The sequence below is a fragment of the Pelodiscus sinensis genome, chromosome 16 (genome assembly GCF_052426305.1).
Source record: "Pelodiscus sinensis isolate ZL-2025 chromosome 16, ASM5242630v1, whole genome shotgun sequence".
Classification (NCBI taxonomy): domain Eukaryota; kingdom Metazoa; phylum Chordata; order Testudines; family Trionychidae; genus Pelodiscus; species Pelodiscus sinensis.
The window spans coordinates 39,750,934-39,891,492 of record NC_143067.1 but is presented as its reverse complement, the minus strand read 5'-3'; the positions used below and the strand labels follow the sequence as shown (position 1 = coordinate 39,891,492).

The window sequence follows — 140,559 nt, the reverse complement described above, 5'->3', positions numbered from 1 at the left end:
TGAAGCCACGTCACCCGCTGCTGAATGCAGCCACTTCTGGGGCATCGCCTGGTCAATGGGCCACAACCACATGACACACCCAATTAGGACAGGGGCCAGATACACTGAGACTTTGGGGGGATTGTTGGGGAGCTGAATACAATCACCATGCGGTCTTCACTGACGATACGTTCTCGAGACCTCCGTTTTATTTCTCGCCCCAACACCAGGATCTTCAGCAGCACCACGCGGGGGCCACTGGTCTAGAGGCAAGAGTGCCTTGTGATGAATTACTAGCCCCACTTCCTGAGAGGCCTCCCCGACAAGCATTGCAGCAGCCCAACCGCGTGTAACTGCGAATACTACACAGCACAACAATGCAACGGGCAACAACGACAGAGAAAGGCAAATCTAGCACTGAAGGCGCTGGAGAGCCTTGGAAGGTTAGGAACAGTCAGAGCCATCAGCGAACCTGCTTCTCGAGCTGGAGAGATTAGAAGAGGGTCAGAGGATACTGTGGATCTTCTCTTGCACCTGGCTGCTTACCTGTGACTCCTGCAAGCAGAGAGCAGCGTGGCTGAATGGAAAACAGCTTGTAGAGAACAGACTCGTGTCCCATAACCCTGGACTCAAACAGCCTTGAATGTTTCTAGGGGAGTGTCTCGGAAGCTGTAGCCAGGACCAAACTGGCTCTGATCACTCTGATGGGCTGAACCGAAGTCCTGACTCCACAATGCTCCTGAACACGGGGGTGTTCAATCGTCGCCCCTCCCCTCCCCGTACTGCGGTACAAGCCCCAGCGGGCTGTGCCGAACACTTGTTGGAGGTGCGCTGACCAGATCAGAGTTAGGATGGGTGGAAACAAGAGCAAGAAGGTGAATCGCCGTCAGAGAGACAGTCTCTCAACCAGTTCTCAGGCTGGGTAGGAACAAATCATAGAATCATAGAATTATAGGACTGGAAGGGACCTCGAGAGGTCATCGAGTCCAGCCCCCCGCCCTCAAGGCAGGACCAAGCTCCACCTACACCATCCCTGACAGATGTCTATCTAACCTGTTCTTAAATATCTCCAGAGAGGGAGATTCCACCACCTCCCTTGGCAATTTATTCCAATATTTGACCACCCTGACAGTTAGGAATTTTTTCCTAATGTCCAATCTAAACCTCCCCTGCTGCACTTTAAGCCCATTACTCCTTGTCCTGTCCTCAGAAACCAAGAGGAACAAATTTTCGCCTTCCTCCTTGTGACACCCTTTTAGATATTTGAAAACCGCTATCATGTCCCCCCTTAATCTTCTTTTTTCCAAACTAAACAAGCCCAGTTCATGAAGCCTGGCTTCATAGGTCATGTTCTCTAGACCTTTCATCATTCTTGTCGCTCTTCTCTGTACCCTTTCCAATTTCTCCACATCTTTCTTGAAATGTGGCGCCCAGAACTGGACACAGTACTCCAGCTGAGGCCTAACTAGTGCAGAATAGAGCGGCAGAATGACTTCACGAGTTTTGCTTACAACACACCTGTTGATGCAACCTAGAACCATATTTGCTTTTTTTGCAACAGCATCACACTGAGAAATGAGCCAGAGGAACACAGAACTGGAACCAAAGCGCTGATGTTCCGAATGGTGGGTTGACGGTGGGATGAGCAAGGTTCTGCCCACCAACACTGCCTGCCAACAGGTGCCAGGAAGAACCAAGGATCTCCCATGATGTTCCCACAAGATTTTAGAGTCTGAGGTTATTCCTATGGGAAAGTTCCTACCTAGCCTTCTGTGAGATAACCCTAAATGAAACGAGTCTTTTGAAGTCTCTCATTGCTAAAGGCAGCTATGAAATTTTGCTTGACGGGGCAAATATTTATGATCAAAATAATCAACTATCCAACTGCAATAAATTCTATCATCCAGATTCCCCCCAAAGACCCCTAAACTACATGATTTGACGGAGAATCCAGGATGGAGCATAAATTCCATTCAGCTGGTTTCCAAACCATTAAATGTAATTTCCAAATATTTGTCAGGCTCTTCCACGAGATGAATTAAGCTGTGAGGTCCCTGGAGTTTCCGCAGGACGTTAATGGTGGAAAGAGCAGCGCGTGTCCCAGTCAATGTCGGTGCCAGGGGGTGTCTTAGGAACCGAGTGTAGGGAGACAGACCCACAAAGAGGCCAGGCACCTAACTGTCCTCAAACTCAGTCTGGAGAGGTTGGGCCCTGGAGCCTTTCAGGGAGGACTTCCTGGTGTGCCGCTAGCCTGCAGCAGAAGTGACCCACAGTTGTTAGCATCTGACGCCTGTCTGGGGGTCTGTGGGAAATAAGGGGAGGGAGACCCCGGTTCCCAAGGGATGGATGTCCCTAATCTTGGACCTATCTGCCTCGCTTGCCTGGAGGCTCAATAGAGCAGCCAGTGACTCAAGGGGACACGCAGCCTTCAGCCCTTCAAGATGACCCTTTAGGCACATTGGCAAGAACAGAAGAACATCAGAACGGCCAGAGGGGGTCAGACCAAAGGTCCATGTAGCCCAGTGCCATGTCTGCAGACAGTGACCAGTGCTAGGTGCCCCGGAGGGAGGGAATCCTCATGTGATCCCTCCCCTGTCACCCCCCTCCAGAGAAACACAGGCCAGGGACACCAGTCTACCCATCCTGGCTAATAGTCATTGATGGACCTAACCTCCATGAATCTATCCAGCTCTTTTTTGAACCCTATTGAAGTTCTAGCCTTCCCCGCATCCTCTGGCAAGGAGTTCCACAGGTTGACTGTGTGCTGAGTGAAGAAAAACTTCCTTTTGTTTGTTGTAAACCTGCTGCTATGAGGAGCTACGAGGCAGCGTGCACTGCTGTCCCCCGCACCAGCCGGTTCTGGACAGAGGATTTCAGGTTCCAGGGCAGCCCGTCAGCAGGACTCATGACCACCAAACTCATTGACAGCTGCCCATGCTCCTGCGGCTCCAGAAACAGCTAGGAAGGGCGCCCTGTGTAAGAACAAGAACGTGGCCACGCACAAGCCCAAAGGATCAAAGCAGGCTCGGCCCCAGGAACCACCTGTTGCAATGAGATTCGTCCTCCTCCTCCAGAAAGGTCACCTTTCACCTACCCATCTCAAAGATTTTTGTGTCTACACTGCAGCGTTTTTCTGGAAAAGCAGCCGTTTTTTTCTAGAAAAACAATACTTGTATCCACGCTGCCATTGCGTTCTTTTGACAGAAGGGAGGGGTTTTTTCAACAGTGGTACGAGGAAGAAGCCTTTTTGCGAAAAAGTGTTTTTGGAAAAGGTGTATGTGGACACAGAGGAGGGAGTTCTTTCGAAAGAAGAGGCCTCCAGGAAAAAGCACAGGTGTCTGGTGGCCCCTCCGTCCAAGCTAATCACAACTGAAATGCGCGAGAGCATCCAATCAATGTGGACACGCTCTTTCGAAAAAGCACATCGCTTTTTCATTGCGCTTTTGCTGTGTGGACGCTCTCTTTCTAAAGTAGCTTTTCCAGAAGATCTCTTCTGGAGAAGCTTCTTCCGAAAGAAGCCTGCAGTCTAGATGTAGCCCAAAGGTGGGGGAGCATGAGGCCCCTGGGGGAAACTGAGGCACGGAGCAGCACTGGGTTTTGCCCAAGGCCAGTCAGTAGGTCGGTGGGGGAGTGGGCAACAGAATCCAGGTATCTTGGTACCCCATGTGGTGCCTGGCAGACGAGGCCGTGCTGTCTCCAAAAGCCACAGAGGTAAAATAACTGCGCCTTGAAGGCTGGTTTTTGCTAATGTCGCTTCTCGGCAGATTACAGGCCTGGTACTGGGCTCCCTTGCGCAAGGCAGATGCCTGCAGAAATGTCACGCTTCTGCACAGGGTAGATTTTGGCTGGGAAGTGATTACGCGCCTCCTCCCTGATGCTCCCTCAGGAACTGCGATCCTCACGCACACAGCCCGGCAAGCTGTGATGGGGAGAGGGGAGATCTGGGAAGCCGAGGGTGGCAGTGATAAACCTCCTGGAACTCATGGCAATTAATCTTGTGACGCTGTGAGTCAGCCTAGCCCAGAAGCCCAGCCCGGCGCCGACGCCAACCCCAGGGAGTTCGTCTCGGCTTCGGGGACTTTCACAGGCCACCAGGCTCCGGAGACATGAACTGCGAGGACTCACGCCAAAGGAGGCGGGCTCCAGCCCTCGGCCGTGAGACGTGCACGCACGCCGGCAGCGGCTGGCTCGCCTTTGGAGCTCGCGGCTGGCTGGCGGGCAAGCCCCCGTGTGCCCAGCACGGCATTTGTGCAGCCGCTTCCTTCGGGAATGAGAAACTCAAGAGTGGCCCGAGTCGAAGAGGAAAGCCACACATCACGGGACCCCACGGGGCCGGTTTCCAGTGGGCCACTCCTGGGACAAAGCCCTCCAGTTAACCACCCAGTGGGAGAGCGCCCGGCTGCCCAGCGGGGAAGAGCTCTCCCCCCAAAAAAACCCATCTGCAGCGCTCCCCTCAGTTTGACACGCTGTCGGAGACCAGCCCTCTCCGGCCCTGCCGTGGGCAGGAATGCAGTTTGCAGTTTTGACAGCAGATGTCTCTCCTATTATGATTTATCAAAATGCTTAAAATAAATAATGCAAAGATATTTACGGGGAGAGATCCCAGCGCCAGCGCCCGCGTGTCACTTGGCTCCCCCCGTCCTACCGGAGGCCGACACCAGTCCCCCCCCCCCCCCGTGCAGGAGAGGGGCCCCGAGAGAGCTTTGTCGCTATTGTACGCGACTGTGGTGAGGAACCGACCCTGCCTTCCTGCCGCCTGCTGGCTGCGTGGCCCCGGGGCAATAGTAAAGGCCATTGAAGCTCTGCCTGCGTGGGAGACGGGGTGCGTTCCCTCGTGGCGCTCCTTGCACACAGCCTGCATTCTGCCCAGGGAGGAGACGCCTCGCCCGCCGGCCCAGCTGTGTCCAATTCCTCTCGGTGTGACAGGCCCGCCGCATGGCCCCAGCTGTAATGCCGAGGGGTGGCGCCAAGGCACGGCCGGGAGGGCTCGCGCTGCGGCCGCATGCAAATCCCATCAGCAGAAGGCCCCACGTCCCTCTGAGGCCAGCCTGTAAATCTGGCAAATGGCCGTGAAGAGCAGGGCTGCTATTTTCGACACACAAAAAGCTGGCGGCCTACCTGCCGGCGCGGCTGTGCTGTGAGGAGAAGTGGCCCAATTACCGCGGAGCACCTAGCCTGGCCGTTTCCATGGCTTCACAGCGCAGCACTTCCGTCTCTGGAGGCCGTCAGCGCAGGGACCAGCATCTTATCAAGGCTCATGCAGGTTATGAGACTCTCCTCAGCCCAACCTGCGGACACCTAACCGCCCCAGCCACGCAGGAGACTGTCTGGGCCCGCAGGAGCCGGGCGCCCGTTTCCCTCTCCGGTTTGGGCCGAGCCTCGTCTGCGTTTTTAGAAGCCGCGAAGGCAGCATGCCGCCCGGGGCGCCGTTCAGAGGCTCCCCTTTTTCGCAGTCTTGTGGAAACTTGCTGGCCCGTGCCCCGGGCCCTTGGCAAGGTAGCACCTCCGGCAGCCTGCCCTGCGCGACCCCGTGTCAAGAGTAGGGGAACAGGGCCGGGGGGAGGCTGGCGTCCAGCCCACCGCACACGCTGTGGGGTATCCAGCCACGCGTCGCATATGGCCTGAAAAATGGGCGTCTGGCCGGACTGAAAGGCTGAACTGTGCACCCGAGCAAGACAGCCAGGCCCTCCTCGCCTTAGCTTTACGTCCCCCAGGCAGGTGCAGAGTCACCGCCAGCGGCCTCACAGCTGCATTCTGCACAGGGCGTTCGGCTCCCAGCCCCGAATCCTGCAAGGCCCTGGGCATCGGCAGCCCACGCCAAAGGCTGCTGAAGATCAGCTGGCCTGCTAACGGCGCCCTTGCGTCTCCCAGCAGCGTGGGCGGGTGCTGGGAGCGTGCGTCAGAGAGCTGTGGGAGCCGGCCGGGCCCGGCCAGAGACTGTCTCGGCTCGCAGGCTGGCTGAACGCGAGCGGAGAAAGCGTGTTCTGTCTGAGGTCTGCCTGGTCCCCCACCCCCGGGCTCTACAGGGAGGGGCTTGTACCCACTCTACCGGGTCCCTGGCTGCACCTCGCGGATCTGTAAACCACTCTCCTCCTGCGAGGCCGCTCCCAGCCCCAGGCCCGGATCCGGCCGCAGAAGGTAGCGCCTTGAGCTCCCAGTCCAGCAAGGCGCCCGGCGCCTTTCGGGGCTCAGGACGCGGCAGAGGAGTCCTCTGCCCGGAGCAGGAGAGGCCGCGTTGCACCAAACCCTCCTTCCGGCTCTCTGGCACTTTCCAGTGCCGATGCGCTGCCAGTGCCATGCGGCATGCAGTCCTGGGGCACCGCAGAGCGCCGCCCACGCCCACCGGGGCGTTCGCAGTAACAACTCCCGAACCGACTGTTCCGAAGGACGCGTGCTCCTCTTCGCAAGCAGGAGCTGCTATTTCCAAACAACGGGCTGGGTCATGCGGGCATTTCAAATTACTCCCCCACCCCGTGCAGACATGCCCTCGTGACAGGGACGTGTTCGTGCCACTTGCCGAGGCACTGGGGAGCCCTGTTCCACAAAGCCGTGGGCACCCCTGGTCTCCCGCGCTTTGAGGAGGAGGAATTCAAAGGGGACCAGGTGCCGAGAAGAGCCGGGAGGGCGCCCGGGAATGGGAGCCCGCCGTATGAGAGGAGATGCCAGGAGCCCGGCTTGTGTAGCCAAACCAAGCGCAGGCTGGAGGGAGACAGGGTCGCAGCAGAGGGCCACATGCCGGGGAGGGACAGGAGGGATTTACGGGAAGGGCCAAGCGCTGGCACAAGAGCAAACTGGCCACCAACACGTTTAGGCTTCAAATCAGATGGAGGAACCAGCTGCGGAGCCAAAACCTGGAACCTCCTTCCACGGGAGCAGTGGGGAGCAAAACCCGGGACTGGCTTCAGGACCGAGCCAGAGACGGGCACAGAGGGGGCGGTGGGAGGAGATTGCTGCCAACGGCGTGTTGGTGATCTGCGAGTGCCAGCGGCCGCTGTCCCCAGTGGCTGGAGAAGAGACACTGCAGGGGGAGGGCTCTGAGTTACTACAGACAATTCACTCTCTGCTGCCTGCCTGGTGCATCTCACCCACATGCTCCAGGTCGAGCTGATCCACGTATTTGGGTCAGGAAGGAATTTTCTCCCTGGTCAGACCGGCAGTGATCCTGCAGGGGTCTCCGTGCACTGCAGCGTGGAGCATGTGTCACGTGCTGGTTCGGACCAGAATTAATGGCAGCGTCTCAGAAACCTGGCGTCTTTGCATCGTGACATGAGGACTTGAGTATCCCAGGCAGAGACAAGGGTCCGTTGCAGGAGGGGGAGGGTCTGCAGCCTGCAATGCGTAGGAGGCCAATGTAGATGATCACAAGGATCCCGTCTAGCCTAAAAATCTATATGCCCCCACCCCAAAACTTTCCCCCTTCCCTCTGTCAGAATTGACTATAACTTTGCTACACTTCCACTGGTCACCCAGGCCCGGGGTCTGGCCCAGGCGACTCTTTCATTGCTTTTGTGTGGCTTTTTTTTTTTTTTTAAGGTTTAAGCAAAACCGGTCCTGCCGGTTCTCCGAACAACCCCGGAAAATGTTTTCCCCGCATTAAGCAAATTCTTACGACCTTGCTGCTGGGAAGCCTTTGCGTCTCCGGACCTGACATTTGGCAGTGGAAGGGGGTTCACTTTGGGCTTAGGGATGAAAACTCCACCCCAAGGTGGCCAGGTTAGACGCCTCCCAGCATGGTGCATTGCATGGGCTCGAGAAGTAGGGGATTGTTGAAGTTGGGCAGTCAGCAGCGTAGCATGCTCCATCCAGGGTCTTCTCCTGCAATGCCTCTTCCACTGGCCCAGAGCCATGGAGGTGCCCGGCCCCAGACCTGACCGCACTGCGACTTTCCTTCCTCCGCTCTCACGCCTCCTGGCTGTCTCCGAGACAGAGCAGATGAGGAGGGGGCAGCCATGCTCAGAGGGGGGAGAGAGCAGGAATGGGGAGGTGATAGGCACATACCTGTGAAAATTGCTTGCAGTGTGCACAGACCCGCCCCCCCCCCCCCCAGCGTCTGTCCATATAAAGGATAACAGCCTTCTACTGCGGCCGGCTACTCTGCTCTGCCAGTGGCATTGGTCTGTGGGGTGGATTTAAAGGGTCCAGCGCTGTGGATGATCCATGTGGTGCTAGGGGAGCGGTCAGCCTCTCCTGACCCCTGGGAAGGAGAGGGGAGGGCCAGCACCACACTTCCAGAAGGGGCGGGGCCTTAGGCAGAAGGGGCGGGACCAGGAGCAGCCCGCAGCGTGCCTCCCTGCCCCCCGGCTGGGAGCGTGCCGCACCGTGCTCCGGCAGTCACTGAAAGGGTTTGGCTGTTTGGAAATGCCAGCCTTAACGTGCCCCCCTTCGGCCGGTTCTCTAGGTCAGCGTGTAGTCAGGTGGGTTTTCCCACAGTTTTGGCTGTTCTCTGCCTAGGACCCCGCCTCAGTGGTTGCAGAAGCTGGGCAGTTTTAATGGTCCTGTAGGGAACGGGAGTCTATCCCGCCTCTGCCACTGAGCTCCTACGCCATGCTGGGCAAGTCACTTACCCAACTCGCGCACAGGTGGCTGCTGGTTTGCGCCGTGGGGCCCGGGCGGCGGAAGTGCTGAGTGCTCCCCGCTGCAGACCATGTCGCGTGGCACGGTGCTTGAAATCACAGGGCAAACTGCACTGGGAGATCACGTCCCAGGCACCTGTCTGCCCCCCTAGTGCCCAGACACCTCTACCACGCAGCCCCCCAGCCTGCCTTCCCTTGTGCGAAGTGGCCGCATGGGGGTGCTGTGGGGATTAACCCGGTCAGTGTCGGGGGCGACTCGAACCCGGTGAGATGAGCAGCACGGAGAAGCCCACAAGGACACTAGCAATTCTGTGTTGGGAGCAGGGTTTGAACCCTGGGTGGGGAGGGAGGCCCGGGGCCACCCGCGGGCTCAGGCGAATAACAACAAAGTCTGGAGTAGCCGCCTGTCCCCGAGCACTGTCCGTCCCACGCGCTGCGTGCGGCCAGCGTCCCATGCAGAGTGGCATGGGATCATGTAACACACAGCAAGCCCAGGCGGGGGGGGGGGGTCACAGCTTTCCTCGCATCCATTTGCAACGGAGGCAGCTGGGGGCTGAGCTAAGGTCCCAGGGCCTGCCTCTCCCAGCACCGAGTGCTCGGCTTTGCCTGCTTGGCTGGTTTTAATGTAGCTTTTTGTGTGCAACATTTGCCCTCTCACCTCCTCGACACGCCCCCCCCCCCCCCCCCAGGCTGGCCGGGCCACGCTCCCCGCTAGAGCTACGCCCAGTGTCCCAACCCGCACTCGGGATCCATTGGTAATACTGGGCTTTGCACAGGGAGGTCCTTAGCGCGTGTCCCATGGCGCATGCACGGCAGGCGTTTGGGCGTGCCACACGCAGCCACGCAGGCCTTTTTGAACAGCCCGTCCCTGGAGTCTTTCTGACGTTGTTCTCTCGTCCGGCGCGCGCGGGAGAATTGCGTGTTCCATCTGGGTGTCTGCCTCGTCACTGGCCTGCCCTCGGTTCTAACTGCCCTGGTGACATGCACAAAGTGCTGTACGAATAGTAACCAAGACATTGTCACAACGCTCCCGGGCAGGAGCCAGGCCTCGCCCCCGGGTGCCGGAGGGGAAAACTGAAGCACAGAAGATGCTGAAGGCTGTGGAACGTGTTTGTTGAAGAGGCGGGACCGGCACTCCGGGACTTCTTGATACAAAGGGTTGCTCCACGTCACTACTGCCTTTCTTTGGGTCCTTGGGTGTGTTCCATGTGTTAGCTCAGTGAGGCTACATCTAGACTGCAGGCTTCTTTCAGAAGAAGCTTTTCCAAAAAAGCTCTTCCGAAAAAACTTCCGGAAGAGATTGTCCACACTGCCAAAGCGCATCGAAAAAGCAATCTGCTTTTTCAAAAGATAGCATCCACACTGAATGGACACTCGCTCGCATTTCAGCTGTGATTACTATGGACGGAGTGGTGCTTTTTCCTTTTTCCTCTTTCCTCTTCTTCCAAAAGCGGCGAGGATTCAGACTAACACGGCTACCCCTCTGATACTTTCTTCCAGAATAACTCTCTCTACCTCGTCCACACATGCCTTTTTGCAAAAGAGTTCTATTGGGGGAAAAAAGCTTCTTCCTTGTAGAAAGAGGTTTACCAAAGTTGGAAAAAACCTTCAGGTCTTTCGATTTTTTGTCGAAAGAATGCAATGGCAGTGTGAACGTAAGTGAAGTTTTTTCAGAAAAACTTTGTAGTGTAGACATAGCCTGAGGCGCGCCCAGGAGAGTCGCTTCTCGTTGTAATTAATATGTCAGTGGTGCCTAGTGACGTCAGCATAATTGAAAAGAATCTGCGTTTGCAGGACCGCCCTAAAAGATCTGTGGAAAGTCCCTAGGCTAAACAAATACACCTTAAAACACAGGGCCGTTACTGGAAATTTTGGGTTCTCAGAGTAAAGTCTCCCTCTTTAATTAACGTTTGCTTCATCATCCCAAACCTGCTTGTCTTACACCAGTCGGTGCCTCTCCCCAGGAAAGTGAGGTACCTGAGGATACAACCAGTCATTTTCCTTTACTTACCTGCCAAGACCGGCACTCAGGTCTCCGTCACTGTGGCTGGTGGACTCACTCACAGGCAGAGTAGGTTGGTGGAGGGGTGGTGATGAGAGTTGCAGGGTAAAAACAGTATCTGTACGTGGGTCTCAACCCTGCTAGAATCACTCTTGGTGGAGGGGACAGAACAGCCCATCCACCTGTGCTGGATCTCCCACTGCATAAAGCCCCTCCCCTCCCATCGCACCTTGTCACCCTCCCTCTGGCTCAAAGCAGGTTTGAGACAATCTGCAGACACCTGTAGAAATGTTCAAGCCAGAAGCGAGGGAACACGTTTAGGCCTGGCCTACACTGGAGTGGAAGGTCGACCTAAGAGACGCAGCTTCAGTACTTTAATTACATAGCTGGAGTCGATGTATCTTAAATGTGTGTCTAGACTACAGGGTTTTGTCGACAAAACTATACCAGCGTCTACACTACCGCTGAGTTCTGTCAACATAACGTCGACAGAACTCAGCAGTTTTGTAGATGGCTGTAAACCTCATTCTACGAGTAAAACGCCTTTCTCAGCAGAAGGCGTTTTTGCATCTACATTGTTCTTTGCATCTACACTCTCATGTCGACAAAGTGGCTTGCTTTGCTGACAGAACTGGATGTCTGTAAGCCTCTGTCGACAAAAGCCTGTAGTCTAGACGTACCCTGGGAGGTCAATGGGAGTGAATGCTCCTGTTGGCTTCCCTCACTCCTCGTGAGGAGCAGGAGTACCTCGCCAACAGAGGGCACCCTCTGAGATCGATTTAGCAGGTCTTCTCTAGACCCACTAAATCGAACCCTGGGAGATCGAGCATGGCTGGGTCCATCTTCACCGTAGTGTAGACGGGGCGGCTCAAGAAGAGGGAAAAGCTGCCCAACAACCGGACTAGGGTGTTCAGACCCCAGCAGTGGCTCTAACCTACCCTGAACTCTACCACCATGTAGTGTATAGTCAGCCTTAGCAAACTGCGTGGTTATCCCAGCTGCTGAAACCTCCGGCCAGCCCCCAACAATGCCAGAGACTGCTCTCCTCCCCGAGATGACTAATCTGCCAGCCAGACCCTGACAGCTGCCTGGACCTTTGCTTCTTGCAGCCGCCTACGCCACCCTCTCACTCCCAGCCTGCTCCAAAACCTTCCTGCTGGGCTCCAGAGGTTCCCAGCCTGGACCCAGCACTTCCCAGATGTTAAGCGCACTCATATTCCAGATCCATCCACTGGGGATCTAGGTAGCCAGCGAAGACTCAGAGGAGGGTGTGCGGGAGCGGTCGCTAGACTCCCTCGGTCGCAGTATCAGTGAAGAGGATCTAAATAGGAGCCAGCGCGGTAATGCAGCTACCCAAAGGCTAACGTCACTCTGAGCCGCCTTGCCAGAAGTGCCGTGCGTGTGACGCAGGAAATCGGTGTTCTGCTCTGCGCAGCTGAAGGCGCGAATCTCGCGCTGGGCCCAAACGCTGGGCGAGAGGAGGGCAAACTGGCTAGCGTCCAGGAGAGCAAAGGTGACAAAAAGTTTAGACAACCTGCCACGTGTGGAGCCGTTAAATGCTGGGTGTGGTCAGTCTGGAGCAACGACAGCCGGAGGGGGACCCGATAACAGGCTTCAGTGACGCTAGGGACTGCTCTAAAGCGGGCGGTGATCAACGGGTCTCATGTCCACTGAAGGCAGGACTAGAGATAACAGACTTAATCTGCAGCCAGGGGGATTGAGGTTAGAGACTAGGAAAACCCTTCTGGCTCTCAGGCAGTGAGGCTCCGGAGCGGGTTTCCAAGGGAGGCTGTGGCATCCCTGCCATTGGAGGATTGGTTGGACCAACACCTGTTGAGGGTGACTGGACAAACCCCTGAACTCAATGACCTCTGGAGGGGCCTTCCAGCCCTGCCTCTCTGTGATTCTGTGACAATATTGCGTTGAGGGGATGGAGACAGGCGTCTCTCTGTGCAATGGGCCTGCCCTTGGATTCGGGCTCTCCTCTCTCCTCTACTCCTAAAGGAAGGTTAGATCCACATTCTCCATGCTGGAGAGCAGAGCCAGGCCTCCGAGATGACTAAAACGACATTCGGGGTGTAAGACTCAGATCCTTTTGCTGCTGAGACACCACTCCTGAGCCGTGCTGGTAGTGGTGGGAAGTTCCTGCCCTGTGAAGGCTGGTGAGCAGAGCATGGGAAATTACCGGAATTGTGCAAAACTTCCCCCCTGCCGTTTCTCAGAGGGGTTCACCTCCGTGGCTTTGTACCTCGTGAGCTTTGCTCTGAGTTCTGGGTTCAAGTGAAGCCGGGCTCCTGAACCAAATGCCAGTGAAAGCTACGGACGTTCACATCAAAGCTGCTGGGAATGTCACTGTCATCTCCATGGAAATCGTAACCCAAGCTCGAGTCTCCTAGACCAAGCCCCAGAGCAACTGGAATAGCGCCCCCCCTACTCCCAATACTCACCGAGAATGGGTGCGGAGTCAGCTGGTACGGATTGAGAATGAGTCAGCTGACTGGCTTGCAAACATGGCAGAAGACCAGTGTTGCGGTGGGTGGTGCGCCCAGATGAGGCCGGCATGATCGCACATTTATTGTGGCTGCTTCTCACGGCCTAGCAATGAGAGAGGGGGTCTGATCCAGTTCCAAGGAGTCTGCCATCCGCTTCTCAAAAAGCGACACTCTCCCCGGCAGCGTGGGAATTAAATGGGCCGTGGAAACGGACTTCCTCTCCGCTGGAGAGAAGGGATCTGGGCAGAGCCATGCGTCGATTGGCCAGCCTGCGAGAAATGTCGCACTTCTTCTGCACCTGTTCTAGGGTTAAACAAAGGACTTTGCTCTCCAGGGCTGTCAATTCAGCGGCTTTCGCCAGCTGTGGGGGAAGAGAGGAAATTTGGTTTAAAAAAGGAAAGCTCTCAGGGTTTCGTCTCTGCTGGCGCCGGCGCTATAGAGGGCTTTGTGAAGAATTGGCTTCCCCGAGTTCAGGAGGCTGAGAAATGTGCAGAATAAATTACTTTTGACACTTACTCCTACATTTCCAGGCTCACCCAGGACTTAGCCACACGGCTCCCATTTAAGTCAACGCGAGTTATTAAGGTCAGTGGGATCTGCGACAGGATTTAGCCACACACGTCTTTGAAAACAGAGCGGAATGAATTCTCCCCCCTCTGCCACTGTCAGGATTCGTCTCATCCCCGCACACGCCCGCGACCTATTCGTCAGAGCCCCAGCGAGCTCATGGAAAGATGGTCAGGCGGGCCTGGCCGGGGCAGCTGGGCGGCTGCTAAAATTTCAGACACTCTCAGTCTCAAATCATACCTTTAAAAAAATCCTTGCCTGCATTATACAAAGGGCCTCCCTTGATTACTGCACTGGACAGACGTGTTCATCTAGGGCTAGACCGCAGCTGCTATCAATGAACACATTTCCCTACCGGTCAGTATCTCTTTTGTTTCTGGTCAATTTCACGTGCGCTCCTTTGGCCTTTGCACAGCCAAGGCGGCTGTTTATATTTAACAGCCCTTTTCTTTGGGCTTTTTCAAATTCCATCCAAACGTTCCTCTGCTTGCTCATTTGCCCCGCCCACATTTCGGGCTCTGTTTGACCAGACACGTCCCTTCCCATATGACAGGCTCCGAGGAAGAAGGGATCAGTCTCTGTGACAGGACCTAGTGTCCTGTTTGGGCAGGATTACACGCTGGCGTTGCTTAACAAGCACGAGCGTGCGGGCAGGAGGCAGCGGTGTGGAGCCATCTTTGCACAAGCCTGCCCGGCTGCATTCGTCACTTTCCCTGTGTCCAGCGAAAGGGCCCAGCTTGCTTTTGGGCAGACAGCTCCACATGAACGGAGGGAGGTTTTTAAAAATGGCCACCTGAGCATGACGTATAAGTGGTGGTTCTTTGTACTGAAGCCTGCCGAAGTTCAGGGCTCACTGTGCTCAGCCCCTGGACAGGCAGCTAGAGACAGTCCCTGGTCCCAAAGAGCTCACAGCCAAAACAAAGGTGATGTGCCTGGCACACGATCCCGCAGCAGGTCAGTGACGGGAACAGACTCTATGTGGCCCTCACCTGAGACCTTCTCTCTGACCACGGCTGATGTAAACATGCCTCGTGGCCCCGATGGGTCCGAGATTACAGCCTGGACAAGACGGTGCCCTGTGTGACCTCAGTGGCTTACACTTGCCTCTCCTTGGCTCATTGCTGGTGTCGTTTTCACCCTGGCTCGCCGAGTGGGGAACACGGTTCTGTTCAGACCCCTCTCCTCTACCCAGAGCTGATAAAGTTCCAATTACACAGCCCATTCCTCCCTAAAATCACTTCCCCGGGCCTGCCTCTTTCGTCACCGATTGTCGGGGGAGACAGAGCCACACGATGTTTCATGTAGTTGGCAAAATTTGGAACAGAAGGCCGATTTGTCGGGTGCCCTGCGAGGACTGTGGGTTTCATCTCGGCCTGCTCCCCTGGGACTTACAGTCTGAACTCGCTTATTCCTCCAGCGCCTGAGACGGGACAGGGGTCAGAAGAAGGCTGCCTACACCAGTGTTTCTCAAGCTTTTTTTTATAAAGTACCCCCTTTAAAAACAATTATAAGTCCCCCCACCCAGTACCTACAGTTTTCAGACACATTTTTTTTTCTACCATTGCAACACATTTGTTTCAACAACTTAATTGTAGCCGGGTGGGCGATGACATTTTGGGGTGTAAAAAGTACACAATTATTAAAGCGCTGTAAAACTTCAAACAAAAATTCAGTTTTCTCCAAATTTCAGTGCTGTTGGCGTACCCCCCAGACGTCTCTCGAGCACCCCTGAGGGTACTCGGACCTCTGGTTGAGAAACACTGGCCTACACCACCTTCGACACATGTATGAGCGTCAACGCTGGCTGCAAAGATGACAGCTAAGCCGATGGCACGTGGGAGCCCTGCGAGCCCACGTCCCTTTAATAAATAATGTTTCACAGACAACAAACCGTGAGTCTCCAAACGCTGGCTGCGTGTCGCCCCATCCCGCTGCTCTTTGGGGTCCAGTCTCTGCTGCTCGTTTCCCTGCTGCAGGGCTCAGCGGCGGCGCCTCGTTGGCCAACGCACAGCGAGCTCTGGAACGAGAACAGCCCAACAGCGCGGCGCTGGCGTCCGGAGGCGTAATTTGACGCATCCCTCAACACGCTAGTCGCTCTGTGGACAGGACTGCCTGGCCCTAGGATGTGCAGCCACGCCGGCACCAGCGAGCCCTCTGGGCACTACGGTGATAATCACGCGCTGCGGGTGAGAAGGTTGTCCAATAACGGCTGATGTCATTCGGAGCTGGATTGATAGGAGTCTCCTTGCACGGGATTGTCCCCCTCTGCCTGGCACGGGTGGGGCCTCCGCTGGCGTCTGAATCCCTGGCGGGGTCTCTAGTTGCGACTGTAGCTAGAGAAACAGAACAGAGCCTGGGGAACGCAGACAGCACGGTACAGAGAGTCCGATGCTCCTAAGAACAGAAGAGCGGCCAGACGGGGTCAGACCAAAGACCCATCCAGTCCCGTGTCCTGTCGGCCCACAGCGGCCAGTGCCAGGTGCCCCAGAGGGAGGGAACAGAACAGGAAATCCTCACGCGATCCCTCCCCTGGCGCCCATTTCCAGCTTCTGACAAACAGAGGCCAGGGACACCCTCCCTGCCCAGCCTAGCTAACAGCCATCGATGGACCTAACCTCCATGAATGTATCCAGCTCTTTTTTAACCCTATTAAAGTTCTAGTCTTCACAACATCCTCCAGCAAGGAGTTCCACAGGTTGACCGGGGGCTGTGTAAAGAAAAACTTCCTTTGGTTTGTTTTAAACCTGCTGCCTATTCATTTCATTTGGTGACCCCTAGTTCTTGTGTTATGGAACCAAGTCAATAACTTTTCCTCATTCACTTTCTCCACTCTTGTCATGACTTTAGGGAAGATGTGGACAAACTGGAGCGAGTCCAGAGAAGAGCAACATACATGATCAAAGGTTTAGCAAACCCCACCTAGGAGCAGCAACCTGTGGAACTCCTTGCCGGAGGATGTTGTGAAGACCAGAACTTCAACAGGGTTCCAAAAAGAACTGGATACATTTGTGGAGGACACTGGGATAGATGGACCTTTAGTCTGACCCCGTCTGGACATTGTAATGTTCTTAGGGTCACCCCGAGGGCTGCTCACATCTTCCCTTTGCTTGCTGTCCGGGTCAGCATCTGGGCACTGACCTTGCCTGTGAAGACTAAGGTTAAAAGAGCCATTGATTAATTCAGCTTCGTCCACCTCGTCTCTTACTAGGAGCCTCCCCCTTCGATAAGGATCTCACACGTTCCCTGACACCTCTCCCCCCACGCCACCCCCCCGCAGCTCACAGACCTGCAGGAACCTTCCCATTCCCCTTCACAGCTGCAACTTCCACTGCGCTCCTGGGCTCCTTTCCCCCTCCCCTGGCTCCTTTCCCCCTCCCCTGGCTCCTTTCCCCTCCCTCTGGGCTCCTTTCCCCTCCCTCTGGGCTCCTTTCCCCCTCCCCTGGTGCCTTTCCCCCTCCCCTGGCTCCTTTCCCCCTCCCCTGGCTCCTTTCCCCCTCCCCTGGCTCCTTTCCCCCTCCCTCTGGGCTCCTTTCCCCCTCCCCTGGCTCCTTTCCCCCTCCCCTGGCTCCTTTCCCCCTCCCTCTGGGCTCCTTTCCCCCTCCCCTGGCTCCTTTCCCCCTCCCCTGGCTCCTTTCCCCTCCCTCTGGGCTCCTTTCCCCCTCCCCTGGCTCCTTTCCCCCTCCCCTGGCTCCTTTCCCCTCCCTCTGGGCTCCTTTCCCCTCCCTCTGGGCTCCTTTCCCCCTCCCCTGGTGCCTTTCCCCCTCCCCTGGCTCCTTTCCCCTCCCTCTGGGCTCCTTTCCCCTCCCTCTGGGCTCCTTTCCCCCTCCCCTGGCTCCTTTCCCCCTCCCCTGGTGCCTTTCCCCCTCCCCTGGCTCCTTTCCCCCTCCCCTGGCTCCTTTCCCCCTCTCCTTGGTGCCTTTCCCCCTCCCCTGGTGCCTTTCCCCCTCCCCTGGCTCCTTTCCCCCTCCCCTGGCTCCTTTCCCCCTCTCCTTGGTGCCTTTCCCCCTCCTCTGGCTCCTTCCCCCCCCCCCCCCGGACTCCCCTGGCTAACTCGTTTTCACTTCCAGCACTTTTCGAAGGGAAGTTAAACAGGTGCAGCAACCTCTGGGGATGTTCCCACTTGGGTTCCAGGTGGTCACTGGAGGTTCACGTCCACCAGCTCCTGCCGGGCTTCCGTCAGGTCCCCAGGAGCCTGGCTGAGACTGACAGGCGAGCATGCGCGCAGCGGGGGGGGGGAGGGTGCACAGTTATCTCCAGGGGCTCCTTTGGGTGCCCAGGCCACTGTGTGCGCGGCGGGGGGGGGGGGTGCACAGTTATCTCCAGGGGCTCCTTTGGGTACCCAGGCCACTGTGCGCGCGGCGGGGGGGGGGGGGTGCACAGTTATCTCCAGGGGCTCCTTTGGGTACCCAGGCCACTGTGCGCACGGGCCTGGCCTGAGCTCCCCGCCTCCTCCTCCTTCTCCTGCCCTCCCTGCGCTGTCCCGGAAGGCCTGGTCCCTTCCCCTCCCTCGCACGCTGCCTTTTCCCACCCCAGGGTCTGCCCCTTCCTTTGCTTTCCCGGGTCGCCCGTGTTCATCCCGGCCTTCGTCCTGCCCCCAGGCCAGTGTCTCTCCTTCTCCCATCCCACAGGAACCACCGGTGGCTGCCCATGGCCTCACTCTCCTCCCGGCTTCCCCCTTCGCTACCGCCGCCTGCTCTTTCCTTCCTGAAAACTTCCCCCGCGAGCCCATTTCCCCTGCCCTCCCATCATCCCATTTCCTCCCTCTGCTCCGGCCGGGCTGGCCCCCCACGCAGTCTTATCCCGAGTCTGGCCCCTGCCTCAGGCTCTGGTGTTCACCCAGCGCCCACAGACAGGAGTGAATCCTCGCGGGCAGCCCCCGGGCCGGCTCGTCAAGCCCCCTCTCTGCCCCGAGAAGGGGGAGATACGGTCTGTATGGCCTGGCCCCATGCGCCCCTATAAGGACACGGCAGGATCCCCCCTAGCTCGGCTTGCCCCTCGTCTCTGCCCCAGAGGTGGAACAAATGGCTCAGCAGAAGGCTGGTGCAGCACAGACTCCGGCAGGGACGCTGGCGGGGGCCGTGGGCAGGGAGGGCCCCAAATGGCAGAGCCCTGCCAGGAGAGAGCTCTGGGACCAGACGGGGACCAGATTGCCCAGGCCAGCCACCCAAGCTCCGCCCACCGGTGAAGCTCCACCCACACCTGACCCACCTGGCCAGAAGAGAACCAGAATGTGACGCCCCTCGGGTGCCTCTGCGGCCTGCGTGCCCCTCCCACGGCCGCTTCTCTTCCCGGCTGGCCGCTGCGAGCCTTGCGGGGCGTCGGCCCCAGGCATCCCTCCGCTGCCTTCTCAAGCACCCCCTCCCCCCACGGCTGCACCCGGCCCCCCGGCCTGCTGGGACCGAGGGGCCGTTGTAGCACGACTGGAAGGGCAACAGCTTCCGGCTAGTTTGAACCAGGAGTATCATTTACTATGGGCCAAGACCTGAGTTTGTTCCCTGCAAACTTTTCCTAAGTCGGAACGCCCCATCCCCCCTCCTCCCGCCCCGATGTTGTAGCCTCCCTGTGGGCCATCTGCTGACACAGCTCCCCCCTCTCCGCCTGGCTGGCCCGTTTTCTGACATGGCCCCCGTTTTCAACCCAGGGCGCTGCCTCAGGCCACTAGACCGCACCCCCGGAGCCGTGGGGAGATGCTAAAAGGCCAGCTAGCTTAACACAGACAGGCAGGGCCCGGCGGGCTCCATTGGCCACGCTCCTGAGCCGCTCACTTGCAGGCCCCTCTCTGCCCTCGGCTGCGTGGTGACCAGGGTGGAGAGACAGGAGGTGTGGGTGTCTATGGGGCTAGCGCATGGTGCTGTGGCCCAGCAGACTGTGAGGTGCTCCTTTCATCTCTGCTACTGACTTACCGCCTCATCTTGGGCAGCTCTCTCTTCCGTCAGGTTTGTCTTTTGAGACGTCCAGCTCTTCACGGCAGGGCGTGGCCCCCGCTCGGTGTCTGCGCAGGCCCTCGCACAACGGGGCGCCGGTTTGCAAGAGCGCCTGTGGTACACTAATAATATTAAATCGGGTCGTGGCTACTCTGCGGCCGTGTTCCAGCTCCCTGGGAAGGGACCAGCTACAAGGCCCAGCCACGGGCGGGGTTTGCCCACAGGGAACCCACCAACCATCAGGCCACGTGAGAAGCTGTCATCGTCCGTCAGGAAATCAGCCCCCAGCCTCTGGTGGGAAGAGGAGCCGGCCACGCGCCCTCCATGCGTTCCCGCCCCCTTTCGTGTCAAGCAATTCCACCTGCTTTTCCCCGTGGCAGGTCCCTGGCGTGGCCTCAACAGGCCCGATACCCCAGTGCCAGGCCTAGGAGAGAGAGGCCGTGTCACAGCTCAGTAATACACCTCTGGCGGAGCCCTCTTGATGGCGGGCACCTCACTTGCCTTGTGTCGCTCTGGTGAACGGGCCCCGGTAACTCCCACATGTGGACCTGAATGTCCACGCCATGGGGGTGGGGGTGCAGCCGCCAGGGTATGTGCGCAGCCAGGCCTGAGGGGGCGAAAAAGCCACCGGCCCCCGTGGTCTCGTTCCGGAGAGCTGCCTGGCCTGTGACCAGCCGCCAGGCGCAGGGCGGGGTCGCAAGGGGAGACAGCGAACCTTGTAATTGTGTTTCCTTTGTAATAACTCGCCTGGAGCGTGCTCATCCCACCGCGCGGCTGCCAGCTGCTGGGGGAAGTCATTAGAATCACAATGGAGCTCCTCCACAGCAAGGCTGGCCCAGTGGGTCTGGCTCCGGGCTGGGAATCCGGAGCGTTCCCTTCAATCCCTCTCCGGGAGCGTCTGCACCGCAGGCTGGAGCCGGGACCCGGGCTCACGCTACCGCACGAAACACGGAGCGCTGGATTTGAACCCCGGGGGAGGATTCGAAGCCCCCGCTCTGGCCCAAGCGGCGGCATCTGCACAGAAAAAGCCATCTGCTCTTTTGACAGAGAGCATCCACACTGAATGGGCGCTATCTCGCATGTAAGCCGTGATTGCTATGGACGGAGTGGCCACCAGGGCACCTGTGCTTTTTCCTCTTCCCTCTTCTTTCGAAAGAACTCCCTCTGCCCCGTCCACACACGCCTTTTCCTGAAAGAGCTCTTGCGGAAAAAGGCTTCTTCTTTGTAGAAGGAGGTTTACCAATGTCAGGAAAAAACCCTCTGTTCTTTCGATTTTTTTTTCAAAAGAACGCGATTGCAGTGTGGATGTAAGTGAAGCTTTTTGGGGAAAATGGCCGTTTTCCAAAAAAATTCTGCAGTGTAGAGATACCCTGAGTTTCTGAGTGTGCCAAGGCATGGGTGGGGAAAGGGGATCTCTCCCATCTCCCGCTGGCCCGGGCCCTCTCTTCCAGGAGATGGTAAGGGAGTGGGGCAGAGTGGAGAATAAGTGTATTGGGAGGCGAGTCCGTCAGGAAATGGGCTTTTTCCTCATGAGAAATGTGGATGAAAACGACGAGTTACTGCCACCAAAGGTGGTGTGAAATGTTGCACAGTTTCCCTGCAGAACTGAAACCCAGTTTCCATGTGGCTGTTTCCATCATTCCCGGCCAAAAGCTGCAAAGCGATGGATGAAAATATGAAAAGAAAGAAAGGGTTTGAAAATGGCGCTTGCCTGTGGAAACGGGCACGTCGACAGAAAAGAGCCGTGGAAAATGTCACTGTTGGGCCTTTATGGATTCTGGGCACCCGCTTTTGTTTTTCGGGTCTCTGACATCAGGAGCCTCTGGCTCAGCTCTTTCTTCTTCTGGGAAGAGCCTGACACCGCAGGGCCAGCACGACCCATGGCTGGGATTCTTAGGTGCAAGCACAACGCTGCCAGGCCACAATAATAAAAATACCTCAACTCCAGCCAGGGAAAGCAGTTACCTCCTCGCAGAGGGAGAAACTAGCTCTTTTCACGCATTTCTAAAGCCGACACACAGTTGCTGGCTGCAGGCCCACAGCTGCAGAACTGGGAGAGCCGTGGCCATCACTGTCAAGGGCAAAAAAGACAAAATAGAAATGATCGGCGGCCATCTTTGATGTGGGCAACCCACCCCAGACTTCTTTGGGGACGTCTCTGTGGGGCTCCGTTCCCTGGCTGTAAAATGGTGAGCAGTAGCCCTGCCCTCGGCCGGGAGTGCTGTGGGGATAAAGGCATTAAAGGCTGGGAGGGGCTCAGCTCCGACAAGCCATCGATAGTTTAGAGCAGCCGGGAAGCTGCTCTCACTTGCTTTGGGAGAGGGGCGGCAGCAGAGACCCGGGGGGTGGAGGGGTAACCGTCCTCCAGCCAGCCCCACCATCTGCTGAGCCACACAGGTGCCAGCGGCAGCGGAAAGTCTGGCTGCGCCGTGCTGCTGTACAGGCGAAAGGGGCTGCGCACTGGCTGCCCCGGGTGATGCTGCCCTCGTTCACATAGCGCAACACCTTCCAGGCTGCCCTGAACGGAGCCCGCTGGCTAATGGTGTAACTGGCGTTCCCTGTAAGCTTAGCACTTGGACGGCCCCCCAGGAGAGGTTGACATGCCGTCCAGCTGATTAGCAGAGCGCCCACAGCTGGCAGCGTGTGGTTCTACTGGTGGTGCACATCTGCCCCTGCCTGGTGCTCAGTACAAAATTTATTCTACACTTGGATGGCACAATTGGAGGGAACGCATGGGGTAACACAAACCTGCTGTGGATTGCAGAGTGATTTGCACTCCATCCGCAGCTCTTTCCCCCAACGCCCTCCACTCCTCAATTTGCCCCAAGCAGAGAGTACGTGTAACCCACGGGAGCCCAGTTTGCTCGGATTCTGCTCCGTGCTCAGCGCCCTGAGCGCCTTTCGCTGGTGCAGCCAGGGAGGTGACGCACATTGGCTCTCTGTGGCTGCCTCGCGGGTGCCTCGGAGGAGATGGGCACGGGCGGTGGGTGAGTTTGCTCCAGCCGGGCTCTGTCTGGGCTTTGGGATGGCTCTGAATGCCCTCACAGCTGCCTCAGAGAAGGCTGGGTTGGAGAAGTGCACGAGGCGGGCCGGTCAGCAAGGGCCCAAAGTCATTCGGCAGGTTGGGAACAACCCTGAGAACGCCCTGTCTCGCGCAGGGGTCTCAGGCACCTGGCCCGCGGGCCATCCCCAGCTGCAGCAACTATGCAATTCGGGCCCAGGCCGGAGAGCTGGCCATTACCCGACTTCCCACCACCGCCCCCTTCTCTCCCCTCACATGGCGCCCTGTCCCCTGGGGGACAAAGCTGCAGGGATCGGGGGGCGAGGGCACTCACCAGGGATCCCCGAGGCTGCATACCTTGGGGGACGGGGTGCCATGGGGGGAGAGGGTGGGAGGGGGCTTGGAGAACAGTAACACAACCCCCCCCCCACCTCCCTGCCCTGCTGGGATTCCTGGGTCAGACTCTGCAATTGCTCCAGCTGGGGCTGGCCCTCAAGCCGGGAGTCTGAGACCCTGGTCTAGTGCCAGAGGCCACAGGCTCAGTTTGCTCGTTAAATGGCTGCCGGAGCGCCACACCACCTGCTCCAGGCAGCACTAAGGGCTGGGGGGGGCAGTGAAGGCCGGCTGCCCTCAGCTCCATGCCTTCCAGGAGCGGGAGCCGCCTCCCCCCCCCCTCCCGCCAGGGGCCACGGAGGCTGTCGGCTCTGGGGCTTTGGCTCGCTTAGACGCCCTTGGCCCACGCTGGGAGGCCGCAAGGCGAGGCCTGAGGATTCCTTCTGAAACGGGCCTGGCTCTTTGCGGGTTCTCTTCGGCCAGATTGGCGCCGCTGCGAGGGGCCCATCGGGCTCACGGCGCCTCCCTCCGGTGGGGGAAGCTGCAAAGGGTTGGGGCACTCGCCTTCCCTCTCTAGAGCCGTGTGCTCCCCTCCTGTCCCGCCGGCACACGCATGAGCCGGAGTCTCGCCCCCTCGCTCCCGGCTGGTCGCTAACCGGCCACCCGCCTGGGCTCAGTGGCCAGGCTCTGCTCAGGAGGCTAGCAGGGCTGGACTAGCAGGGGCGAGGCTGGGGGCCTCTGCAAAGCCGCCTGCAGAAACCTGAGCCTGGGATAGCAGAGATGGTGGCAGGTCAAGACTGAGGGCCGAGGCATGAAGCCGAGGAGAGCCGGAGCCGGCTAGATGGCGGCGCACTGAGAGGAGGCGGGCAGAGTTTGGGTGCCTGCTGCCTGCAGAAGGCCTGGAGCCAGCGCTGGTACCATAAACGCGACGTCCATCACGAGCGGGAAGGAGGAAACAAGGGTGTGATTCCAGATGGTACAGGGCAGGGATCAACCGCGGCGACAACAGGAGGCGGCCCGGTTCCAGTACCCGGCCCTGACTGGTCCGCGCTGGCGCTGCCGGCTCCCTCGTCTAGCGCGGGCCTGGCCCCCAACACAGCCTTAATGCTGGCGCTGCCGTTCCGCAGCGAGACGCTCCCGTGAACCCAGGATGGGGGCCGTGGCGCTGTCCCTCAGAGCATCCAGGATTTAGTCGCTTCCTTCTGCTGTGGCAGGCCGACCTATTTCCCACAAATCCTGACTGGTCTGGCCTGAAAGCCTCTTGCCGCAGTGCTGAAACCTGCCTTGGCGCAGCAGCCAGGCAGAAGCAATGAGGCCTGCGATTCCCGCTCTAACCGGGATTTGTGGAAACTTTCCGGAGAGCGAGCGCTGGGCAGAAACAGCGCCCCAGCCAATAGCTGGGAGGAGCGGAGGGGCTGGGGAGAGAAAAGGAGCCAGCCCGCGTTGGTTAATGAATAGCAGCAGAAGCAGCCACCTTCGCTGGTCGGGGCTGCGTGGGAGGAAGCCGGTCTGGGGCAAATGGCCTGTCAGGCTTTTTTTTACCTCAGCTTCACTCAGCTAGACAGCTCCCTTTGCTGTGCTGCTCCTGAGGAGCCCCTCGTGTGAGCAAGCAACAGCCTTGTCACACACACACACACACACACACACACACACACACACACACACACACACACACAGAGAGCTACACACACACACACACACAAACACACACACAGAGTGAGAGCTACACACACACACACAGAGTGAGACACACACACACACACACAGAGTGAGAGACACACACACAAACACACACACAGAGTGAGAGCTACACACACACACACACACAGAGTGAGACACACACACACACACACAGAGTGAGAGACACACACACAAACACACACACAGAGTGAGAGCTACACAGACACACACACAGTGAGAGCTACACACACACACACACACACACACACACACACACACACACACACACACACTGAGAGCTAGATCACATTGCCTCTTCCTCCTCTGCGAAAATAGCCCCTTCTCCGTTCTGTGCGTGACACTCAATACCCTTTGCCTTCCTGTCTAATCCACTGCATACGAGGAATGTGAGATTCCCTTCACACCCATCAGCAATTGCTGAGGTAACCTTCCCGCATCCTTTCACACCCCGGGCGCGCCGCTCCGGCGCAGAGCATGCCAAAGCCCAGCAAAGAGCTGAGCAGAAGGATGCTGACGGTGGGAAGAGAAAGGGGAACCGAGGGAGGGACGGGCTGGTATCCGAAGGCGAGAGGGTGGAAATAACCCGAAATACTTTCTTCCAAGCTGCCTGTGGTGTTTGTTACATGCCCAAGGGTTGTCTAGAGGGTGGCGTGGTAATTACAGGCCAGCGCTAGCCTACGTGGCTAAGGCAACTCATGGAGGCTGCTAAAACAAGAGAAGCCATGGGCTGTTGGCACACCCAGCTATGGGGACCACTCTGCTTGCCCATCTCCATGGCACCGTGTTTTGGGTGCCGCATCCCAGCGAAGAGTCGTGATGAACTGCAGTGCCCAGCTGGCCCTAGGAGCGGGGCTGTAAGGGGCATCAGTGCCGTACCACCAATATTTCCACAAAAATGCTCCCTTTCACTGGTGACATGCCGCCCGGTCCTGTGCTCCCTCGTAAACCCCGATGCTCTTTGGAACCAGGCGGCGGCAGGGCGCAGCATGGCAGTGCAAACAAGCCCCGACGAAGCCGCGTCTCGCTGGGGTCGGAGAGCTGGATTTGCAGCGTCTGCCGCCGCCAGACTCTGCTCCGCTTGGCTGGCCGGATGCGGGAGGGACGTGGACATGCCAGCAGGAGTCCGGAGCGAGCGTGTCCTGGGGAAAAGTGTGCAGAGAGCTGCCGCGTGGTGCATCTGACCTGCCCGAGGGGTCCGTCAGAACCGGCTGGAGGTGCCCAGGAATAAGTCAGCCTCGCCTGGGGGTAGCTCAGCGAGAGCCACAGCAGACGGGGAGCCGCCTGATAGAGCTGAGCGAGCGCCCTTGTTCCGTCCTGCTTGCTGTGGTCAGCGTGAAAGGGTTAGCGGAGCGGTGCTGAAAGGGGCCCGGTTGGGCTTGAGAGAACAAGGCCTTGCCATGGACGGGCACAGGGCGCACCTGCCTTAGCGCGGGCGGGTCAGTCTGGGGCCGCTCAGGCATCGGCTTCCTTTGGGTCCCGCCTCCAGGCTTTTCTCTGCTGTCCTTGGAAGGAAGCGCAGCTCCCCTCTGGCGCACAAACTCTAGGCCGAGCTCCTGCCTAACCCACGACCCTGGGGACAGAGCGTCACCGCGCATGTAGAAGAGGAGGCCTCGAACCAGACGCCCACAAACCGCCGGGGTAGAGCCTCAGCCTGGCCTTTCAGAGCCGTCCCACTTGGTAGATACATAATTCAACAGTGACTTGCCCAGAGGTGTGGCTCAGGGAGTCAGGCACCCCACGCCGCTGGGAGGAGGGAGACCCTGACTCAGGTCGCTGACGTCCCCCCGGTGCGCCCTAGCGGCCGGTCTCTTGGCTAGTCCAGAGGTGGGCCCTGCTGGCCTGCTCGCTCCGTTTTGTTTCACTATAAACGTCCCCACCACAAACCAGCTGTTTCATTTTCTGGCTGGTCGCAGCTGCACGCTGGTGGCTCCTTAACATCGGGGCGCGTCTGGAAGGCCTGGGCTGCTGTGGGCGCCGAGGGCCGGCCCTGCCCTGCTGTGTCCCTTTAAGGCTGCTGCCCCTCAGCCCGCCTGCTGCCAACCAGCGCGCCTGGCAGAAGGAGCCTGCCATACATCAGCTGTTGCAGTACAGGCGGCCAGCTCCCTTCACTTCCCTGTTGAATATTAACAGAGCAACAGCAGCAAAACACCTGACCCATTGTTCGCCCAGGAAGGCTGGGCCTGGCTGGCCTGTCTGCCCACCGCCTGCCTGGCCATGCTCCCTGGGAAGGACACGTCGACTAAAGCAAGGACAAAGCACAGCCAGGCTGGAGCCTGCGCACGACTGGATCCCCTCCTCCCCCGGGGCCCATCCTGCAGCACCAACGCCCGCAGGGGGGTAGCTTTGGAGCACAGTGGGAGCAGGAGCAGGCCTCGGCGCGCTCGGGGCGCGAGCGCCATCCGGCTTAGATGAAGCACATTTTGTTCCGAGCTTCCTGCATCCTGCCCGCGTTCCCCACGTCGCTTTGTTTTGCCCAGGGAGGGGGCGTCGAGGTTAAAATGAGGTCAGGCTGCTAATTGCGTCAAAGCACCAAGCTGGGAGTGGGGAGTCAGCAGCCAAGCGAATGCGCCAGCAATTCAGAGCCCGAACCAGCAGCAGGAGTGAGAGAGGAGGCCGGGCGGGGGGCGGGGGGCAAAGGCTGTGAGAGGAGAGAAGGGCAGTGAGCGCGGGGAGAGGAGCAATGGGCAGAGGAAGAGAGAAAGAAAGGAGGGAGAAAGAAAAACAGGAAGAGCCATTAGTCACTGCCGGGATGAGCACTGTGGAAAACCACAGCTAGACAGAGGAGGAATAGCTGGATGGGTACGTATGGGGGTGGAGAAAGAAAGAAAGAAGGTGGCTGGAGAGAAGAGAAGCAGAAGGCGAAGGAAGGGCCAGCAGCAACCAGAGCTGAGGGAAGGAGAGGAGGCAGAAAACGGCAGGTGCTGCAAGGCCAGGGCTGGGACGCTTGGCTCGGATGCTCCATGGGGTTGCCTGGCGCTCTCCAGCAGGGCTCAGAAGCTGCCCGGCCCTGGCGGGAAGTGTGTACGTAAGCACCCGCCACCTTGGGCCTCACGCCAACGCCGGTAGCAACCCACTAGGCAGCGAGTCCGCGTGATCCGCTGCAGTTGTCAGATTCCCTCTTCGGTCTGCGGCAGCCCGTCCGCCCGTGGCCCAGCTCGTCTCCGCGCCCATGTGAATGAATTCCCCAAGTGGGCAGGAGAGAACTAGTCTTCAGAGACCACGATCTCGTTCCTCAACGGCAGCCCCCTCCCCGCCGGCCTTTCCTTGTTCGTTTGTAAACACGTTTGTTAGTCTTCCTGTGTCCTTGCTGCTGGTGGCTCCTGGGGCCTTCGCCCTCCAGCTGCGCAGAGCTTGCTCGCCGCCATGGTTCCCAGTATTTTAAGGAGGGCAACGGCCAGATGTACTGGAAGTAACGGCCGGGAGCACGGGCCTTGGCCTTTTGTGAAGCTCTGGGCCACATTTTCTTTCCCCTTCTCCACAATTCTGCCAGGGAGGTCACTGAGTGGGGTGAATTCGCTTTGCGCTAGGGCGGGAATCCTGCCGGCTGCCACATGCAATCCCCAACGTCCCCTCGCTTCTCCCTAGTGCCAGCTAGACCCTTACTGCTCCTCAGTTACTCTCTCTCCAAGTTCTTCATTGGCTTGGCATCGTAGGAGACATCCCAACACCCCCCAAAGCGTCGTGTCCCCTCCCTGCTCCTGAGGGAGCCTCCGGGGGCTGAGCCGACCACGGCCAGCTGAGGGTGGCCGTGCTGTGACCACTCGCCAGAGCAGAGCCGGCAGCAGCTCTTGCGAACTGGGCCCCGACGGGCTAAGGCCGGTGCCCCCCGGACTGAACGGCAACCTGGCCTGTGTGTGTCAAGCTCTGTCGCCCTCTAGTGGTTGTGTCAGGGAGGGACTAGGCCCTACTATTACTGCAGCGCCCGGCGGATCTCCTACCCCTCTCCATGGCCGCGAGATCATCCAGCGAGCCTCGCGGCCAAGTGCTTTGCTCTCCTGCGTGGGACACTGGCCAGCCCTCGCGTGGCTGGCTGAGGTCGGGACTCTCTTAGCACTGACCACGGCTCCTGCGGATTTCCCTCCCCCTTCCAGTTCTGGGTCTTCAAATCTCCTTTCTAACGGCTGCAGCGCTACAGCTCCTCCGGCTGGGCCAGGGCCTCCGGCCTCGTCCCTCGCCGGCTCGCTCCTTCCTCCAGCAGCTCTGTTGCTGCCAGACGCCTGCGACCTTTTTTTGCCCTTTGGGCCTTCTCAAAGGCATTGCCCATTCTCCTTCCGCCCACCCACTCCTGGGGGCCGACTCGCTCTGCCTCCCCCAGCTTCTCAAGGAGACGGCAGCAGGATCCCTACACGTTGCACTGGTCATGCGCCCCCCCCTCGTGCTCCCTCTGCCCTCTCCCCCCATCCCAGCCCCATCTCCCTTCTCACACCCAGCCTGGCTAAACCTCCTCTCTTCAGCCTGCCCGGGCAGCCCCTCTGCCCCGATTTCCCTGTTCCCGAGGCTGGTTGTGCTCAGAGACAGCCGGCAGAGCCGGGCTTTGCAGCTGGGGCGGAATGTTCTCTTTGACTAGCGAGCACCTACCTAGGCATTGCCCTCATCTTACATAAGACTGGCCAGACTGGGTCCATCTACCCCAGCGTCCCATCTTCCCACAGTGGCCAGTGCCAGGTGCTCCAGAGGGAAGGAACAGACCAGGGAATTAGCACGTGAGCCCTCCCCTGTTGCCCATTCCCAACTTCTGACAAACAGAGGCCAGGGACACCCTCCCTGCCCAGCCTGGCCGATAGCCATTGATGGACTTGATCTTAGTTATTTCTTTTTTGAACCCTGTGAAAGACCTGGCCTTCACAGCATCCTCTGGCAAGGAGTTCCACAGGTTGTCTGTGGGTTGTGTGAAGAAATACTCCCTTTGGTTTGGTTTAACGCTGCTGCCTATTAATGTCATTGGGTGCGGCCTGGTTCCCCTGAATGTCTCAAACACAGCCAAGCCATATGGAGAAGGGCTAATGGGCGAATGACACTACAGCGCGTTTTGGCCAGGACCGTGCCTTTTTTAAGCCCTGGCCAGACCATCCCAACACTGTGCACGTGCTCTTGCCAATGGGACAAATGCACAATTGTCGCCAACAAAGTGGCATGCCATCCCTAGTGGGGTGTGGGGGAATGCACGAGGCGGATTGGCAACATCAGCATGGGGAGAGAGAGGCCTTGGGAGACCCCCTTGGGCTGGGCAGCAGGGGGGTCTTGAGCTGGCCCCCACCTCTAGGGTAGAGGGGGTCTTGGTGGGCCCTATATGTATAGGGAGCAGGGGGTCTTGAGCTGGCCCCATATGTATGGGGTGCAGGGGGCCTTGAATTGGTCCCATATGTATGGGGTGCAGAGGGCCTTGCACTGGCCCCATATGTATGAGGTGCAGGGGGTCTTGAGCTGGCCCCATATGTATGGGGTGCAGAGGGCCTTGCACTGGCCCCATATGTATGGGGAGCAGGGGGCCTTGGGCTGGCCCCATATGTATGGGGAGCAGGAAGCCTTGGTCTGGCCCCATATGTATGGGGTGCAGGGGGCCTGGCACTGGTCCCATATGTATGGGGAGCAGGGGGCCTTGAACTGGTCCCATATGTATGGGGAGCAGGAAGCCTTGGTCTGGCCCCATATGTATGGGGAGCAGGAAGCCTTGGTCTGGCCCCATATGTATGGGGAGCAGGAAGCCTTGGTCTGGCCCCATATATATGGGGAGCAGGGAGCCTTGGTCTGGCCCCATATGTATGGGGTGCAGGGGACCTTGGGCTGGCCCCATATGTATGGGGAGCAGGGAGCCTTGGTCTGGCCCCATATGTATGGGGAGCAGGGAGCCTTGGTCTGGCCCCATATATATGGGGAGCAGGGAGCCTTGGTCTGGCCCCATATATATGGGGAGCAGGGAGCCTTGGTCTGGCCCCATATATATGGGGAGCAGGGAGCCTTGGTCTGGCCCCATATATATGGGGAGCAGGGAGCCTTGGTCTGGCCCCATATATATGGGGAGCAGGGAGCCTTGGTCTGGCCCCATATATATGGGGAGCAGGGAGCCTTGGTCTGGCCCCATATATATGGGGAGCAGGGAGCCTTGGTCTGGCCCCATATATATGGGGAGCAGGGAGCCTTGGTCTGGCCCCATATATATGGGGAGCAGGAGGCCTTGGTCTGGCCCCATATGTATGGGGTGCAGGGGGCCTTGGTCTGGCCCCATATGTATGGGGAGCAGGAGGCCTTGGTCTGGCCCCATATGTATGGGGTGCAGGGGACCTTGGTCTGGCCCCATATGTATGGGGAGCAGGAGGCCTTGGTCTGGCCCCATATGTATGGGGTGCAGGGGGCCTTGGTCTGGCCCCATATGTATGAGGTGCAGGGGGCCTTGGGCTGGCCCCATATGTATGGGGCAGAGAGGGGGTTGGGCTGGCCCGATATGTATGGGGTGCAGAGGGCCTTGCGCTGGCCCGATATGTATGGGGTGCAGGGGGCCTTGGGCTGGCCCCATATGTATGGGGTGCTGGGGGCCTTGGGCTGGCCCCATATGTATGGGGTGCAGGGGGCCTTGGGCTGGCCCCATATGTATGGGGTGCAGGGGGCCTTGGGCTGACAGGCAGGAGCCGGGGAGGACTCCGGCTGCCCCACCAGGAGGGAGCGGAGGCTTGGGGCCAGCCCCCTGCTGGGTCCCATGGCCCCTTTGGGATAGGAGGTGCTTCCAGTCCGTGGTGCAGGCGGCCCGGCGGCTGCGTGTGACCCACGGGCTGGGGCAGAGCCAGGCCGGGTCACCCACCAGAGGCTGAGAGGCCGTGCAGGCCCCGCCCCGCCCCGGGGGTTCTGTCCCTGGCTCAGGGGCTGCCCTGCTGCGTCGGGCCCCTCGCCCCGGCTGCTCACAGGCCCTGGGACGCGCGCTCCCGCCGGGCAGAGGCGCTCGCCTCCGCGCTCCCTTCTGGAGAGGGCCAGCTGGAGCCAAGCCGCCGGGAGGCCGTGCCGAGAGCCCTGCTGACCGGCGCTCGTGCTGCAGCAGGGCCCGCGCGGCGGCGGAGCCAACACGGAGGAGAGAACATGCAGCTGGTGCTACCACCTGTGCGTGTCGGGCGGCAGCCAAGCAATGGCTTCCCCTGAGTCTCCCAGGCCGGGGGCGGAAGGGGGGGAAGAAGCTCGCGAAGCCGGGCCAGAAAGCGAGCGCCGTGTCCCTGGCGCCGGCCCGGAACGCATCAGGGAAGCGAATGAGCGTCCTAATTAATGCCAGTGGGCACGGCCCGCTCTCTCCGCCACGGCGGGGCTACCCCCTCCCCGTGCTGCTAGCGAGAGCTCCATCAAACACCTGCAAGGTAGCCAGGCCCATCCACTGCTGCCACACCATCTGCGGGCCGGGTCGGTGCCAGCTGCCGCGCAGGCGGTGGGGTAGGGAGAGCGGGAGAGGGCGCGAGGCCTGACACCCCTCGGCAGCACGGCCCGGCCCTGCGCTCCGGCAGCGTCTCCCTCGGAAGCGGCCCCTGAGGCGGCTTCCGAGGCTGAAGGCATTGGGAGCAGCCCCGGCCAGACGCAAACGTGGGGGGGTTCCTGTTCGCCGCGCGGGCTGCGTGTCAGCAACGTGCGCCCCTCTGCTGCTGGCTCGGCGCCCAGGCCTCGGCATCCCCATTCAGTCGCCGCCTCGGCAGCCTCTGCGTTGCGCTGGGCGCAGAACGTGGCCCCGGGACGGGACCGTCTCCATGGGCAGGTCGTGGCAGGACTGGCCAACGCGGGGCGGCTCGGTGTGTCTGCCCTGAGGTGGCTGATTCCCGGGGGGCTGAGGCGGGGCCCGGGGGCAGCATGGCTGGCTCTGCTTCCCTGCCCCTGACTCTACGCTTGCATCCAGACGCTCATTAGCTGCTCAGGGGAGCCGGGCTCTCACCAAGCGGCTCCTCCCAGCACTGGCCCGGGGGGGAGCAGGATGTTGAGGGCCGGTCAGTGGGGAACAATCCTGCTATTGAGCAAGCTGGGCCCGGGGGCTTTCCTCCATCCTGTTTGGGGCAATACGGCCCCTCTCCCCCCGCCCGCTCAGCTACTGAGGCTGTGGCTTTGCCCAGGGCGTGTTTCGGCAGCACGGCACAGTCTGCAGCCCCCAGCTGGGGGGCTGCCCTGAGGCTGGACAGTTGTCCTTCTCCCAGACAGGCATTTTGTCCCAGCTCCAAAAAGGAGTTGGGACCCACTGCAAGCAATGTGAGTTAGGCGCCTAAATACCGTGGAGCGTGTGGATTATGCAGCTCACAACTGCCCACCCCAACAGCCTCTACGGCCCAGCCCCTGTACCGGGGCCTTCAGCTTCCCTTTGCCACTGAGCCGGCGCTCCCCCGGCAGCCTTCTCCAGTGTACTGCCTGGACCAGCCGTTCTAGTTCACCTCCCCGTGCTGTGCCGGGGCAGTGTGGGCTAGTGGGCGAAGCCAGGGCTGGGCGCTCGCAGGCGTGGGGTGGGGCCCTGGCTCTAGGGCTGCCTTGCTGTGTGACCCGTACCTGCAAAAAGGGCCGAGACCCCTCGCTGCTCCCAGGGGTTGTCAGGCGCAGGCTAAAACCGAAGGCCAGGCCATCACTGCAGCGCGCGAGGGGGAAAAGCCCTTCCAGGAACACGCAGGCTGCTTGGCTCAGTCGTTCCGGAGGCTGTGCGGGGCCGCGCACCTTCCCAGCACGCGCTTCGGCCTTCCCTCCTGGTGTGCCTTGAAGGCAGCGGACACGCCAGTCTCAGCCCCAGGCGGCTCGCGTCCTGGGTGAGGACAGGCGGCCCTGCGTTGCCCTGCGTGTCAGCACGTCTTGGGCGGCCGCACACTCTGCAGGGCCCAGTCGCATCTGAGCCGCGAAGGCTGGATCCTGGTACCCAGCAGCGGCGGCAACCCCCCTCCATGGCTCAGTGCTATAAACCTGAGCACGGAGGAATTTGGGGGGAGCCCTCATGCCGCAATGGGCTGCGCCCATACAACCGTCAGCCAATCACCCCGCATTTTATTGTGAGACACAACCCTGCTAAGCAACGTTCCCGCCAATCTCTTCCAGCCACGGGTAGGTTTTTTTCCCATCCATGCGTGGAATAACATTTGTGTGCGCCCTGAGGCACGTGTGATGGGCACCACCCGGAGAAACAAAACACTCAGCTGGGGGCGCTCTGCTAATCAGCTGGGCGGCCTGCGAATCGCTCCTGAGCGGCCCCACAAGCGCCCCGCCTACTGCTGCTCAGCCTGCGTCCGAGGGCCGTTGAACCGGGCTGACTGCAGACGGGCAGTGCCAAGCGGGGCTGAGCGCCCACGGCCGCACGCTCCCATGTGCCAGAGCCCCACAGCGGCGTGTCTGCCCGGCGGGTTCCTTTGCCCGCCCCCATGTGCCATTGCGCCCTCGCAGGCCGTGGCCAGGTGAGCGCCAGCCGCCGAGCTGCGACCCCTGTGCCTGTGTCACGGCTCTCTGGCGTCTGGGCGTTTGCCAGGCTTTGTCTTCCCCAAGTCCCCACCAGCACGGCCACAGGGAAACTGGTGCCCTGGACGTGGTTGGCATCGTGCCGCGTTCCAAGGGGCCTGTTTACCCTTCCGCCAAGCCGCCCACTCCCCCTCCCATTAGGCCACGGTAACAGCTGCTGTGCACGGGGCCCTGTGCGCTCCACGGTGAGCGGGTGATGCCCAGGTGCTCTGGCTCGTTGGGACCTGCTGGCTGTATGAGGCGTCATTTCGTTCCCCTTGCTCGCCACGGGGCTGGAAGCCCCTTGGGGTAGGCCCGTGTCCAGCTGTGTTTGTACAGCGCCTGGCCCAGAGGAGTGGGGCTCCTGGCGTCCGATCCGGAACAGTCATAGCCCCCCCAGAGGCCACGCTGCTCGACCCAGCACAAGGGCCTGGCCTGCCCCGGCTAACACCTTGCCCTTCCGTAGCATCTCCCACCTGAGCACTGCGAGGCACTACGCTGGTCGTCATGACAACAGCCTCCCCGCCCTATGTGTGGTACGGTGGCACTAGGCCTGCTCTGTCCCCAGGCTGTGCGAGGCCTCGCCCCAGGGCTCCGTGGGAAAAGGCCCGACTAGCCCCCAAATCCTGAGCTCCCTCGGCCGCCGCAGCACTAACCTTCTCCCGAAAAGCACGCGGACACCCCAGCCCCTGGCTCCCTCACCCGCCCCCACAGCCAGCCAGTCGCAAGCACATCGCCCGTCCCTCTGTGCAGTATGGGTGGAGCCAGGTGGGCAAACAGGGGCTACCAGCCTCGGACAAACAGGGGCTACCATTCCTGCCCATCCTGGCTAATAAGTATTGATGAAATGATCCTCCATGAATGTATCCACTTCTTTTTTGAACCCTGTTACAGTCCTGGTAGTCACAAACATCCTGTGGCAAGGAGTTCCACAGGTTGATTGTGCATTGTATGAAGGAAAACCTCCTTTTGTTTGTCAAATCCACTAGGACTCTATAAACACTCGCAAGCTCAGGGCTCAGTTTTAGCTTGGACCACACCCTCATGCAAAGGAGCATTCGAGACCCTCATGCGGGCTTGCCAGATCTCGGTCTGGGGCATTGGGGCAAGCAGGCATTGCAGCCCACAAGAGATCAGGGCATTTTATGAATGCCATTCCCCCATGCACAGCGAAGATGTCACCTGCTGGCTTAGCCCCTGCTCCATGGAGGAGTCTGAAGAGGGCGTCAGGAAGACACAGAGCCTTGGTCCCACCCCTGACAACCATGCTGGCCAGCACAGCTGAGATGGCACACAGGAAGACGAGGGATATAATTTGCTGCGGCTATTAGTCAGTGACAAATTACAACAGGGAGCGCATCGGAGCTCAGAGCCGTAGCTTGGGCACGCTGACTCTGCGCTACTCATGGGGCGAGTCCGCGCCCCACTGTGTCCCTCCTCCCCACGATCTGGCAAGGGACCCCGGCTGCAAGCCGCACACGCTTCTTAACTGTCCCCCAAACAGACTCACCATGCACGAGCGCAAAGAACATTTGCTTTATTGAACATTCAGCTACCTAAACTTCCTCAATGCGTCCCTGTTCAAAGCCTCCAATTTGTACTTGCCTTGACACAAGCAGCTGGAATACGGTTCTCAGTGGCATGGTCACTGTATTGTTTTACAGATACCCACGGCTTGTCCTGCAGGGTGGAACTCCAGGCCGGTCTAGGTAATCAGGTTTTCCCGCGAAGGGAGACAGATTTGAACCAAATGACCCATAGGATTACATACAGGGAGACCGATCAAGTAGGGACACTCAGTCCTATAGTCCATGTTTCCTGCCATGGCACCTGGGGCTCGCCCCCTCCCCCCCCCCCCCCCGCATGTGTTGGGCACCACTGAAAAAAATGCGCACCTATGGGTGGCCTGGGTTGGGACCTGTCTCTGGAGAAAACAGCTGTGGAGGTCTGGAGCTTGCCACTGAAATGAGGAGCAGGAGAAATCTCCCTGCAGCTGTTTGTTAGGAAGGAAGAAGGAAAGAGATACTGCCCTGGCCAACCAGGGGCAGGTCCTGTTCCCAGTGGAATCCAAACCAGCCTTCTTGTTGAGCTCACGGGGCACTGGGTCAGGTCCCCAGCGCACTTGCCAAAGCTGGAGCGCTATGATCCGGGGCCTAAGAAACAGCGTCACAGTCCTGCTCCCTTGCGGGGGCGGTGGCTTTGGACCCAAGCAAGGTAAGCAGGGGGAAACAGCAACAATGAGAACGCTCGTGGGTTGGACACCATTTATTGAGTGCGACTCCTCTTTCCGAAACGCATCGGTCACTGATTACATCTGTCCATGAAGATGGGACTGTCAACCCCCTTTGTGTCGATCCATCTCTACTGCCATGGCGGGCAACGGTTGCCTAGGCAAACACGGATCGCTCCTGAAAATAACACCCATCATTTCCGATCGTGTTTGGCCTCAGTTGATACACGGGACTGCAGTGCTGATTCCATCGCCAGGCACACGTTGTCAATTCCCCAACAAACTTGCCACCAACCCTATGTCAGTTTCCAAGGATTCTGAGGTTTGGTTTTCCACATGCTGCCTGTAATGAAAATTCTAGCGCTCAAGCCTTGCACCGTTTGGTTTATAGACTCCTAAGGATTCTGTAACAAACCCAGATTTAACACAGTATGTATTTTGCAGAACATGTGCTAGTCAGCTAACCAGTTCAAAATGTAACATATGCAACCTTAGGGGGAAAATGTTTGATTGCTCCATTTGCACTGGCAAACATTTACAGTTCACTCATTTATTTATTTTGTAATCTGCTGATAAAAAAACAAAACTGAAACACAAACCAAAAAATACACCCCAAACCCTAACTGCCAAAAAAAAGGCAAACTTAGCAAAATGCCATGAAACCAGGAGTGACATCTTTAAAAGGGACATTTTTTTTTAAGGTTTTTTTTTTTCCACAACTGCGTGCAACAAAAATGGACAGAAAAAAAACCCGAGATGTAAATCCTGACACAAAACATGCATTCATTTTATTCACAAAACAGCCTGGATCGCTAAAACATTACAAACAGCATTTCAATGTACTGATGTAGAGAGAGCTGGAAAGACGGGGATTGGAACATAAGAGAAATATTAGTTTTCATAACTTGCTTCAGCACAGGTCCTGCAATATATTTTTTATTTTTCTTAGAACTTCAGTAAGTTTATAAAAAATGATTTGCAATTAGGATCTTGTTTTCCCTGTATGCAGTACTTCTTGTTCTATATTAATAAACTAACAAGGATTTTTTTTCCAAGACTGCCCATTTTGCAGCAATTTTTCTTTCACCTTTAATACCAAACTTTTTGCTGGTTAAACTTACATACGTGAATGGTTAGGAAAAGGGACACTACATCGTTTTAAACATATTCTCATTTATAAACATGAAGTTGAGGCATTCTAGAAACTATCCACTCTATTTTATGATGGGAAATAATCAAATAAAAAGTATAAATGAGGGTGTAATTAAACAACTGTGCTAAATTACAGTAGTGCTTATTAGTAACTAGATTTTAAAAGGTTACTGTAAATTTACATTCTCTACACAAGAACTGCATCTTCCACACATAAACAACATCAACACCAAAACACAGAAAGAAACTGATTGTCCATACTCTGTCTATTAAGTCTTGGTACTTTACAGATCCGGTTTTTTTATTATTATTAATTATTATTATTATTATTATTATTCGAAAAGCAGTTAAATGTTTTACTAGGACTTGGAGATGTTAAAACAAACGCAAAAAAAATATATATATAAAAACAGGAATGAAATCTGCGAGAAAATATTTTTGGTTCTAAAGAGACACGGGTGCATCCATTCATTTTCAGCCAAAAAATTCCTTGCCTGAGACAACACAAGCAAGCAGTGACATTGCACTTGGATGACAGAGCTTTGGAATTCTCATTCCTACTGAAACCATCTGAATGCAGCTCCTGTAGGAAGCATCACCTTCTGGAAAGAAAGAGAGAAGAAAACAGGGACAGGTTAAGAGTCAGGTACATGTGGGGCAAACGGCTGCTCTGCACACAGCCCTGCTGAACTCTTTCCTCGTGGGATCAGCCCCGTCACTCCTCCAGGATGAAAGCCCAGCCCATGGTGGAGGTACCAAATGAGGATGGGGTGGTAAAGTCTCGCCCTGTGGACAGGGTGTTGGGCGGGGAAGGATCCCCAAGAAGCACCATGTTTGTGCTAGGGACCTTGTCAAAGAGGTATTAGCTGGCAGTGACGCTAATACAATCAACTGGTAAGTTGATTAAAGGCAGCTAAGTAAAAGCAACAGATGACAACATGCAAGTTGTGTCTGGAGTGCACGGGGGCGTGGGCGGCACTCACATTTCAGTGTCTTTGGGGTTCTGTTACTATACAGCCCGACTTGTCCTTCTGGGGAGACTTACGCCTTTTAGCAGTTGCAGCCTTTGGTGGGGGGAAAAAAGAGAAACAAAAGTCCACACAAAAGAGGAAAATCTGCATGGGAGGGGGAGACAAAACATCTGCTTTGTCATGTGAGGAGGGAGGGGCTGGCTTAATGTAGGGGATCAACCCCGGCCCCACCCCTCTGGAACACAAGCCTGCGGAAACACAATGCACAATTCCTCCCGTTTCAGGCAAGCCACTTCTCCCTCAAAACTCCCATTGTCTGTCTGCTGATTAGGGCACAAAGGGAGCCAGCGCCTGCGTAGGGGCCCCCCGGTGCTGCTCTGTGCCAGGGTGCGGGGAGCGCGGCGTTCGCTAAGAAACTCACTCCCACCGCCTTGCAAAGCTGGCGGCGCAGAGGTGAAAGGACGCGGCGGCGCCCTGGGACGCAGCTCCGGCAGGAGCCGGCTGAGCTGCGGCAAAAGCCAGCCGGGGAGCTAGCTAAGGAGCTGGCAGGACCCCAGGTTGCAACAGGGCGAGACCTGTAAGAAATTCTCGGTTACTTTCACTGCTGCCTGCGACACACTGATGCCTGCTTTCACCGCTGCCTGCTCTGATGTAGCCTGCAGCCCCCGGGGCCATCTGGAATGGGGGCCCAGCGCCCCTGACAACCAGCGGGCCAAACCCCGAGCCAAACCTTTCACACCCAGCCGCCTAACGTCAAGTTCCTCAGTGCAAATGACGGGGGACAGCCCGATTCCCCGAGGTGCTGAGCAATCCTGTGCAAAGGGACGGGCGCTGCAGGTGCGCAGCAATCTGAAAAAGAAGCTGCTTCGACGCAGTCCTGCGTATGGCCGTAAGGAGGCGCATGCCTGGGTTGAAAAGGTGGCCCCAAGAGGCAGGATCCAGAACCGCCCGTTCACTGCAGGCAGAGGGTCTGCCGGAGTGTGCGCTGAGCAAGAAGCGAGGGCGTCCGGATTGGGTCCACCGGGAAAGGCTCCGCCCCTGAATTTGGGCTTGTTTGTACATTAGTGACCAGTGAACATGCTGGCCCAGAGGCCTTCTGTCTCGGGCAACGTTTGCCTCTACCCTGGGAAATGCAGCCAGCTCTGCCAGCCCTGCTCCGGACCAGTTCAGCCCCAGGGTCTGGAGCACATGCCCTGTCTGCGGTCAGCCTAAAGGCACTTTAAAAATGTATTTCGAGCATTTCAAAGGCCGGAAAAGAAACAGTTGGCCGAAGTCTGCTCCGTCACATGTGCACAGAGATTTTATAACAATCCACTGGGCTAGTCGCTGAAGCTAATACCCCGGCTCATGTTCTCCAAACCCTGCATCTCTGCTGCCTCTTTTAACCAGCGCCTTACAACACGAGATTCAGGTGACAGCTCCTAATTAGTGGTCTCGTTTCAAATGCACAGCATTTCGCCGGGCAGTCGCTCTCCACAGCTCTGCCCGGCTGCCCCCCCCCCATCTTCAGTGACAGAAAGGGAGGTTTGTTTTCAACCAGCGGCAGCATGGTTATTATTCGGCTTTCAGCGCGGGTGGCACCTCCGCCCTCCTTGCCCGCCGGGCGAAGCCCTAAGGTTCGGGCTGTGATATGGACACAAGAGCCGCCCGGCCCCAAGCTGAGACCCAACAAACTCGCAGTGCCTGAGAAATGCCTGGCCCGGTGCGGTGACATCGGTTTTTAATATGAAAGAAGGAAGCAGAGCCTGCCTGGGAAAGGGCTCTCGCCTCCCCCCACCCGGGCTCATCCTGGAAGGATTTCACCGCCCGGATCAGGGGGAGGGAAGGAGCTGGAGAGAATGCCTGCTCCTGAAAGGGCATCTGGAAAACCAGCTCTGCGATTGTTCCAGCCGTCCACTTACTGTTCCAGACACAATGGAACAAGCTGCCACTTCCCCTGCGTCTGATGTAGATTACAATGTCCGGCTTCCACTGAGTCAGCGGCAGAAAAGGCAGGCTGGCCTTCCCAGCGCAGCTGGCACGGCAAGGTAACTTCCCTTCACAAAGCCCCCTCGCCTCACGCTGGCTGCTGAGCTGGCCCCAAACCTCCCCTTCGTTTCAGGCCCTGCAAAGCCAGCCAAGGCTGGAGCACTTTGGGAAAGCAGCAAACTCGCAAGCCGGGGACAGAGCCGCAGGTGGCAGAGCCGAGCCAGGCAAAGGGGCCCTTCCCGGCCCCCCGCACGTCGAATCGTGGCTCGCACACCCCCATCTAAGTGAGACCTCCGGGCGTTTTGTGGCCAGGCGTAACAGGCTGGAGCAAAGCGCTCGGGGGCCTGTTACAGGCGGCGAGACGGCGGCACCGAGAAAGCTGGGACGTGCCCACGGTAAGCGACAGGCAAAGTGAGAACCATGTCTCCTGTCTGCCTTACCTGTGACCCACCTGGCCCTCATTAAACCTGAGCACTTACAAACCCTCAAGAGCTCGTTCACACCACAGCCCCTTGCATGGAGGGAGAGTCCAGGAAATGCAACTAGCCTCCAGTGTCCAGTGCCAGCGCTCAGGAATGAGGGCAGGAGTGGCTTTAACAGTCCAGCACGGCTGCACAGTCTCCTGAGAACCAGCCCCCCAGGACTTTCCAGGTGCTGGTGCCGACAGGGGCCTACGCCCACAGCACCTCAGCACCATGGGGAAAGCCAGTGCATCAGCTGGTGAGAGCTGGGGGCATTCAGGCCTGCAGGGTCAAAGTGAACTCCATACAGCAGCTGGTTTTGGGCAGCTAACAGACCGGTTAGCCCACACCTGTGTGCGTGAGCCTTCAGGGCTACGGCCGCACGGCAACGCTATGTCGGGAGACCGGAGTATCCGGAAATCGCTATCCCGCAGCTGCACAGCAAGCCTGTTATTTTGGGCTCGCTATTCTAACGGCCCTGGAAACCTCATTCCATGCATAAGGGACGTGGTGCTCGGAGTTTGCCTGCCCTCTTGCCACCTTGGGAAGGGGGCTCCCCGTTGGACGCTGGAGGAGGTCCTGCAGGCCGTCGTCCCCACCACGCCAGGCCCCTCTAACCAGAGCTGAAGGATTCGCCCTTCAGGGACTGGGGATATGGCCTAGGGCCTGGACAACTCACCAGGGGTTTTCAAGGCTGCCTGGACAGAGGAGACTGAGCAGCAGCTCGCCAGGGTTAGCCCTGCTGGGCCACTGCTGCTCTATCAACCTGCATCTCCGCAGGTCCGGGCGGTCGCAGCTCCCATTGGCCGGGAACGGCGAGCTGTGGCCAATGGGAGCTGTGTTCCCCGTACCTGAGAGGCGCAGGTAAATACAGAGGTGTGGGGGGCCTGCCAGAGGTTAACCCTGGCAGACCGGATCTGGCCCACCGCTGCCCTCGCCACAAGACACCCCACTTCGGGCCTGGGGGGCCTCTTCTCTCGCACCATCCCACGGAAACACGGAAATGGCTGCACGCGACAGGGCAGAACGGCCGCCTGCCAGAGCAGAGGGCTGCTGCAGAGGCCAGGCGAGGGCCTGATGCCAGCGGAAGCCTGGAAGCTCTGAGGGGCCCATCAAAGCCACAGCAGATCAGCGAGTTTGTCCCCTGCTGCGTGTCTGCTCACGCAGTGACTAGAGCATGTGAGGCTGGCCCTGCCCACAAGGACAGTCACACGACTGCCAGGCACGGCACGGGCTCCTCTGCTGGGCCCGGTAGCGAGTCTGACTTCCCTGTGGCCCCCACCGGCGCGAGCGTGGCGGGACAAACGGCCGGCTGTGCTCAGGCCTAGCCAGGTACCGTGCCTGACGCTGTTGGGTAGCCGGGTGGTAACTGGTTCAGCTGAGCCCCTCTGCAGGTGGGACCGGTCTGTGGCCAGACGGCACTCCCGCACGGGGGCTGCAGAGCACAGGACGAGGCTGCGCAGCACCGTGCCGGATCGGGCCCGCAGTGGGCTGCTCAGACGCCGATGAGCCAGGCCTCGCAGCGCCCGGCTGATTTTCTGCACCGCTCTATCACGGGGCTCGCACAATCAACGTCTCCCAACCGGGGCTGCAATTTGCAATCACCTCGCCGGAGGAGACAGAAGAGCAATTGGGCAATGGTGCTTTTGTGCTAGGGACGTCTCCGGTCGGCAAGGCTAGAGCAGGTGGGCTCCAGCCAGGGCTTCCTGAGGAAACGCCTTTTGTGTCAGGAGACGGGACGCTGGGCTAGAGAGCCCCTGGTCTGACCCAGTCTGGCCCTTCTCACCTGACCTTAGCGTGCTCAGGTGGCACAGTGTGCGCCAGGCCGGGGGGCATCTGCTTTCCCGCCCTTTCATCCGCCATTCAACGTGGCCTGGCCTCTGGCCGGCTGAGCCTGCCCCCCTCGGGCACGCTGAGGTGCGGGGGGAGACGGCGATGCTGAGAGGGGCTGCTTCATGCCCAGAGAGCCCGGATGTGGGGTTTTATGGCCCGGTTTGGCGATGGATGTGGACATACAGCTGTGCGCCTTCGCTGGGTGCTGGAGAGAGTCCTCCTAGAAAAGCTTCTCACGCCCCTCCCACCTCAAACCCTAGGTCTCCCTCCCACGCCACGGTGGCCAGGCAGAAGGGACCTGGCAGGCCTTTCCCTGGGTTTGACAGGACCAGCACAGTCCCCTCCTGCCCCCCGCCCCCTCTGAGTTAACGTCGTCTCACAAAACAGGGGACCAAGGTGGCTCTGAATCCCGGGCCATGAACTTCCCAGGGTCCCAAGGGCAGCTCGGGATGGGCCTGACCCCCGCGGGACTGACTGTCCCTGACACCCCACAGGGCAACGAGGAGCCGTCCCGGGGGCCACGGGTGGGGTGGAGGAAGGGAGATCAAGTGTCTCTCAGGGAGGATACACCTTTAAGCGGAGCTTCCCGCCAAGGCCGGGCGTTGCCCTGGTCCAGGGACTGCCTGCCTGGATCGGAGGTGGGCAATGCACAGCCGACGCTGACCCCCTGCCGGTGCACAGCCGGGCCTGTGCTCTATACCGCCAGCGAGGTGACCCCAGGGCCTTCCCCCTCCTCCAGCATTCAGCCTGCCCTGAGCAGCAGAGCGCTTGGAGCCAGTCAGTTGAAAATACTGAGCCAGGCACAAGGCTTGCCAATCCGCGAGCTGACTGGGCGCCAGTCGTGACGGCAGGCGTGATAGTCTGAAGGGCCGACCGGGCGCCAGGCGCACTGGACTGAAGGGCCGACCGGGCACCAGGCACGCTGGACTGAAGGGCGAACCGGGCGCCAGGCGCACTGGACTGAAGGGCCGACCGGGCGCCAGGCGCGCTGGACTGAAGGGCCGACCAGGCGCCAGGCGCGCTGGACTGAAGGGCCGACCGGGCGCCAGGCGCGCTAGACTAAAGGGCCGACCGGGCGCCAGGCGCACTAGACTGAAGGGCCGACCGGGCGCCAGGCGCGCTAGACTGAAGGGCCGACCGGGCGCCAGGCACACTAGACTGAAGGGCCGACCGGGTTCCAGGCGCACTAGACTGAAGGGCCGACCGGCCGCCAGGCGCACTAGACTGAAGGGCCGACCGGGCGCCAGGCGCGCTGGACTGAAGGGCCGACCGGGCGCCAGGCGCGCTAGACTGAAGGGCCGACCGGGCGCCAGGCGCGCTGGACTGAAGGGCCGACCGGGCGCCAGGCGCGCTAGACTGAAGGGCCGACCGGGCGCCAGGCGCACTAGACTGAAGGGCCGACCGGGCGCCAGGCGCGCTAGACTGAAGGGCCGACCGGGCGCCAGGCGCGCTGGACTGAAGGGCCGACCGGGCGCCAGGCGCGCTGGACTGAAGGGCCGACCGGGTGCCAGGTGCGCTGGACTGAAGGGCCGACCGGGCGCCAGGCACGCTGGACTGAAGGGCCGACCGGGCGCCAGGTGCGCTGGACTGAAGGGCCGACCGGGCGCCAGGCGCGCTAGACTGAAGGGCTGACCGGGCGCCAGGCGCGCTAGACTGAAGGGCCGACCGGGCACCAGGCGCACTAGACTGAAGGGCCGACCGGGCACCAGGCGCGCTGGACTGAAGGGCCGACCGGGTGCCAGGTGCGCTGGACTGAAGGGCCGACCGGGTGCCAGGTGCGCTGGACTGAAGGGCCGACCGGGCGCCAGGCGCACTGGACTGAAGGGCCGACCAGGCGCCAGGCACGCTGGACTGAAGGGCCGACCAGGCGCCAGGCGCGCTAGACTGAAGGGCCGATCGGGTGCCAGGCGCACTGGACTGAAGGGCCGACCAGGCGCTAGGCGCGCTAGACTGAAGGGCCGACCGGGCGCCAGGCGCGCTAGACTGAAGGGCCGACCAGGCGCTAGGCGCGCTAGACTGAAGGGCCGACCGGGCGCCAGTCGCGCTAGACTGAAGGGCCGACCAGGCGCCAGGCGCGCTGGACTGAAGGGCCGACCGGGCACCAGGCACGCTGGACTGAAGGGCCGACCGGGCGCCAGGCGCACTAGACTGAAGGGCCGACCGGGCACCAGGCACGCTGGACTGAAGGGCCGACCGGGCGCCAGGCGCGCTAGACTGAAGGGCCGACGGGGCGCCAGGCGCACTAGACTGAAGGGCCGACCGGGCACCAGGCGCGCTGGACTGAAGGGCCGACCGGGCGCCAGGCGCGCTGGACTGAAGGGCCGACGGGGCGCCAGGCGCGCTGGACTAAAGGGCCGACTGGGCGCCAGGCGCGCTAGACTGAAGGGCCGACCGGGTGCCAGGCGCGCTGGACTGAAGGGCCGACCGGGCGCCAGGCGCGCTAGACTGAAGGGCCGACCGGGCGCCAGGCGCGCTGGACTGAAGGGCCGACCGGGTGCCAGGCGCGCTGGACTGAAGGGCCGACGGGGCGGAAGGCGCTAGACTGAAGGGCCGACCGGGCGCCAGGCGCGCTGGACTGAAGGGCCGACCGGGCGCCAGGCGCGCTGGACTGAAGGGCCGACCGGGCGCCAGGCGCGCTGGACTGAAGGGCCGACCGGGTGCCAGGCGCGCTGGACTAAAGGGCCGACCGGGCGCCAGGCGCGCTAGACTGAAGGGCCGACCAGGCGCCAGGCGCACTGGACTGAAGGGCCGACGGGGCGCCAGGCGCGCTAGACTGAAGGGCCGACCGGGTGCCAGGCGCGCTGGACTAAAGGGCCGACTGGGCGCCAGGCGCGCTAGACTGAAGGGCCGACCAGGCACCAGGCCCGCTGGACTGAAGGGCCGACGGGGCGCAAGGCGCTAGACTGAAGGGCCGACCAGGCGCCAGGCGCGCTGGACTGAAGGGCCGACCGGGTGCCAGGCGCGCTAGACTGAAGGGCCGACCAGGCGCCAGGCGCGCCGGACTGAAGGGCCGACCGGGTGCCAGGCCCGCTGGACTGAAGGGCCGACGGGGCGCAAGGCGCTAGACTGAAGGGCCGACGGGGCGCCAGGTGCGCTGGACTGAAGGGCCGACCGGGCGCCAGGCGCGCTGGACTGAAGGGCCGACCGGGCGCCAGGCGCGCTAGACTGAAGGGCCGACGGGGCGCCAGGCGCACTAGACTGAAGGGCCGACCGGGCGCCAGGCGCGCTGGACTAAAGGGCCGACTGGGCGCCAGGCGCGCTAGACTGAAGGACCGACCGGGCGCCAAGCGCGCTGGACTGAAGGGCCGACGGGGCGCCAGGCGCACTGGACTGAAGGGCCGACGGGGCGCCAGGCGCGCTGGACTGAAGGGCCGACGGGGCGCCAGGCGCACTGGACTGAAGGGCCGACCGGGCGCCAGGCGCACTAGACTGAAGGGCCGACCGGGCGCCAGGCGCGCTAGACTGAAGGGTCGACCGGGCGCCAGGCGCACTAGACTGAAGGGCCGACCGGGTGCCAGGCACACTAGACTGAAGGGCCGACTGGGCGCCAGGCGCGCTAGACTGAAGGGCCGACCGGGCGCCAGGTGCGCTGGACTGAAGGGCCGACCGGGTGCCAGGCACACTAGACTGAAGGGCCGACTGGGCGCCAGGCGCACTAGACTGAAGGGCCGACCGGGTGCCAGGCACACTAGACTGAAGGGCCGACTGGGCGCCAGGCGCGCTAGACTGAAGGGCCGACCGGGTGCCAGGCGCGCTGGACTGAAGGGCCGACCGGGTGCCAGGTGCGCTGGACTGAAGGGCCAATTCAGGGCTCTGTTAAGGGGAACGCAGGTGCTCAAAAGATCGGGACAATTAAGTACCAGGTGTAAGATGAGTCTGGGAAGGTTATAGGCAGCAACGAGCCCACGCCCGGGAGGGGCTGAGCACCCCAGTGCCCGCGGTGGCTGTGCGGGGTGCTCAGCCCCTCTCAGCGGGGGGCTGGGTACAGAGGAGGGGGACGAGGCACGAGGGACGAAGGGCTTGGACTCCTGCTGCCTGGGCGGGGCACATGAGTCAGAGCGATGCGCGGGCGCCGAGCGGGAGGCTGGCAAGTGGCTGCAGCCCAGAGCTGTTGGCGCGCGTCCCGCGAACCTATCCCAGGCTCTGGGCTGGCCGCTCTCTGCCCCTAGGACGACCGCACCTCAGCTACACCACGTGGGCTTGTTTCTGTTCCCCGACTGGACGGCAGACCCTTTTGTGCAACAGGAGAGGCAACTGACAGCCATTTCAAAATGGCCGCCAATTTGCGCTTGTATTCACAGGAACCCGGCGCCTCCCACACACATTCTTGTGCAAGCGGCTGTGGGAGGGGGAGGGGTGTAATGGCCACCAAAAATGAATACAGCCGGCCAGGGATGCTGCCGAACTGGACGCGCTGAAAAGCACGTCTGGGAACACTGTCTCCGTGTGCCCAGCCAGCTCAGGAAGAGGGAGATTTTTAACAGAGCACAGCTCTTGAGGGACTGTTGAAGCCCCCCACGAATGGCATTGGGACAACGCAGCCCTGCCTCGCCATCCCCAGCAACGGAGGAGCATCCATGCGGGCCCACAGGCCATCAGCAATGCCTCCACCGCCCACCCAGGAGTCACAACCGCCTCCCAGCGTTGGAGCCAAGAGAATGAGCAGGAGCCAGCGATGGGGTGGGAGTTTGTTGCCGTACTTTGGCCAATGGGGACGGGTGATGCAGGTGGGGGACGGGTAGCTCAGTGGTTTGAGCATTGGCCTGCTAAACCCAGGGTTGTGAGCACAATCCTTGAGGAGGCCGATTGGGGGCAAAAATCTGTCAGGGATGGTACTTGGTCCTGCTGTGAAGGCAGGGGACTGGACTCGATGACCTTTCGAGGTCCCTTCCAGTTCTAGGAAATAGGCATCTCCATTCATATCTCAGGGTACGTCCCACGAGGTATAACGGGGCTGCAGACAAAGGGCTTTGATGTCAGCAGGGGAGCGTCCAGACTAGCGCGCTGAGCGGAAAAACAGCTGATCAGCGCGGCAGCCATGTAAATTTAAATGAAGCCGCGATCATTTAAATCGCGGCTTCATTTGCCTTTGCCTATGTGTCTAATCTACATGCCTCTGACGACAGAGGCATGTAGTCTAGACACAGCCTTATAGCGGAATGTGTCAAAACACGGGCGATTCCCAACCGTGTCCGACGTTATGGAGCTGGCAAAGCCTGTGAGGGGGGTTTGCATCGGGAAAGAGAGAAATGACGGGAGACAGAGGAGGCTGTGTTCTAGAGTAGCCGCCGCCCGCAGCTCCACCAGGTTCCAGGGAGCGGAAGGCGATGCCGGCTTGCCTTAGGAGCGCAAGACCTGCGTCTCCATCATACTCTGCCAGCTGCCTTCACCTGACGCTGCAAACCATAAATTCAAAGCCCGATTCCAGTGACTCCAATTTCCCAGTCAGCCATAGAACAGGAAACAAATCAAACAGGTGAACGTTCCAAGGGCCCCCCGTGCTATTTAACTTCCATATAACTCACCCGGCAGGAAAAAGCACTCCTCAGCCTATTGTGAGCTGTGGAATCAATTGACCTGCTTTAGGACTCTTCAGAAGAGATGAACTTTTTCCCCCCCTCTCCCTTTTTCCAGATCACTGACTCAGCAAATTAGAACAAGAATATAATTTAGCAATACAGCGGATTTTGAAAGACACTGGTCCCGCCGACCCCCACCGCCCAAATAGATTTTTTGCCCCCTTCACTATTCATTCAGAGCTGATGCTAATTGAAAACTTGGAAGGTGGCTAAGAAAACAGCAAGTTCTCTCTTTTGGAAGACGTGAGAGGTTGTTGCATAGCAGCCTTGCAACCCGGCACAACGTCTTGCTGCCTCAATGGAGGCGAAGATGTTTTTAACCTTTCTCAGCTTCACAGGAGCAATCTCCAGCAGCTGGAAGAGGAGGAAAGCACATAGCCTGAGCAGTAGTCCAGCTACCAAAAAGGGACTGTGGATTACATGGAATAAACAGAGGACTTTGTTCACCGACCTCGGTCTGCAGCACAAAACACTCACTCATATTTTAGCCATTTTCTGCTCAAGACGCAGCGGGAAGAATCAGATCCCTCATATCCACACAGCTCTTCCAAGTCAAGGTTGAACCCTTAATATGCAAGGGCTTGCTTTTGTGGCTACCTACCTCGCTTTTCTGCTAAGACGTTAGAAAGCTCTACCCAGATCCCTGCACCAAACCACCACATGGAAATCAGAAAACATCTCTGGTCAACAGAAGGCTTCCATGTGACAGATCTTCTAGGACTTCAAATTCAAGCGCGAAACTGGTCTGTGGCCCTTCTACAGAGGAACATCCAAAGCCCTGCTTGCCTGTGGGTAGATTTTATTCTAAAAAGCCAAAATGCCGAGACAGAGCCGTGGGAAGAGCATCTGATGACACAAAATGCCAACATCAAGGATTCCCCCAACCCCGGTCCCCGACTGTATTGGCCTTTCCTCATTTAAGGGAGGAATAGAGTAGTGGATAGCTGCATATATGCTGGCGTTAATAATAAAGCACAGTAATTCATTGCCATCTCTTGTCTGAAACGGGCCCAGAGGCACTGCAGGCTCCTAGCTCAGGCCTAACTTTTCACATAAATTCAGCTGAAGTTTACTGGGAACAACTCAGTTCTCACCTTGCTCTGCAAGGCTCTGGGTGAATTTCAGGCACGTCTGATACCTCGCTCCGCTTTGCCTTGCAGATGGGCTCCGGATTAAGAACCCATCTGCCCGGTAGTGGCGTTCCGTCAGGAATCAGCTGCACAACCCAGCGGGAGCTGAGGGACAGCTTTTTTCCAGTGCTCCAGTCTACTGTCCTCGCTTAGACAAAGCTCTCGCTCCTCTCAAAGGCTACATCTAGACTGGCACGATTTTACGGAAATGCTTTTAATGGAAAAGTTTTCCGTTAAAAGCATTTTCAGAACAGAGCGTCTAGATTGGCACGGACGCTTTTCCGCAAAAGCACTTTTTGCGGAAAAGCGTCCATGGCCAATCTAGATGCGCTTTTCCGCAAAAAAGCCCCGATCGCCATTTTCACGATCGGGGCTTTTTTGCGCAAAACAAATCTCAGCTGTCTACACTGGCCCTTTTGCGCAAAAGTTTTGTGCAAAAGGGACTTTTGCCCGAACGGGAGCAGCATAGTATTTCCTCAAAAAGCACTGATTTCTTACAGTAGGAAGTCTGTGCTTTTACGGAAGTTCAAGCGGCCAGTGTAGACAGCTGGCAAGAGTTTCCGGAAAAGCGGCTGATTTTCCAGAAAAACTGGCCAGTCCAGACACAGCCAATGAGTGTTTGCCCACGCAACGAGGAAGGACCCCATCCTGAAAGACGCAAAGCACCCTCCACGCTCACTGGATTCTGCCTGCTCACCGCAGCTCCCGGACACACCCAGCACTCTCCGAAACTGGACAGTGAGGAAGATTATAGGACCTGGCCCATAATGCAGATCTGATAAGGGGAAAGTCCCCTTTCCAGTTACACCAGTGTAAATCTGGAGTAACTCCTCTTTCCTCAGCGGATTCATGCTGGTGTAACCACGCTCAGCAGCTCGCCCCCAGGGAGCACAGGTCGTCTCCACTGGGCGTGTTTCCCAAAGGAAGTGATCGCACCAACTTTCAAGAGCTTGCTCCTTAACAATTTGTTCACTGCATGATCAGGTTCTTGGGAATTAACCAGCAGCCTGTTTCTTCCCTTCCAGAATCAGGGACAAACTAAGGCCGGCCGGCAGAACGCTAGTTTACAAAAACAGGGGTTTAATAGACTGATAATGGCAAGTTACTACCTGGAGATCTTCCCTGGGCCCGAGCCAAAATTTAGGGCCCGAGCCAAAACGCACTGCTGTCCATGGAAAGACTACCCCTGACTTCAGTAGGTTTTGGATCATCTGCTTCCTGGCTCAGGAATTGTACTAAGCAATGGCTAGCTAGCTGGCAGGAGGAGTTGGGAGACATGCCCCAGGCTATACCAGAGAGGGGTATTAAAACTCAAAAGCTCCTCCGGGCGGCCGCAGAAAAGATACAAATCTACAGAGGGTTGTAATCATCATGGCAAGACCTAGTTCGGGTGACATTACAGCTAATTACTAATCAGAATACAGTCGATCAACATGGGGGGAGGGGGAATCACTGACAATCTGTGTGTGACGCTAAAGGCAAGACTTGCTAAGAGAGAGGGAAAAGCCCCTGGATTTTATCATCGCTACCAACATCCGAAGGCGAGTCGCCCAAGAGAAAGGTTAGGCCGTCGGACTACAGCCAGTTACCTCCAGCGCTGCAGACGGCTTCTTTTTGAGTTCCTCACATTTTCGAAATTTGCAAATCTGATGACCAGTTTTGCGATTCCTACAACTGCTGCACTGCTCGCAGTTTATCCGTCTTCGGCACGGCGGGCACATGCCACATCTTTTCCGTTTCTTCTTCCCAGAATTGATGGCAGATGCCAATTCATTCTGCATCGGGTACTCTGCCAAGCCAGCCATATGGAGCGCGCTCTCTGCCAGAAACACGCCAGCAGGGGTCATAATGAAGAGGCCTGGGTTTATGGGAAAAGCCCCCAGGTAGGGAAAATCAGATGGGTTGTTCATTGTCTCTGCAGCTGCGACCGCTTCCATATCAGAGATACCAGTCCCGTGGTCATGCGGTAAGGGAATGTGCTCCTGGACCGCTCTTTTGAGCATCTCTGTCGACTGAGCAAACTGTTGTAGGCTGATCTGTCCTTCTGAGGAGATTTCTGACGCCCTGTCTGATTTGCTCAGCATATTCGAGATGCTTTTGTGCTTTGAGGTAGAGTGACTTTTATCCACAGTTGCTGCTTCGTTGCCATTAGGTAAGGAGGCGCCTTTCTCCGAGTGTTCGCTTAGCGAGCTGCTGCTGCTGAAGGTGGAGTAGTGGGAGAGCGGACGCGACTTCTTAAGACTTTTGTTCAAAGGTTCACTTATGATCCCGCTTTTGTTCCTCCTCTCGGAGCTGGCGGGGGGCTGCGAGTCCTCTTGGTTATTTCTGTCCAACGCGTTGGGCTTCTTACCAGCCTCTTGAGGGGCACCAGGATTAGACATGGTGTTCAAAAACCCAGAGCCGAGCCAAGAAACCACACCCCACTCACCGCGGCAACCAACCAACCAACCAACCGCCAAAAAATGCAATAATTGTAATCAACGGGGAGCTCCTTCCAGCGGGGCGGCTGCAGGGGTCTTCAGGGGGGCGTCAGCGTAGGGACATACCATGCGGCGCCAGTACAAACCATGCAGCTCTGGAAGTAGAAAACAACAGGCAATTAGTCGTGCCCCAGGCCACGGCGCTTTCCAAAGCCGCTCGCTGGCTCCCTGCAATGGAACCCTCAGCACCATCCACACCGAACGACGGGGCGAGGACCCAGGCTGGATCCGTCACTCGGCTCTGCCATGCCTACAGGTCACCCTCACGGACTGCAGAGGAACGGTCTGGCCCGGCCTGGCCGAGTAGCCCTGCGCTGCTAAAGCTCCAGCCGTTTGATCCCCGTCTCCCGCGGGTGGAAATGAGCAGGAAGCCCCCAAAGCCAGTGGCTGAGCTGTGTTCGGCACAGCCCCACGACGCAAGGGAAGATGGCTGTAAGTCACCATTGTGCTGCCCTGATTCCGGACCTGCTGGCCCGGTCCCTGGAGCACCCTTGCCTCTATTTCCCTCCAGCAGCCATCCCCGGTGCCAAGGATCTAGTCAGACACTGGGGCGTCTTGTCCAGGCCCCTTGCCAGGGCCGCCCCGAGGATTCAAGGGGTCTGGGGCAAAGCAATTTCGGGGGCCCCTCCCTGTCTCAGACCTCAGACTTCAGATGTTCTCATGGGGGCCCCTATGGGACCCGGGGCAAATTGCCCCCCCTCTGGGCAGCCCTGCCCCTTGCTCCTAGCCACACACTCAGGCAGACCGATTTCTCCTCAGGCCGGGCTCGCAGTTGCCGGGTGCTGTGAGGAGAGAACCGGGCCCCGGCGCTCTAATTTGTTTTCCCCGTCTCGGGAATTCTTTTTCCTTCGTCTCACCCAGCTCAGGCAGCGTCTAAACGGGTCAGTGGGTTTCCAGCCTGCTCGCCGGCCTGCCCTCAGTGCCAGCCTGGGTCACCGCATTGCCGCGGGGGGCCCAAGTCTGAGCACGCGCCCGCTGACGGAGAGAGGGAGGAGGAGCCGCTCGGAGCCACGACCCATTCTACGGGGGTGCGCGCGTGTGGCGGGGCGGAGCAGGCTGGTGTAACCTGCCCCCACAGGCAGGAAGTCAGGGCCCGGCGTGGCTGCAGGGAGACTCCTGCGTGCGGCGCCCACCCCTGCCCCCAGCGCACACACAGACAAAGCCAGATGTCCTGACGCCCACCCGGCCAGCAGGCTGCGGGGCCACGCTGCTTCCTGACCTGGGAGGTCGGCACGGACCCTCTCAGGGCCTTGGTCGCTGGCAGGCCCAGCGGGTCTCCCCGCCAGCGCTTTACCCCCACGGGCCTATAGGGCAGGGCTGGACCCCGCCTCTGCGGTGCCCATGGGGGGTGATGACTTGTCCAGCTGCTCTGCCGATGCCTCAGAGCCTCGCAGCCCAGCCCATCTGGCATCACGCGGTGGCGTCTCCTCGGCCTTAAACCAGCACGCCCAGTCCCAGCGCCAAGAGCCGCAGCTGCGTTATCTGCCTGGCACGCTCCGCGCTGCTCGCCTCTCCGGCATCCCGCCCTTTCTTCTAGGTGCGAGCGCCTGCCTGGCCTGACCCAGCTACAGGGGCCCACGCGGCTCCCCGGGCCTGCTGCGATGGAAGGGGAGAGGCTTGCAGACAGGCTCGCCCCACAGCGTGTTAGCTGCCGCCAACAGACAGCCACTCGGACAGGGCTGGCGCAGCTCCCCGGCCAGCGCTGTGTCTCCGGCCAGGGTCAGTGTGCTGGGAGGCCACGCTGCAGGGAAGGGGCCAGCTCCCGTCTCGCCCCCCTGAGGGAAATGGCTCCACTGACAAGAGAAACGGTCCTGCCCCGTTACTGGTCTCCCTTCCTTCAGCGCCTGCATGTTGGAATGTAGCATGCAGCCCCCCCACCCGGAGGTCACCCCAGGGGTCGGTGCTGGACTGTCCCCTTGCCCCTTCCCCCATGCTAGCAAATCAAGGGGGATCCCCTAGCAGGAGAGGGGGCCCTGAGACACGGCTGAGACGCAGGATATTAGCATGGCTGCGAGTCCTAGTCCCCTGCCCTCGCGACAGGTCCAAGCACTGTCTAGACCTGTGCATCACGCCCCCTTTTAGATTTCTGAGAAACCCTCATGCCCCCCTCCCAAAAATATCAGCAAAAAAAAAAAAAAAGGAAGTGAACAGGGCAGCAAAACTTGGTGGTAGGGGGCTGGAATGCCTCGTACCCCCCCCCCCCCGGAATTTCTTCATGCCCCCCAGTTTGGGAACCCATAGTCTAGCCCATCCCTACAGGTGTCTGTCTAACCTGCCCTTATATATCTCCAGAGACAGCGATTCCACAACCCCCCCAGGCAATTGATTCCAGTGTCTAACCCCCCTGCCAGGCAGCCTAAAGCTCCCTTGGTGCAGCTTAACAATGACAGGGCCAACCCAGGTGAGCTGGTGTAGCCCCACTGGAAATGTACGGGCCAAAGAGAGCTGCGACAGAAAAGCCAGGGAGAGCTGGTGAAAGGCTGCCCACGGGGCTGGAGTCGGGGATCTGACACCGAGTCCCCGTCTCCCATGCGGCACTCCGGGGTGTCCCACCTTTCGTGCACAAACGCCTGCAACTGGCAGCCCTGGGGCCCTGCGGGGCGCGAAGCAGGAAAAGCATCTAACAAGAGGATGTGAGATAAAGTCGCCGGGCTGCCTTATCTGACACCCTCCTGTGACTGCTTTTCCTGCTGACCCTCCCTCCGCCAGCTCCGGGGTGTGGAAGTCACACTTGTTTGGCACACCTAGTGCGGAGTGGCCAGCCCCCGCCTGGAACGACGCCCACCCCAACTCACTAGCCTGGCCCCGACCAGCTGAGCCCGGAAAGGGCCGGGGCAGGCCAGGAATGCAAGGGGGGGATTCTGCTGCACAGGCATCCAGACGTCTTTGCAGCCTGGAGCGTCACAAACAGGTCACAACCCCCACACAAAGAAACACCCAAGGGGCAGCCGGGCCGTGGCTCTGGAAACCCAAGGCAAGGTGGAGGGGGTGCAGCCAAACGGGCAGAAAATCCAACACAGGCCCAAGGGGGCGCCTCCCTTTTGGCCCTGCTCCCCGCTTATGGCCTGGGTGAATCCGTGCCCAGGGCCCCGTCGCCCCAGCCTGCAAAGGCCAGTCCCCACGGCGCTAGCCCCATAGAAGAGTTCTCCAGGGCTCGTCCCCGACAGAGCCCAATGAACGGGGTCCGAGCTCAGCTCTTCTTCCCCCAGTACAAACCTTGGGGGGGGGGCGCTAACCCTAACCCTGCCAAACTCAGGGGACGGACAGCATCCGCATTGCTGCACGTCGGCACTAGCCCCGGATCCTGCCCTGCGGGTCTTGGAGGAGTTTGCCGCCTGTCTCGCTGACCCCTTCCCTGCCCACGCAGACAAGCCCTGACTCGGCGCGGCGGATTTGGGCGGCAGAAGCTGTTTGCAGCACTCGGGGGTGTCTGCCCGCAGGACGTGCCTGACCCGGGCAGTGGGGACGCTACGGCGGCGGGGGCTGATTCCCTCCCAGCGAGCAGGGCTGGCTGCTCCCGCCGCTGTTATCTGGGAGGCAGCTGCTGCTGCCGAATGCGAAATGGATTGTTCCCTCAGCACGCCTCATCCCTGCTGGGCTTCGGCGCCCCCCAGGAGCAGGCCTGGAGCGTTGGCGCTTCGCAGCGCTGACACTCCGCTGGCTGCGACCCCTGCGGAGCCTGGACGCGGGACGTCTTGGGATAATTAGGACGGCTCCGTAATTGGGATAACAGGCCGTCCAGCAGGCTGCTCCAATTAAGCCGCTTCTCGATGGGCAGCCACCTCTGGGGTGGAAAACGGCAGGTGTTGCGACGCCGCGCCACAGTTCAGCCGCCGTCGGCGCTTGGAGCTGCAGGGCCAGCGTGGGAGGGGGGAGGTACTTACCCCGCTTGCAGTGGGGCTAAGGTCGGGAGGGCAAGGTGAATAAGCCGCCCATGCAGCCCCTTTGCTTTTTGTTTTGAAACTCAGTCTGGGGGGTCCCTCCCTCTAGGGCAGCTGGCACTGGCCACGGTCGGCAGACAGGACCCTGCGCTAGATGGACCGTTGGTCTGATCCCGTCTGCCCGTTCCTATGTTCTTATCTCAGCAGGTGTAAAGGAAAAGGAAAAGCCAAGAAGTTCTCTTCCTTGTGGCCACATTCGCGAAGCCACGGGCATGCCGCTCCGCTCACATGGCCAGCTCGTGGGCAACTCCAGAAGTCGAGGTCGTAATCGACTTGGCTAGGGCACCGGGAGGCCTTGCGGGGAAGGGTTAATGACAGGCTCAGGACCTTGCGTCTCTAGGTCACTGCGACAGCCCACGGTTGATCAAGATGGACTAAAACTCATTACCACGTCATGTCAACCTCGTCAAGCCGCTGTCCCACCTGCATCCTACCGGCTGCCGTTCGTATCAGTCTCGTATGTCTCCAGCCACCGGTCAGTGTGTGTCTCCACCAGCTGTTTACAAAGGCAGAGCCTTTCTCGTGGCCAGGGGCATGGCCCAAATGCTACCGCAGTGGGTTTTTTCATTGGCACGCCCCGAAAACATGGGTCCCTGGAGCACAGGCTGGGAATCTCAGTGCTACAGCTAACAGCAGTGGTGCGTTTTTCTGACCTGAATAATCCTGGTGCGAATGAGGAGTCACGCCATGCAAGTGGATGGAGTTACACTAGCACAGCCCTAATGTCAGTGAGCCAGACAGTCCCAGGACAACCCCACAGGGCCTCCGCTAAGGGATGGTCATACAAAGCATGAAGGGAGGGGCACGGCTTTAGGTGCTCATCATAGAGAGTTCCACAACGGCTAGCAAAGTGGAGGGGGTGGGCTGGCATCTGAGCTGCTGGGAGATCACGCAGGGGAGTGAGCATCTGGCCTCGCTGATGGATGGGACCTGATCTCCAGTCAGACAATGGCCACATCTCATGTGCAAGCGTGAGCATGCATGTGTCAGTGTGTGCACATGGGCATGTGCGTGTCAGTGTGCGCATGTGGGTGTGCACGTGTCAGTGTGTGCATGTGGGCATGCGCGTGTCAGTGTGCGCATGTGGGTGTGCACGTGTCAGAGTGTGCATGTGGGCATGCGCGTGTCAGTGTGTGCATGTGGGTGTGCATGTGTCAGTGTGTGCATGTGGGCATGTGCGTGTCAGTGTGTGCATGTGGGTGTGCACGTCTCAGTGTGTGCATGTGGGCATGCGCGTGTCAGTGTGTGCATATGGGTGTGCATGTGTCAGTGTGTGCATGTGGGCATGTGCGTGTCAGTGTGTGCATGTGAGTGTGCACGTGTCAGTGTGTGCATGTGGGCATGCGCGTGTCAGTGTGTGCATGTGGGTGTACATGTGTCAGTGTGGGCATGTGGGCATGCGCATGTCAGTGTGTGCATGTGTCAGTGTGTGCATGTGGGCATGTGCGTGTCAGTGTGTGCATGTGGGTGTGCACATGTCAGTGTGCACATGTGGGCATGTGAGTGTCAGTGTATGCATGTGGGCATGTGCGTGTCAGTGTGTGCATGTGGGTGTGCACGTGTCAGTGTGTGCATGTGGGTGTGCACATGTCAGTGTGCGCATGTGGGCATATGCGTGTCAGTGTATGCATGTGGGCATGTGTGTGTCAGTGTGTGCATGTGGGTGTGCACGTGTCAGTGTGTGCATGTGGGCATGCGCGTGTCAGTGTGTGCATGTGGGCATGTGCGTGTCAGTGTGTGCATGTGGGTGTGCACGTGTCAGTGTGCGCATGTGGGCATGTGCATGTCAGTGTGTGCATGTAGGTGTGCACGTGTCAGTGTGTGCATGTGGGCATGCGCGTGTCAGTGTGTGCATGTGGGCATGCGCATGTCAGTGTGTGCATGTGTCAGTGTATGCATGTGGGCATGTGCGTGTCAGTGTGTGCATGTGGGTGTGCACGTGTCAGTGTGTGCATGTGGGTGTGCACATGTCAGTGTGCGCATGTGGGCATGTGCGTGTCAGTGTATGCATGTGGGCATGTGTGTGTCAGTGTGTGCATGTGGGTGTGCACGTGTCAGTGTGTGCATGTGGGCATGCGCGTGTCAGTGTGTGCATGTGGGCATGTGCGTGTCAGTGTGTGCATGTGGGTGGGCACGTGTCAGTGTGCTCATGTGGGCATGTGCGTCTCAGTGTGTGCATGTGGGTGTGCACGTGTCAGTGTGTGCATGTGGGCATGTGCGTCTCGGTGTGCGCAAGTGGGTATGTGCATGTCAGTGTGTGCACGTGGGTGTACATGTGCCAGAGTGCGGGCATGGCATGGCAGTGTGTGCACGTGGCTTGTTGGTGTGTGCACATGGATGTGGGTGTGTCTGTGTGTGCACGTGGGTGTGGGCGTATCAGTGCGTGCACATGGGCGGGCTCATTCGTATCTCCCATGCCGGTTTCATCTGACCCTGTTACGCTCTCGGGGTACATGTGATCCATGCCTGGCTCAGTTAGGCGACCCCCTTCACTAGCTGGTTTCTCGAGGGGCACTTCTTGGCGCGCCCTTTGTGCTGGGAGAGAGAAGGCACCGTGGGGCCCAATACAGCCGGAACCTGTGAGAGGCGCTTACCTACGGCACCCACCTCCCCGGAGAAAGGACCCGTCCTGCTCGCCCACTGAAACCACGGGAAGGGAGAGGAGACCAGGGCAGTGGGGGGAGACACTTGGGGTGGGTCATTCAGCTCCTCCCAGTGGGTTGCGGCGGGTCGAGATTCATTGTCCCAGGGAGCGAGGGCCCAGGCTGGCCCTGGCCTCTCCGCGGCGCCGCAGCCTGCCTGAGGTGACCAGGACAGGACGCCTCAATCTAGGGCTCTCGGCATTAGTTGACTTCTGAGGTTGTCAGTTCCCAGCCTTGTAGCTCCTTCCCAGCAGCCGCCCAGCTCCCCTGCGGCTGTCCATCTTCTCACACGGGGCTGGGTGCCCCATTCCTCAGCTCCCCAGCCCCACACCCAACCCGCCAGGCCTGTCTGCATCAGGAACAGCTACGCCCCTGGAAACCCACCCCAGCCTCCTTCCAGAGCAGCTACGTCCCTAGCACTAAACATTACCCCCAGCCAGTCCAGAACAGGAGGGGCAAGATATTGGAGGGGGAGAGAGAAAGGAGACGGGGGCAGAAAGGAACTAGCAGGAGAGGGAAGGAGGAGGGAACAGAAAGAGCAGCACAGTCAAGGTGGCTGGCTCTTGGCTCAGCCCGGGAGCCGGTCCGGATGCTGGAAGCAGCCGGAGCGACTGAGGTGGCCGGCGCGCCGACCCAGGGCCCGGCCTTTAGGCTGGCAGCCGAAGCGAGGAGCATGTCTGGGGGGTGAAGGGGCCTCAACACCGACTGCTGTGGGCGCCCCGTCCACTGGGAGAGCGGGGATGGGGGGCGGCTGGGGGCTCACTCAGCCACGGGGCAGGAGGGGCAGCTGGCTCAAGGAAGGGAGGGGCAGTTTTCAAGCCGGCAGCCCTGAGCAGAGACCCAAGCGTCCGGCACGCCACGGGGGGCCCTGCAGGCGGGGGGCTGGCCCGGCACAGGCCGCGGCGGCATCGGGGCCAGTGTGTCTCAACTTTGGGGGCCCCCCTTCCCCTTCCTGAGGGGCTGTCGAACCCCAAGGCCCTTTGCTGGCTGCTGTCTCCCCTCGGACTCCACCGGGCCTCCTTGCTGAGGGGGGTTAACACGGCGCCCCCCGTCAGCCACAGGCCTGTGTTACCAAACACCGCTGTGGGGCCCCCCCGCTGCCCATCCCCCCGCCAGGCACGGTGGGGTCAGCCGGGCTCCTGTCGGAAGGCGCTTAGTTTCCAGCCAGAGCATTAAGTGTCATGTGACGCCCCCGTTCGTTCCGGCCTTTCCACGGGGCTGCTTAGCGGGCTGGAAAGGGGCCAGGGTTCAAGGGGATGCTGGCACGGTCGGGGGGCCCCGCCAGATTTAGAGCCGTTTGCAAAGGCCAAGCTGTTCCTGGGGTCCCTGGTTTAGCCCAAACGCTGTTACTCCATTGCCCACTCCCCGGCCTTCCTGCCCCGGGCAACCCTCTAACAGCAAACCAGCGCCCGTAATCCTGGGTAACCCTACAATAACAAACCAGCGCCCGCAGTCCTGGGTAACCCTACAATAACAAACCAGCGCCCGCAGCCCTGGGTAACCCTACAATAACAAACCAGCGCCCGCAGTCCTGGGTAACCCTACAATAACAAACCAGCACACGCAGCCCCGGGTAACCCTACAATAACAAACCAGCGCCCGCAGTCCTGGGTAACCCTACAATAACAAACCAGCACACGCAGCCCCGGGTAACCCTACAATAACAAACCAGCGCCCGCAGTCCTGGGTAACCCTACAATAACAAACCAGCGCCCGCAGTCCTGGGTAACCCTACAATAACAATCCAGCGCCCGCAGTCCTGGGTAACCCTACAATAACAAACCAGCACACGCAGCCCTGGGTAACCCTACAATAACAAACCAGCGCCCGCAGTCCTGGGTAACCCTACAATAACAAACCAACGCCCACAGTCCTGGGTAACCCTACAATAACAAACCAGCACACGCAGTCCTGGGTAACCCTACAATAACAAACCAGCACACGCAGCCCTGGGTAACCCTACAATAACAAACCAGCGCCCACAGTCCTGGGTAACCCTACAATAACAAACCAGCACACGCAGCCCCGGGTAACCCTACAATAACAAACCAGCGCCCGCAGTCCTGGGTAACCCTACAATAACAAACCAGCGCACACAGCCCTGGGTAACCCTACAATAACAAACCAGCGCCCGCAGTCCTGGGTAACCCTACAATAACAAACCAGCGCACGCAGTCCTGGGTAACCCTACAATAACAAACCAGTGCCCGCAGCCCTGGGTAACCCAACAATAACGAACCAGTGCCCGCAGTCCTGGGTAACCCTACAATAACAAACCAGCGCACGCAGTCCTGGGTAACCCTACAATAACAAACCAGTGCCTGCAGCCCTGGGTAACCCAACAATAACGAACCAGTGCGTACAGCCCCGGGTAACCCTACAATAACAAACCAGCGCACACAGCCCCGGGTAACCCTACAATAACAAACCAGAACACACAGCCCTGGGTAACCCTACAATAACAAACCAGTGCCTGCAGCCCTGGGTAACCCAACAATAACGAACCAGTGCGTACAGCCCCGGGTAACCCTACAATAACAAACCAGCGCACACAGCCCCGGGTAACCCTACAATAACAAACCAGAACACACAGCCCTGGGTAACCCTACAATAACAAACCAGTGCACGCAGCCCCGGGTAACCCTACAATAACAAACCAGAACACACAGCCCTGGGTAACCCTACAATAACAAACCAGTGCACGCAGCCCTGGGTAACCCTACAATAACAAACCAGTGCACGCAGCCCTGGGTAACCCTACAATAACAAACCAGCACATACAGCCCTGCCAACCCTACAATAACAAAGAAACGCGCACAGCCCTGGGCACCCCTACAATGACAAACCAGCGCACATAGCCCCGAGAACCTCTACAATAACAAAGCAACTCATATGTAATGAAAACGAAGAGGGGCTGATGAGGAAACACGTCTCAACTTCAAGCCTCGAAAGATTTAGCCCCCAAAACTGCTCCAGTGCCCCAGCAACCCACATCTGTTCCCATATGGACCCCCCATAACTACTCCAAGACTCCCACTGGCCACCCCTGAAATCTCCTGCACTTTCCCAAGCCACTGCCAGGCCACCCACAGCCTTCAGGATGCCCCGGGCTTGCCCCCACGTGACTTTCTTCACTGGCCCTCAGCACATTCCTTCTGCACACCCCCCCCCCCCCCCCCCCGCGCCTTCCCGGTCTCCGGTGGCCGTGCCCTGTGGGAGTGGCCATGGGGCACGAAGGCGTGAGCGAGTCCTACGCACGTCAATGGGCCGGGGGGGGGGGGGGATGGATTCAAAGAACTCGAGCCGGCCCCTGCCCCTCCTCCCGGCGTGACTCCCACTAGCGCTTTCTTCTCAGGCGTCCCATCACACCCCTCCTCCCCAGGGGCTGCAGGATGGGGGCTCCCCCATGCAGGCAAGCTGCCGCCAAGCCCCGCCGCTGCTGCTGGTGATTGCTGGGAGTCGGGGACCCCCCCCCCGCTCTGCGGTGAGGCAGAGACACGGCAGGAAGAGCTGCCAGGGAGGAACAGAGGGCGACCACAGTCCCCTGCTGCTTGGTGGGGGCGACCCGACGCTTCCCGCCACGGCGAGGGTGGCTGCAAAGCCCACGGGAGCACGCTGCTCAACCCCCAGCGGCTCTGAGCTCCTGTCCACGGCTCCCCGGACGTGGCCAACCCCTTCTGAGCCAGGGCCAGGCAGCCTCGCTGGGTGGTGGGGTTGGCGACCCCCCCAGACCTTCTCCCAGGCCTCTGCAGTTCTCGGAGTCCGGGGGTTTGCTCGCAGGATGAACTTGGCCCTGGCGCGGCAGTGCTGGCGAAGCAGCGATGCCGGATCAGCGCCGGTCGGGGCTCCAGATAAGAGTTTCCTTGGAGGAAGCGGGAAGGCGTTCTGGAGTGAGGGGGAGGAGCAGAGGGCAGGACACAGCTGCTCCGAGCCAGCTCACCTCGACCCGGCTTCGGGAGAGGAAATCCCGGAGCAGAGCGGCCACGCGGGCCATGGGAAACTTGCAGCGGCTCACCACCCCCAAGGGGACCTCTTGCTTATTCAAGGCTTAGCCTTGACTGGGTCCAAACCAAAACCCTGGCTCCAACACCCCAGTGTCAAAGAGGGGCCCCTACCCCAGACTAGAATGGGCCAGAACAAATTACTGATCCCAGCACCCTGAGCGTTGGGGTGCGGAAAACCCGCAGCGGGGCTGTCTCAACCGTGCGGCGTGGGGACGCGGCGCGGCGCGGCTCACCTGGGCACGGCGCGACACAGTGGACAAGGCATTCAGCTGACCTGAGGTCTAGTCCCGGCTGCCCTATGTGGCCAGGGTGCCGTGCTGCCGGTATCTTACAAGGGGGCTAACGCTGCCGGCCGCGCCTAGCGACCGATGAATGGAAAGAGCTCGCTGGTATTATTTCGACGCTGCCACGTCACCTTCCAGGGCCATCTGTCCACAGAGCCACCCACGGCACGAGAGTCACACCGGCCTCTCACGACCAAGGCAGGGGCTGGAATGACCCAGACCACAGTGCTCTCCACACACCCAGCAGCACTCTCCTTAGCCAGTGTCCTGACCGGGGCTTGGGGACTCAGGCCTAGTGGTTGGGGTCCCAGTACCACTGCTGGGGCAGGACCAGAGCCAGGCATCAAGGGGCAAAGTCAGCTTTCGTAGCCAGAGTCAGAGTTCAAGCACCGCAGCCTGGGGTCAGGGGTCAGCTGGAGATGCAGGATGGAGGCCGAGGGTCAGAGCCATAATCAGGAGCCCAGGAGCGAGCCAAGAGGCAGGCCCACTGCTACAGCCGGCCGGGGAGTCCGCCTCATTAAATGAACACTTCCTGGAATTCCTCCTGAGCTTACACAGGGCACCCAGCCCAACCAGGGGCCATGAGGAAAGCTGCCAGTCCAGCTCTGGAGGTGGCACTCCCTGTGCGTTTCTCCTCACGAGATTTGTCAATGCACACAGCCCTGCCCTGGGTCGCACGCCGGCTGCAGGGCCTCAGAGAAAGCAGCACTTGTGTTACGAGGCCTTCTTAGCAAACAGAATCCTCCCGGCGTGTATCCCGGACACCCGGCGTTAGCCCCCCGGCCCGACACCAAACCAGAGCCGAGGCATTCTCTGAGGACCACTCGCCATGGCAGCGACGGGCACCCTCGGCTAGCGAGCGGGCCGCGTGAGTGGGCTAAGAGAGTGCCATGCCCAAGCGGGGCTCCCCAGAGGGCATTTTGCTACATGCGCTTGCCTAGAACGTGCGGGGGGTGCCGACGGAACCGGAGCGGCGCTGGGACGGATGCAGAGGCCGCGCGCGGCGCTCGCAATGTGGCGTGCAATCAGCGCGCCCCTCACGCCACGTGGCCGTGCTTTGTGTGCGTGTCGCTATACTAACACCGGGGAGGGAAAACCAGCAGAATCTGGCAGCCCTGCGCATGGCCGGCGGTAACAAAATGTCTCAGGGGCAGCACATCGAACCCAGTGGGTTGTCCACCACCGCTCGCTGGAGCATCCGCGAGATACCGAACCGCATAAGAACCCTTCCTGCTGGGATTATGAGCTGTAGATCTCAAAGCACTTCACAAAGGGGAGCAAGTACCAGTCTGTCCCTGGTACCGATGAGGCACTGAGCCGGCAAATTACTTACTCCTGCACGGCCAGGCCTTGGAGGGCAGCCGAGGAGTCCTGATTCGTAGGCCAGTGCCCTCGCACTTAAATAGCATGGAGTCATCAAGGCACATGCGAAATCCAGAACACCCCCCTTCATCCCACCCCCATCCGGTCACGGCGATGCCCCCTTGGATTTCTTGGCTGGAACCCGTGTTAGCGTGCTGGGCCTCCCAGGTCCTCTCTACTGGCTGAGTCACAGAAAAGGGCGTTGAGTCGGTTACCGCCTCTTTAGCGCAAGCCATCGGGATTCATGCTTTTAGATCCAGGCTTCCCAAACCATTCGGCGCATCGCTGCTGGAAAATCCTAACAAGCCACGACGTGGCCCTAACCCGCCCTGCCCGCCTTATCTCCCCCTCCAAAGAGCCTCAGAGCGTCAAGATGCAGCAATTGTCAAATGACAGACGACGCTCTTGCTGATTGTACAACTCAGGTATTCATTAGAGGGAACCAGGAAGAAGGATGCTGAGCTCTTTGCAAAGCCCGTAAAGACGACAGATTGTAACATCTATCGCCCCTCTGTTATTTCCCTGTTCGGGGCCCAGCAAAACTGGGAAGCCATCAGCCTCTTCAGGTGTAAAAACTCTTGTCTTTAAAAATCATTTCCACTTGCCTTTCATTTTAAATAAATGAGGGTTTGTCTACACTTGCACCTTACTTCGAAGTAGGGAGGCAAATGAAGCATACTGAAGTTGCAAATCAAGCCCAGGATTTAAATACCCCACGCTTAATTTGCATGTTCCCGGCCGGTCACCATTTTAGAAATTTACTAGCCTGGAGTAATTGCCTGTGTCTACACGCGCCAGTGAAACAGGAGTCCGATTTAAAGCCCTAACTCGAATTAGCTGGCATTCCTCCTGGAATGAGGTTAACCAGCTAATTCCAATTAGGCTTTAAATCGGACTCCTGTTTCACTACTCTGTGCTAGTGAATTTCTAAAATAGTGACCGGCCGGGAACATGCAAATCAAGTGAGGGATATTTAAATCCCGGGCTTGATTTGCAACTTCTGTATGCTTCATTTGCCTCCCTACTCCGAAGTCGGGGGCAAGTGTAGACATATCCTGAGTCTCCTCTGGCCGCCTCTGTTCTCTCAGCCCTGAACCAGAGCTGCACTAAAAGCCTCCCCCAAAAGAAGCTGAAGCTAATGACGAAGAGGGAAAAAAAGAACATAAAAGTTCTGCTTCTTCGACACTGTCAGAGAAGCTGTTTCCCGGTGTGCATTGATTAGGGGCTGCTCTGTGCCTTCGCATTGTCTGAGACTTAATGGGAACGAGCCGAACGCCAAAAGAAAACAGACGCCGTTTCCATCTCCAAGACGAGGAACCAGAAGTCCATCATTGTGTCCGCGGCAGGATTTCGGTCTGTCCGTCATTTCTGAAAGTGCAGCAATCTGCCGCGCCGTTTGTCTGCCCGTCTATCTAGCGAGGCATCTATAATGCGCTTGCTCCTAAGGCACGAAATACAGCAATTCTAAGAATCGCTGCTCTCCTAGAACGGACAGGTTCTTCATTCTTGTCTTGGCTAGGCCGTGCATTCCCGTGAGACATGCAGGCGGGAATGGAAGGGAAAAACTGTGCAGGCCTTGCGTGTGATTTTAGCTTCTGCCACGGGGTGAGAACAAGCCTTTGCAAAGGGTGTAGGTAGTTCCACTGCCAAAGACAATCGCACTGTCCTCCAGCAGCTGTAATCCCCCACACAACGGGAGGGTCTTAGATGGCTGCGTAGATATGGTCACTGCCTTAATGAAGCCCATGGAGGGCTTTGCATTGGAGGACTGAGTTTTCAGGTGACACCAAAACTCTCCAGAGAGCCTGCGTTGACCCGCACAGGCTAGCAGGCGAGCCCGTTCCAGCCTGAATGGGCTTGAGAGAGGGGAATGCTGCTACTTGCTTGAAAGGATATATCCCAAAGGCCCAAGAACACAGGCCCGCCATCCCACAAACCTAAGGGAGATGACGGGCGGTTCGGTTTGTAGCCTACATTGGGCATGAACCTGTGATAAAGGCTGCAACTAAAATCTGCTCTCCTGTGTACCCCAATACCCAAGCAGGCGGCCTACATTGGCTTCAAAGGAAGCTGCACTTTCATGCCCAAGGGAAAGCTCTTGGTGATGAAGCTTCAAAGCAGCTGTTAACAGCCCGGCAGATCACGGCTCGGCTCCCAAAGGTCTGACGCAAAAGGCTGGAATCACAAAGCTTCTCTCCCGCTTTCTTTCCCAGGTGAGGAAGGCAAAATAAAACTTAGCTCTGACTTCAAATGACAACTACCCAGCGAAGGGCTTCTGCGGAATGCAGCATGACCCCAACCAGGGCTGCTCAATATTAGTTAATCGAATAGTCGATGAACCTCACGAATTCTTACTGGTTACTCAACTATTCTATAGTCCTCCCACAGCCAGTGTGCTCTGGCCCCACTCCTGTGCCAGCCCCACTCCCTAGGAGCCTCCTGCCACTCCACGCTGCTGCCTCTGTATCAGAGGCAGCAGTGTATGGTGCCAGGCAAGAACTGAGCTTTTGTTTATCCGTTAATCGGTTAATCTACTACACTATTACATCCCGAACCCCAACACTTCTGGGTCCATTACAACGTGGACCCGAAGACCAAGAGGGATCTGAAGTGTGTGGTACTCGTGAGACTGTCTCTTATTCTTTAACAGCAGCGGATTTCGCTGGATTACGGCTCAGCACAGACTCCCAGCAGGGAAAAGACACCGGTTGCTCCCTGTCAGGCTTTCATCTTGCCCTGGTTGGCTCCATTCTCCTCCCACCAACGCCATCTTGGAAGCAAGACAGATCCAGAGAAGGATGCAACTGACAGCTCTCAAGGGATCGTGGCTAAACGTCTCTTCGTAGCCACCGCTGGGTGACAACCTGAGTGGTGCAGGCATCTAGCCAGCATCCTCCAAATGAGCAATCACTGCTGCTGATTCTACAGGAGCCTTCCAAAGCTGCAACGGTAGCAACGATATGGTGCCTCCAACCATTCTGAGCCAGGGACTATCCATTCTGGTGCCCTCTCCCTATCGGCCTATGCTCTGCGAAGACCCCGGCTCTGTCTCAGCCCTCCTATAAATAGGTGGATAAACATTTGGAATTTCAAGACAGGCCGTGAGTCCTTTTAACACACAAAAGTAACATTAACAATTCCCACAAGCAGAGTCAAGGAGATAATTCGTCTTGATGGTTTTCAATCTCCAAGCTTGCCGGCAGAATACTTAACTAGCTTCTAAACCGTAAGCTGTCTCCTACATCGGAAAGCCTTCCGGGGCAGGCCTGTTGATACCTGAGCGGCGTACAGCCCGATGCACGTGGTTGATTCCTGGCAAATCGTCATGGCTGAGAGTTGGACTAGAATTTCGTCACGATTCAAGAGGGTCTCCGACGCTTGGGTCATTGCCTGGAGCGCTTGTTACTCGTTCCCAGATTCCCTGGGTTCGTCTTCTTCAAGAGCATTTATGGGACCCAAATCATCCTCCAGATGCAGAAACTGTGACGATTCCCCAAGTGAATTCATTACATCAGCAGCGGTTTATTATTTCTTCTTATTCGAGCACGTGATGGGTCTGTTGCCGTGAAACTTGTGCAGACCACAGGGTCAGATCAACACAAGTCAGCAATTCCATTTCCGACGGACACGGAGACCACGGAGCCTCGGTTTCACTGGGTGAGGCTGTGTCTGAAAAGATGAGCCGCGTGCCATGCCGCAGAAGGCTAGCCAGGGCACGGTCTGGCAGACCACCCGAGAAGGACGCTTCACAGACAGGTCCCCTCCAGAACGCTCCTCTGGGGGCACAGCCTCGAGGGCAGCTGAGCTCAGCTTCCGGCTGCAGGGGGGCACCGGGATACGTGCACTCTCCGTGGAAGCCAGTGCCTCAGTTCGGAAAGGGTTGGGCGATTCAGTGCGGCACGTTGAAATGCACCAGGGAACAGAAGCGGGGCCGTGATGGCGTCTGACCCTTCTCCCCCAAGCAGCTCACCCTTATTCTCCGCCTGACGTTGCCAAGCGCTCCCCAGGCCTCGCCGGGAGCCAGCAGCACGGCCAGGAAGTGACACGGATCTGGGTGGCAGTGGCACCGGTGGGCAAGGAAAGGCAACAGCCATTCAGCTCCAAGCCCTGGCCGGCTGAGCAGGAAGGAGCGAGGGAGCGAGCCAGCTCAAGGCCTAGATCTCCGGTCCCAGCCCTCCCAGGAGAAGTGTGTGTGTGGAGGGGAATTATCTATTGTCTGCGGCTCATGGATTTATTGCATCACCTCTGCTGCTGCCTCTGTGACTCCAAGAGTTGCTCAGAGGCCAATAAATACCCTGTTGAGCTTTCCAGCCCAGAGGTTTATCTACTAGTAACAAGCCCCCAGAAGAGACATTTCCTATACACAGATGCAGGCCCCACTCGCGTCAACGGCAAAACTCCCGCGAGCTTCCTGGGGGCCAGGGTTTCTCCGGAAAGGCACCGAAAGCTGCCACTAGCCATGCCACCATCTTGGGGAGGAATCAAGCCCTACCACCGACAGCCACAAACACGCTATGTGCCCAGAGACTGCCAGCCTCCTGGATAGAGGGGAAACATCCTCCAGGCCGAGCAATCACTTGGGTCTCATCTGGCTGGCTCCTCAGCCAGCACCAGGGCCTGGCCAGCCGGGAGCTGATGAGATGGAAACGCAGATCTCAGCACGATCCACGGGGCCCCCAGCGCCAGGCCTGACGCAGTTCCAGGGGAAGTGCCTCCGGATCGGCTGCCCGTTGCCACAGCAACCCGAGTGTCCCCCTGTGTCCCACCACCCGGCACGGAAAGTGGCTCCCTGTTTATTTTACGGGTGGTCGCTATGGAAATAAGGAGACGTGCAAATGTCAGACAACCCAGGCGCTTGCTGGAAATCCACTTATCTCCATGGCCGCCGGGAATGTCCAGACCCGGGGTGGGGATGAAGATAAGGCCACGCCAAACGTCCGTCTGAATATGCAAAGACTCCGCTTGCCTGGGGCAACACACAGCATCTCTCCTCTCCCTCCGCACGCCGCAGAGCCGGGCCCCAGGGGCCACGACGCGGAGGGAAGGGCCGGCCCGGCCCCTTCCGCCAAGTGAGGCAAGAGGCTGCCCGCCACCTGTGTGCTCCCCGCAATCCCACAGATGCCGGCGGCTTGGCAGGCTCCCTGCTCCTGATGCTGTCAATGTGCAACGCGTCCGCCCCCCTCTCTGCCCTCGGCTGCCAAAGCTGCTGCGCTCCCTGCCCAAATCCTGAAACGACTGTCACGAAAACCGACCAGCTTGAGATTCGGGAAGGCAAGAGCCTGGTTTTTTCATCCTTCTCCCTCAAAATGGAATCGAACAGCTCTGTGTGTCCGGGCCGGTCTCACCGGCAACGGGCAGCAGCATCTGCCATTCAAGTCCCACAGTACGGGTCTCTGGGGGCAGCATTTCATCGCTCTCCACTGTTGCTGGCTGGCACTGCCTTCCGAATGCTTCCCTTCGCCTTTCTCCTGCAAAAGGCACCCCTGGAGTCCAGCGCTGGACACATACACCCAGCCCAGGAATCACATGGGGGAAGCCTTTTCCCCTTATTCAAATGTTTTGCATGGGATTGGGGTAGCGGGAAGGGCTAGTGCTGAAGGATCACCCCACGCACGGACAGCAATCTAGGCATCTTCTCCCCGCAAGGTGCCTCCTCCTCGTGTCTCGCCCCGCCCTTAAGGGTCCCCTCCTCATGCAGCTGAATTTCTACGGCGCCTCGGATGCTCTGCAAAGAGAGATGCCAAATAACATTTGTGACCGTGAGCCACGGACCAGACCAGGTGACCGAATGGCCGTAACGGCTATGGACCGGGGGTGCTTCATGCAAGATGGACACCAGGCCGTGGGAAAGTGGACGGAAACCGAGCACAGTGAGCCGCAGGGGTGAGCAGATACCAGCTCCCGCCATGCATGTGACCGGCTATCGCCTTTTGTAACCCTCCTCCATCCACACGACTGGGACCAAGTTAATACTGAGCAACGCCTTCCAAGCGCTCCCTTTTCCTCCGGCACCCGGCACCAGAGAACCGTGGGCATTGCTAGCAAAAACCGAGCGAAGGAAGCCACCTGACTCCCTCAGGCGGGAAGGGAAACTGGCAGAGAGCGGAAGGAGCTGCTAGAAGGACTTTCAAATTTTCCTAGACGTCAGAGGCACTGCAGAGGGAAGGAGGGGCCAGGCCTGTTAACTGGGGCAGGCCCAGACGCTCCGGGCAAAACATTCCATCCCAAGCAGAGCACCAAACTGGTGCACAAAACCGTTCAGCGCCTTTCAGGTACACTGCGATCCATGGGAGAGTGCGCCGGAGCAGGCACGTTTTTGTGACAAGAAAGTAGTCGCTGGGTGAGACCAGTCGTCGTGACGTTACACACGTGGGCGTTCGAGCACAGACACGGGTATCAAATGACAGACTTATAACAGCCGGAATTTGGAGGGAAGGGGCATAACTGATAACCAGATCGACTGGCAAGAGAGGAGCCTTTGGAAAGTAAAGGAAAACGTTGCCGTAGCTGCGTCGCTCTGGAAATATTTTGAGATACACGACGGATAAGGTCGCAGTCGAACCGGGCTCACAGAAACGGGGGCTGTCTTTCTGTAACAGGAAAGATTACTTCTTATTACTGGACTGTGCTCCATTTTCTCTGCAACGTAATACCCCATTGTAAATCGGTTTGCTCTCCACAGGCTTCCAGATGAGTTAGTACCAGAGAGCGGCCAACAATTCACAAAAGACTCATTTCTGCAATTCTCCGACATATTAGTTCAAGCCCCCGATGCCAAGCCCGCGCGATGGATCGTCAAACAGGCTGGCCAAGCAGCCCGCGCAAAGAGCACGCTAGAACGAAAAGGGCCTAGGTGCTCTTGACTCCATCTTGACCAAACTACGGCGGGCAGCAGCGGACGCCGGACGGTTTCTGACAGGAGTAACATGTGCTAACCCCGTCTCTGACCAGGCCACCCCAAAAGGAGCCAACTGGGGCTCAAAGAACAGACCCTCCCCACTGCTGAACTGGCCCCCGAAGCAGGAGTCGTGCTGACAAGAAGTAGCCGCGCGACCAGACACCTGCAGGGGTTCCAAGATGGCGGCTGCTGACAGATGTCTAATGAGAGGCAGGCTAATCCTGCCTTCTCTCAGGAGGTGGTTGGCTGTCCCCCGCCTGCCTGGGGCTGGCTCAGCGTGTGGCTGCGAGCTCTGCACAATACCGTGTTTATTTGGGCTAGATTTTTAAGGCGAGAAAGGGGGAGATTTACCGGTAGCCCCTGGAATCAGTGGGGGCCGCTCCCTGCCAGGGGAGCTTTGTAACCCTGACCCAGCCCGGGTGAGGGGGGCTGGGAAATGTGGGTCCCCCACCGGCGTGCCTGCGTGTCACACCTTCGAGCCGAGGCCCTAACCTCGCCGCGCGGCCAGCCCGTGGGGCAGAGATTCTTCAGGGGAAACGAAGCAAGGTGGCAGGCGAGCTGGCGTGGCAGAGGTCACCTTTGCAATGGAGGGCGTGTTTCGCCCACCTGAGACAGCAGGCAGCCTGGGTGCGGGCGCAGCACGGCCGGCGTGCCCCACCCTGCTCCTCTCCAAGGGAGTCCGGGGCGCCCTGAGTTGGGTGCTTTGTTTCCCGATGGGCTGGTAGCCGGCAGCCGGGCTGGGGCGCCCTCCCTGGTCCCTTCTCGGGCCAGCTCTGGAGTAACTCGACAGGGCTCTGGGAAGAACTTTACCCTGCCCTGGCAGCCAGGGCACCCTGGGATCAATCCGAGCATTTTGCTCTCTAAGGAAGCCCCCCTCCCGTCAAAGGGCAGTCTGCTCTTTTCCACAGCACTAGCCAGTGAGCCCAGGCAAAACACTCCGGCCCTGAACCCCCGCCCCCCACGCTCAGCGAGCTGTGAGCCCGCCTGCCCCGCTTCCCGAGAGCGGGCACGCTGCACAAAGCCCTTCTCCGGCGCGCTCCCTGCCCTCCGCGCCGCTTGTCATCTGAGCAACCCTAGTGGCCTTCAGTTGCCAAGGCTCCGGAGCTGTTCCGGAATCGGCGTTAGCTCAGCGTCTGCCCTGGAGCAAGGAATCTGAAACGCTGCCACTGGAAACGAAAGAGAGCATCCATCATGTCGCAGGCCAGGAACACAGCCAGCCCCAAACAACATGCTGCCTGCGAAGCAGCGCGCCACAAAAGCCCTCGCTTTCATCAGCACTGCAGAGCCAGCGCCCATCGGTCATTTCCACGAAGGACGCGACTGTCTGCGTCGGAGACGGAACTCATCCTCGCCGGTGGAACCTAAACAAAAGGGGCCGCCATGCCGGGCCGGGCCGAGCTGCGGGGAACCAGGCTCTTGCCGGGACGGGGGGTGGAAGCGTGCTCAGATCCGAGTCGGGGTCGCTTGCAGGGACGGTGGCGGACCCACACGCCATACCCATGATGCATCGAAAGATGCTGACGGTGATGGAGCGAGGGTTTATGGGAACAACGGTTCATCCTCACCCCACCCCGTGCACAGAGAAAACCCGGTTGTTCCTATCCCCAACTCCCACCTGGGGACCGGTCTCCAGAAAACGATGAACCTCCCGCTGCCAGCCAGCGGAGCATCATATAATAAACCTCCCCACGGAAACAGACCTTTAGAGCCTGTCTAAACACCATCCATCGGCCAAAGGGAAATGCGGAGGATCCTCCAGACCCTACACAGGCAAGCATCCAAAATGCCCACAGAAGGCCCCCCCATCCATGGGACACGTGGCCGTACACATGCCTGCTTGAACCGTCCCAGGGAATACCACGCTGCCATGTCGGCCTGCCAATCAGCTAGCACCCACACGGCCACAAGAAACAGACAACTCCGGGATTTGCATCACAAATAAACATAAGCCGAATCCTAAAGCTCCATTTCGCCCTCCAGGAGGCAAAATCCTGCAAGTGTGACTCAATCGCCTCTCAGTCTCTTATCGATCTGACCGGGTGTTTATACGGTTCCATCACCATGGTACCAGGCAAGAGCCTTCCGAAGTCAACGTCAGCTCTGGGCAGTAAAATCTAAGACCCCAATTCGGGATCGCACTTAAGCACATACTTAATTTTAAGCACAATTAGTCCCATTGCAATCAATGTGATTACTGTGTTGCTACTTAGGCACATACCTGAGTACTTGCCTTAGAAACAAGCAGCGGGAAACCTGAGTTGCCCTGGATCTCCAGCCCCTACAGCAACTAAAAATCACGGGAGAGACAAAAAGTGCGAGGAAAAACCACATACGAAAAAAACCCCAAAACCAGAAGACTCTTTGCTCAGAGGCCCGACATCTCCCCCCTCTCCTGGCCTCGGGGCACCCGTAGGAGCAAAGGCTCTGCCGCTTACCCCACACCCTGGCTCGCATGCCCCATTCGTTCATTTCCAAATGTGCCCCGTGAGCCCATTTCTGGGTTTCAGAGCACAGCTGTGTCGAGACGACAATGAAACAACCCAACAAACCGACTGCACTCAGAGAAAGAGCCTCTTCCTTCCAACGTGCCTCCCCAAACGTCCTTGTCCTCCCGTCTACTGTCCATGTACTTGTCCTGACCCATCGCCCTGCCTCTTGTCTGGCGTTTCTTCCTCTTGTCCTACCACTTGGATCTTTGAGATGGGTCGTATCCAGGACTGCGAGGGGTCCCGTCAACGTACAGCTCTCTCTAAATGATAATATGCTACGACTGACACGGCTGACTCTGGAAACGCCCACGTGTGGCCAAGCAAAGTGGACATTAGCCTTGCATTCAGCTGACCTGGATTCTATTCCCACTCTACAACTGACCACCCGTGTGATCGAGCGTGAGGAACGTCACCTCTGAGCTCCCCCTATTTTGACTACGGGGTTTTGGGAGGGCAGAGATTGTCTCTCAGCAGCTGTTTCCAACCCATGGCGCCCCAGTCTCAGCTGGAATTTCTCAGTGCTACCGCCATGCACACGGTAATCACTGATGTAAGTCCTCATACGGCCATCATCACCATCTGAGGGAGATAACTGGCCAGCCGGCTGCTCGTGCTCAGGAAGAAGGCTGAGGAAGAAATGAGTCTTTCCGTCCTGGTGAACCAATTCTGGCTGCGAGAGAATGGGGGGGACAGGAGAACCCCCTAGTGAGAACACCCCATTTCCAGACGTTCCAATCGAGGGACCACCAACCGATATGTCCCAGCAGGTCCAAACAGTGGGGACGATGCAAAGGGAGAAAAGAGACATTGCAACTGTGACATAGGTTTTAACCTATTGTGATGGCATGGACAGGAAATTCTCCTTTGAGCTAGGGTATGAGCAGAGAAGCTGGCCTGCTCCTCCCTTCCATGGCTAACTACAGATGCTGTGGAGAGAAAGAGACCATCCCTTCATCAGTGATCTAGATATTGGCATACAAAGTACAAGTATTCAGTTTGCAGATGATCCCAAGAGCTTGGAGGACAGGGTCTTGATTCAAAAGGATCTGGACAAACTGGAGAAATGGTCTCACATAAATAGGATGAAGTTTAATAAGGACAAATGCAAAGTGCTCCGCTTAGGAAGGAACAATCAATCTCACACACACAGAATGGGAAGCGGCTGTCTAGGAAGGAGCACAGCAGAAAGGGATCTACAGACCACATAGTGCACAACAAGCTAAATATGAGCCAACAGTGTGACACTGTTGCAAGAAAAGCAAACATGATTCTAGGATGCAATAACAGGAGTGTTGTGAGCAAGACATAAGAAGTGAGTCTTCCGCTCTGCGCTGGTTAGGCCTCAGTTGGAGTATTGTGTCCAGTCCTGGGCACCGCATTTCAAGAGAGATGTGAAGAAATTGGAGACGATCCAGAGAAGAGCAACAAGAATGATTCAAGGTCTAGAGAACATGAGCTACGAGGCAAGGCTGAAGGAATTGGACTTGTTTAGTTTGAAAAAGAGAAGACCGAGAGGGGACATGATAGTGGTTTTCAGGTATCTAGAAGGGTCTCACAGGGAGGAGGGGGCGAAATTATTCTCCTTGGCCTCTGAGGATAGGACAAGAAGCAAGGGGCTTAGATTGTAGCAAGGGAGGTTTAGGTTGGACATTAGGAAAAACTTCCTGTCGGGTGGTTAAACACGGGAATAAATTGCCCAGGGAGGTTGTGGAATCTCCATCCCTGGAGATATTTAAGAGCATGTTAGACAGACATCTACCAGGGATGGTCTAGACGGTGCTAGGTCCTGCCGTGAGGGCAGGACTCGATGACCTCTCGAGATGCCTTCCAGTTCTAGTGTGCTAGTATTACCTCCGCACAACCTGATGGGGGGGGGAGGAGGCACTTTCAGGCAGTGGCTCCATGATCGCCGTGAAGTTGTGTAAGACCTGGGAAGCATGAAGTGAAGCTCTGGGGGTCAGCTAGGAACGTCCAACTCTCTCTGGAGTGACAAGTTGTATGCTTCCATCGGAGCATAGACCGAGACTCGGGGTGTTCCCAAGCCGACATGCCAGCCTCCTGTCATCTCTTCTAGATCTTGAAACGTGTCCATGTAAAGAGAATTTACTTCCCCGTTTTTGATCCCCTACTATACCTCTTGCTTACCACTAGGCCAGGGGGACCTCACTGCAAGGCAACATCGTGGAAAAGCCGCCTCAGGACGCAATTAATAGAGAACTGACAGGTATATAATTAACGCCAGGCAACATGGGTTATGGAAAATGGGTCTTGTCAAACAAACCTGATTTCATTCTTTGCGAGATTACAAATTTGTGTGACAAAGGTAACTGCATTGCTGGTTCTGTGAGGCGTTTGGTTTTGTGCCGTGTGGCATTCCGATTAAAAACTGAGCATTGTCTAACATCAATAAAGCATACGTTAGATGAGCTAATCCTGGACTGACAGGCAGAGCTCAAAAAGTAGCCATCAATGGGGAATCTTCACGGGATGGGGGGGTGTCGAGAAGAGTTGCACAGGGATCGGCTTTTGACCCAATGCTACGGAGCAAGGCCGGTAAATATAAACCCACGGCTGACGCAACAGGCATGTGGCACGAAGACTGGCGGAGTGCTAAGTAGGGTGGAGGACAGGGTCAACCCGTACAGTCATCTGGATCAGCTGGGAAGTGGGGCCCATTCAAACGGAGTGCATTTTACTACAGCCAAATGCAATTATGCATCTAGGTCTGGGGTCTGCAACCTACGGCTCTCAAGCCAAATCTTGCTCAGTATGGAAGCAAATCTGGCTCGTCTGGCATTCCCAAAATACACGCAATTTTTTCAATTCAAATGAAAAACGAATTCAACATTTTAAAAATGCATAATTACGCGTGTAGGTTGAATGCAGCATGAACCTGAATCTAACCAGTGATGATCTAAATTGCAAAGAAATGTGCAAAACAATGCAGCACAGCCATTCAATAAAGTCCGTGAGTACGTTTGCGTTGTGCTATTATTAATCAGCATGTCAATTATCAATACTATTAAGTTGTATATTTTCAGTCACGCAAAAGAGCGTTCTTATACCGGCTCTTAGTTGACCAGTTGTTCTGAATTTTGATGTTGTTTGGCTCTTTGGTTTGAAAAGGTTACCGGCCCCTGATCTAGGTCATAGCTACGGAATGATGGGGCGGGGGGGGGGGGGAGTATCCTAAAAAGCAACAACTCTAAAAAAGATTTTGGGGTCACTGTGGGCAAGCAAACTCCATCTGAGCTCTCCCGGCCAGGTGTGGCAAAAAGAGCTAATGCAATCCTCGGCAGTAGCAACACAGGGGTAACCAGTAGGAGTGATTTTTCTTCTGTTTAGGGTGCGGGTCCAACTGCTGCTAGAACACGGCATACAATTCTGGGGCCCGCATTTTTAAAAGGGTGTTCAAAGTTGGAGAGGGTGCAGGAAAGAGCCATACGAATGATTTGAGGGCTCGAGAAAATGTCTTATTTCCTGAAAGAGCCCAATCTGGTTAGTTTATCAAAAAGAAGGAGAGGTGACTAGATTAGTGTGTAAGTACCTTCACGGGGAGAAAATACCGGGCCCTAAAGGGACTTGGGTCTGTTTAGTCTACAGAAGCGAAGAGCGAGGGGGGATTTGATAGCAGCCTTCAACTTCCTGAAGGGAGGTTCCAAAGAGGATGGAGAGAGGCTGTTCTCAGTAGTGACAGATGGCAGAACAAGGAGCAATGGTCTCAAGTTGTGGTGGGAGAGGTCCAGGTTGGATATTAGGAAAAACTATTTCACTAGGAGGGTGAAGAAGCACTGGAATGGGTTCCCTAGGGAAGTAGTGGAGTCTCCATCCCTAGAGTGTTTAAGTCTCGGCTTGACAAAGCCCTGGCCGGGTTGATTTAGTTGGGATTGGTCCTGCCTAGAGCAGGGGGCTGGACTTGATGACCTTCTGAGGTCTCTCCCAGCTCTATAGTTCTATGATTCAATGATTCTTTAACCTAGCAGAGGAAGGCAGTACAGGAACTAATAGCTAGAGGCTGAAGCCAAACAAATTTCAGCCTAAAAATAAAGCCCAAATTCTGGACGGTGACTCTGATTAGCCCTTGGAACAAACAACAAGGAAAGGTGTGAATTCCCCATCTTTTGAGATTTTCAAATCCAGACTGGCTGCCTTTCTTGAATGGGATGTTTTAGCCAAACACAAGGAATTCAGCTCAGGACAGGGGAAACAGGGTGAAATTTCCTGGCCTGTGGCACTCAGGAAGTCAGACTAGAAAACCTCCTGTTCCTTCAGGCCATAAACTCTATGAATCTATTAATCAAAGACCTGCTACTCCAGGCAAGTGCTGGTTCTTCTGCACTTGTGATTTCTTACTCGGTTGGGAACCAGAAGAAAGATGACCCCCCAAGAGTGAGTAAACCCTCCATTCCGACAAGCCTGGTCCCCATCCTGTGCTGAACTGCCAAGCAAACAGCTGGTGTAGAGCAGCGATTTTCAAAGTAGGGATCACAACCCACTGCTGGGTCCCGGAATGCCAGGGACTGCGTCACATGGCTGGAGGGCGACCAGGTGACTGGCAGGGCTACTAAGGAACTCACCGTGAACGGCAGCATGTAGGGCTCATGATGCCTGGTCTGGAGGAAACATTCTCTGCACCTCCTAAGAAGCGTTTTGCCTTCCTGGTTCCTGACCGTCCTGGGTGCCTCCCACGCCAGAGATGCTCTTTGACGTTTTCACGAGGCGCCAGGGAGCAACTGGAGAGCTCCCTGGACAACGGGGGGTGGAATAACCGGCCGGGGGCGATCCCACATGGTTCAAAGGGAACGGGCTACTGGAGCCTGCGGGGAGACCCGGCAGCCACAGAGCCAGAGGGGAGGGGAGGCGGCGTGGGGCTGGGCACACATCATCTCGCGCAGCGGAGTGGAGCCAGGGAATAACCCCGCTCGTTGCGACTCCGCCAGGAGTCGGCGTTCAATTCTGGGTGAGGCAGCCCCAGGAAGATGCAGAGAAGTTGGAGGGAACGGAGAGCAAAGCCAGCGGGAGGGGCCGATTTACGAGGGCAGATTAACGGAACGAAATGTGTCGAGCTAAGTGATGCCTAAGGGACAGCACGATAAGCTGCCTCCGCAACCCTTTAGAAGCCATCTTCCAGCCTCGGCAGCCGGCACCCTCCTCTGCGCTTGCCCTCGCCGCCGAGGGCAGGAAACCCGACTCCAGGCACCAGCTGACAGGGAGGGGAGATGACACGCAAGGACGTCGTCCGGGGAGCCCAGCCTGCCCCCAGTTACTGAGATCTGTGGGGAGAACGCAGGTACCGACCACCAAAACCGCTGGCCTGTTGCTTGGGGTCGGCCCAGCGGACCTGGCGGACAGACCCATCCCACAGAGGTGATGCAACGGCCCTCCCCAAGGCCAGAACCTCCCTGCCCAGCTCGAAGCTACCTGGGCACGAGGGGATAAACTGTCCCTCCAGATTAACGAGCTATTTCACTCCAAGAGCCGTGTGAGTGGTCAGCGGGGCCCTGAGGAGCCGTGGAGACGCCATGCCGCTCGGGGAGGTGGTGGCGCTCAAATGGCAGACAGGCACTTACATTGGCGGGAGCCTAACATAGGTGCGGACGCTCCCAAAACGAGGCCGACGCAACACGGCGGATCTCAGCCTCCCCACGGGGCGTACGCCGGGCGTCAGATTACGTCCGTGCCCCGTGCTTTCCAGACACACTCGCGCTGGCTGTCAGCTGGGCGAGCCTGCGAAACATGGGGACAGGAGCGGCCCGAGGCCGGCTGCAGCAGCTGGCGTCCCCGCCTGCACGGCCGTCAATGGCTGTGACGTCACTATCGGGCTCCCGGGCCGGCAGCGCCCTAGGCGACTGATTACTCTGCCTAGGCTCATGGACCGCCCCTGCATGGGGAGCGGGTTGAGAGGTGGCCCCAAATACAAACCTTCCTAGACCCCACGGGTGCGTGGTTGGGGTAGCCAGCCTGTGGCGACGCTACTGTATTAATTGCACTAGCCCGACGACAGCTAACGCAGCAGCACCCACGCGAGCCGGGAATCACGGCCCACATTCATGGGTACACGGAGCCAAAGGGCGAAGTCCCCCCATATCAGTGGAGCCAGGATTTGTAGGTCCATGCCCTGGTCTAATGAAACCAGTTTAATTAAACCAGTCCCGTTGTGTGTGTGGACAAGGCCTAGAGGTATAGATCTTCTCAAGGGCGTGGCACCACTTCACTTAACACCTGAATTTAAACCACGTTAGTTAAGCTGATCAAACCGCGCGTTGGATGCTTGTATGTCGCAATACACCCGGCTTGCTTCAGTTCAGCTTCAGTCAATTCGGACTGGGCTACCGATGAACCGAAATGTGCCGCTCTTCAGCCCCAATCAGAGTGTCCACACGGGGGTCTGCCCTGGTTGAACTAAACTGGCTTAAAAGAGGCACGAGTCAAAGGAGCTACCCGGCTGCATGTGCCGGGCGGAGGGCTCTGCAGCGCGAGCTGGGTGTGGTTGTGCGGGGAACGATGCTGCGGTGACGACGGCCGGATGCAGCCGCCGGTTCGTGGCGAGGGCCGTGCCGCAGAGCACATGGGCAGCGGCTGGCGTCTCTCGACGCGCGCTCCCCATTGCCTGCGTGCGCAAGTGAAAAGCTGGCCCGCCACGCTCTGTAGGACTGTGCTCCCCCCATTTTGGTGCGCTCAGAGCTGGTACTGAGCAGGTGCCAGCCGGGCATTCAGAGCATGGCGCCTGGGGGAGACCCGTCCTGTTCTGCCAGCCCCCTCTAAGGCCTTCCCCCGTCCCGTCGCACACACTGGGCCTCCGCAGCCCTCCGTACAAATGACCCCCCCCACCCAAGTATCCCTGCCAGCTGCGACCCTCCTCCCGGCCCTGTCCATAATGCAAAGACCCCAGACCTGCACTCCCCCAACCCTGCCTGCCAGCGGGCCCCCGGCCTTCTCCACACACGGCCCCTGCCATCCCAGGCCTTGCTGGACGAAATGCAGATCCTCTTCCCTTCCCCCGCGTCTCTGCCTCCCGGACTCTGGGAGCAGGCGTCGCGCAGGCAAAGGGGGGGCGCAGGCCGGGCGGGGTGAGCTCATCGGGCCCAGCTGGAATTCAGAGCCCCGCAGACAGCCCTGCGCCGGACGCATTCATCTGCAGCGCGGGGCGAGAGATGAAAGCGCTTCCTGGGCTGACTGACCACGGCCCCCGCCCCCAGCCCTCCGCTTGCTGCTTCGGCGGAAGCCAGCGATGGAGACGCGGGCGGGCACACGCTGGGAGGACACACGGGGCGCCGCCGACCGCGGCTCTTTCATCTCCCAGGCCTGCTGCAGTCCTGGGGAGAGGCTTAGCCACGACAGCTGGGGCCACGCAGGGAAGAGACGGGCACGGGAACGAAGCCAGCCGTGCCCTGCGTCTCTGTGTCCCTGCCCGGGTCGCCGTGGTGCGGGGGGAGCTGCAGGGCCGAAGGCCCGACCATCTGGTCTTGTCACAGGATCAGCGCCAGCATCGTCCTGCCGATACCCCTCACTCCTGGCCTGGGGGTGACCCAGGCAGCTAGAGTCAGCAGGGGGTGGGTTTCAAATCACACCGCCCCTTCCCCACACACACCCCACTCGTGAAGGGAGGGAGGGAGCCGCCAGCGCCTTTCGTGCAGGCGCCGGATTCAAAGCCCTCAGCGCCAGCGGAACCATTCGCTAGCCCCGCTCCTGAGCCCCACCGCCCGCCGGGCCCCCACGGCCACTTCGACCTCGCCTGCAGCCAAGGGCGGGGACAAACAGGCCAGCGTGGGGCGGGCGCAGCCACCCGGCCCGCACAGGAAAGGGAGAGAGAAGCCGCAGGCGGGGAAAGGGAGCAGAGAGGGCCCGAGATACGGGGAGAGGAAAGAGTGGACGGGCCGAGATAGCGAGCAGAGAGGAGAACGGAGCACAACACGGCACCCGGCCCCACCGCCTCCAACAGCACCGAGCGGGCGGGGACGCAGCTTGCAGCACAGACGCCCTCCCACGCGCCCTGTGCTCGGGGCAAACGCCCCGCCAGAGGCAGGCCGCTGTGGAAGGGCGTCAGGACGCTGCTCAGACAACACCTGGTGCTGGCACCCGGGGTCTCAGCAGAGGCGCCGCAGGGGCCGGGTCGAGCATCTGGGAAATGGCTGAGCCCTGCCCCTGCCGCCCACACCCACCCCAGGGCCCTCTCCTCCCCACCCATGGGTCCCCCTCAAACCGCATCTCTGCCGAGCAACCTACACACCTCTTGCTGACTTGTATGCACCCCCCACCTGCTCCGTCCCATCTGTCTGTCTGTCCAGCCGCCCTCGGGCTGAACTTCGGGGGTTACCTCCTCGAGACAGGGCGCGTGCTGAATTTTTAAGAACCTGTTACAAAATGATCCGTCAAAAACTGGCTGTTGGTTTAAACAGAGACATTTTCAGGCCCTGATTCCTAAAGGAGGCTTTGGGTATTTTCAGGGGGGAGAAAACCGGGGAAGCAGCTAAGCTACTGAGATTTCCATATCAGCGGCTGAACACACACACCCGGTGTGGAAAAAATCCATAGGAAATTTCGGTGAAACTCAACTAAACTAAAGACCCACGCAACACAGAGCGAGCCGGCCACGCCATGCCAGGCGGGTCTGACAGCGCCGTTACGGTCTATCGGGCCAGTAATCCACAAACTAAAACGGATTTATTGTACATGGCAGATCATAACAGCTCCAAAGACACCATCGCTGTCGCCTGTGCTTAAAATGCACCTTCTTTTTGAAACGGAGGCCAAAATATGGGCTCACACAATACCAGGCACCAGCTGTTCAGATTGCTGGGGTACATAACCCCCAGGGTTCCCCCAACCCAAGTACCAGAGCTCCGCCAATGTCAGAGTCAAAACACTTGTCCACAAGGAGTCCGGTAGCGCCTTATAGACTAACAGATGTATTGGAGCATAAGCTTTTGTGGGCAAACACATGCACCTGACGAAGTGGGTCTTTGCCCACGAAAGCTCACGCTCCAATACATCTGTTAGTCTACAAGGTGCCACAGGACTCCTTGTCGCTTTTGCAGATCCAGACTAACACGGCTACCCCTCTGATGCAAAACACTTGTCGTTACCTGCGGATTACCAGGACGGTTTTCACCTCGGCTGGCGAGATGGATTAGCAACACCATTGTTTCCACCGGGATATTACCCCGGAACACCGGGGAAGATAAAGGGAGTGCGTTAAATCCGACCCAGGCCTTGCACAAATCCAGCCCAGGCTTAGCTATTTTCCAGCTGGAAAGAAAGTAGCGAGGGAGCAACCTCAAAAAAGAAAAACCTGCGCTGGGAGGTTTGTTTCGGACCAGCACCCGCAAATTGGGATTTTCACGGGTCTGCGCGGTGGCCAGGATTAGCGGCGGGTGAGACGATGCTCAAAAAAGAACAAAAATAAAAACGACCCCCCAGTTTTACTCGTCTCATTTTCTTTCAGGCAATTTCAATGCAGGCAACGTACCCAGGTAAGAGTCCAGACCGCTGAGCAGTTGAGCAAGGGTAAAACCATGACAGTTTCCAGCGCCTGTTCAAATCAGGCCAGCATTGGAAATCATTCGGGACCCAGGCAAAAGCTTATGCTGGAGATGATACTATCAGAGGGGGATAAAAGAGGATAAGCTAACAGGTTTAGTGGGCAGATTGTCTGAGTCAGTGTCGCTGAAGGAGGGGGACCTGGCTTATGGCAGGGAAGAGAATCAGGCCGATGCATCTCATGTTTACATTGGTGCAAATCAGGAGTGACTCTGCTAAGTCAATGAAACGTTTACACCAATGTCAGCGGGAAGAGAACCGGTCCCCGTGTTTTCAGTGGATCTGTAAGTTCTTCCGTCTCCCTTCGGAAGGGGCCGCACAAGCAAAGGGGGGAGCTCTTGTATTTTCCTAGTTCACCCCCAGAAGAGCCAGTCTCCAGGCCGGATTTTACCAGCTCGGTCTTTTGCATTCTCCAGAAAACAGGGGCGCCACGGTTCGTGAAGAATGCCACACCACTGCACAAAGGAGAAAGGGTTGTCTAGTGGTTAGTGCAGGGGGGGCTGGATGTCTGAATTGTTGGCAGTGGCGAGTCTGGCCCAGCAGGGTGATTAGAACGGGCACTGCTGGGTTTTCTTCCTGGCTCTGAGCAGGCAGTGTGACGTAGTGGTTAGAGCAAGGGACTGATGGGCAGAGAGGTTAGCCAAGCCAACAGAGAGGAGGGGCTGTGGATCGGCAACCCAGGCCTACCCTCCGCGGTTTTGACAGTAAGACAATACGTGACAGTTTTAGCACGGAGCCGCCAATGAAAGGGGATATTTATCCAGGCAAAGAATTAGACACTCATAACAACGGCACCAGCTTTTCAAAACACGCTGCTTCCCAACCCGCTGCCAGCCATCTGCATACAGGAGCTGCAAGACCTGACAAAGCATCGAGACGAGAGCTGTGTTTGCAGACTACACTCGGGAGTTCCAAGGTACCAGCAGGCGGGACCAGGCCAGGCGCAAGTCCCTGCAAATAACCCCAAGCAGGCGCAAGCCGGTCCCTGATCCTGCACTTGAGGCTCACACGCAAAGATGGTCAAGTCCAGAATCTACAGCTGACCTTGCCAAAGCCGCGCGCCTGATGCCCTAGAGAGAAGAGCCGAGCTGCTCCCTGCACGACTGCAGCACGCTCAGATCTATATTCAGGGGGAGTGTTGGCCTAGAAGCAAATCATCTCCAGTTGCCGATTTCCTAGCAGGGACGTCTGTGGCCTGGCTGACACGGCTGCAGTCAGAGAGGTGAGGGAGGCAAAGAGGAAAAAGCAGAGTCGGGGCTGGAAATCACGATGCCCACACGTGAGGGGTGAGCGTTTCCCAGAGTGCCGAAGAAATAACACAGAGGAGAGTTTAATTAACCCTGAAATGATATCCTTAAAAATAATAATTAATGACGAGTCAGGGAAATCACCACGGCACGGCACGGCCAGTGGGCGTTACCGCGGCTCAGATCCCAGCAGTCCCTGGTCAGAGAGCTCCCAAGAGGGAATCCAAAACGAAAAACCCTGCTCAAACACCCAGGCAAACTGGTGCGCCTGGGGAGGTGTCTGCAGAATTCCCATGACTACTTCCCCGCCTAGCTCACGCTAGTTTTCCACCAGACTCCCGCAGTTCCGCGGGATTAAATCCATGGGCGACAGACCCGAATGAGGATGAGGGAAGCCTCCAAGGCCGCCCCAAACACTTCCCATCAAAGCCTGCCCTTTGGACGCATGGTTAGCCCCGGCGGAAGTGGGTTTGGTGTGGACGTGGCAGCACACAGATAAGCCCATTCCCTGTCCTTACTGGAGGTCTCCCTGCGGTGGACAGCGCGTAAGGACCAGCGCACGGTAGGGTCAAGGGGCACAGGAGCCTCTGAGCACGACATGTATTATTAAAGAATCATTATGAAAAGGAGCATGTAGGGACGGGCCCTGGAACCTAAGAACCGTCGCTCGGCTCCTGACTTTCCCCCAAATCTGAATGTATTACAGGAGGAGAAGGTGCCCCCAGAATCTCATTTTCAAATCATTAAGCTCTGTGTGAGTTGCAGGCGTGAACGAGCCGCCTCAGCATTGACTTTCCAGGGGCAAAACTTCAGCCGAAGAATTTGAATGCGTTGCACAATCTTTGCACGCCAGGCTGCCAAGACTTGAATTCACCTTGCGTTCATCCAGCACGGGGCAGCTGACGCCAAAGCGGTTGCCATGGGGTAACTCAGAGGAGACGCTGGACTCGAGGCTTCAGTTCAGAGGGTTCCCCCAACTTTGCCTTCCTGTTCTGCTGCCATGCTCCCCGCAGAGGGAGACGGGGGGCCGGACCCTGCGGATCAGAGCCTCTTCTCGCCCACATGGGTCTATCCCGGGGGCAGCTTCCCTGCAGCCACTGGACCCACACTGGTCCAGGAGGAGAGCTGGGCCCTACTTTCTAAAGCCAGGCCGCTTCCTCCCCGTGGTTCTGCAGACACCACGCTGGCCCAGAGCTGGGGAGGCCCTTCTGGCAGCAGATCCATGCAGTAGACAACCCCCCACCTTCTAGAGGGGCTGGCTACAAGTGCCCAGATAGCCTGCCCAGGGCCACTCTCCTGCCCACGCACAAAGGGTCCCCAGCCCCTTCCCCACGCCACACAAAGGCACCCATAGCCCCCTGGCCCGACACAGCAGGCCCCCAAGAGCGTCCCAGGACACAGCCTGATTCACAGCTCCAGGAACAATGGCGGTTCCCGACGAGTTGGAAGCAGGCCACCAGGAGAGCGCACACCTTGCTGCTTGGCGCGTCCAGCCACAGCGATGGTTATACCACGGCGTCACACTTGTCATCTCCGACCTGCTCGGTGGCCGCAGCCCGAGTACAATGCCATTTAACATCCTCCAGGGATGCGGGACGAGAGCCAAGACGCCCACTCCACTACCTTCAGAAAGGGGGCGCTACCCAAAAAGGAGGAAGCCAGCTGCGTGGAACTTCAAAAAGTACCATCCCGGAAGTGAAACGCAGGCCGGCTGCATGGAGACTTTTTAAAACCCCCACAGCAGAGGCCCAAATTTTAAATCCTTGGAAGAGGACCAGAAAAAGTGCCACTGTGGCTAAAAAACAGTGTAAAAGAAATGGTGAGGAGCGAAACGGCGGCCTTTGAAAACTGGAACTCAAATCCTTCCAAGGACAATCGAAAGAAGCAGAAACCCTGTCAAGTCAAGTAGAATGAAGCTGCTCCCCTCCCCCAAAGACTCAAAAATCAACAGCAACCCCCCCCAAAAAAGAGGTTGAGTACCTCAGAAGCAGGAAGCCTGCCCAACCGTCAAGGGAGCTAGGGGAGCACTCCAGAAGGGAAAGCCATTGCAGAGAAGCTATATGCATTTTTGGCACAGGTCTTCTCTGTGGAAGATGTGAGGGAGATTCCCAAGCCATGCTTTTCAGGTGACACACCCATGGAACTGCCCCAGATTACGTATCACTCAAGGCAGGGCTGGCCTGAGCCATTCGTGCGCCCCGGGAGCACGGCGCCGCCCCCGGGAGTGTGACGCCGTCCCCGGGAGTGCGACGCATGCGCAGCCCCGCCCCCCAGTGCCCTGAGCATGCGCAGCCCCGCCCCTGGGCGCCCAGCGCATGCGTGGCACCAGCCCTGGGCGCCCGGCACACGCGTGGCACCATCCCGGGCGCCCGGCGCTTGCATGGCACCACCCCTGGGTGCCCAGCACATGCATGGCACCGGCCCTGGGCACCCGGCGCACACGTGGCACCGCCCCCGGGGGGCGGAGCATGCGCGGTGCCGCCCCCACCCGGCCCGGCAGCCCCGCATGGCCCCCCCTACAATGGAACGCCCCGGGCACCGCCCGGTTGTCCCATACCTTGGGCCGGCTCTGACTCGAGGAGCTTTCGGAACTGATTCGTACATTAAACAGCAATCGGTCACCAGGCCGGATGCGATCACCCAACCCGTCTATGGGAACTCCAGCGTGAAACTGCTGAGCTAGGAACTGGGGTTTGTGACCGGTCCTTTCCATCAGCTGCGGTACCAGGTGACTGGCGGACAGCTACACGATGCCAACGGTTACAAAAGGCGCTAGAGAGGATTCCGGCAATTGTAGGCCCGTCAGCCTGACTTCAGTGTCGGGCAAAAGGCTAAAATGCGAGTAAAGAACTGAACTGCCAAACACACCGATGCACACGATTTGTCGGGGAAGAGTCCGCTCAGTTCTTGAAAAGGGAAATCCTGCCTCACCAATCTAGTAGAATTCTTTGAGGGAGGCACAAGCATGTGGACCGGGGAATCCAGTGGACGTAGTAAAGCCTTTGAAAATCCCTCGCCAAAGGCTCTTCAGCAAAGAAAACTGTCATGGGATAAGAAGGATCATGGATCAATAATTGGTTAACTGACAGAAAACAAAGGGCAGGAATACATGCTCGGTTTTCACAATGGGAAGAGTAAGTAGTGGTGTTCCCGGAGGTCTATATTGCAACCAGTCCCATTCAACATATCCATACAAGAGCTGGAAAAAAGGGGTAAACAAGGAGCTGGCAAAATCCGCAGACAATACAAAATGACTCCGGTACGTCTAGAATACAGGCTTTTGTTGACAGAAGTTTTGTCGAAAAGCTTCTGTCGACAAAGAGCGTCTAGACGGCATCCGGTGCTGTCGACAAAGCAAGCCGCTTTGTCGTCATGACAGTGTAGACGCAAAGGACGGTGTAGATGCAATAACGCCTTCTGTCCACAGAACTCTGTCAACAAAAGGCGTTATTCCTCGTAGAATGAGGTTTACAGCCGTCGACAAAATGGCTGAGTTATGTCGACAGAACTCAGTGGCAGTGTAGACGCAGGTATAGCTTTGTCGACAAAAGTCCACTTTTGTCGACAAACCCTGTAGTCTAGGCACATCCAAGAACATTAAGTCCAAAGCAGACGGCAAAGATTTCCAAAGGGAGCTCCCAAAACTGGGGGACAGGGCACCACAACTCAATGTTGACAAACGAAAATAAAGGCCCATTGGAAACCACCATCCCAACTACACACACAATGGGACGGGGCGAATTTAGCTACGACCCCTCAAGAGGGTCCTTGGAGTCCTGGTGGCTAGTTCTTGGCAACCACCCTCTCCGTGTGCAGCGGCCGTCAAAAGGCAACGGGAATGTTCAGAAGCAGGCGGAAAGGGAGAGAGAACGGGAATGTAAGTATCACAACGCCCTACACAAGAGCAGCACGCAGCCCTGTCTCCCACCTCCGCAACAGCTAGTAGAACTGGAGAAGGTGCAGAGAAGGGCAACAGAACTGATGAGGGGGTGGAACGGCTGCCCTCTGAGGAGAGATTAGAAAGACTGAAACTGTTCAGCTTGGAATAGAGACGCCGAAGGGGGATACGGGGGAGGGCGATAAAACCAGGACTGGTGTGGGGAACGTGAGTAAGGAAGGCTTGTGCACCCCTCCCCAGACCACACCGGCCCGATGCAATTTAACAGGCAGGTTTACAATAAACATGAGGAAGTACCTCTTCACGCAATCCAGGGCAGGGATGTGAAGGGCTAGTCGACTAGCCGGTAGGCAAACGCCTATCGACAGTCGACACACTAGTTGACTAGTCGCTCTCCTCCCCCATTTGCTGCCTCTATCAGAGAGAGGAAGTGGGGGGTGGGGGGAGACAGGAGCTGATGCTGGGGGGGAGCGTCTTAAAAGCTGGTTCCCCCCAGCACCATCTGAGGGGGGCCAGAGGTGTAGCTGGGACCGGGAGCGAGCCGGGAATCAGTGGATTCCTGGCTCCCACCCGGTGCCCCTGCTACGCCTCTGCTTTTCAGCTCATGATATATTAAAAAGGCAGAGCTGCAGCGGGGGGAAGCTCCCAGGGCCGGAACTAACCCCGCTGAGGCTCTGCAGTTTCCCCCTTTATCGACTCATCGAGTAGTCGAGGGAAATTCCATCGACTACTCGATTAGCTGAGTACATGCAATTTAACGTCCCTATTGCAGACGGAATTCCAGAAGGCGGGATGTAATTACAAATACTGCACGTGGCTACAATGGGGCTAAATCGGGTAGGGGGGTGTTACTGCTAAGAGGCAGCACCTCAGGTGTCTGTCTCCTCCAAAGTCTCGATTTCCAGTGGAGTTTGGCAAGAGAGCAGCCGGTTACCTTTTTAAATTAGAATCCAGGGCACATTTCTGATCAGCTGGACAGACAGGTATTTATAGCAGGTCAAGCTCCGGACCCAAACGACTTGTCGGGATCTCTTTCATTCCAATGCCGCCACCAGGCCCTTCCAGAAGATGCTTCAAAGTTTGTCCTTAATTGCTTTCATTTTTGCCTCATAAATGATTCACCGGGCGCGCAGGCCTCGAGAAAAGGGCCGTGGCAGAGCATGGGCTGCAAGCGGCTTCCCAGCCGCGGCGCCGCCTGGGCGAGGAAACGGGACCGTTCGCAGGGGCGGGTTCGGGGCTGCCGGGGGAACAGCGCAGCAGCCCCCTGGAGTCCCAGGAGAAGGCCCCGATCCTGTGTTGAGACCCAGGCAGGCACAGGGACCCTGCTGGGAACAGTTGGGGCCCAATCCTGGGGCTTGTCCTGGTGGACCCCTAGAGCCAACGCGTGGCAAGGGCAGGGGGAAGGGTCTGGGGCATCATCTGATGGGACCAGGAGGCCCCTACAGCTAGAGGAATCAAACACACATGGCACAATGCGGGGCCAGGCAGAGCTCCCTGCCAAGGCCGCGGCGGCGGAGCCCATAGGCCGGAGCCTCTGCCCGCTCAGCTCCTGCCCGCCCACCTGCACCCTGGCACCTTCCGCCCCCTCCGCTTCAGCCACGGCCCTGCCTTGGGGCCCTGGGTGGCCCAGCAGGGGGCAGAGTGGAGCCGAGGGCCCCTCGTCCTCCTGGGGCCCATCCCACCCGACCGAGTGACGGGTGGGGAAGCGGGTGGGGTTCCCCCTCTCGTGCGACCGCAGGAGGGAGCAGCCCGGCGCCACGCCTCACATACCCCTCGGGCGCCTGTATCGGCTTCACGGGGGTCCCCACAGTGCACAGCAGGCCGAAGGCACCCGGCGCAGCCAGCGCGCACCAGCCGAGTCTCGCCACGCCCAGCGCTTCCCCGCAGCCCCTGCTCCTGCGCCGGGTCCCACTCAGATCGGGAGCTGTGGAACCTCCATCCCCGGAGATCCGGACGAGCGGGTTGGGCAGACACCTGCCAGGGACGGGCGAGACGGTCCCCGCCCCAGTGCTCTAGGATTCGGACTCCAGCGGCCAGGCGCCGCGTTTCCCTTTCCCGACGGACGTCTGCCCCGAAGAGACGCCTCCCCGGCACGGACCAGCCATCTCCGCCGGACACGGCCGCCAGTGGGCAGCTCAGGGCGCGGGCACGGGGAACGCGACCTTGGGGCTGGCTCCGAAGCCCCCCCCCATCCCAGCTGGGGGCTGACGCCGAGGCAGGAGACAACCTCCCCCGCCCAGGCTCCGCTTCCAGCCGGCCGCCGCGGAGGCGGGGGGCGCGCTGAGCGCTGCAGATGGGCGAGCAGCAGGGTGGATACAGCCCGGCGTAGCAGCACACGGCTGTGGAGGTCTGCATCTGTCAGCCGGCCAGGTTCTCGGGGATGGGGGGAGCTCCTGGGGGGGGCGACTCCTCCTCCCTCCCGGGCTGACACCACCGTCAGCCGCAGCTGCTGCCCGATAGGACGGACGGGCAAACAGGCCCGGCTGTGCCTGCCAGGCTCCGGAGTCCGGGAGTGGAGGCTTGGACGGGCCCAGCGACCGAGAGCCGCCCCAGCGGGGTCTGGCTGGGCCTCCTAAACGGGCAAGGAAAGTCTCCGCCCATGGCCCTGAGGCACAGGCTAAAGGGCTCCCTGTGCCGCTCCCCACGCCAGGGGCTAGAGGAACGAAGACAGAGCAGCGGGGCAGCCTCTAATGCAGGAGCTCGGTGGCTGGAAAATGACCAGGCCTTCCCAAGCAGCTGCCCGTGCGGCCAAGGCCCAGGGAGAATGGCTCCACGGCCTTCGCCAGGAGCAGGAGACCCGCTGGCCGGGACAGGGGGAAGAGCCCCGTCTGGCCACGGGGAACGCCGATCCAGATGGGGTGAGGCATTTCCACCACTGGGTCCAGGCCCAGTTCCCCACCTGGGGTCACCTGGGTGCAGCCTGATTTGCACCTGCTGAGGATCCAGCCCATAATATGCCACTTCCGCACCCCTCCTCCCCAGGGGGCCATTTCAGATCCCCTCGCCCCAGCACGGACATGCAGCCACCTCTGGGGTGAGACGTGGCGGCCGCCGGAGAGGTGCCAGCAGCGCTGCCTGGCAGGCCCAGTGCGGGCGGGGAGGCTCGGCGGTAGGATGGAGTCGGGTGTCCCGAGAATGGCTCGATTCGCCCCCCGGCACTTGAGAACAGGGAAGAGGGGTGGGGACAGACGCGCTCCCTTGTTATTTCCCATCTGCGTGTGAGGAAGAGCCCGAGCCCAGGCCAGGAGCCGCGCTGGACACGCTCCCGGCAGGCAACGGTCCCTGCCCCACAGACCTGACCAGCTAAACGGAAACAAGGGGCCTCGACTTGGGGGTGAAGCCAGCGGCGGGAAGGGGAGGTAACCCCGCTAGGGCGAGGGCCACGCGTAACGTGTAACCTGTGCTCGCCGCTGCTCCGCAGATCCACAGTGAAACCAAACGGCCACGCCTGGGCCACCAGGCCACTAACACCGACACCTCCCCTCCTCGCGCCAGGAATTGCCTTTCCGTTCAGACGCCTCCGGACACCGCCTCCGCCAATTCCCACCGGGGCCCCCGAGGCAGGAGGCCAAGGCTGCCACGCGAGGCCCTCGTGGCTGGGGTTCCCCAAAAGACCACGGCAGCGGGTGGCTGACTGACCCACGGGGCGCCGGCGCCGCTGGCCACAGAACTAACGCAAGAACCAGCGCTCCCGAGATCCGCCGAGAGCACGTGCTGCTCGCTTCAGGGCCCTGAAACCACGGTCCCTTCCCAAGGCCTGGGACAGAGCTGGGGACCAGCAGCAGCTCCCCAGACGCCCGAGTTCCAGCAGGAATCGGTGTCCTCCGGCCTCCACGATGCAGCTCAGCACAGTCGCCCCTTCAGGCCTTAGACTCTCCAGAGCTGGCGTCGCGAAACGGCTGCAAAGGGGCGAGACAAAACCAAACCCCGTTCCCGAGGGCGAGGTGTTAACAGCCCCGGCCTGTCGCAGGGCTTTACCGCCTGACCCTCGCAGGCCTGCTCTGCCACAGCTAGCATTGGGCCCGTTTTACAAATGGAGAAACTGAGGCAAGGAGCGGCGAGGCGACATGGCCCAAGGCCCAGCAGTGAATCAGAAGTAGAACTGAGGCACTTAACCAATACACCCTGTCTCCCAGTTCCTGGCTCTGCCCATTAGGCAGCACTGCCTAGGTTGGACCATTTGGTGGCTGGTTGGCCCATCCCTCAAAGTCTGGACACATCCCTTTTCATGCACCCTACTTGAAATCCCCTCCCTGGGCTGGATCTGGGACTCAGACCCCTTTCAGGGTCTCCGGTTGGAGATCCCCAAAACGAGGCACCCAGAGGTGCCAGGTGCTTTCGGGAGCAGCCGCACTCTCCACGCGCCCATGGACAGCTGAGAAGCACCAGGCTGTGCCAGCGTTTGTGGCCACCACCCTCGGCAGTAATTATTACCGTCCTCCGGACATATCCATGTGTCAAAGACCCCACCACGTGAGGCAGCGTGGGACCCGTGTGCAGTGCACCGAGCGGCGTTCCCGAGCGAGTGGCTAGGGTGCATGGCGCTGGCCCTACCGACTGGGCGGCTCTGTCCTGGCCTGGTGCCTGCTCCGGGCCCTTTGACAAACGAGGCTCTTGGATCCAGGTTTGGTTCAACACTCCCCAAAACTGCCACCAATTGCCCTCTTCAGTGGCTCTCTCGTGCCGGGGACCACGCAGTGCTACTCAGGGCGGAGAACCAACCTGGGACAGGCAGGCGAGTTGGAGTTCAGTGTGCTCTCCTGAGCCCGGCATGCACCCTGCTCTGGGGAGGAGCAGGCTTCGCCCGCCAGGGCTCAGGCAGAAATCTTGCACCTGCCCTGCCTTCACCTAACTGAATGACAGCGAGACGGGTGATGCTGCTGGGATGTTACCAGAGCAGGAGCTGCGGCGAGACACCAGCAAAACTCACATCCTTCCCCGGGCCACGCATGCAGGAGAAACAGCAGCAGCAGAAGCGACATGGCCCCCAAAATTAACCCGGGAATGGAAAAGTTCAGGCCTGCCCGGAAGGAAGGGGAAGATGGAACACAATGGAGGTGGAAGGCAAGAACAGCCCCGTCGCCAGAAAAGACCCTGCCTCTGTCCTCGTGCGTGTATCCCCCCGGGACAGGCGGCTGTTTCAGCTGCTTTGATCCCAGAGCCTGTCATGAGAAACGGAGCGACAGATGGTCCCTAGCCAGACTTGGCCTGGGGGATTTAGGAGGTTAAAGGTCGCCAGCAAAGCCCGGCAAACAGGCTCGTACTTTGTATCCCGCGAAAGGCAGAAAGAATGTTTTCTGCTTCTGAAAAGCTGTTGATTGCATTAGGAAGCCAGCTCCTTTGTGCCCTCTTTCACCTGAAGTCTTTATGGATGACTGGAAAGCTAATCAATTTAGGGCAACACCAGCGAAAACGGACTCACCGAGCAGCGCAGTGATCGGTATTCACGCTAGATATCGCGCGCCGATTCTTTCCGGCGACATCTAGTCAACTCAGACGCCCGGCACACAGCTGGGAGAAAAGCTCTTGGTGTGCAAAACCCGACTGCTGAACCCCATGAAGCGAGGTCTGAGAAAGCTCGCGATCCGCGTGTCTGGGAGAAGACCTCCTCCCGCAAAAGTCAGGGAGGCCACTCACTGGGGCCAGGGGATCTGAGCCTTCCCAGCCCCCGCCAGACATCGTAAACAGCAAACATAAGGGCCCACGTCTGTTTTTTTCCTCCTGCAGGTCACATGAAAATACCTGGACATACTGAGACCTTGAAGGATAGAGAAGGCCAGACCAAAGGCCACTGAACCATTGACCCTGAGGGCCCACCGCTGGCAGAACAGTGCACAGGGGCCTGACTCCTGAACCCAGTAGAAAACATCCCCGAGGGGCAATTCTGTGCCCGCTGCAGGCAGCATTACAAAGGAAGCCTGGCTAAAGAGTGATGCTTGCAAGAACTAGGGGGCACCCAATGACATTAACAGGCAGCAGGTTTAAAACAAACCAAAGGAAGTTTTTCTTCACACAGTGCACAGTTAACTTGTGGAACTCCTCGCTGGAGAGAAGTTCAAAAAGAGCTAAATACATTCATGGTGGCACAGACCAGGGCAGGCCCCTGTGTACAGACCCCTCTTTCCAGGTGCATCCCTGGGGCATGTCCACTCCCCAGAAGGTTAGGGGAGAGGCAGCCCAATCCCTCACTCCATCACTGTGCACCCACCCCCAGTGGGGGCCCACCCAAATGTCCGCTTCTAGCTACACCACTGCTGCGCCACCCACTGCTGTGTCCCCGCACTATTTGAGCCTCACAACCCTGCTGAGCAGCCCAGGGCAGGTCCCTGTCTGTTGGAGAGGGATGGCGAGGGATGACGAACTCGCACGATGGGCCTTACGCACCCAGCCAGCAGCAGCTCGGGGAGCAGGCAGCTTCCCAACCCCGCCACACTAACCACTACACCACACTGCCCCCTACACATCCATCATCCTAAGCATGAGGGTGTTGCCGGACCTCTGCCGCCTGCTCGGGTTTGCCCAGCACTAATTAGCACAGGCTGCCTTTCCCTGTGTCCTAGAATTGGCTCGTCCCCAGCCACGGCTGCAGGGCCCTTCCCATCAGCGCCTCGCCAGGCCTTTCGGACCCAGAGGCATAGCAGCCCCGACGAGCCCCTGGCATCCGCTGCTCTGAAGGCAGCACTGACAGCCTGTCGCATGCAACACACAGGGCCTGGCTCTTCCCCATGCTGCGCCTCACGTCCTCTGTTACTCCCGGGCAGAGCGGGAGTGCCTGGGGCAAGGCAGTGTGTCCCAGTGGGTAGAGCACCGGGCTAGGCGCCAGGAGACCTGGGGGCTGACGTGCTGCGTGACCCTAGCAAGCCACTTCCCCTCGCTAAACCTGTTTCCCTGCCACTCTTTGTCTGGCTGGTCCATTTGGACTGAAAACTCTGGAACAGGGGCTGTTTCTTGCGAGGTGTCCAGGAAGCACCCAGCACCGTGGGCCCCAAACCTTCACTGGGGCTCTCTAGGTGCAACCCTCGTGACCCTGCAGTGGTGTAAGGGACAGCCTCTTGTGCCACGGAGAACCACGGCCGTGCGTTGCACAAATCAGTTCAAAGCACCAGCCACGGCATTTGGCACCAGCTCTGTTCCAGTTCACAGTGTTGTACAACCAGAAACACCTTTGTCCTCACAAACCCCAGAGGGGACAGGCAGGCCGGCATTTTCATCCCCATCTTAGCAGTGGGGAAACCGAGGCAGAGAGGTGCAGCCTACTGTCACACTGTAGCATGCGAGGTGGGGCCAGACAGAGCGCTGGCAGTCCTTGCTTGTGCTGCTGTGCTCCCCACACAAAGCTCTGCCGCTCTCGTGTTCGCTGGCCCTCGCCCACTCCCATGCCCCAGAAAGGGGTGGGGGGCTGAGGGGAAGAGAAGAAGCAAGCCTATAATATTTAAAATCCCCCCGTGAAGGAGAAATTCAGCTTGCCCTGCCCTGTAGACCATGCTCCTGTGTGCTCCGCTGAAATGGCACGCTACAGACTGGAAAATGCACGTGCAAGCGGGCAATTGTGCGCACAGAGCAGGTGTTTGCTCGCGCAAGTGGCCAACTAGATGCACACTCAGCCTTTAGCGCCTGGAGCAATGGCGGCTCGGCGTCCCTCCAGCCGCCGGGGGCGATATTTTCAGCCTTCAGGATGTATATTCCCCAGACTGCGGGGGGTGCCAGGGGAGACCAACAGAGGCAGGATGCCCCGGGTGTGCCTCCCAGCATGTTGGCAGAGGGGCCCATCGACATTCAGTCTCTTTGGGGGGCGCATCGGTGTGGCACGCACGTCAGCTCGTGGCACGAGTGGGCACAGACGCTCTGGACTCCGTCCCCCCTCCCAAGCACGTGCCCTGCGGGGCACCACAGCTGTGCAAGAAGTGCCCGGCGCCGAGCAAGCCACGGCTGGCTTGTTCCGAGAGGCGGTCTCCGGAGGCCCCCGGCAGAAGCTAATGTCTTGTGATTATCAGATCCGCTGTAACATGAACGGTATGACAAAGCCCAGCCTCCACACGCAGCGGCTTGTCGGAGCAGCATCCGGCCGTCAGCTACGGCATCCCTGGTGTCACTGTCAACTCACCTTGGCAACGCTCCTTCGGCGTGACCTTCACTGGAGCCTCCGCCTCCTCCTTCCCCTTGACGGTCTCCTTCCCCGGGGGCCTGGCCTTCTCTCCTGGTTTCCCTCTCCGTGGCTGGCCGCTGGATGACCTCCCCGGCTCCCACGGTTACTTGGATTTCGAGGCCAAAGGGGAGCGTGGTGCTGATGCGGTCCGGGTTCCTGGATACCGTAGGCCGCAGCCTCCCCCACTAATCTCTCCCCGTAGCGCTGTGAGCCACACAGCCAACCAGGCCCCTAAAATGGTCAGCGATGGCGAATCCACCCCGCACAACGGTCCGTTCCCCTCCCTCGTCTGCGTGAGTCTGGTTCCGGCGCCCGGCCACGGGACGGCGTCTGATCTGGCTCCGGCGAGCCCGTTAGTAACAACCTGGTCCCACGTCGGTCCCGGCAGCCTGGGAGCGAGGCCCCCCCAAAACCTCCCTTCGTTCAGCTACATCGCTTGAGCACCTCGCCTCTATGCCCGCCAATCCGTCTCGTGGCTCTTCTCAGGCCCGGCTCCGGTGGATCCGCCTCCGGCGTAAGCTGGACACGGGATCCCAGCGGCGGTGGCACCCGGGCCACACACAGAGGTAAACAACCGCTCTCCTCCCCCAGGAGAGCCCCTCCTTACACGCCCCAGGATCGCTTTTGGCATGCCCGGAGCGCACATGGTCACCTGATTGTCCACCCCCCCAGATCTTTGGCAGGGTCCCGGCTCCCCAGGGCAGAGCTCCCCGTGGCACAAGCAGTCCGGCGGTACGCAGACCGGACTCCTTTGTGCGTCTCACGGGGCTTTCAAACCCGGCATGATTTCATTCTGAACCAGGCTCGGGGCACGGCTACACGCCCAGCCGTTATTTCGACATAACGTCGAGCTGGCGAACGTCTCTCTCCAACTCCTGCAACCCTCATTTCACGAGGAGCAAGGGAAGTCGGCAGGGGAACGTCCTTCCTTCCACGTCCTGCGGTGCAGCCAGCGCCTGAAGCCGAGGGACACGACTTCGGCGACGCCACTGACCTAGCTGAAGCTGCGGAGAGTAATTCGACTTTAACCCTGCGGTGTAGACGGGCCCTAAGTGAGCGACCAATCAGGAGGCTTCTACTCTGCTGTTAGCCAATAGGGGAGTGCATTAGCTGGGAAACTGAGGCGCAGGCAGGAACGGGAAGTGCAGCGATGAAGTCACGCGGCTGGCTCTTCCGGATAATGGGGAGCACCAAGGTCTGGGGTGCGCTTGCGGCACGCTCTGCTCCCTGGTTGGCGTGGAGCCGTGTTGAAAGGCAGCCTCTGTGCGTGCACCCGGCTCACCCGGCACTGCCGATCGCGCCGAACCAGAGGCCTGCCCTCATCCATATCTACCAGCCCAGCTCCACTGCTGGCCTGCTGCCTCGCCGACCTCCCCACCACCACCCAAGCACAGCCTGAACCCCTCCCCTTTCCCCCATCCGTCTCCACACCCCCCTTCTCCATCACTGACCCAGCTCTGCCCAGCCCTGGGGCTGCTGTGCCTCCCCCTTCGCCAGCGGCCCCCTGGCTCAGATCTGCCCCTTCCTCTCCAGTCCTGCTGTCACATCCTGTTTGCCCCAGCGGCCTCTCCCCAGACACCAGAGCAGCCACGTCCCAGACTCTGCCCTCATTCCCCTGCCATGTCCGTCTTCCTCTCCCGCAGCTCCAACGGGTTACCTGCCCCTCCACGCCCCTCGCTGGCTCCCTCTCCACCCAGACCCACGCTCCCCTGCCTCCATCACTCCGCAGTGCCACGCCCCTCGCTGGCTCCCTCTCCACCCAGAGCCACGCTCCCCTGCCTCCATCACTCCGCAGTGCCACGCCCCTCGCTGGCTCCCACATCCACCCAGAGCCACGCTCCCCTGCCTCCATCACTCCGCAGTGCCACGCCCCTTGCTGGCTCCCTCTCCACCCAGACCCACGCTCCTCTGCCTCCATCACTCCGCAGTGCCACGCCCCTCGCTGGCTCCCTCTCCACCCAGACCCACGCTCCCCTGCCTCCATCACTCCACAGTGCCACGCCCCTCGCTGGCTCCCACATCCACCCAGACCCACGCTCCTCTGCCTCCATCACTCCACAGTGCCACGCCCCTCGCTGGCTCCCACATCCACCCAGACCCACGCTCCTCTGCCTCCATCACTCCGCAGTGCCACGCCCCTCGCTGGCTCCCACATCCACCCAGACCCACGCTCCTCTGCCTCCATCACTCCGCAGTGCCACGCCCCTCGCTGGCTCCCTCTCCACCCAGACCCACGCTCCTCTGCCTCCATCACTCCGCAGTGCCACGCCCCTCACTGGCTCCCTCTCCACCCAGACCCACGCTCCTCTGCCTCCATCACTCCGCAGTGCCACGCCCCTCGCTGGCTCCCTCTCCACCCAGAGCCACGCTCCTCTGCCTCCATCACTCCACAGTGCCACGCCCCTCGTTGGCTCCCACTCCACCCAGAGCCACGCTCCTCTGCCTCCATCACTCCGCAGTGCCACGCCCCTCGCTGGCTCCCTCTCCACCCAGAGCCACGCTCCTCTGCCTCCATCACTCCGCAGTGCCACGCCCCTCGCTGGCTCCCTCTCCACCCAGAGCCACGCTCTTCTGCCTCCATCACTCCGCAGTGCCACGCCCCTCGCTGGCTCCCTCTCCACCCAGAGCCACGCTCCTCTGCCTCCATCACTCCGCAGTGCCACACCCCTCGCTGGCTCCCTCTCCACCCAGAGCCACGCTCCTCTGCCTCCATCACTCCGCAGTGCCACGCCCCTCGCTGGCTCCCTCTCCACCCAGAGCCACGCTCCTCTGCCTCCATCACTCCGCAGTGCCACGCCCTCGCTGGCTCCCATTCCACCCAGACCCACGCTCCTCTGCCTCCATCACTCCACAGTGCCACGCCCCTCGCTGGCTCCCTCTCCACCCAGACCCACGCTCCTCTGCCTCCACCACTCCGCAGTGCCACGCCCCTCGCTGGCTCCCTCTCCACCCAGAGCCACGCTCCTCTGCCTCCATCACTCCGCAGTGCCACACCCCTCGCTGGCTCCCTCTCCACCCAGACCCACGCTCCTCTGCCTCCATCACTCCGCAGTGCCACGCCCCTCGCTGGCTCCCTCTCCACCCAGAGCCACGCTCCTCTGCCTCCATCACTCCGCAGTGCCACGCCCTCGCTGGCTCCCATTCCACCCAGACCCACGCTCCTCTGCCTCCATCACTCCACAGTGCCACGCCCCTCGCTGGCTCCCTCTCCACCCAGACCCACGCTCCTCTGCCTCCATCACTCCGCAGTGCCACGCCCCTCGCTGGCTCCCTCTCCACCCAGACCCACGCTCCTCTGCCTCCATCACTCTGCAGTGCCACGCCCCTAGCTGGCTCCCTCTCCACCCAGACCCACGCTCCCCTGCCTCCATCACTCCGCAGTGCCACGCCCCTCACTGGCTCCCTCTCCACCCAGACCCACGCTCCTCTGCCTCCATCACTCCGCAGTGCCACGCCCCTCGCTGGCTCCCACATCCACCCAGAGCCACGCTCCCCTGCCTCCATCACTCCGCAGTGCCACGCCCCTCACTGGCTCCCTCTCCACCCAGACCCACGCTCCTCTGCCTCCATCACTCCGCAGTGCCACGCCCCTCGCTGGCTCCCTCTCCACCCAGACCCACGCTCCTCTGCCTCCATCACTCTGCAGTGCCACGCCCCTCGCTGGCTCCCTCTCCACCCAGAGCCACGCTCCTCTGCCTCCATCTCTCTGCAGTGCCACGCCCCTTGCTGGCTCGCTGTGCCACGCCATCTCCCGCGCCCAGCTGCTCTGCGCTGGGACTCCCTCCTCCCGGCCACCCTTCCGGCTCAGAGCAGGGGCAGCGTCTCCTGACAAGAGCCACCACCACACGCTGCAGAGTCCCAGGGTTCTGGCAGCGCCCGGCAGGGAGCACGTCGCACACGAGCGTCACGCCGGCCGACGGCAGGCAGCACCACGCGCCTCTGCAGTAGGGACGCAAATACCCGGCTGCGGGGTCCAGCCTCAGTCACTGCACCGGGGGCGGGGGCTGGTGCCTGCACCTCGGCCTGACCCGTCTCCTGGGGCTCAGAAGGCCTCAAAGGGCCCCTGCTATGGCAACACAGGCCACTGGAAGCTTGCCTTGGAGAAAGCACCACGGCCTGTCTGCAGCAGCCCCCTTGCCCCCAGCCTAGAACAGGCAACCTGGCAGGGAAAGACACCAGCTCCCTACCCCCCAACCGAGCCGGTCCTGCCCCCTTTTTCCCCACCTAGCCCCTCCCGCCTTCGCCCGCCAGCCCCTCCTCCACCCCCCGCCCGGCGCAGCGCGCAGACGCAGGTGGGACTGCAGGAGGGCGGCGCCACCCCCTTTCCGCGGGGAGCTACGTCCCCTCCCAGCAGAGGGGTGGATTTCCGTGGGGCTAGCGCTGCTGCGTTCTGCCCCGGCCGATTCACCAGCAAGGGAGCCGCTCTGGCCCCATCCCAGAGGCACCGCCACGGGCTGCAAGCACATAATGCAGGGGTGGGGGACCTACAGCTCGGGGGCTGGATTCGGCCCCTGAGGCTTGGGGCTCCCTCCCCCTTCAGCATTAGGGAGCCGGTGCTCCAGCCCTGTGGACCCCCTCCCACCCAGATCCTGCACCCCCACTCCACTCCCGCACCCCTTCTCCCAGGCCACCAACCCCCAACCCATCCCTGCGCCCTCCCTCCAGCCCACCCGGACCTCACACCCCAAGCGTGCTCCACAGCAGCCTCCTCCCACACGCTGAACCCCTCAGTTTTGGCCCAGAGCCTTGGGGGGGGCCACAAAACCGGGTAGCCTGGGCCCCGTACGTCCTAGTGGGGGGGATGTCGGGTTGGGGGGTTGCTTCTTCTGTGGGTCAGTGGCCCCCGGCCCACCCCTGACTTCATGGAAGGAGGAGGAGCAGGGTTACCCCAATGCGCATCCTGAGCTCCCCTCAACCATCGCAGCACCATGGCTGTTATTAGACGCACACTGGCCAAAGAGTTTGGTTTTCTTGTCAAAGAGCCTAAGCAAGGTCCTATTCCAGGTGCAGAAAAGGCTCCTCCACCCCAGCAGGGTTCAGACAGGACACCAGGGTTTTCCCCAGAGAGGCCAGACAGACAGACGGACGGACACGACACACACACTGGATGTAGCCAGAACAGCGACACGCCTCCAGAGCTATTTTCCAGACGTTCCCCCGTTCCGGGAGAATCCGGGAACGCCTCCCTCGCTCTGCCCGGCAGCTCCCCCCGGGGCAGGCACAGACCCCGCCGTGTCCCCGTCCTACCCCACGTACGCCAGGCCCTCAGGATGAGCCACCGGGCTCAAGTCTCCTGTTGATTTCCACCCAGGCCGGCGCCCACGCTCCGGATCCTATTTCCTGCTCTTGCCGGGGGGCCAGCACAGCCGAAGGGCTCCCCGTGTTCATTTGCTACGTTTGGGGCAGGGGGCAGTTGTGGGGCACCCATAGTCCAAGCCCCTGCCCTTCGCTGGCTCCTCCCTCTCTCACGCTGCTGCGCACCTCCGCACTGGGGTTACCATCCGTGGCAGGACCACGGGGCAGCTGGCCGTGGCCGTGGCCGTGGCCTGGCCTCCCCCGGGCTCGCCAGGCCTTCTAAACCGCAGCACCAGCCCCATTTCCCTCCATGCTGCCGGCACCCCAGAGAGCTGCTGGCCACCTGCACAAAGCAGAATTTAATATCACCCCCTCTATTCCTTTTCCTAGCACTCATCCTCTATGGTTACAACCAATGTTCCCTCTCATTTTTTCCATCCAGGTGCGAAATAAATTTTGTTGTGCGCACCGAGGCATGTGCGGATGTGCACCACCAATAAAAGCACAAGCTGCCGGCGGTGGTCAGCTGTCGGTGCTCTGCCAACCAGCTGGGCAGCACTTGGATCTCTTCTGGGTGGCTGCCCAGGAACACAGGTTACAACCTCTCAATAACAAATGGGAGCTAAGTCGTTTTCAAGCGCCGCGGGGGACGTGCCGCTTTCCTTTCCGCGTACCCCGCTGTCCCAGAATCACAGACCCTGGTGGGCACCGGCATAAGCCCAGGAGCAAGGATCTCTCCGGAGAAGAGGAGAGGTTTTAGCTGATGAATATTCAGAAGCTGAAATGGCAAGTCCCCAGCTAATCCTGAAAGATCTCTGCTCCATGGGGATTCTTGGGCGAGGTTGGCAGGATACCGGCTCCAAATGGAAAAGACCGTCCATTACGGATGCCGGAGCCCGTCCCCTGCAAGGGCAGCAGAGGGGCTCAGAGGGAGGACGGATTTGCTTCTGCGTTCCCAAGCGCTCGCATTTACGCCGAGTGTTTTCCAGCATTCTCTGCTGAGTTCAATGTCCTTTCGGATTAGCCGCCGGGCCTGGACTTTCAGCTGCGTGTCAGTTATTTGGAGGATTAGGCTGGTCGCAATTACTGAGGCGTCGACGCTGGTGCAGGTGAAGAGACGACAGCTGAACGGCTTCCATTTTAAAACCCCGCCGCCTGTTTGCGCACTTGACGGCACTTTGCCCCCCTTCCCCCCGGCCGCACTCTTCCCCCGAACAGTCGCGCAATCAGCTGGCTTCCTTTGTTGCTCCTGTGGGTGTTTTTCACGGTGAGAGGGGAGAGAAAAAAGCCTCTTTTGAAATAGGAAGATGGGCTGGCGCGGTGTGGGGGCGGGCAGGCCTGGCACACGCTGGCACGGACCACGTTTCCTGGGGAAGGTGCCCCTTGAAGGTGAAACGCTGCACCCTTCAGCTCCCCTCCTGCTGCAGACAACGGGAGGCCTTCCATGAGAGCCGGGTGGCACCGATGCCACGGCGCCACCGCCGTTCCGTGGCTGGCCTGGCCCGTAGCGGGGCCTCCCAGCCGCTCCCACGTGACTGCCATGTATGTGAGAGGGTCTGTCTGTCTGTCCGCGTGTCTGTCTGTTCCGGAACGCCTCCTACCCAGTCCGGCTGCCAAATTCAGTGCGCAGCTTCCTCTGATCGCCACTTACAGCCAGGGCTGCTTGGGTGGGGCCAGGACAACGGGATGTGCCTGGAATGGGACTGCTGCTCGATGGGGGAAGGGATAGCCCAGGCATTGGCCTCCTAAACCCAGGGCTGTGAGATCAGTCCCTGAGGGGGCTGTTTAGGGATCTGGGGCAAATCTGTCAGGGATGGTCCTTAGTCCTGGCAGGGGACTGGACTCAACCGCCCAAGGTCCCTTCCAGTTCTACGAAATAGGAATATTTCCGTATAGAAAAAACCATACAGAACAGAAACAATCAGCAGGCAGGTGAAACGGGCTGACTGGGGGTGCCCCCTCATCTGGGCCTGCCCCTGAGCCTCTCACCCCACAGCTGCCCTGCAGGGGGGGGCTGATTATTCTCCCCCCCAGCTCCCCCAATTCATAGGGGGACATTGCTGGCTTTTCCCCTTCATCAGGGAGACAGGGGAAAGCTCCAGTTTGGTGCATTCGTCACTCTGGCTGATGGGAGGCAGATGAACCTGGACCTGCCCCCGCCGGGGCACATGCACCCCTCCCCTGGCCGCGCCGGCGGGAGCTGCAGCTTCTGTGACCACGGAAAGACGCTTCCCCATGGGCCCCCAAGCTGCTGTGAAGTGAGAGGGGCAAGGCGGGGGCTGTCCTCTGTCCCCCGGGGGGCTGTGAACCCCCTTCGCCAGCCCCGCCGCAGAGCAATGACCGAAATGAAGACAAACAAACAAATGTGTGGAGCTGAGGAGCCGAGCGGCGCCGGTAAATGTGCTAGTGATGCAGAAGAACTTTGTCCCGCCACAGGGTCTTGCAAGATGGAGGTGCTTGGAGAATGTTCTAACCCTGAATGAATTAAGCACAGGATGGCGCGCTGCGCTAAGGCAGGGATGCTGAGGAATTACTTAGCTCGGCCACCGTGGAAATGCTGCCACCTCTGGGGAGGAACACGGCAGCTAACCGCAAAGCTCTGCAAAAAGTCCAGGGTCCCAAATCCAGCTGAAACTGCCAGGGGGATACAGACAAGCGCCGCTGGCTGCTCTGACTTGGGACGTGGCCGCCACAACAGAGTTAACGCCTCGGGCCGGGGGGTCTTTGAGGAGCACAAGCCAGCGGTCCCGTCAGAAGCATGGCTTGCCCAGGCCCAGGCCCACACGATGAGCCGAGGGGGGGAGCGCTTTGGGGCTACTCCCAATGCTTCGCCCATCGAATCAGCACCCAAAAGGCCTGGGTTCTCCTTGCCGCGTCCCGTCCGCAGGACAAAGCACGCAGCCGCCCCAGATCCCACACTTTGGGGCCCCGCAGCGGCTGCCCCAAGTGTCCTATGAACGGGAGGGACCCAGGGATTATGGGGCCTGGCGGGGGGTGGGAGCCAGGGTTGCCCCACCCCCTCTCCCCTGGGGGTGGCGGGCGTGCTCCTGGCCCGCTGCGCTCAGCCTCTCCACAGTGGCCGGCAACCCTGGGATGCTCTGGATCCCGTCGCCACGGAGACACGGGGCGCAGGGGACTGGGAGGGCAGCATAGGCTGCTCTGACTACTGCCACCCGGGTGCTGGGTGGGGCCGGCCCCTGCTGCCGATGCGCCAGGGCCCCATAAGTCCCCAGACCGCGTTGCGTGGGGGAGGGGACAAGGGGGCAGAGCAGTGGGGGGGATTGCCCCGGGCTTGGGGCACCGGGCGGGAGGGGGTCTGCGTCCGCCTGCTTGCTGGGCTGCCCTCTGAGCACCTGCCCTCCCTCGCAAGGCCCCTCCGCCAGCTCCCCTCGCCAGGGGGCAGAACCGCCCGGGGCTGGTGACCGCCTCCTGCTGGGCCTCTGCCGTGGGGGCAGCCTCCCCACACCCCGCTCCTGGCGGCAGGCGCAGCACGGCTCCTGCAGCAGCCCTGGCATGGCCCCCGGCGAGCCCAGGGCCCGGTGTCGCCCTTGCCTGGGACCCGGGGCGGTTGGCACAGAATGCATCTCCTGCATCGCTTTCCCTCCGCCCGCGTACCTCCCGCCCGCCCCTCTCGGCCCCCCCACCAGCCAATTCCTCCCGATTTAATCTTCCCAGAGCATCCGCGTGAAAAACGTTGCCGCTTTTTCATAATCTTTACCTGAGGTCACGTTTCCTAATCCTTCCCTAATCCCCCCCACGCCTTCCCCAGTCAAAGGCCCCATCCTGCCCGGGGCTGGGAGCGAGCCGGAGCTTCTGCTCCCACGGAGGGCGGCGGGAGGCGGAGGGGCGGGCGTCGCCGGATCGGCCCGGAGTTTAACCAGAGCCCGCAGGTAAGTCCCAGCGCCCCTCGGGCCAGCGTGCAGAGGCAGAGGCGCCGGTGCCAGGGTGAAGCCGTTGCTCCCCGTTCTGGCGGTCGAGAGGCCGTCCGGAACGGCACAAAGATCCCCCTGCGAGGGAAGCAGGGAAGCGCTTTGGGGGTTGTGTGGGGCTGTGGGAGGCAGAAGGAACGGCCCCTATTCCCTGCCCAAATCCCAGCAATGACCTGGAGCGTACGAGCGCCCGACGTTTCACGGACGAGGCTGATAAATAATTTGCTTCTTAACGGGTACTTGGGAAAACAAGCGCCGGGCGGTGAGGTCGCTGCTCCGCTTAGATCATGGAAAAATACCAGGGCCTCTTCGATCCTGCGGCCCCTCGGGCCAGACGCACGCCAGGCCCCCGCGCCCCCCTCGGCCGCGTTCTCCGCCCGACGGGCAGCCCGGCTGGAAACAGCCCCGCTCGGCGCCTGCCCGCTCCTCGGCCGAGGGGGGCAAAGCTCCCTGCTGCTTCCTGGCTCTAATTGCCCCCCCCCCCCGCATCCCCATCACTCCTCATTGCAACCCCTTGGCGCCCCCCCACACAACAGCTTCCGCAGGACTGGGGGGGGCGGGGCAGCCTCACCTCACAATACCCCATAGCCACAGCAGGGCCGTGCTGGGGGGGGGCAAGGGCAGGTCAGCCCCCCTCCAATGTCCCAGGTGCCCCCCATCCCATGGGCACCTACCCCTGGGCGAGACATTGGGAGCCTGCGCCTGCCCCTAGTGATTTGGGGTAAATTCGCCTGAGGGGCCCAATCCGGTGGGTGGCCTCTGAGCACCCCTCCGGCCCCGGGCCCCGAACACGCCTTGGGCCCCTGGCACCTGGCAGGCCCCTTTTCAAAGGGCACAAGTGGCCAGAGCCAGGCTGCTGTGGGGATGGCCAGACCTTCCACCTGCCCTGGACAGGGGTGGGGTGCTCGGATCCATCCCCCCCTCGGGTCGGCGCGCTCCCCTCCCATCCTAGGATCTCTGCATGCACCCATCCCCGCCCTGTGCCCTCTGCATGGACTGGCCTCTCTCCTGCACGCGGCTAGGCCCACCACTGCCAGGAATGTCACCCGGAAGGGAGCGTCTAGCCACATGCCATTCCCAAGGCAGCCTCTCACGCGTGGGGATGCCCCAGGGCACGTGACTTTTCGTGCCTCAGTTTCCCCATCTGTAAAATGGCCCCATTTCCCTCGCACACGGGGCGAGGCGCTCTCCGCAGGGCTAGCGAAGCGTGAAAGGGACCGGGGGTAGGGTGAGATCCCAGCGTGCAGTGCGGGGCACCCATGGTCAGGCCCAACGAAGTCCGACTGGAGCTGGGTATAGGGGAGCTACGGGGCTGATGGGGGAACGGAGCCCCGTCGTACGAGGCAAGGCTGAGGGGCTCGGAACTGGGGCAGGAGAGGAGCCACGGGAGCTAACGGGCAGCGGTGGCACAAGACTAGGTGGGCATGAACTGGCCATGCCCAGCGACCAGCCGTCCGAGGGGGGAGGGTCTGGAGTTATGGGAACAAACAAGCAACTCAACTGTCTTTACCAGAGAGCTGGACCAGGGCCTCAGTGGGGCTGTGCGACGGGGGTGGGGAGCGGGGCCTGGCAGCCCTGGGGCTCACGGCGGGTGTCTGTCCGGTGTTCCTCAAGTTCATGCTTCAGGGCTTCAGCCAGCCACTTGCAGGGATCAGGAAGGGATGTGGGGGGGCAGGAAGGGATGTGGGGGGGCAGGAAGGGATGCTTTCCCCCATGGTGGGGGGCAGGAAGGAAGGGAGGATGCTGGGGGGCAGGAAGGGATGTGGGGGGGCAGGAAGGGATGCTTTCCCCCATAGTGGGGGGCAGGAAGGAAGGGAGGATGCTGGGGGGCAGGAAAGGATGTGGGGGGGCAGGAAGGGATGCTTTCCCCCATAGTGGGGGGCAGGAAGGAAGGGAGGATGCTGGGGGGCAGGAAAGGATGTGGGGGGGCAGGAAGGGATGCTTTCCCCCATGGTGGGGGGCAGGAAGGAAGGGAGGATGCTGGGGGGCAGGAAAGGATGTGGGGGGCAGGAAGGGATGCTTTCCCCCATAGTGGGGGGCAGGAAGGGATGTGGGGAGGTCAGAAAAGGATATTGGGGGGCAGGAAGGGATGCTTCCCCCTGGTGGGGGGGCAGGACGGGATGGGGGGGTAGGACGGGATGTGGGGGGCAGGACAGGATGTGGGGGGCAGGAAGGGATGCTTCCCCCTGGTGGGGGGGCAGGACGGGATGGGGGGGCAGAACAGGATGTGGGGGGCAGGAAGGGATGCTTCCCCCTGGTGGGGGGGCAGGACGGGATGGGGGGGCAGAACAGGATGTGGGGGGCAGGAAGGGATGCTTCCCCCTGGTGGGGGGGCAGGACAGGATGTGGGGGGCAGGACGGGATGTGGGGGGCAGGACGGGATGCTTCCCCCTGGTGGGGTGGCAGGACGGGATGTGGGGGGCAGGACAGGATGTGGGGGGCAGGACGGGATGTGGGGGGCAGGACGGGATGCGGGAGGGAGGGGCAGACAGGGACGCCGTTCCCCGTGGTGGGAGGTTGTCTGGTCTCCTCCCTCCAAAGCACCAAAGCCTGGGACGTCTCAGCGTCTAGTCTCCCGGGGGCTGTACCCCGGGGTCTCCGGTTGCCAGGGACGGCTGGGGCTGCGGATGGGCGGGCAATCCCTGGGACTCCAGAAGGGCCCAGTCTTACAAGCCCCGGGTGCTCCGGCGCCTGGCCCCCTCCTTCCGAGCTCTCCCCCTCTTGCAGCCCATCCCTCCACACCACTACTCACGGGTGCCACGGGGGACGAGGTCTGGGGCTCAGCCCCCCAGCCCTGGCCCACCCCTCTGCACACCAGCCGGCCCGGGTGAGCGCCCCCGGCCCCGCCAGACGCCGGCCTGGGCGGCCACACCCCTGCGCACCCCGGCCAGCCCCCGCCTCGCCCCCAGCCATCCGCGCTCCCCTCCCAGCCCACCGGCCTGTTGCACGGAGCTGCCACAGCTCCCCCCCCCCTTTCTTTTTTAAACTGTGCAAACTAAATCATTCTGTCAGCATCCCTGCGAGGATGCGAGCCGGCTCGCCGGGCGAGACAGGCGCGCTTGGACGGACCCGCTGGCCGGCACGGCAGGCTGGAATTCGCAAGCTGTCCTGATTCATTAAGGCGCTAACTCCGCACGCCTCACTGCCACAGCGCTCCCCCGGCCAGACAAAATGGTGGCGGCTAGCGCCCCTCCCCCCCCAGCGCCAGGCGGGAAGCAGGTTTGGGGGTCGACAGCGGAGAAAGGAGTGAGGAGTCCCCGAAGCGGCGGTGAGGGGAGGGCGCCGTGCGGCTCGGTGTTACTGATGGCTCGAGTGAGGCCGGGGTAACTGGGGGGCGGGCACATGGCCAGGGCCCCGGGCGCCTGGAGCTGGCACACCAGCCTTTTAAAACCCATGCCAGGCCCGCGCCCTCCCCCGCTCCCACCCTCCCTCTTTAAATAGCCTTTGAGGCTCGGTGCTCGGGGCGCGGAGCAGAGCTGTCCCCCCTGGCTCGGTGCAGCAACCCCCCCCCCCGGCCATTAGTAATAGGCAGCATCAGGCCTTGAACCGGAGCCTTCAAGGGGCACATCTCAAAGGGGCAGAGCCCACCTGGACAGGGCCCTGAATTTACCCACCATCCATGGGTGGGAAATCCCCAGGCAGAGCTCCTTCCATGGCCACTAGTAGCAGGTCCACGTCCCATCCGTGGTTCAGCCAGCAGGGGGCGATGCTGCTCCCCTCCAGCTAAGGCCTTCCGGGACAGGGAAGGGACCCAGGTGGACCAGGCCGATCCACGGCTGGTGCCACTGGAACCCGATCCACGCCCCAGTGCCGCTGGAATACACCTGCCCTCCAGAGTGAGACAGCTCTGCCCAGCTGCCCAGTTCTGCCCGTTGGAGAGAGGAGAGCCCCGATCCTGCCCTCGGCTCGGGCGGTGGACAGCTGGCAGGGCAGCGCTCACGCCAACAGTGCCCAACCGGCCCCGGGTCCTCCCGAGAGTCGCACAAGGGTCCGGGGAGGTAGCAGAGCCTCGCTTTTCTTCTGCACGCTACACGGCTCTTCGAACAAACCAGTGTCCTGCCTGCTTTCCGTGCTGCCGTCTCCGGACGACTCCCCCCAAGCAATAACCCCCCGATCTTTCCCCTGGTCAGCGCCGGGAAGAGCCCCGCAGACGAGGGACAATTTAATTAGCAGTTTCATAAAAAGGGCGAGGACGTCGAACAAACAGGCATGAAGTTTTCAGAGCCGCGACAAAGAGCACTGATGAGGGAAGCCGTGGACATCAGAAAAGCTTTTTGATAGCGCGTGGCACAAAAGACTAATCTACAAGGTCAGTAAGTACGGGAGAGAGGGTGAGCTACTCGAGTGGATAAAGGGTTTGCTTGGAAATCAAAGGCCCATTTCCTTGTGAGCGCTAATAGTTTGGGAAGGAGGGAGGTGAGGAGCGGTGCTTCGCGAGGACCAGGAGTTTTGCCCTGGCTTTGCCAAGGAGCCGGAGGGAGCACGGTGCAGCCAGGGCACGGTGGTGACGAGGTAGGGCAGGCAATCGCGTTCGAGGAAGCCAGGGAGAAAGCCGGCAAGCAGAGGGTTTGATTCTGCAGTTGAGCCTGGAGCAATGAAAGGCAGCGCAGCTGGGACAGGACGGACGGGAGAGGAGAGAGTCAGACCCAGCAGGACACAGAGCAGCAAAAAGGGGCAAACTGGAGCCCACAGCACGGGCCACATCTCCTGCCCAGTGGGCCTGTGAATTTCACCTGGTCCAGAGAGCAAGGAGGATCCTATGCCTCAGGGACTAGCCAGGGCACCTAGGTCCAGGCCCGGCTCTGCCCCAGACTCCGTGTGACTCTGAATTTGGGGACGACCCTCCTTGGTCTGTCTGAATCGTCTGCTCTCTGGGGCCTGGCTTGGGCACTTAACGCCAACACCACGGGATCCCCTCTGCAGTAAGGCCCCTGCCGTGTCCCCGGACGCCCTCATCACAAGAGTTACGCTCTGGGGCAAGGATGCACAGAAACCCCCCGGCCCGGCTGCAACACCCCAACTTCAATACTACGCCGCTGCTCTCTGGGGCAGCTCCCCAGACAAGGACACAGCCTGTGGAGGCGTGGGGCACGGAGGTGGGGCAGCTCAGAACTGCGCTGACGCAGGCAGTGCCTCTGGGGACCACAAGGGGGCGCCATCACTGCGCCGACTCCAAAAGGGGACGCAGCCTTCACACCCCTCCCTGCCCCCCAGCTGCAGGGTCTAGCCCCACCAGTGGAAGGTGCCCTGGGCATGAGAGTTGCTAGGTGCTAGGGGCCTGGTGCATGTGCCCAAAGCCCTGCACCGCACGTGGCCTTCGCCCGACACAGTACCGCGCTCAGAACTCATGGAAGGCACATGCCTGCGCACGCCCCACACAGCGCCGAAGCATGCGGGGCGCAGGATTGGCAGGTGCCCTTCCTGCAACCGGGCACACAGGACGTGCGCGTGCACCTCCCGATCTCCAGGCACACAGTCGCTGACTGCCCAGGCGGCTCCGAACGCCAAGCCAGGCTGTGCTATTGTCCCGCCGGCGGCGTGCACACCCAGCGGGGAGTATAAATAGCCTTATTGAATAATGGTCCCAGGAAATTCTTCTTGCGCTTTGTCAAGAGGCAGACAATGCGCCCGTATCTGGAATGCTTTGCATACTTTCTGGTCATCAGATTAGAGAGATGGAGAAGGTAAAGCAGAGGGCAGCCGCTACAACGCCACCCCGAGTCAGCAATCGACCGGCAGTCACAGAGGTTGCAGCAACTAGGTCAAAAGTCTCCAGCGAGGAAGAACAAAGGGCTTGTCCAGAGGCAGAGCCGCGCAGGGGCGGCCCCACACTCGGGTGGTGGCCAGGCAGCAGCCTGGGCGCCCGGGGCAGCTGGCATGCCGGCGGGCAAACACCGAGGAGTGCTGCTGGCGGACTCCCCCGGCCCCTCGCCGGGAGGTGGCCCAGAGAGTCCAGGCAGGCCCCCGGAGCGGCCTGCTCTCGGGTGGCGGGGGGGAGCGAGGAGGGGACGGCCGGGCGGGGGGGCTCGGCCTCCTGCCGCCCTGAGCTGGCCAGCGGTTCCTGGGCCAGCGCGTCGCACGTCCGCTTGTGCAGCGGGGTACGAAGGCCCAGACGGGCCGGGCTGGGACGGACCCTCAGCGAGGGCTGGCACCCTGGGGACGTTTGAAAGGCAGACGCTCCAGCAGCCCCAACCCTGCCCCGCTTATTCCCCCCCCCAGCTCCAACCCTGCCCCGTCCCGTCCCCCCAAACCCCAACCCTGCCCCGCTTATTCCCCCCCCCCCAGCTCCAACCCTGCCCCGTCCCGTCCCCCCAAACCCCAACCCTGCCCCGCTTATTCCCCCCCACCCAGCTCCAACCATGCCCCGTCCCGTCCCCCCAGGCCCCAACCCTGCCCCGCTTATTCCCCCCCCCCAGCTCCAACCCTGCCCCGTCCCTTCCCCCCAGGCCCCAACCCTGCCCCGTCCCTTCCCCCCAAACCCCAACCCTGCCCCGCTTATTCCCCCCCACCCAGCTCCAACCATGCCCCGTCCCGTCCCCCCAGGCCCCAACCCTGCCCCGCTTATTCCCCCCCCCCAGCTCCAACCCTGCCCCGTCCCTTCCCCCCAGGCCCCAAACCTGCCCCGCTTATTCCCCCCCCACCCAGCTCCAACCATGCCCCGTCCCTTCCCCCCAAACCCCAACCCTGCCCCGCTTATTCCCCCCCCACCCAGCTCCAACCATGCCCCGTCCCTTCCCCCCAGGCCCCAACCCTGCCCCGCTTATTCCCCCCCCACCCAGCTCCAACCATGCCCCGTCCCTTCCCCCCAAACCCCAACCCTGCCCCGCTTATTCCCCCCACCCAGCTCCAACCATGCCCCATCCCGTCCCCCCAGGCCCCAACCCTGCCCCGCCTCTTCTGCACCCAATGCCCCATCCCTGTCCCGTCCCTTCCCCCCAGGTCCCAACCCTGCCCCACCTCTTCTGCACCCAATGCCCCATCCCTGTCCCGTCCCTTCCCCCCAGGTCCCAACCCTGCCCCACCTCTTCCGCACCCAATGCCCTTTCCCTGTACCTGCTGTGGGTATACCCGGGTCTCCACGAGGGGGTTTGCCGGCACAGCGACACCGGGGCGGCTGGGCCGGCAAAGCCTTTGCAGCCTAGACAAGCCCAGACTCAAACTGCGGGAACAAACCACCAAGGCCAGCGGTGGATCCTCCCCCTCTGCAGCTCCGGCGTCGGGCTTCAGCCGCCACACGGCCCAGGGCTCCAGAGGGGCAGGGCGTGGGCGGGACACGGCCCAGGGCTCCAGAGGGGCAGGGCGTGGGCGGGACACGGCCCAGGGCTCCAGAGGGGCAGGGCGTGGGCGGGACACGGCCCAGGGCTCCAGAGGGGCAGGGCGTGGGCGGGACACGGCCCAGGGCTCCAGAGGGGCAGGGCGTGGGCGGGACCCGGCCCAGGGCTCCAGAGGGGCAGGGCGTGGGCGGGACACGGCCCAGGGCTCCAGAGGGGCAGGGCGTGGGCGGGACACGGCCCAGGGCTCCAGAGGGGCAGGGCGTGGGCGGGACACGTCCCAGGGCTCCAGAGGGGCAGGGCGTGGGCGGGACACGTCCCAGGGCTCCAGAGGGGCAGGGCGTGGGCGGGACACGGCCCAGGGCTCCAGAGGGGCAGGGCGTGGGCGGGACCCGGCCCAGGGCTCCAGAGGGGCAGGGCGTGGGCGGGACCCGGCCCAGGGCTCCAGAGGGGCAGGGCGTGGGCGGGACCCGGCCCAGGGCTCCAGAGGGGCAGGGCGTGGGCGGGACACGTCCCAGGGCTCCAGAGGGGCAGGGCGTGGGCGGCACACGTCCCAGGGCTCCAGAGGGGCAGGGCGTGGGCGGGACACGGCCCAGGGCTCCAGAGGGGCAGGGCGTGGGCGGGACACGGCCCAGAGCTCCAGAGGGGCAGGGCGTGGGCGGGACACGGCCCAGGGCTCCAGAGGGGCAGGGCGTGGGCGGGACACGGCCCAGGCGACCTGATGAACGGCCCCTTCTCGGAGCAAAAGTATCGCCAGGCCGGGGATGACACAGGTGGGGCCCGCGGGGTTCCACACAAGCATTGCCCACGGCCGCAGCGTGGGCTGGAGAGCTCTCTCCACGAGCTGACTAGCCCAGCCTGGCGGGGCCAGCGAGAGGAGCAGGGCCCAGCGGGGTACGGTGGCTACCCAGGAACCGGGGGGGCCAGAAATGCAGCCGTCGCGTGGCATTCCGGGACCCTGAAATACAGGCCTAACACGGAGCCAGAGCCTTAAGGAGCGGCACCGATTTACACCACTACAGCGGGCACCGGTGACGGAAGGCACCACACTGGCCCTTACACCCCAGAAATCCCTGCAAAGGGACGCCCCCGGAGGGATCTAGGCACATGGACACCACACTCGCAACCAGAAGCCCTGAGCCCCAAGAACCAGGCACGGAGGCAAATGAAGGAAGCCTGCGCAGAAGGAGCAGAGAGAAACCCCAGAGGGATGCGTTTCCGCCCACGCCTCGCGGCAGGGCAGGGGAGTCAGTGTGGGGACCGTCAAGGGAGCCGCAGAAGCAGCCCGGCTCCGGAAAAGCTCCGTGCCTGCATGGCGGAAGAGCAAGAGCGACGCCCCGGTCTGGCAGACGGGGCAAAAGGAGGCTCGGGGTGAGGGAGAAAGGCCCCTCTTGCGTTTGGGAGGGAGGTGAATGGCAGGTTAAGTAACAGGGAGGCGCTCAGACGAGAGCTCCCCGGTGGAGACCGTCAGCAGCGGGAGTGGAGAGAAGAGGTGGGCGATTCGGGGTGAAGGAGACCTAGAAAGCCAGGTACGTGCGAAAGCAAAGCCCGGCAGATCCACGGGCGGGCGGGGTGGAGATGGCGGAGAACGGGGGAAGGGTCTGGGAACGAGACCCCACAATGTAGAGAAAGGGAAGCCCGAGAGGTAACTGAAATGGGACCCGCGGAAGCCAGGCAAGATTTCAAGGCCCAGATTCAAACTCCAGGCAGCCAAGTCCCGGGGCGTGGATGGCGAGATGGCCATAGGACCGTCAGGCTGCACAGGGCATTGACAGCTGGGCTGACGAACGGCGGAGTGAGGGCGGCCACAGCGCGAGCGCACCAAGACCTCCGTGCACTGAGCACAGCACCTGGCCTGCTGCCCGGGGACCCAACCCCCCATAGCTGCCGTGATATTGTGTAGGCCTGTGCCGGGCCCACATGGGTCTGAACCTCCCGGGCCCAATTCTCCTCACAGTTACACCGGCGTCAATCTGCAGGAAACGCATTGTGTCCCGGGGAGTTACTCTGGATTTACACCTCAGCGCCGCACTGCGTCCGGGCCCGCCGGAGACACCTCGGCGCCGCACTGCGTCCGGGCCCGCCGGAGACACCTCGGCGCCGCACTGCGTCTGGGCCCGCCGGAGACACCTCGGAGCCGCACTGCGTCCGGGGCCGCCGGAGACACCTCGGCGCTGCACTGCGTCTGGGCCCGCCGGAGACACCTCGGAGCCGCACTGCGTCCGGGGCCGCCGGAGACACCTCGGCGCCGCACTGCGTCCGGGCCCGCCGGAGACACCTCGGCGCTGCACTGCGTCCGGGCCCGCCGGAGACACCTCGGAGCCGCACTGCGTCCGGGGCCGCCGGAGACACCTCGGAGCCGCACTGCGTCCGGGCCCGCCGGAGACACCTCGGAGCCGCACTGCGTCCGGGGCCGCCGGAGACACCTCGGAGCCGCACTGCGTCCGGGCCCGCCGGAGACACCTCGGAGCCGCACTGCGTCCGGGGCCGCCGGAGACACCTCGGAGCCGCACTGCGTCCGGGCCCGCCGGAGACACCTCGGAGCCGCACTGCGTCCGGGCCCGCCGGAGACACCTCGGAGCCGCACTGCGTCCGGGCCCGCCGGAGACACCTCGGAGCCGCACTGCGTCCGGGCCCGCCGGAGACACCTCGGAGCCGCACTGCGTCCGGGGCCGCCGGAGACACCTCAGTGCTGCAAAGAGAGTTCTCCAGTTGTAACCTCCCCCCGACCAGGGAGGGCCCGGAGACGGCTGTCAGGCCTGGCTGCTCTCACGACGCGGGACATCGGGGTCACAGCGCTGGCGTCAGGGAGGTGACGCCTGGGAAACCGGCAGACGTGAGAGCAGAACGAACCCCCAGGATAGATCTGGCCCAGACGACGCCACGTCGGCGAGGTGCCGGGGATGCTTCCTACCCGCCCCAGGCCCTGGCTGGGGAACTAGTGCTTCCTCTTGGCAAGTGGGACGCGCGGGCCAGGCTCCGCCATCTCCCGCTTCTGGGACTTCTCAGACACCCCAGGAGAGCCTCCTCCAGCGAGGAAGAGGCGGAATGGATGACGCCAGCCCCTAGAGCCCCGCGCTCACCGTCTAGCTCTGTGAGGGGCCGCCGAGCTGGGGAGTGGGCGTGGGCGCCGTCTCCGTGGGCTGCAAGACTGTCGCGGCCAAGACGCTGTCCCGGGCGGGGGAGCCGATCGCACCGTCGCCGCGCTCGCCCAGTCCCTGTCGTGTGCAGCCGGCAGGCCCCTCCCGTCACCCGCCCTGGCTTGGCGTGCGAGTCACCTGACTAACGCCGGTGGGGGGAACACGACGCGGCTGGAAGCCGGCGGAATCTGGCAACCCCGCACGTGGACAACGGGAACACCAGGTCTCGGGGGCCGCCCACGGAGCTCCGATGGGATCCAGCTACAGCAGGGGTAACCCCAACTTCCAGCGTGGCTCTCCAAGGCTAGGTCGATACTGCACCTTCCTCAGTTTCTCAGGAAGAACGGCCCTTGCGCAAGAGGGGGTTTTGCGCAGCTCCTCTTTGTGCAAAAGCCTCTTCCACAAAAACGGCCCCTCGTTAATTATGCAAATGAAGCACGGCGACATTCTACTCCGCGCTTCATTTGCATAAGCTTTTGCGGAAGAAGGGTGCAGCACAGACGTAGCCTAAGAGCTGCCTGCAAGAGCGGCGTCATAGACTCACAGAACACTAGAACTGGAAGGGACCTCAAGGGATCATCATGAGCAGCAGGTTTAAAACATACAAAGGTGGTTGAATGAGCTATTCTTACAGGATGAAGGAAGTTTTTCTTCACTCAGCGCACAGTCAACCTGTGGAACTCCTCGCCAGAGGATGCGGGGAAGGCTAGAACTTCAACAGGGTTCAAAAAAGAGCTAGATAGATTCATGGAGGTTAGGTCCATCGATGGCTGTTAGCCAGGCTGGGCAGGAATGATGTCCCTAGTGACTGTTTGTCTGGATATGGGTGACAGAGGAGGGATCACGTGATGCTTATCTGTTGTGTGCCCTCCTTCCGGGGCACCTGGCACTGGCCACTGTGGGCAGACAGGACACGGGGCTGGATGGACCTTTGCTCTGACCCCGTCTGGCCGCTCTTCTGTTCTTATCAAGCCCGGTCCCCTGCCCTCACGGCAGGACCAAGCCCCGTCTAGAACATTCCTGATAGGTGGGGTCCCCATGTTTGTTGATTCATGGCTCCCCTATGAAATCTTCTCACGTTTCTCTTCTCGTCCCCAATCCCTGCCAACAGCGATGACCCCTGTAGGCAGCCATGCCGCACGTCGCAGTGCCTGGGCATCGCCTTCGGAAGGCCAGCGCGGCGGGACAGAGGCAGGACCCCCGGCGGGGTCACTTTTCAGACCTTCCAAAGCCTTCGTATTAATCCCCAGAAAGCGGGACGCTGCCGGCGGCAAACGGAGACCGACGGGCCCGGGGAGCCGGGTGAGAAAGGCCGCTGCCCAACGGCGAAGACCAGACGCGGTGCGTGTCCCGGGGAGAGGAGAGATTCCCGGCCACAAGACGCCGGCGGGAGGGGATTCACTGGGACGCCCGCGCTGGCGGAGGGAGTCTCTTTCTGACGCCTCGAGTCCGATTCGGACGGGAACGCGACTGACGGCAGCTGGCGTCTCTGTGCTCGGATTCGGGCCCTCGGCTTGGCGCTGGACACAGACTGCGGGGTGGCCCAGACCTCGCTGGGTAGCTCCCCCACGGGCGCACGGGCCGATCCAACCCCTTCCACGGAACACGAGGGACCCCTCTGCTTCCGCAAGCCGTCGCCTTCCAATCCCCTCTTCCAGCAAGGCCAGGCTGCCATCCGCCCGCTTCCCCAGCCAGGGCAGGACACCACGCCGCCCGACACCCACCGGGTATCCAACGGGGCGCGCCTGGCACGCGGGGGATGAGAGGGGAGGTGTCAGTCACGGGGCAAGGGGGCTCAAAGCCTCCGCACCGCGTCCACGTCTGAGGATTCACCGAAGCGCCGGGATGAGGACGCGGTGCCGACCCGACGCCCAACCCCACAGCGGTTTGGTGTCCAGGCCCACTGCTCCGCCCTCCCACCGGCAGGCCAGTTCGCACGCTTCCCAGCTCACCCACAGAACACCCTCTGGGCCCTCCACCCCCGTGGATTCTGGGCTCTTCCCCGCCCCGATGACTGACCCCACAGTTTTGCCCCACCCCCTGGGAATGAATGAACTCTGAACTCTGCCTCCCCATCCCGGAGCGCCAGGCTGCCCCCTCACGTCACGACTCGGCTGCGGGGCCGGAGGGAGTCCCATTTGCGAAGGCCAGAAGGGAGGGTGATGGTCTCCCATCTGGCTCTGAAGGGGGTGCCGGCTCAGAACCCCGCGGGCGCCGCCGACACAGATACGCGGGTGCCACCCCCCCGCTGGACGCCACGGTGAGCGAGCTCCGGCGCAGGCCCCGCTGCGTCCTCGCGCCTGCCCCGTGTCACCTCAGAGACGGACCCCAGATCTCCCTCGTCGGTTTCCTCCCTCGCCGGCCGCAGAAGGGCTTTGGGGGCTCGGGAAAGGGAGGGGCTTTTCCCCAACCGCCAGCCCCCCGCTGCAGCCTCACCCCACCCCCACTGCCAATCCCCCCGTCGGAGCCCCTCCGCCCTCCCCGCATCTCCCGCCGGACCGAAAGCTGATCTCAGAGGCCATTAGCCTCCTCTTGTAGGTTTCACCTTGTCCCCCCCCCCCCCCCGCCCTTTGTCTGGTCTCTGCAGCCTGGCAGGGTGGACTCTCCGTCTGCCGTCCCAGTGAAGTCCCTGGGCATCGCGGGCGAAACCAACAGCCGCCCAACCCACGCCAAAGGGGAGGCTTCTGGTCCATTTGCGAGGGGCCGGCGGTCGCTGGGTGGGATCAGCCCCCTCCGAGCAGGAAGAGAAGGATCCCGAGCGGGAGGCAGGGGGAGTGGCCGAGTGAGGAACCCGTCCCCAGCCCGGTGCCCAGGGCGCGCAGGGCTGCAGAGGGCCCCGACCGGAAAAGTCGAGATCGCCCCCAAACCCGGAGCCTTCTGGGGGAGAAAAGCGCCCGCACGGCCCCCCCTCCCTCCTGGAAGCGGACGTTGTGGCGGGGGAGGGGGTGGCTGCAGCCCTATATTCTTGTTGAGCAACAGAGCATGAGTAAACGGTGGAGGCTTTTCGTGGTCTGGTGCGTTTAAGCTATGAGCTGAAAGTTTAACTATTAATACACTTAATCGGGGTCGCTCCTGCGCCCGGGTGTGCAAAAACAAACTGGCCATCCCTGGGTGGGGGGGGGGGGGGCCGGCCAGCGCTGCCCCAGCCAAACCAGCCTCCGGAAGCGGGGAGCGCAGGATCCGCGGGGAGGGACAGAAGGGGGGGCAGGGCGGGAGGGGGCTGGCTCCAGCCGCCCCATTGTGAGCCTGAATGTGGCCATCAAAGCGGGTGATGGAGTGGCAGCCAAACAAAGTGTGGAAAGCCCCACCGCCGCCCCGGCAGGAAATCCAGAGTCTTCCAAGCAGGGGCTCATTTGAATAGCAAAGGTAGCGGAGCTCCGGAGGAGATGCCTGCTGCTCCGTCCCAGACAGAGGGGGACCGGGCCAGGCTGCTGCCGGGCGGGCGAGCAGGAGCTGAGCCCGGGACACACATCTTGGGGGCTGGATGCGTTTCGGTACCAGCCTCCTCCCCCCGAGAGCGCTGTGGCTCCTACAGGCTTGGCCCAGCCGGCCTAGGGGTCCCAGAGCCGGCCCCCGTCCTGCCCCCAGGCCCGGGGCAGCTCCCCGTTGGGCACCCTGATTTACCGATCCCGGGAGGATCTGGCCCCAAAGCCAGGGCAGGGCCGAATCCAGGGTTGGTGTAAACGGTGCTTGCACCATCCAGCGGGTCTGCAAAGCAGGGGGTGGGGGGATCCGGAGCTGGCAGCAGACAGGGACACAGTCACGCCGCACCCTTCCCTGCAGATTCAGTCACACCTGCACCATCTGCTCCCCCCCAAGGCAAACAGCCCAGGCCCGCGGGAAGCCCAGCTGGCAGAGGGTACCCTAGCCAGCAGGATGCAGCCTGGATTCCAGCCTTTTGACGCCCCCAAGAATGGCTTCAAGCTGGCAGACCGCTGCCAAGCAGGGAATGGCGGGCACAGCCACCGATTGCCCTGCACCGCGCCGCACTGCGCTGCCCGTGCCGCGCCGAATTATGCCACAAATGCACATGCCACGCTTGGCTTGCTGTGCCATGCCACGAATGCCCATGCTGTACCGTGCCGTGCCACACTGCGCCAGGCCACGAATGCCCATGCCGTACCGTGCCATGCCACACTGCGCCAGGCCACGAATGCCCATGCCGTACCGTGCCATGCCACACTGCGCCAGGCCACGAATGCCCATGCCGTACCGTGCCGTGCCACACTGCACCAGGCCACGAATGCCCATGCCGTACCATGCCATGCCACATTGTGCCAGGCCACGAATGCCCATGCCATACCGTGCCGTGCCACACTGCGCCAAGCCACGAATGCCCATGCCGTAATGTGCCGTGCCACACTGCGCCAGGCCACAAATGCCCATGCCGTACCGTACCATGCCACACTGCGCCAAGCCACGAATGCCCATGCCGTACCATGCCATGCCACATTGTGCCAGGCCACGAATGCCCATGCCATACCGTGCCGTGCCACATTGTGCCAGGCCACGAATGCCCATGCCATACCGTGCCGTGCCACATTGTGCCAGGCCACGAATGCCCATGCCGTACCATGCCATGCCACACTGCGCCGGGTCACAAATGCCCATGCCGTACCGTGTCACACCGCGCCACGGATGCCTATGCCACGCCGTACCATGTCACACCGCGCCACGGATGCCCATGCCACGCCGTACCGTGTCACATCGTGCCACAAATGCCCATGCCACGCCGTGCCACACCGCACCGCGCCATAAATGCCCATGCCGTTCTGTGCCGTGCCACACTGCACTGCACCGCGGCGCGAGAGCCGAATCAGGCCCTAGGCGACTCCGCCGCTCACAGGGGCTTACTCCTTGCGGGCTTTGGTGCTCCAGGTGGGCCCTTCCAGGCACAACGGGCCCCACCCTGCTCTCCACTGTAAAGCAGACCCAGCGATGTCAGACCAGTAAACTGGGAGCAGAGACCAGGCCTCCCTCCCTCTCCTCCTCCTCCCTTCCCTCCCCGCCCCACTTTCTGCAGACCCCCGCGTCTAGCTCAGTCATGGGGGTGGGGGGCGCAAGCGCAGCCATGGCACCAAATTAACACCCCCCCCCCCGGGACGGTCTTCCATGGCACCTTGCCTGCTGGTGTAAACCGGCCCATCGCTGTACAGTCCCGTTCTGCAGTTTAGACCAGCCGGGTCATTTCTCACACTCAACCCCCAGCTTCTTCCCCCACCCCAAACTCAGCCTCCTGGGGAAAGCGCGTGGGAAAGACGCAGAATATCGACGGCGATGTAAATCTGCAGCGGCCCGGGCAACGGCATGACCCGGGCGTCACTGCGATGAGGATCCAGCCGGTGATCTCTCGGGTGGATTGTGATAAAATGACACGTCCCCCATGCCCCCTTGCACTAGCGTCTCTCTCTCTAGGGCAGGCACCTGCTTCACTAGAATTCAGCTGAGAACGTGGGCAACTCGAGTCACCCCACGGCTCCCAGTCGCTGCTGCACCAGGGCTAGCGTGGAACCCGCACGTTAGAGCTGATGGGCCCCCCAGAGCCAATGAATCACCCACCCCCCCAAAACGCGCCAACTCTCATTTCTAATCCACTTTGCGCTGGGTTATCAACCTTTTCCATGTGAACGGGACCCAGGGCCAGATCCTCCACCGCTACGGGTTATCTCCCGTCCTGCTCGGGGGGACGAAGCCGACTGACGCCAGCTGTGGGTCCGGCCCAGAGTGCTACAGGCGGCGCTCCGACGCGAAACCACCAGAAAACCACACTGCGACGGGCAACGACAGCCAGCCGCGTGCCCCCATCTCTCCGGACACACGGCCCAGAGAACAAGGCAGGAGATGCCCTAAACACCTCTGCCTGCCCTCTGGACCATTCCTGGCGGCCGAGTTTACCCCTCCTGCACCCCCAGTTTTGGGGGGAGCAGACAGGTTGCTTCCCTGAAGCCAAGGGAGGAGATGTGAGCACAAGGAGGGGAACCATGGCACCAAAGGGGACATTCACCCTGCTTAGGGAACAGTATGTCTGGCCCCTCGGCGATATTAAGCCCATCGTGAGATGCGGTGGACAAGCCCCAGCCATGGTCATCCCACTGTAGCCTCCCCCTCTCTCCGAACTCACTCGGCTGCATCCTTTGTCAAGGAGGAACAAGCAGGTTTCTGGAAAGAGGCACCTGCCAACACATCCTCAGCCAGCTACCTTCACACTTGCACTTTCGGCTGCTGGGCTGGACCGGTCCTCGGCCGCCAGCGCATCCCCCGCTGCTGGAGTATAACACAGCCCATGCTATTGCACAGGCAACGCGGGCCAAACTCCGTCCTCGCGTCAGCTGGCACGACCGCACCAAAGTCAACAGGGTGGCATCTGCCGGTGATGACGCCGGGCCCGGTTGCTACTCACATCTCTGCCAGTAAGCCCATGTCAGTAACAAGGTGGCTCAATGCCAGGGTTCCCTGTAAGCCGAGCGCTGGTGTGGCCACTCAGGAGAGAGTCCAATGCCGCCCAGCTGAGTAGCGGAGCACCCACAGCTAGGCCTTTTGTTTCTACCGGTGGTGCACATTTACAATGCTTTGGTGCATGCAACAAAATTATTCCACACATGGATGATAAACCACAACTGTGGATAAAAAAGATGAGAGGGAACATTGCTCAATGCCGCAAGCGATCTATCTATTTTCCTGCCAAAGCGATGGTACCTTGTGAATGACGTGTGCATGCATTCATTCAAAAAGCTGTACGTTGTACAAAGCCCTTGCTCGTACGACACACTGACACATGCACACACTGTCTGCGCCACCTAGGCCTTCTCTCCACCTCTGCCTGCTGCAAATGCCCTTGCGTAGCCCAACGCAGACACATACAACAGCTCCTTTAATTCTCTCGCTCGCTCGCATCCAGGATAAGCAATTGCATTTTGCAACGTGCACTTTGCATTTGCCACCGGTAAACACAACTCCTAGGCAAGTTCATTCAAACAGTCTCATTCATGGAACCAGGCAAACTTTCAAATCATTCCGAACATTCACCACGTTGATTTCATCTGTCCGGCGCTTTAAACTGTCGTTTCCTCCTAAGCTACTTTGTCAGCTTTAATGTGCAGATGAAGAACATCAACTAGAACTTCAAACGCACGGAGCCACGCCAGCCCTTCCCAGCAGAAAGCCATCGGCGGTTCTTTTGTTCGTTTACTTTTATTATCACACGCTGATGGGTTAACCCCCACAAAACCTCTGGAGGTCAGAGCCCGGGGTCTAACCGGCCAATAAAACGCCCAGCTCCGCACCCCCGCACACAGAGACACCTACTTGGGTTTAAGTGACAACGCAAGCCCGTTCTCATGGCAGAAGAACACAGGAATTGTTACCAACCGCTCCGAATTGCATGGGGCGATTACTAAAATCCGGTACTAAATGGTCACTTGGCTGCAAAGGGAGCGAAACCCACCCCTCTCTGCCTCGCCAATGCAGGCAGAAACCTTGGAGGAGGACACTTAACGCCTTGCGTGCTCAGTACAGATTTGCTTTTGAGGTTGCACGGAAGGTTCTCGTCACGGTTAAGTGTCCGGCCTGCGGGTTGTTTTTCCCCCCCGAGGTGACACCGGAGCCATGCACGAGTTTTTTGGGAAGGAATGAAAAAAAGGGGAAGGAGAGAGGCACACGGTTTTCTGTGTCTAACGAAAGGGGACTTTACACGCCAAAGGGAAAGCCCAGCTCTGCTTTTCTTTTAATCAACACCTCTGAACGGCAACATCCTTGCTATTTGGCCTTCGGTTTCAATGGCTCGGGCTCTTTCAAAGCGCACAGTAAAGCGAAGCTGTTTAACAGTCGGAGCATTTGGAAAAACCTCACGCAAATAAACAAAAGGGGGAAAGCGAGAATATTCAGGCTGGGACGCTGGCAGCCCCCGCCTGCCCCATGCCTAGGTGCTGCACAGAAGACCACCCAGCGGTTGGGGAATCCTCCAGCACACCCAGGGGATAAACGGGGGCGGGGTTAACAATGAAGTTGCCGTCTGCGCTCTGAATTTGCTGGCTTTGATGGGTTTACGTTGGACCCCACACCATTACTCACAGCGGTTGCTTGGAGAGACGGAGCAAGACTGTCACCGGCGGGTGCACTGGGTGCCTTCCTAATAAACCCCACACGTGGGCACGGACATCAGGGCGAGGAACCCCGAACCCCTCTCTGTAAGCGGAGCTACCTTAGCTGCACTCACAGAGGGCGGTCTGCAGAGAAGCATGGAACCTCCTGGGGAGCTTTGCAGCCACCGCTGCACTGGGGGCCGGACATTTTGTGTTTCCTCCTGCGATTTAAGAACTTTTTTCAAAAAAGGGGCGACGGCGAGTGAGTGGGGGAGTGTCCCCTTGACAGAACAAAGGGGCCAAGCCGCCTGGAAAAAACAAGCGATGGAACTGTGAAAGGACCACCAACCTGTCCTCACACAGGTACCAAAAATACAACTTCCACAGAGTTCAGTGCTGCAAGAGGCAGCCCCTAAGCCTTGCATGCAATGTATCGGTCAAGCCGCACAGTGATCAGAAAGGTGCCCTGCCTTCGAATCCAGGGGCTTACACGGGGGGAGGGGAGTTCTTTTGGAAAACCCCAGAGTTCCCCAGGTATCCTACCACTTTACTCCATCGAGTAGTGCTTCCCTCACGCCAGACATCCCATCCGCTCCAAGCAGTCTACTCCTGGGAGCAAAGACTGCCGGACCAGGGTCACATGGCACCCTGCACACATGTGATCTGTTATCACTGTATGTGTGTACAGCTTTGTTTATGTTTAGGACCCAGAATAAACAGCGCTTCCTTTTTAATCACCCCTTTGAGCAAAGAATTAAAGGACCCAAACCCATCAGCCGGGAGCAATGGGAAAGGAAGTGGCTATTGGAGGACACAGGTTGGGCCTAAATGAGTTGAGCTAATTCTGACCTGAGTTTTGTATAATAATCCACAGTACAGTCAATCATTTGCCAAAGGCACTGCAGCTTCACCCCGACCAGCGTGCCGGGGATGGGTATTAGGTAAATGACACATTGTACATAGAAATCCTCTGCTTCCATTAAATCTTTTATTCCGCATGTGCGTTCCGTGCCCACACACCCAGCGCCGGGGGAGCGGGAATCGCAGATTGACCACTCCCAGGCAAAGTGGGAAAAAATATGACGAAACTTCAGTGACTTGTCACACCTGGCTCCGTGACAGCCGGCACCCCGGCGCAGGCTGCAGTTTGGGGAACAAAACTAACCTGGGCCACGGCCCAACAGGCGGATTCGGGCTATGTGGGCGGACGCAGAAATCTGCTTTCTAAAAATCAATGAAACTAAGGCAGCTCTCTTGTTGCTTTAGTAATAATAATATTTTTAAAAGTGGAAAACTCCGAACCAAGGATCCCAGCCCTGACTTGCCCTCTGAGCCCCACAGAGAGGGAGAACAGCCACCCTGCAGATCAGAGGGGCAGCCCAGGCTGCGGGGCTGACCCAAATCCTGCTGCTATTTACACACTTTTACACACACACACACACACTCCTCCCCCCCCGGCCTGGCCTGGCCTGGCCCTGCGCCCCCTGCCCAGCAGCGCCGGGCTCTGCATGGCAAGCAGGCGAGGGAGGCGGTGGGTTTGCTGCCTGCAGGCCGGGGGAGGACTCGCTGGCCGCCCCGCAGCTGCGGCGGCGCTAGCGGGCGCCGCTCGGCTCCGCGGCTCGCACACGCAGCAGGGTCAGGGCGAGCAGCCCGCGGCTCCCAGACACCAGTGTAACCCGGGAAACAGCCCGGCCCGCGGGCGGGGAGGGGGCGGGCGCCCGGCCGATCATGCAGCGTCCTGGGCTGCAGGGGCCGCCCCGCGCCGCGAGCTGACATTTGCCCCCCTCCCCCGGTTCCACCTCCTGTGAATTTCACTCCGGGGGGAGGGGCCGGGGCAGGGCGGGGGGAGGGGGGGCAATTGCCATGTTGCAAACAAAACTTTGCACGTTGCACCCCGCCCCCCAAGGAAGCAGCCGCGACCGGGGACTTGCAGGACTCCGAGCGCTGCGGGAGCCCCACGCGGGGGGCCGCCCAGACACCCCAGCCTGGGGGAATCGGGGCGGGGGAGGCGATTGGTCCCCGGGGGCAGTGGGAAAGGAAAGTGCAGGGGGTGCATAACCCCCCCCCCCCGATGTCTCTGCCTCTCCCGCAGGCAGCCGGGCTGGGGCGAACTCCCGGGTCGGGTCCCCTCGCCCCCCCCGACCCCGCTTTTTGTCCAGACCCAGCGATCTGAGACTAGCCCGGCTGCGGGGGCCAAGGGTCGGATCCGCCCCCCCCCCCGACCCGCACCTGAACGCGGGGACATTCCCGGGCAAACTTTTTTCCCGAGACTTTTCCCCCAACTCCGCCGCCGCCCGCGGAGGCAGCTGCCTGGTCCGCGAGCCCGGAGGCCTCCCCGCGCCCGGGCACCTACCGGAGGAAGCGCGATCCGGAGCGAGAGCCGCCGCAGCCGCCGCGGCCGGGGGAGGAAGGAGGAGGGCTGGGAGCTGCAGCCACCGCCACTCCGGGCAGTGCGGGTGTGTGTGTGTGTGCGCGCGAGCTGTCGCCGGCCGGATTAAAGAGCCAAATCCAGAGCATGCAAAAAAAATTCACACCTGCCAAAAAATTGTCTCTTTGCAAAGCCGGGGGGGGGGGGGGGCTGGTCTCCCTCCCTGCTGCGGGGTGGGGGGCAGATCAGGGGCGGGGGCTGCTGCGCCCAGATCAAAGGGTCGCCGGCATGAGGGGGGGGGGCTCCCAGTGGGAAATTGCAAAAAAAACCCCAAGCAGGCGCGGGGGGGCCTCTCCTCGGAGCAGCGTCTCCTTCCCCGCAAACCCACCTCTACATCCCTGCGCGCTCGGGAAGTACAGAGCCAGCCCAAGCACATTGCATAGGGCTGCTGCCGCCGCTGCCCGCGGGCTGCCGGCAAAACCCGGACCGGACCGCGCCGCCTGCCCGCTGCCATCTCCCCGCCCCCCCGGCGCGCAGCCCCGGGCACCTCCCCGAGCCGGGCGGGACGAGACCAGCCGCCTCCCGAGGAGGACTTCGTGCCATCGCTCCGGGAGCGGATTCCCTCGTGGCGGCGGCTGCACCTCGGGGCCCCCGCTTTCCGCTCCTGGACCCCCGCCCCGCTTTCTGCCCCCGCCCCCCTTTCTGCTCCCGGGGTTCCCCCTTTCTGCCCCCGCCCTCCTTTCTGCCCCCGGACCCCCGCCCCGCTTTCTGCCCCCGCCCCCCTTTCTGCCCCCGGACCCCCGCCCCGCTTTCTGCCCCCGCCCCCCTTTCTGCTCCCGGGGTTCCCCCTTTCTGCCCCCGGACCCCCGCCCCCCTTTCTGCCCCCGCCCCCCTTTCTGCCCCCGGACCCCGCCCCCTTTCTGCTCCCGGGGTTCCCCCTTTCTGCCCCCGCCCTCCTTTCTGCCCCCGGACCCCGGCCCCCCTTTCTGCTCCCGGACCCCCGACACCCCTTTCTGCCCCCGGCCCCCCGCTCCCTTTCTGCTCCTGGACCCCCGCCCCGCTTTCTGCCCCCGCCCTCCTTTCTGCTCCCGGACCCCCTTTCTGCCCCCGGACCTCCGCCCCCCTTTCTGCCCCCGGCCCCCCGCCCCCTTTCTGCTCCCGGCCCCCGCCCCCCCATTCTGCTCCCGGGGTTCCCCCTTTCTGCCCCCGGACCCCCGCCCCCCTTTCTGCTCCCGGAACCCCGCCCCCCCATTCTGCTCCCGGGGTTCCCCCTTTCTGCCCCCGGACCCCCGCCCCCCTTTCTGCTCCCGGACCCCCGCCCCCCCATTCTGCTCCCGGGGTTCCCCCTTTCTGCCCCCGGACCTCCGCCCCCCTTTCTGCTCCCGGACCCCCTTTCTGCTCCCGGGGTTCCCCCTTTCTGCTCCCGGACCCCCGCCCCGCTTTCTGCCCCCTCCCCCCTTTCTGCCCCGGCCCCTCGCTTTCTGCCCCCGGGGATCCCCCTCGCTTTCTGCTGCGCTCCCCCTTTTTGGCTCCCTCCTCGTGCCTCCCCCACCCCCACCTTGCAGAGCAACTTTCAGCTCCTGCCCCTTTAAACCAAATACAAACAACCCCCGACGGAGGAGCGAAACTTTGCCCGGCGTGCGGCGCGCTGGCCGGGGCTGGGAGCTGCCCCTTCGGGCCTTTGTTAGCCCCCCTCCTCCCCCCTCCGGGGGCCGGGCTGCCCGCCCTGGCCACAGCCCCTGGGGCAGGGGAGCCTTTCGTGTCCCGTCCCCACCCCTCGGCGGTGTCAATGCCCCTGCGGGCCGCTCGGGGCCGTGCCCTCTGGGGGGGGCGTTTCTCAGCCCTGCGATTGCTTGGACCCAGGGCCGTGTGCTGGGCATGTCGAGTTTCTCCTTCCTAGTCCTCTCTGGGCGCCGCTCAGTGCGGCATGGCCCGGGCAGGATCCAGCAGCCGGGTACTGGGTGGTATTGCCTGCCTGGGGGGGGCAGCCCCGGGACTTCTCCTAACACCCCCCCCCCCCATTATAACTTCTGCTAACACCGGCACATACACACCAGTATAACCTCTGCTAACACATACACACACACACACACACACACACACACACACAGTACAACTTCTGCTAACACATACACACACACACACACACCAGTATAACCTCTGCTAACACACACACACACACACACACACACACACACACAGTACAACTTCTGCTAACACATACACACACACACACACACCAGTACAAATTTCTGCTAACAGACAGACACACACACAGTACAACTTCTGCTACCCCCCCATATAACTTCTGCTAACACACACCCAGTACAACTTCTGCTAACACAGGCACACACCCCAGTATTACTTCTGCTAACACACACACACCAGTACAATTTCTGCTAACTTACACACACACCGTACAACTTCTGCTAACCCCCCCAATATAACTTCTGCTAACACACACCAGTATAACTTCTGCTAATACACACACACCAGTATAACTCCTGCTAACACACATACCCCAATATAACTTCTGCTAACACCCCCCAGTATAACTCCTGCTAACACACGCACACACACACACACACCAGTTTAATTCCTGCTAACACACACACACATACAGTATAACTTCTGTGAACACACACAAACACAGCCCAGTATAACTTTTGCTAACACACACACCCCGGTATAACATCTGCTAACACCCCACCTCCAGAATAACTCCTGCTAATGCACACACACAATATAACTTCTGCTAACGTTCCCCCTCCCCCAGTATAACTGGTACAAGGCCCTGTGAAAAGGCAGATACAACTTTAGGGGTTGATTAGGAGTGACGATTACAGCAAGTAATTCAGAAATTGACCAGCAAGAAAGAATTGAGCGGTGGTCTGTTTGGGGCGTGTTTCAACACATGATGCAGCCCTTCCTCCTCCTCCACAGGACCTGGCCAGGGGAGGTGTTGTTACATTCTTTAATCGTGGATTTTTGTCTCCCTTGTCTCAGGCTCGTTACCGTCTGACCACGTTTGGGTTTAGCTCACCGCATCACGTGACCTCGTGCTAGTAACAGAACTCCAGGCCAAAGAGCGGTTGCTGTCTCAAATAATAATTAATTAATAATAGGATAATGGAATCATACGGCGCACGCCGATCACCCTCGCAAAGCCGGGCAGGCGCTAGTCACCCATGCACCAGGCGTGACATTCGGTTCCTCCTTTCTTAACAACCCTTGGAGTTGACTGAAAAATCCTGCGCATCTTCTGCAACCCCACAGTGTGTGAGGGACCCCACACAACCCCCAGCTGGCTCCCACACAACTTTACAGCACAACCCCAGACCTGGCCAGGGCTGGAGAAGACAGACACATCATCAAACTAGATCTTAGCTTCTCACCCCCTTGGACAAGGGCGCGTCTCTCTCCAGAAATCACTGCGGTCACTGTGTTTCTTTCACGTCCCACTTTCTGTCTCGTGTTTGGGTGGCTGAGGCCTAAAAAGCCTGGCCAGGAAGCTCTGGGGAGAACGAGCTAATGTGTCTCCACTGCCCGTTACCCTCTTCTATATTGCAGGTCAAAAGGCCAGGCGACCTCTCAGCAAATTTGTAGCTGGTCAATATTTGCCGGTGCCAGAAGCTATTGACTAGCTGGGAGAGCAATAGTGCAAACGCCTTTCGGTCCCCCGAGGCTGTGTCAGCCAATGGCATGGCAGCCGGCGAGGAAAGGGTGTCCTGAGTGAGTCTGGCGTGCATCATTCAGGGGCCGGGCGGTCTGAGCCGTGGTCAGAGGTGACCTCCTTCCGGCAGATGCGTGAAGAAAACAGGAAGGGGGTATTGCCGGGTCTTGCAATGGCCTCTCCACACTGGTGTCGGGACTCAGCTCTGCACACGTCCACAGGGACTAGCGCTTGCTCCTCCCGCGAGTCCCAGCCAGCCCCAGGACACGACGCCGTCGGTGCGTCCGGCACAACGCAGTATCAGTCGTCGGGCTGGGTTCGTGGCCCTTCCCATGCCTGCTGGAGGAGCGGCTGCCAGAGGAAAGGCTGAAAAGCAATTTCTGTTCCCGCCCTCCGTTTCTCATCGCTTCTCGTGGGGCTAAAGCCACGTGGCAATTCCATAATCCACTTCAACGGATTATTTACACAGGACCACACCTGCCAGACCAGGGCCCGATCCCTGACTGCAAGTCCACGACCAAGCTTCCCATGGCACACCTGGCCAGATGTGCTGCCGGGGGAACGGGGATATGGGGGGTTGTTTTCCCCGGAAGCATCCGGCATTAGTCACAGCTGGAGCCAGGGCACAGGATGCTCTGAATTGGTACACAGAATCCTTTCCAGATGCCTGGGCGGTGGGTCTCGCTCACATACCTAGGATCCAACTAAGTGCCAGATGTGCAGGCGGACAGGAATACTCCCCCGGTCTGACTGGAGGAACCTGGGAGTTTTGCTGCCTTTCTGTGCAGCATGGGGTTAGATCACCTGGTGGAGCCATCTGGGCACGTCTCGCCTAAATCAATTCTCGGACGTGGCATTGGTGGCCTCTCTGTTTCCCCTCTTCTCCACTTGTGGCACCTCCCATCTCCTGGGGGTGGCATGATTTGGTCTCACTCAACAATGGTAACTGGGTAAAAATGACAGGCCCAGGTCCTACAGGAAATCAGACTAGATCCAAAAGAGTCCTTCTCCCCTTTAACTCTATGAAAGAAGGGGGCATCTTTTCAAAGGTACAGCCAGGAGCCAAGGCACCGAATTCCCCTTGATTCTCAGGGAATGTTGGCCCCTGGCACATTTGAAAATCTCCAGCTAAACAAAGACACAACAAAAAGTCATTTTTATGCAAGGCCCATGACAAGCACCTCCGAGCGATTAGACCCCGAGCACTAGAAAGTTAGACCCAGTTGAAATCATTTCTGTCCACTCAATTGCAATGGTTTTTTCATCGGAATGGAAGATTTACACGTAATATCTACAAGGTTACTATGTTTTCCCACTGAATAATAAATGAAACATACACGCCCTCCCCTGAACTGACCCTTCTTTTGGAATGTTCATCAACGGAAAACCAAACAATTTCCACTTACAAAAAATGAAGAAAAACTGGTTTCTGGCAGAAATGTGCCCAGGTTTGTGTTGCTGAAAATGGCAACCACCAAAAAGCCACCTCTGGTTGTAGGAGTTTGCTTTTGAGGGTAGCCCAACATTGTCTGAAGAAAAACGTTGAGGGAAAATGAAACTCTGGTTTGGTTGGCTTTGGGGGGGGGGGGGGGGGCAGGGAGAACTAAAACGATGTCTCTGTGTGTAGTCACCGTGAGACCGAAATGCCGCCAGTTCGTGTATTTGGGGGCCTGTGGCAATGAATATAACACGGGGAGCTGTTTGGGTAGGTGCACATTCGGGTAATTCCCAGCGTTTTGCATCTGCAGCGGCGGGGACACCGAGCTGGCTTCTCTCTGCTCCTCGCAAAGTCAGGGAGAGTTCTAGCCCCGACTGCCCAGGGAGCCAGCGGTAGCTGCTTTGAAAATTCCCCCTTTCGGAGGCAAGTTGCGCGGCTCCGCGCCGTCGCCTCGGCAGGAGCAATGTGCAGCAGCTGGGCTAGGAGAACAGCGGCATCGGCGAGGAAAGGCCGGTGGAAGCGCCGCTGCTGCCCTCCACTGGGAGGCATTTTTAACCATGTGGATACGGTGTTGAAACAGGCTGCAGTGACCTCGTCCGGTTCTCAGGCAGGACCTAGGAGCGATGAGGAAGGAGGAGGCTGCGTTTAAAGCCCCACTCCGCTGCGTCTCCAGACACCTTCGCCGCCCTGGTGCCAACTCGCTCCCTGGGGTTTGCAAAGGCATCCAACACAGTCCAAGGCAGCTTGGGGAGGTGGGCCGAAGCAGCCGGCCCCGCACCGCACCAAGCCAGCTCCAGAGCCAGGCAATCCGGCCACTAGCCGAGACCGGCCCGCCACGGTACCACCTGCGATGCTGCACCAAGATCGGCGTCACGCCGACAGCACGTTGAATGCCGCTGGTGAGCACAACCGAGGGTGGCAGAGTCCAGCTTCTAAGCCACTGACGCCTGGCCTGGCCACGGGTCTCTCTCGCGGCCCCCAAGAGCGTGGCACCAAGTGCCCCTCCACACAGCTGCTATTAGCCCTGTTTACAGAGGAGCTGGTGGCCAGGGACTAAAGGCAGGAGCCACGAAAGGACGCAGGCAGCTAACCTCACACTTAGGTAGGCACCTGCGACCCAGTTTTGGCTCCAATGCAATGCCAGCTCACGTGGTGCCTCAGTTTACCCTGCCCTCCTGCCTCTGGGCATGTGCACTGCCTGCCTCCACCTGGGCCTCCCACCATCCTGCTTCCGATCTCTACCCAAGAGTTCAGCAAACCAGGGGAAGACAGGCCTTCAGCTGCCTAAGTCAGGCGAGGTCCGGATTAAGGTTGCCAACTTTCTGAATGCAGAACACCATTGCCCCGCCCCTTGGCTGGCTCCCACCTGAGGCTCCGCCCCTTCCCTTTCTGTGGGGCCCTATCCCAAGGCCTTGCCCCCACTCGCTCCACCCCCCTTCCCTCACTCGCTGTCCCCACCCTCACTCATTTTCACCAGGCTGGGCAGTAGGTTCTCAACTGGGGGGGGAGCTCCAGACTGGGTCTGAGGGTTGAGGGGCAGGAGGGTGAGGGCGCCGACTGGGAGTGCAGGCTCTGGGTGGGGCTGGGACTGAGGGGTTCAGAGTGCATGGGGGTGCCGGCTCTGGGAGGGAGTTTTCCAGGAGGGGGCTGAGGGCAGAGGCGAGGGGGTGGAGTGCAGGAGGAGGTGAGGGGCGCAGGCACTAGGAGGAATGTGGTTATGGGTGGGGGCTCAGGGCTGGGGCAGGGGGTTGGGGCACAGGAAGTTGTGTGGCTCTGGGAGGGAGTTTGGGGACCGGAGGGGGCTCAAGGCTGAGGCAGGGAGCTGGGATGTAGGAGGGGCTCAGAGGTGCACGCTCCGGCAGCGCTGACCTCAGGTGGCTCTCAGAAGTGGCTGGCATCGCCCCCGGCTCCTAGGCAGAGGTGCAGCCAGGCAGCTCTGCACACGGCCCCCGGCCACAAGCACCGCCCCTGCAGCTCCCATTGACCATGTTCCCAGCCAATGGGAGCTGCAGCGCCAGCCCTCGAGTAGCATGCAGAGTCCTGGGGGCTGTGTTTCCACCTAGGAACTGGCGGGAGATGTTGGCCGCTTCCAAGAGCCGCACGGAGCCAGGGCAAGTAGGGAGCCTACTTCGGCCTTGCTGCACTGGCAACTAGAGGAACTGCGAGAGTCCCTTTGTGACTGGGTGCTCTGGTCCAAAACTGGGTGCCTCACAGCCCCAGCCCTGATCCAGGAAGTATGCGCAGAGGCCAGCTACCAGCTCAGGTCCCATTCAAACTCCGGCCAAAGGAGGAGGAGTCCCGCTTAAAACTTTCAGCCCAATGGATAGAGCACTTGTGTAAATGCTCAGAGGCTACCCACCAGATCAGCTTCCATGGACATTTGGCTGCCTCCCCGGCCGCAGCTGTGCCACTGTGGTTAATAATGGGAGTGGGATTGGACTACTTAAAAATGAGGCAGCTTGTTAAATGGAAATGACATGGTACGGTCCCAAAAGTGAAATGCCTGCAAGCTGCATGGAAATTTCTACTAACACACCATAACAGAGGAGCAAATTAAACGTGTACCCCAAATTTAGAAAACCCTAGTAAGTAAAAAAAAAAGGTAACAGAAGCAAAAATAGGGGCATCCTTTAAAAATGGGAAATTAATCTTATTGAGGAAAATAAAGTGGAGCACAAATGCAGGCAAGCCAAGTGTGAAAGTGTAATTAGGAAGGTCAAAAAAGAATTGGAGAACCACTAGCAAAAGACACAAAAACTACCAGGAAAAGTCCCTCAGGTCTAGGGTGGCTAAGCTCTGGAAGAAATTGCCCAAGGAGGGTGTGGAAGCTCCATCCCTGGAGATATTTAAGAGCAAGTTAAACGCACATCTATCAGGGATGGTCTAGACCAGTGGGAGGCCCAGGTGGAGGCAGGCAGAAACACTTTAACTGGCCACCCCTGTTGGTTTATGTACCGGAGCCAAGGCTATGGAGCCTTGCGGCTCTTTTTGGCTCCATGTCGTCCTTCGCAGCCAAGGGGAGCCGTGGGAAGCGGTGGCCCGGCCCACACCTGAACGGCATACATTTTGCTGGCCTAACTAGAAGTGGAGGCTTAACCTGAGGATACCCAATGGGTCGCCAGTGTTTTAGAAAGGCTCCGGAGGCCATCCTGGCAATTACAGGCCAGTAAGGCTAACTTCAGATCTAGAAAAACTGGTTGAAACGTTAGTGAAGCACCAAACGACGTGACATGCAGATGAGCACGGGGAAGGGTCCACATGGGTTTTGAAAAGAGAAACCATGCCGCGCCAATCTACTAGCATTTCGGAGGCGGCCAGGAAGCGTATAAATAAGGCTGCCCCAGTGGACACACAATGTACTTGGACTTTCACACCGGCTTTGACAAGGTCCCTCACCCAAGAAGCTAAGCAGTCGTGAATTTAGCAGTAACTGGCTAAAAGTCAGCAGGGAAAAGGGCAGGAATCAATGGTCGGTTTTCAGAAGGGAGAGGGGTGAATAGGTTTCTCACAGGGGGCTGGCCGGAGACCAGGGCTGTTCAACCTGTTCATACATGACGTGGAAAAAAGAGTAAACAGTGAGGTGGCCACATTTGCAGATGCTACAAAATGATTTGAGACGGGTACGTTGAAAGTAGATTGTAAAGAGTGACAAAGGGAGCTCACAACACTTGGCTGCCGGGCCACAAAATGGCAAAGGGAAGTCAGCATTAAATGCAACATAATGTCCCCTAAAACCTACCATTCCCAGCTATGTACCCACAATGACGGGATCTACATTAGCAATGACCACTCAAGAAACATCTTGGAGTCACTGTGGATAGTTCTTTGAAAACATCCCCTCCTTGTGCAGCGGCCGTCAAAAACCAAATGTTCGGAACCATGAGGAAAGGGATGGATAATAAGACGGTAAATATCATAATGCCGCTACATACTTCTTCATATACCCAGTTCACCTGGGCGACTCCCTGCCAGGGGATGTTGCGATGGCCAAAATTATAAGTGGATCCACACCAAGGTCAGCTCATAGAGGACTGGCCCGTGGATGGCTCTGAGCCTGGATGGGTGGAGATGTAACCTTGTGCTCCGGGGGTCCCTACTCTCTGTCTGACAGACGCTGGAGTAGACCACAGGGGATGGATCACTCGATGACTGCTTGGGCTCTTCCTTCCCTCTGAAGCCCCTACCTGGCACTGGCCGCTGGGCAAAAGGGACCATGGGTCTGGCCTAGTTTGGCCATTCGTGTTCCTATGTCGGAGCAGGGGGACGGGACCAGGGTCACGTGGACCCCAGAGCCATCTCCCCCACCCTCTCCATCCCCAGGGCTGGTTATTCCCCATGGACCACCCACAATCCCCACACCTGGGGCCATCCTTAGGGGGCATAGGGCCCAGGATAACCCCACCCTTTCCCCCGAGTGACACAGGCCAGGGGACTAGCCACGAGCAGCAGGGGGCCAGGGGCAGGCCTGCCTCTGCACCCACTAGAGTGCCCAGCCGTGATCAGGACCCCATTACGCTAGGTGCTGTACAGACCCAGAGTGAGCGATGGTCTCCGTCCCCAAGAGCTTCCAGACTAAACACAGCGGAGAAAAGCGGATGGGAGAATGGAACCTTCCACCCATTTTAGAGAGAGGAAACTGAGGTACGGGACAGTTACAACTTGCTCGGGATCCTACAGGAAATTAGTAGCTCAACCAGGATTTTAACTTTGATCTCCGGAGCCTCATTAACCAAAAGACCATCCATCTGCCTAGCGGCTACAGCGGCCTATTCACTGAGGCTGCGTCTACATTGGCGCGATCTTGTGCCAAAGCAGCCGCTTTTGCGCCAAAACTTGCTGCCTGTCTACACTGGCCGCGAGTTCTTACGCAAGTAAACTGACGTTCTAATGTGTGAAATCAGGGCTTCTTGTGCAAGAACTCTGATGCTCCCGCTCAGGAATAAGCCCTTCTGCGCAACTGTTCTTGCGCAAGAGGCCAGTGTAGACAGGCAACATGAATTATTGCGCAAGAAAGCCCGATGGTTAAAATGGCCATTAGAGCTTTCTTGCGCGTCTACACTGGCACGGATGCTCTTGCGCAAAAGCACATGCCAGTGTAGACGCTCTCTTCTGGAAGAGTTTTTGCACAAGATCAGGCCAGTGTAGACGTAGCAGTGTGTAAAGCTACCCGCCTGTCCACACATCGGGACCCTGCTTTCTTACTCCTGACCAGTTCAGCTTCTGTCTCAACCACCAAAACAAAGGGACCTGGAATTTAAGCCCAAAAGGCCCATTTTAGGCGCTCGAGAAAACCTGCAAGATGACTGAATCCCTCCGAATGTCCCTGCTTAGAAGTGGAGAAAAGAAAAACAACCCCAGCGTCTGCAGTGGGTGGCATTGTCCGCACAACCCATGGTTCCAAGGGTCGGGTTTCCTCGCCTTTCTAACCCTTGTAGGAAGTTAGTTGCCTTTCAAAATCTCCCTGGGCCAGGCTGTGGGGAACTCAGCCTGCTGAGCTCTTGCTAGACCGGGGCCCGCGCGAGGAGGTTACCCAGCGACTGTAAATGGAACCGGCAAGGAGCAGCTACGTTGCTCTTCTTAGAAACGACCCTCTTATTTGACCGCTGCGTTATCTCCAGGCGTTGCCTGCTGCAGCCCCACCCAAAGGCTACAGTTACACTTTGCACAGCTGGACTCGGGGGGCGAGCAGCCCGCAGCGAGGTCTGGGGAGTCAAACAGCGCTCCCTGTGGATCTGAGGGGGTCATTGGATTCGCACCAGAAGACCGGAAGGTGGGAGCCTCGGGCCTGTCGCTACTGCATCGCGTCAGTTTCACACGCCAGCAGCTGCCCCAGGCCGAGGGATAACGCTGCGGTGGATCCAGCCACAGCGCTGAACAGGACGTGCCACCACATCAGTGCCCTGACCCCGATTCTGATGCCAGGCCGGCTTGCATGGAGTTACCCCCGCCCCGCCTTACACAAGGGGCACTCGGCCTGCCCGTGAGCTGGGTTTGAAGTGGCCTCTACCTGTTCACGCTCCCAGAAGAGCGTGTTAATGTTTAACCCCAGCTGGCTGCGGCGCACGGCTCTGCCCACGGCAGTGCATTCCGGTTGGCGTTATCGGGGACGTGCAGGGGTCAACCAGCCACTTCCCCAGGAATCCGCTCTCCTGGCCATCCAGCCCGGGCAGGGCAGAGGGATGCAGCTGCGTCTCCGCTCCCCAGCACGTTGGTCGTCCTGGTAGAAGCGTGCCCCAAAGCCGGCGGGCTGAGGTTTCCACTCTGGGCTCCAGCGTGGCAGGAGCAAAGCCTGCCGTTGCCTTCAGGAAATGGGGAACTGGGCCCGGGCAGGGAGATAGCCCAGCCGTTAATCTGCAACGGAGCCTTCTGGCTGGGCCTGCCTACAGAGGCAAGCCCCAAACCACAAGCCACAGAGCCAGATGCAGGGGGGGAGGACGGACGTTGGTCAACCCAATGCAGCTAGCTCTGGGGGCTAACCCAGCCGCCTTTGTGCACGAGCCACGCTGCACGGGGCAAAGCGGAGGCTGGGCTGAGAAGAATACGTTCTACAGCTGCAACTGGGGGCGGCTGGTTTGAAAACACCCCACTTTACCTGGCAGGAGACTTCCCCTCCCATAGAAGGGAAGGTGCAAATTCGACTCTTCCTGCTCTACCTACACTGGGGAGGCTACCAAGGGGGTCCTTCGGCTGTCCGGGGGAGCTAGGGGTTGGCAATTCCTAGGGTGTTATTCGTCCATTGGGAGTTGGGGTAGGGGGCTTGGGTAGCCGTCCTAGACCTCCTTATTACACGGGGACTAATTTAGCTAAATCCACTCAAGCGAGATCTTGGAGTCACTGTGGCTAGTTCTCTGAACACATCCACTCCGTGTGCAGCGGCCGTCCGAAAAGCAAACAGAATGTTAGGAATCCTTAAAAAAGGGCTAGAGAATAAGACAGAGAATAGCTTACTGCCTCTGTACAAATCCATGGGACACCCACATCTGGAATACTGTGTTCAGATGCAATCGCCTCTTCTCAAAAAAGATCTCCTGGCATTGGAAAAGGTTCAGAAAAGGGCAACAAACATGGTGAGGGGTTTGGAACGGGTCCCATGTGAAGAGAGATTAAAAAGACTGGGACGTTTGGGCTTAGAAAAGAGGAGACTTTACAGTAGGGGTGGGCAAACTATTTGGCCCGAGGGCCACATCTCGCTGTGGCACTTGTGTGGTGGGTCACGAATGCTCGTGGACTTGGGGCAGGGGCGCGGCAGGGGCGAGGGCTCCAGCTGGGGGGAAGTGCTCAGAGGAGGGGATAAGGGGTTTGGAGTGCAGGGGGATGCTCCAGGTTGGGACCAAGGGGCTCAGAGGGCAGGATACAGGCTCAAGACTAGGGCAGAGGGGTGGGGCACAGGGAGGCCTCGGGGGTGTAGGCAAAGCTTACCTCAAGCAACAGCATTACCCCCCTTTCCAGCTCTGCACGCCCATAGGCACTGCCCCCGCAGCTCCCATTGGCTGCAGCTGCCAGCCAATGGGAGCTGCAAAGCAGGCACTTGGAGCAGAGGCAGTGTGCAGAGCCCTGGCTGTTCCTATACATAGGAGGCAGAGGGGCACATGCCATTGCTTCCGGGAACCGCTTGCAGCCACAGCATGTGCAGAGCTGGGTAAGCCCGACTCGGCTCCCCAGCAAACCTGAAGGGCAGAGTAAAGGTTGTTTGCCATCCCTGCCTTAGAGAGATCCATTGCACTAAGCAAGCACATGGATTTCTGCTTCCCTGACAATGAACATGCCAAGTGCCCAGCTGTACCCCAGCTCCCAGTGGGCTCCCACAATTGTTCCACCAGTAGGGCCCAAGACAGCCCCACTGCACTGGGGAAGTCGGGTTTCAAATGGCCAAGCCGCTGTGCATACAGAGCCACCGACAGCATAAAGCGCGGGGTGTGCTGTGGCCTGCTGAAGCATTTCAGTCATGGTGGATCTCCCGAGGAAGAGAAAAAAAAACTCCATCAACTTTTAATTGAGATTGCAGAGTTAGGAAAGCTTCATAAGTAAAATCATTCCCTGGGGATATGTAAAAAGTTACTTAAGGCAAGAGCTAATCCGGGCATGCCCCAATCCGGCGCTGCTGAGAAACCACGAGGGCACACAAGACAGCCCTTCCCTCTGCTGAGCACGGGAACGAGGGCCCGCGCGGTTCCTGCAGACGCGGGACGAGCAAGGCCGGCATCCGAGCTGGCGCGATAGATCAGACAGGCTGCCAATCCCACGACCTGCATTATAAGGACCAGCCCCATCCTGGTCATTGTAATCCAGAGCCCTGTTCTGCTTAACGTCGCGCGCCCCCATGTGGAGACAGGCCCTGCCCCCCAGCACGGAGCCGTTTTACAGACGGGCCACGGAGAAACAGGTGTGGTGCCCTGAAACCGCCCCGAGGCCTGGCCAGGACTGACACCCACAGCTCCCAACGCCCCCGCCACGAGAGCATCCTGCCACTCCGCTGCTGTGAGCTACCCCCATGGCCACTTGGCCCTCAGGATGGGCGATTCTTCCTCGGGAGGGGGGCACCGCGAGTGAGTGCCTGTTCCGGGAGCCCCTCCCCCAGCAATTCCCAGTTACAGAGGTGCCCACCCAGGGACGTCAGAGGTCGGCCCCTTCCCAGCCATGCCGGCAAGGAGTGTGAGGCGGGGGCCCTAGGGACACGCCCACTCCCCCGACGTCGGGGCCACCCAAGTGGCTACGCTCTGGTTTGGGCACTGACTTTATGGCTCACTGGGAGCGGGGGGACCCCAGGCCTAATGGCCCCGTCGGGGAGGACAGCCAGAGACATCTCCTCCCCGGCCCCTCTCCGGCAGCTCGGTGGGGCCCTGCTGATCCGGGGTGGCCCCACACAGTACAGCGACCCCGCAGGAGGCCGGCCTGCACTTTGGACGGGGCGCCAGTTCACCCCCGGCCCCAGCAGTGGGATCGAACCGGGGAAGCGCGCTGGGTCGATGGATTGACACCGGCGCGCATCCAAGCAGGCTCCACGCCCTCTGACTTGGGCCCTGCGAACGGAGCGGCAGTGCGGCCCCCCACCCGCCCCATTGCAGCAGCCTCGCCTGGAGGGCGCCCAGGCAGCAAGCCCCACACTGAGAT

The 140,559-nt window shown here is 59.8% G+C and overlaps 1 protein-coding gene and 1 long non-coding RNA gene across 4 annotated transcripts; one reads left to right on the top strand and one right to left on the bottom strand.

Moving 5' to 3' along the window:
• The first annotated feature begins 716 nt into the window (after positions 1–716).
• On the top strand, positions 717–1,795 carry LOC112547223 (uncharacterized). The gene is made up of 2 exons (XR_003090979.3): positions 717–854; positions 1,541–1,795. It is a non-coding gene; the product is annotated as an uncharacterized LOC112547223 (long non-coding RNA).
• A 34,453-nt stretch (positions 1,796–36,248) lies between these two features.
• On the bottom strand, positions 36,249–126,952 carry CXXC5 (CXXC finger protein 5). Of its 3 annotated transcripts, none has more exons than XM_075900104.2 (4): positions 126,323–126,952; positions 50,912–51,897; positions 38,364–38,444; positions 36,249–37,982 (listed from the first exon to the last, which is right to left on the bottom strand). In XM_075900104.2, exons 2-3 carry the CDS (start codon positions 51,701–51,703, stop codon positions 38,367–38,369), a joined length of 870 nt encoding a protein of 289 aa, XP_075756219.1. In that variant the 5' UTR covers positions 51,704–51,897; positions 126,323–126,952; the 3' UTR covers positions 36,249–37,982; positions 38,364–38,366. The 3 variants fall into 3 exon arrangements, with proteins under 3 accessions (XP_075756219.1, XP_075756220.1, XP_075756224.1); XM_075900105.2 differs by having other exon boundaries at positions 126,726–126,952; XM_075900109.2 differs by lacking the exon at positions 38,364–38,444 and having other exon boundaries at positions 126,323–126,942.
• Positions 126,953–140,559: the final 13,607 nt, after the last annotated feature.

What these genes read in the sequence shown, in the direction of transcription:
- CXXC5 (XM_075900104.2), bottom strand. Translation starts at nt 51,703, where the DNA reads ATGTCTAATCCTGGTGCCCCTCAAGAGGCTGGTAAGAAGCCCAACGCG. An exon ending in AGCCGTCTGCAGCGCTGGAG is followed by an intron (nt 38,445 to 50,911) that starts GTAACTGGCTGT and finishes CCCCCACCAAAG; the next exon opens with GCTGCAACTGCTAAAAGGCG.